Source organism: Rhinatrema bivittatum, chromosome 7 (genome assembly GCF_901001135.1).
Source record: "Rhinatrema bivittatum chromosome 7, aRhiBiv1.1, whole genome shotgun sequence".
In the NCBI taxonomy this organism is placed as follows: domain Eukaryota; kingdom Metazoa; phylum Chordata; class Amphibia; order Gymnophiona; family Rhinatrematidae; genus Rhinatrema; species Rhinatrema bivittatum.
Genome location: NC_042621.1, coordinates 64,754,927 through 64,899,105, shown reverse-complemented (window position 1 = coordinate 64,899,105; position 144,179 = coordinate 64,754,927). Strand labels below are relative to the sequence as shown.

At 45.2% G+C, this 144,179-nt stretch overlaps 1 protein-coding gene across 1 annotated transcript; it reads left to right on the top strand.

The window, feature by feature from the left end:
* The first annotated feature begins 44,549 nt into the window (after positions 1 to 44,549).
* SHCBP1 (SHC binding and spindle associated 1) lies at positions 44,550 to 107,570 on the top strand. Its single transcript, XM_029608454.1, has 13 exons — positions 44,550 to 44,896; positions 45,880 to 46,050; positions 46,963 to 47,078; positions 49,960 to 50,168; positions 56,134 to 56,226; positions 65,403 to 65,636; positions 74,069 to 74,246; positions 79,096 to 79,216; positions 89,021 to 89,152; positions 97,172 to 97,290; positions 103,321 to 103,407; positions 103,650 to 103,785; positions 105,647 to 107,570. Exons 1-13 carry the CDS (start codon positions 44,758 to 44,760, stop codon positions 105,973 to 105,975), a joined length of 2,064 nt encoding a protein of 687 aa, XP_029464314.1. The 5' UTR covers positions 44,550 to 44,757; the 3' UTR covers positions 105,976 to 107,570.
* The last annotated feature ends 36,609 nt before the right edge of the window (positions 107,571 to 144,179 follow it).

Genomic DNA, 144,179 nt, shown 5'->3' with positions numbered 1-144,179 from the left:
TGAATCTTGGCCTAAGTTATTTAGCCGGCCAAGGTTTGAATATCTACCCCAGCAAATAAGTTTCAATTTTGCATTCAAAATTGCATAAAGATGTATTGTTTAACTTTGTACCATGCAGAGATTGTGTCAGCTTCTTTTCACTTACAGATTCTTTAAAACATATAATTAGGAGATCACGTGATGTGGTGAGCAGGGAAGAGGTCTTTCCTTGAGCTCCGGGCGTCTGCTCCCGCAATTGCTCACCATCTGACTGACATCTGCGACGAGCATACAAAAAACCTTCTTACCAGATACGAGCATATGTCCATCGTCCGTTATATGAATAAATCGCCCTTGGCCATGGCTGCTAGAGGCACAAAAAAAGACAAAGAAAAATCGAGAGGAGCCGAGGCCAAAATGGCGACCGGGACCGAATCGGCGGAGGAGAGCGCTCATGCAGGCATCACCCTGGCTGATATCAAAGAGACTGTCTGCTCTGCCCTCGATGAAAAATTTGGAGAAAAAATTGCAGGGATCGAGGAACGGCTCACTGAAGTGTGTTCAGCCCTCACTGAATTTACCCCCCGGATAGAGCACGTTGAAGGCCGCTTATCAAAGCTTGAAGATGACTGCCTCGCGGTGCCCACTACTCTTCAGGCGCATAACGCTAAAATTCAGGTACTTGAGCAAAAGCTGGACGATCTTGAGAACCGTGATCGCAGGGTAAACCTGCGTTTTCTCGGTTTCCCTGAAAGTGTCGCAGATAGCGAATTGTGCGCTCTACTCGAAAAATGGCTACCGGAGGAGCTTGAGTTGCCAGCGCTGCAGGGAGGCCTTGTGATTGAGCGGGCCCATCGGGTTGGCCCAAAGAAAGACGGCGTGTCCCGGCCCCGCATAGTAATTGCTAAACTACTAAACTATCGCCACAAGCAAGATATCTGGCAGGCATACCGAGCGAAGAAGGAGGTAGCGTATAATGGGATGAAAATCCGAGTTTTTCAAGATTACTCGCTGCGTGTTTCTGAACAGAGGAAAGCGTTCTCCCCCATATGCACAGAGCTCTACAACCGCCAGGTACGTTTTTCTTTATTGTACCCAGCGAAACTGAAAATATGGGGTGCAGATAAAGTCCAGCTCTTTGATACCCCGGAGGCCGCTAAGAAATTTATCCAGCAGCCATAGGGATCTTACGGACTATTTGGACATTTGGCTTTTTACAACGCGGTCCCAAAACCGGTTTCCTAGCCATCAGTCCCCTGACTATACGATTGCTGGCTGAACTTCCAGGGAGGCGCATGACATACAGACGTGTTTCGGCAATAGTTCCAACTGCTGCGACATGGCTCTATTGGAATATACATTTGAGTTTCTAGCAGACCTCTGCCAGGGAGACTGTTCCCTAACATTTTGGTTTGAGTGCCTTGTTATGAGGGTTTTTCTCTTGTTATACAAAGCCATATGACGCCGGTCATGAGGGGCTCTAATGGTGACATGGACCCCCATTCGACGAAGACACCTTTGAGTCCCTGCTTATTTTGCTTATCTTGATTATGGCCTATTTAGGTCCTGGATTATTGGACTACAGCAACCGTGCAAAGGAGGACTACCTTACAGTTTTGGTGGAAGTTCCACTCCTTTATATACCATGTTTTTACAGTTATGGTGCCTCTAATTATCCTCATGCGCTACTTCTTTTTTTTTGTTTTCTATCTCAGTTTTCATTTTCCTTATCCTCCATTGTTTTCCAGGGTATGCAATTAATACCATGTGCAGGGGAATATTGTATTGTATTGTATTGTTTTGGTTATGTTTTTATTGTGTATGCACCCGTCATAGGGGGAGTGAGATGCCCGTACACATTTAATTCGTGATCTCCCAACCACGGTGGTAGTGGTTTTAGTGCAGATTGAGAAGGGGAAAGGGGGAAAGGGGGGGGACGGGGGAAGGGGGTGGGAGGGAACCTGCTGGGGGGGGAGACAGTCGCAAACATCTTTCCGAGGAGCTGGTTTTCTTGCTGTGCTGGGGGGTGGGGAGGTCAGGCTGGGGGCCTTCCTGCGCTTAGATAAACCAACTTGTCAGGGACCTAGGTCCTGGGTGTCCTGGACCCACTTTGACAATGGATAAAATCTTATCATGGAATGTGAATGGACTGGGTTCGCCCATTAAACGAAAGAAAATCCTTAATCATCTACGCCGCCTACAGGTCGACATAGCCTGCCTTCAAGAAACGCACCTGTCAGCGTTGGAAAGTGCAAAATTACGAAGAGATTGGGTGGGCACCTGTATTTCCTCTGCAGCGCAAGGGAAGAAAGGAGGGGTGGCGGTGCTCATCCACAAAAATATTAACTTTAAGGTTACTACCCAAGTTATGGATTCAGAGGGCCGATACGTTTTGATTTCTGGCTCGTGGAACGATACCTTAGTTACCATCTGCAATGTCTACGCCCCCAATGAGTATCGCCACAGTTTTTTTGAAAATCTGGGAAACCTACTGCTTACTCATATGCAAGGTACTTTGTTACTTATGGGAGATTTCAACTGCGTCCATGATGCCAGTGTAGACCGCAGTCCACCTGTACTTAAAACACCTTCTAAAAAATTAAAAGGAATTGCGTATCTTTGTTCTCAACTGGGGCTAGTCGATATTTGGAGGGTGCTACATCCCACTGAGAAGGACTATACGCACGTTTCCAGGGCACATGCATCGCTATCCCGCATAGATTATATTCTGGTTTCTCACAGTAGTTTTGCCCGCATAGTCTCTGCTACCATAGAAGCACAGGTAATCTCTGATCATTCCCCAGTCATGATGCAGATGACCACAACACGCACCACAGATGGTTCCCAGATGTGGCGATTCCCCGCTCAGCTTAAAAAAAACACTCAATTCCAGACCTTCTTGCGAGCTAAATGGGATGAGTTTCTTAAGCATAACCATCAACATACAGATAACCCTCAACTCTTATGGGAAACATCCAAGGCTGTTCTGCGTGGCGAAATACTGTCATTCACGCATTCCTTGCGCAAGCGCCTCCATTCTGACATCCTGGCCTTGGAACAGCAATTACGCTTTCATAAACTCACCATGCTTTCAACTCCGGGCCACCCGAAGACGGAGTATTATAGCACGCTGAACCAACTAAACACTTTACTGCATACTAGAGCGCAACAGCAACTAGATAGAGGGGAACAAAACTTATTCCAATTCGGCAACAAGGCTGGTCGTCTGTTAGCTAATCTGGTTCGAGTTGAGCGTTCAAAAACCTTTATCTCTCGAATGAAAGATACCAGAGGTAACCTGGTTTCACAAAAAACCGACGTCTGTGAGGTATTCCGGGAATTTTACACCACATTATACGCTGCAGAGCCTGCTGAAGACAGATCAGCGGAAGCGGAGTTTTTTCAAGATCTTTCGCTTCCCCAGCTTTCTCAATCTCATCTGGAGTTTCTTAATCGTCCTATTCAACCTATAGAGGTCTCCAACGCTATCGCAGCAGTTCAAACAGGGAAATCCCCAGGGCCGGACGGCCTCTCATATGATTTCTATAAAATTCTGCGTATGCAACTCACCGATACGCTCACCTCCTTTTACAGAGATGGCCTACATAAAGACCTATTTCCCTCTGATTTTAATCTTGCTCATATCACTATATTACCCAAACCTGGCAAGGATCCCTTATTACCAGGATCCTACCGCCCGATTTCCCTGCTGAATTGCGATCTAAAAATACTGGCAAAGGTTCTAGCCGACCGTCTCAACCTGCTCTTGCCTCAACTCATCTCACATAATCAGGTGGGCTTTGTAAAAGGCCGCAAGGGAAATGCCAACATGATAAAACTGATTACGGCTATGAAAATCTGCCGCTCGAACCGGACCCCAGCGTTAGCCATCGGATTTGATTCCGAAAAGGCCTTTGATCGGGTTTCCTGGAAATACATGTTTTTTGCCTTACGTGCTTTGGGATTTCAAGGAGCCTTTCTGAAATATATTGCTCTTCTTTACCACAACCCGATCTCCAGAATTGTAGCAAATGGCCTGGTGTCCAAGAATGTACCTATTTGTAGAGGGGTTCGACAAGGTTGTCCCCTCTCTCCCCTACTGTACATATTAGCCATTGATCCTCTTCTCCGGAAGATCGACGCGAGCCCTAGGATCACGGGCTTTGGGGGGCCAGCGCATACATTCAAGGTTGCAGCTTTCGCTGATGACATCTTAATTTTCATTTTGAATCCAGAACTTTCTCTTCCTGAAGTGCTACGACTGCAAGAGCTTTTCGGCACCTTTGCTGGCCTAAAAATCAACCATGAAAAATCCGAAGCCGTTGACGTGATAGGCACGATCCGACATACCTGGCCCAGCGCCTTTCCTTTACGCTGGGTCGAAACTACACTCAAATATCTGGGGATTCGGATTCCAACTGACATTGTTGAGATTTACAGTGCCAATATAACACCTTTATTAGCCCAAACCTCTAAAACACTCGAACGGTGGCAAACTTTACCGCTGTCACTAAAAGGGAGGATACAGCTTTTTAAAATGATACTCCTGCCCAAATGGCTGTACATACTCCAGATGGTACCTCTATGGATCACCAAGAAAGATCTGCAAGGCATCAACAGAGCCATCCGCATCTTCCTTTGGAAAGCGAAAAAACCACGTATATCGATGGAAACACTGTACAAACCTGTAGAGGACGGAGGATTAGGGTGCCCAAACCTCCTCTGGTATAATATGGCGTGTAATTTACGCTTAGTTCGGGACATGCTTTTGTCTACCTCCACCTATGTCCCTTGTCAAATGCTAGCTGCTTGGTATCACATTGCAGGCCTAAATCCTTTCCTACAACTGGACACTGGCCAACTACCGAAGGACTTAAAACACAACCCTCTGTTGCAGACTGGTCGGAGAGTGTGGGGTCAACTTCTTAAATACTTTGCAATTCCTTCCCGTTTAACACCCCTTCTCTCAATAGCTCACAATCCAGACTTTACACCTGGGGCACAGGCCTCCCATTTCCAGGGCTGGCATCGGCAGGGGTTGCGGTATATACATCAACTTTTTTCTGATACCTCTTCACAACTCAGGACCTTTCCCACACTGCAGAGCCAATATGGACTTTCGTCTGAACATCATTTTGCTCATCTTCAAATTCAACATTACATCACAAGTCGACGAGATTGCTTTTCGATTTCTCCATCCTTTCTCAAGCTTCGAGAGCTCTTCCCGGATTACCCTACCCAGAAATTGAATATTACGTGGTATTATAAAGCTCCTGCGAAGCTGGGAACCTCGGACCCAATACAACAGCTCTTTGGCAAATGGGGACAATGGCCATCCTTCAATCTATCCTTTAAACAGTTCCATTCCCTTTTTGAGATCACCAGGCATATCAGTGATAATGTGCTCTTGCAGGAAACGCATTATAAATTCCTTTGGCAATTCTTCTTCTCTCCATCGTTGGCCCATAAGTTCCATATTGCTCCCACGGACACCTGCCCCAAATGCCGGACACATGTGGGCACCTATGTTCATTGTTTTTGGGAATGTCCGGTCATACTCACCTTCTGGACGGACCTCGCTAACCTGTGCTCTCGGATCCTGGGACACACGATACCGGTAGAACCGAACTTCTGGCTTTTTGGATCTCATGCTTCCCTGAATTGGCTCGCCTCCTCTCCCACAACATTATACCTACATAGGGCGGGACTTCTGGGTAAGAAACAGATCCTCTTGCACTGGCTATCAGATCAACCACCCACTGTGGACGCATGGTTCTCTAGATTGATTTCTTTGTGCAGTCTAGAATATGCCACAGCTAGGAATACCTCTTTCAAGAAATTTAAAATTATCCAGGACATATGGGAACCCGTATTCAAGTATTTACAACCCGCCATTCACTCTGGTTTGTAGACCTAGACGAGCCCTCCAAACATCTCACAAATTCTGTGCCAAAACAGAACAATTTTCTGTAGACTACCTGATTTTTTTTTGCATTGGCATTTGCTCCCACACAGGCGATGATTGAGGGACCACATCGAATGCTCCTTGGGGCGCATGGACTGTCTCCTCAGCAGGCATAGAGGGGGGGAGGGGGGGAGGGAGGTAGTGGGGGACGAAGGGATTAAGGGAGGGTAGGGGGTAGGGGAAGGAACCGATTTATTAGTAATAGTCATGGACTTAATTTGCTTTATAATAATTGTCTGCTACTCTGCCTGTTTCCATTTATGTACGCCACCTATTTAGTATACACACCTGGAAGGTTATCAGGTTTGGTACTCACACCTTTGGAACCAAGGACTGCTGTTCTGGCATTTGTAGTTGTCTGATTTTCATTCCGCATCCATTGTGCTGGTTGTATATGACTGTTACGTCTTCTTTTTACTTTTGTAAGCATCTCTATGTTTAAAACTTTAATAAACATATATTTCAAAAAAAACAAAAACAAAACAACATATAATTAGACCAGTGGTGCCTAAACGTTTGCCCACATTCAATGGTGGACAGTCATGGTCATCTGGGTTAATGAATAGTGTGTAAGCAGTGGGATGAATGGGAACCTCTAGAGCAGGGATGGCGAACTCCAGTCCTCAAGGGCTGCAAACAGGCCAGGTTTTCAGTATATCCACAATGAATATGCATGAGAAAGATCTGCATGCACTGTCTCCATAGGATGCAAATCTTTCTCATGCGTGTGCATTGTGGATATCCTGTAAACCTGGCCTGTTTGCGGCACTCGAGGGCTGGAGTTCGCCATCCCTGCCCTAGAGGGAGTTCCCTTAGGACTTTATAAGGGGGTGTTCAAGGGTTTTGATGCAGAGATTCAGCAGGAGCCACCAAGTGGCTGGGGGAAGCCAGGGAGTGCCTCTCCTCCAGAGAGAAGTGCCCAAGAGGCAGAACAGAGTTCCAAGGAGTTTGAAGGAAGATCCTGGGAATAAGGAGAGAACTGGTGATAGCCCTGGAGAAGACTACACTAATACCAGTTGTTGGAAAACCTTTTATGGAAACAATAGAACTGCTGGATGGGGCCTACTGGAAAGAATTCAGTGTAGAGATGCAGTTTTTGGAGGAAAACTGTTGTATTGTTGATGTTGATTTTGATGCTAATTCAATGCTATAAGAGCCTGTGAACCCCTGATTTAATCAATGACTTTTAATATTGTTCAAGTCTGCCTGTTGGAAACCCCAGGAAGAAAAGTGTTTGGTTTTGTTTTCTTGAAGATAACCTTTTCATGAGAGGCTCTTCTTTATTCCAAGGTTTGGGTTTGACACCGACATCTGTGAGTTCATGGAAGGAGTAGGGGAAAGAAGAGTGTTGTTGTGCAGCTTGATCAATGCAGCCTTTGCCTCTGAGCCAGATCCACTGCACCTTATTTTTGTGAACCTACAGAGGTCTGGTGCTTAGCTCCCAAACAGGCATCAGGCATCTCTCACATTTTATGTGTCCCATCAGGGGGTTACATCAGTTTTATTTGAAACCATATCAGACTGATACACTGCAGACATAACCTTCCTCGGCAGTGTCTCATGAAGGAGGCCTTGATATGGACATTTTTTAACCAAGGTGAAATTCTTAAAATGGGACTTACTACAGTGGTATCAGAATAGGCTTTTGACCAAAGGATGTAGGCTTAACCAAGGGTGCTAGGCCCTTGACCTGACTTGGGGAAGGGGCTTAGGCCAATGTGCCAGCATATTTGCCTAGGACTGGAGTTGTCTCTGTCACTATTCTCAGGCATTGTGGGGTTTCTTAAAAAAAACAAAACAATTTATAATCCGCATATTCCAAAAGTATGCCCAGTGCGGAGTACAAAATAAACATTCATAATTTAAAACAACAAACACAAAAAATTTAAATTTAAAAATATAAAATTATAAAAAAACGACTAACACTGCACCAGAGCAAATGGGTTTGCATTGACATGCACTAAAGGAGTCTGAGCAGTTAACACACCAGGACGTGTCCTGAGTGAATGTAGCAGGATATTTTTGGGCTTGTGCTACTATAGCTATTCTATTTTGCACTATGCTGGGATAGAAAGGGTAGTGTTAGCAGCTATCATTCCATGCTTTGTGTGTCATCTCTTTTATACCATAAATCAATATCTTTGTGACTCCAGTCCAGAGCACAGTGTCTACATTGTGAGTTCTGCAGCGGGGATAAGGCAGAAAACATCCCTGCCCTGCTAATAATGCACCACGAGTTGTCTTACCCAAGGACCTGAACTAGGTCTCTGAGCCTCACAGGTCTGAGATGCATGCACTATACCATACTGCCAGTTCCAAAAGAGGGTAGGAGTGATGGTAACCACAGTCCGAAAGGGCAGTAAAACGCCAACGAATGCAGCATGGGAACCCTGACTGCCAGCTGCAGAGTGGACTAAAGAGTGAGGCTCAGTGGCTGCATGAGGACCTGTGACAGGCTGATCAGGGGCGGAAAGAAAATAGAGCAATCTAGCTCACCCTCTTTTCAATGCCCTGCCTCACCCAAGGCTTCCAGAATTTCCATCAGAGAAAAAGTGCAACTGGGACCCATGATGCTGGGAGTTCCAGGAGCGTATGGGGGAATGGGTGCCATGTTAAAATTACCCCCAAGCATGGCACCCTGGGAGCTCCTGCTTCTTTACTGAAGTGCAGGAAGTGTCCAGCCTGTAGTCAAGGGAAGCTGTGAGCTGGCTTGGACTACCTACACAGTACTCCAGCTCAGCACTTCTCACATCCCCTGGTGGTCATCTTATTTCCTCTTTGGACTTTCTATTTATCCTGAGACAGGTCCTTCAGTCAGTTAGAGCTCTGTCCTATCTCCAGTCCTTGTACTCTGGCTCCATTTCTGCATTTGGAAGATGACTTCTTTTTTGGATTCCATATTCGACACTCCTGCTTGTGCTCCTTCCTGGGTTCCTGAGTTTATGGTTTGTACCTATTCCTCGTTCTGATCCTGGTCTCTTGCTCTTTATCGGTGTCAGGGGGTCCCCTCGATTTCCTATGCCTCGCTGGCCACCAGCACCGGAGGGTTCAACCTGAAGGGAAGGCGGTTGGCCCTAGGCGAAGCTACCTCTACTGTCAATGGCCTGGATTTGACTCTCCTGGCATTAGGCTGTTCGTTTCTGGGGCAATTCACCATCACAAAACCTCTTGAATGTTCTACTCAAAAGAATTTAACTGAGTCACATGACAGGGTGAAATTGCAAGGGTGCACAAGCTCTTGTCATATTTCTCTCCTCTTGTACAAGACAGCAAGCTCCAAAGGACAACGGTACTGATATTTATATAAGAAAGATTGGGGAAATTGTTTTCTGATCATTTGCCTTTCTCTCCTGATTAATGCTAGGACTCAAAATCCTCCAATCTTACTTTACTTTGAAAAAGAAGAGCTGTCAGTTGCAATTAATAGGTAAATCACTTAATCACACTTCCCTCTGTGTTTTGTTTTACATTACAGAGCAGGAAAGCAGGTGCAGAGAGCAATCTGGAAAGCATTTATTTATTTTGTTTATTTGTCATTCAGAAAGAAAGTAAAGGCACGGTTCTATCCAAGAACATAATAGGGTCCGCAGTCCTTTTAGGTTGCTTTTGTTTTCTTTGAATGTACCGTGTCAACTTTTATATTGTTTTTATGATTTTATGGTTGTGTTTATGATTTCGTGAACCATTCTGATCAGTTTTCGCTGCACGCGCAGTATAAAAAAGTTTGGAAATAAATGTATTTTATTTTATTTATATTCTGTTTTTTCGGCACTTCAAAGCAGATTAAATTCAGGTGCTGTAGGTATTTACCTATTCTCAGAGGGCTCACAATCTAACAGGGTCATTCGTTATTTTGCAATATTACCACAGTATCACGTGCGGTACTATTCAAATTAGGGGAAGGGGAGGAGTGTGGGCGGGGTTTGGGCTGAGTTATCTCCCAGCAGCGCTGCGGGAGATAATGTGCAAGACATTACCACCGGCAGCACCGTGGGAAATAAGTGCACCTTTTCCCGTGTGGCGGGTGAAACCGCACTGCTGCGCTGCAGCCAGCTGCCCACTATCGCCCTCCCCAGCCCCCTCTTTTTTTTTTTTGCGACTCATCATTCTGCTATAAATATAGTGAGAGGGTGAAGCATTCAGCAGAGACGGCGTTAGGGAAAACTGGGCAAAGCGGCATGTTTTAAAGTCCTGGAGTTTTAGTCTGAATAGTTTTACAGACGCTGGAGAAACATAATCAATGATTTGCCTATTGAATTGTGAAGCTATTGATCCCGAGATTTTCTAACTCCCACTGAAGTTGGAGTCCATTGAACTGAGAAACTAATATCTGCAACATCTGAAAGGCTAGAAGAAGCGACGCACTTAACAGTCCTTGACCTTTCGCATGAGATGTTGGATTGGAAGTAAATAATCTAAAACCCAGCTATTCACTATTGGATTTGTAAAACTTTTAACATCTGATTTGCTTTGTTCATGAACTGAGAATCGTGCCACTCACTGCTCCTGGAAAAAGCAACTCGCACATATCTTGCTGGCAAAAAAGAGATGACCTGTTTTGGAACCACGTCTTTAGGAGAAGCGTGAACTTATTCGTGGCTCTTAGCACGGGGCAGCCTGCTTTACAGAGAAAGTATTGGTCGCTCTTACTTTGAATGGGAGTTCAATCACAGGTCCACTAAACCATCTGATCCACCTCACTGAAATGAACCCTCACCGTAATCAGGATGACCCCCAATAAATGCCCTCGTATAAACCCTCTTTCTTCAAAAAGGTTTGCTCTGATAAGGCTTCACCTGCTGACATTTTTTTTTTTTTATATAAACTGAAATTCACAAGTACTTCTGTTCTTGCTGAAGAAAGTATTGTATGTATGAAGCTTTCCAGGTTGCCACAGAACATTTCGTAATTGAGTTGAAGGACATAACTACCTTGGGCTCCATTTAGTACTGTTCTTTCCTCATGTCAGCTCCAGAGATAGTGTCTCCAAATGAGCTTGTTTTGCACATGAGAGGAATGAAACCTCTCTTTTGAGTCAGGGTATGTTGGTATGATCTCAGTCTTGAAAAATGTACTGCTATGGCTCTTCTTAAAACTTACGTTGTGCCAAAGAACTTACATCTGGAGCTTATAGGCTGTAACATAAAAGGTAATACAAGTGTGATTGGAATTTTTTTTTTTTAAACCAAGCTAAGGGGCACCCAATTCAAGTAGAGCTATTTCTCTAACTTTCTGACACTAACTTTTTGGTCTCTGATTGCATTCTTGATACTTGCTAATCTTCTGTCTCTCCATATGTAGTACAAAATAGTCACCTGGTTCTGACACTTCTAGTGGCAATGCCATTCTTGTGTTTTTCTCATTTTACCACACTATCCGGTTTTCTAGCATTGAACTATTTATTGTTTGGAATGGGAATGTCCCGGTGATCACAACTTCGTCTTTCTCTACAGTTCTGTCATGGTCGTGATGCCAGTGTTTTGCTGGTACAGTGATATTGTAGTGATTAAACAATTTCAAGTGGATGAGCTGTGCTACTTTATTGAGAATTTCTGTGTACAGGCCGTCTGACTTCAGCACATTGCACCCAGCAACGAGAGGTGTATCTGGTTCTGGGCTACAAAACCTGCATTTGTGCGTTTGCGATTTTCTTTTTCTGCGTCTGCTCTAGTCCATCTTATCCATAGTCCAGTGTCCTGTGCTGCAGTTATCAGTCTCTCATCTTGCGGTGTTTTTGCTTTCTTCTCCTTAATCATTTCCGTGTTAGGGATGCTAAAGTCCCATCTAATTGTTTTTGATGTTGTTCACCAGCCAGGTTCCACTTGCTCCTTTGGGTAATTCCAACGCAGTCAGAGCCAGGGCTTAGATCTGGCACCGTGAGCCCTCATCCGCAACTACTGAGGATTTCCCCCCTCCTCCGATTTTTACCCTCTTTTTTTTTCCATTTTTAGCTCCATCATTGCAATGACAGCCCTTGATCGAGGGCCATAACATTGCTGAATCTGGTACATGCACATCCCCAGCCCGGCCGCTATCCAGTCCCCCATTTGTATGATGGTTGAGAGCTTCCTTCTCTCCCCGCCCTCCCCTCCCCCCCCCCCCCCCCCCCCCAGCCCTGTGAACGCTGCCTCTGCAGCTCCGGCTGGTCCAAGGAGCAGACATCGAGCCTGGGAACTGAAACTGCATCTCTGAAATGGCAGGGCTGCGATACTGGCGGCCAAGCCTATTATTTATGAAAACCTCCGATTTCCACTGAGGGCGAGGGGGCTGGAAGCTGAAGACTCCTCGTTCTTTCAGATGCATTTTACTCTGCTCCTGTTAACAGTTCTAGGGATTTAAACACCAGAGAATTTGATTTAATGCAAAAAAAAAAAGACTCTAAAGGCTTTAAGTTAAATCGCTCTCATGCATAATTCAAGCCATGCACAAACACAGAAAAATTACTGGCTTCTTTGTGAATAACAATACATGAGCGAGAGAATGAATGAACGAGAATACATTCTGATAGCCGATTAGATAAAGAGTTGTTTTTTTTTCTCGTTAACTATGAGCAAGAGTTGCTGTTTCTGTTATTCTAGGTTTAGTCATGGAATCCCCTTCTCTCCTCTCTCCTGGTTACACGTGAACAATGAAAATGATAACACCCCTGCCTGTAAATGGAAAAGCATTAAGTGCGTTCATGCAATTCGCTGCCTGAACAGCGTTTTACTTACAAATGGATGACCCCTAGTGTTGCAGCCAGAGGTGCTCTGTAATGCCGGGGGGAGGAGATGATCGCATGGGCGGAGGGGAGGCAGAGGTTTAAAACTAAGGTGGCAATGCCCCCACTGATGCCGGGCCTGGGGAGAAGTGAATGCAAATGGATGGCAGCCTGAAAGGGGCCATAGAGACAAAAGAGTGGAGGTCTGACTGGTAGGAGAGTACCTGCTCTTGTTCCCACACTTTTCCTGCCCCCCCCCCCCCCCCGCTCCCATACCTGGGATCAGGAATCCAGTAGGTGCAGTGGCAGCATCTCCATAAATCTATCCCTCTCCCACCTGTCAGCAGGGCCGGTGCTTCCATTAGGCAAACTAGGCAGTCGCCTGGAGTGCCAAGATTCCAGGGGGTGGCAAATTCCTGGCAGGATGAAGTTCAGAGTGGTGCTGTGCCAGAGCCAATACCACCAAACAAGGGAGCACCGTGCTGAAGCCAAATTAAATTATGTTGTACACTAATGAAACTGCACTCATATTAAATTGCGGTCTAGATCCTGATAGGAAAGACCCTAGACTTTGAATGAGAAATCTTTAATGTAATTAGCTTCACAAGTTATTATTTTGTGGGAATGAATAGTTCAATGAAAGGGCACAGAGATATAGAACCGATCCTCTCTTTCAAAACTCAGATCGGTTGTTCCGGTGAATCTGAAATGAGTTGCCTGATCCCCAATCCAGTCCCCAGTCCACGTGATCAAGGCCAGCAGCTTTACTTGGCGCCAACGTTGGCCGGCTCGGCAAAGAATCGAATGACTGCTCAGGCAGGGCTATTCAGCAAAGGGTGTACAAGAAGGGCAAGCCACGGGGGAGGGGGAGGACTTTACATCAACTTTATGCGTTAGTCTGTGAGTCTGCGAGCATGCGAACCCGAAAGGGAAGGGTGCGCCAAAAGAAACGGTTGCTGGGGGTGGGGGGAGATATATGCACCCTACCACACGGGCCGATACAGAAAACTTCGCGGGAGAGCCGGCGAGCGCCCGCTCTCCTGACGCACACCCAGGCCACTCTCCTGGGCACGCGATTCAGGAAGCCCAGGTATGCAAATTAGGGCCCGCGGTAAAAAGGAGGCGCTAGGGATACTAGCGCATCCCTAGCACCTCCTTTTTGACAGAAGCGGCGGCTGCCAGCGGGTTTGACAGCCGATGCTTAATTTTACCGGCGTCGGTTCTCGAACCCGCTGACAGCCACGGGTTCGGAAAACGGATGCCGGCAAAATTGAGCATCCGTCTTCCAACCCGCGGGCCACGGGCAGATTTTTTTTTTTAGATTTTTTATTTTTTTTTTTATCTTTGAGGCCTCCGACTTAATATCGCCATGATATTAAGTCAGAGGGTGTACAGAAAAGCTGTTTTTTCTGCTTTTCTGTACACTTTCCCGGTGCTGGCCGAAATTAACTCCTGCCTTTGGCTTGGCTGCACATTTTACTTTCTGTATCGCGCGGGACTAACTAATAGGCCATCAACATGCATTTGCGTTTTCGACTGTATAAGGGGTAAAAATACTGCGTCGAAAACGCGCGTCCAAATGGGGGTTAACGGTGCGCTCGGCCTGAGCGCACTTTATTGCATCGGCCCGACAGTCAGCAAGCAAAGTACAGAATAAACATTTCCACTGGACCAATCCAGTGGACATTGTATGTATATGCAAGTAAATTTGCATCACAATACCAGTTTTACAATAGCATTTTAATCTATATGCTTTGAGTGAGGAGCACACTTTCCTTCTCACATGCCTGTCACAAAGCAGAACGTTTTTCCAGAACTGTGCACATGCAATGGCTCTTTCCACCACTGCAGCCAGGTCCTCCACCACAGAAGTGTTCCCGCCGCAGACACCGTCAGATTTCTATGGTTCTGCAAAGTCTTCCGCATTGGAAATAACGATACTGACAAATGGCCTTATCCTATCATGGCTGGCTGGGTTTTTTTTGGGGGGGCGGGGGCTTATAAAAACAGATCCTTTATTTAACAAGACATTAAGAAAGCAGCACTTTTGGCATTTGCTGGATGCTTTTCATGCACCATGCCCGAGCCAACGGTGGAGCTGCGATTATGCTGACCTGAGCCCCCGGCAGCACAAACTATGCTACCCAAAAGCAAGGCTTCGATTCAGAGCCTAAATACAGTTTATAAAAGACTTTTTTCTGCCTCAAACTCTTCAGTGTCTGACATCACCTGTTCTGAGTAAAGCTGTGAAGTACCTTCTAAACAGTTTCATAAAGAACGCAAACCACCTACAGTAGATGCTCCAGAAATACTCAACGGGGGTCAGACACACTAAGCAATTTTCACTGTAAGCATGAAATGAGAGAAGCCCTTTAGCACATGGGATCCCAGCTTGGGTCACAAGCAGGTATAGTTTTCAGGATATCCACACTAAATATGCATTATATTTGTTTGCAACCTGTATCTTTGCTAAGGTGACCAATTGTTGTGTTTTGGACTGGGCAGTCCAGTTTCCCCCCTTTTTGTACAGTGATCGGTTACAATAGTGTGTCCTCTGGTAGATCCTCCTCTACTGCCATCCCATTATCAATTGCTGTGCCTCAGTGCTCTGTCCTGGGTCCTGCTCTACATTAATTGCCTGGGAGCTCTGATCTCCTCCCATGGTTTCCAGTGCCATCTTCATGCTGACAATGCCCAGATTTACTTCTCTACACCAGAAACCTCATTAGGAATCCAGTCGTAAATCTCAGCATGTTTGTCTGGCATTGCTACCAAGTTGTCCCACTACCACTGTATACTCATGGCCAAGACAGAACTCCTTTTCTTCCCCCCAAAACCCACTTTCTCTCGACCCCTTGCTTTATTTCTGTGGATATAACACTGCCATCCTCCCAATCCCCTTAGCCTGTAACCTTGGGATCATTTTCAACTCCTCTCTCTTCTTCTCTACAAACATCCAAAATAATGGTAAAATGTTTGATTTCTTTACAGCATTACCAAAATCTGTTCCTTCCTTTCTGAACACACTACCATAACCCTTATCCACTCTCTCTTCACCTCCTAGTTAGACTATTGAAACCTGCTCCTCACAGGTCTCCCAGTGATCCATCTCTCTCCCACTACAGTCTGTCCAAAATTCAGTTGCATGGCTTATCTTTCACTACTGTCACTACACCCACATAACCCCCGTCTTCTCAAGTCACTATCCCTGTCTATTTCCGCACACAGCTCTTCTTACCCATCTATAAGAGCATTCACTGTAGCTCCTCACTACCTCTCATCTTTCCCTACAAGCCTCCTTGTGAGCTCCACTAATAGGGCAAGGCACTCTTATCTTTTTCATGGCATCAATGGCAGTAAGGAACATTTTAGTTTGAACAACAATTTGGAAGTTAGTGTGATTTTTTTTTTATGCCTTTTATTGAGAGGAGAAACCCTAAGGGCCATGAAAAAGGGATGTCTCCCCCCCCCCTCCCCCATGTACAAGAACTCTCAGAGGTCATGGAGTTTGCTTTTTGGCCATGAAGCTCCTTGTATGCCCCTGTGCCCACTGTCCAGGACCATATTGGGACAGGGTCTATATATATGGTTAATCTCAAATATTCATTCACAGTGTCAGTGGATTGTGAGTCTATGGCAGTAGAGATGTACAAACAATTCACAGGTAAACCCGAACAAAATGAATTCCAGCCTGGTTTGAGATTAGCAACACTTCTGGATTTTGCCCAAAGAAAATGGGGAAATCCACCAATTTTTTTCTTAGCAGATCTAGGAAATGTCAATTTGAAGGAAATCCAAAAAAATAAAAGTGAATCTGGAAAAACCAATTCTCTGATTTTCAAACACTGATATGATGAAATTCACTTTGGGTTTTCCAAAATCCAAAGTGGTTTTTTTAAAATCTGATTTGGATTTATTTTTTCAGATTTTTCTCCCCCAAAAGCTGAAACAAACAAGTCGATAAAACCTTGACATTTTTCCTGGTTCGCCAAATTGTTTCGTACATGCAATTTAAGGAAGATCCCACATCTCTGTGCAGCAGGATGGTGTTCTCCTTCCAAAATAATTACATATCGAGGCAAAACTGAGCCTTTCATAGGAAATCAATGTGGAGGCAAGGCCAAGGGGCTTATTCACTGCCTCTCTATTGACATTTTACCCAAAAGATCCAATGGTTTAGAAACGGTAACAAAACAGCTTGAGATCCAAAGTTGCTATTTGGAATGCAACTTTTGGTGAACGTCTTCCAGTAGGCTGATATTTGATTTCCAAACTATTGTTGAAAAGCTGCACTCAGAGCCTAACAGAACCTTAGCCAATCAGGAACAGGCCTTCTTTATTAATATTTTTATGGCATGCCTTGTTACATTTTTTTAAACTACTGGAACTCTATGCATCTTCACATTTTGTTGTGTTACCTATAAATCACTTAGAGGCCAATATTAAAAAAAAAACAAAAACTAAAATGGATAACTTATCTGGCTACACTTAGCTGGATAAATATTGGCTGAAAATAAACCCAACTGGCTATTTTTTAATATCGCCGGTTAAGTTTAAAAGTTATCTGGCTATGGTTAGCCAGATGATTTTAGCCTTAAACCAGCTAGATTGAAAAGTACACAGCTGGTCGAGTGCCAAGCGACAGGATTTTAAAAAAAACAAGCTTGCAGGTCTAGTGCCCTATTACAGGCCCCCCTTATCCCTTCTCCCAAGCTCCAAATAATTGGCCCTGTGGGGCCGAGCCTGCAAAACCCCCCAAACCTACATTCATCTCCAGTAAATAAACAGATAAAATTGCTGCTTGGTGTCCCCACCCTTCCCAGGTCTGGCAATTTCTTAAAAAAAAAAAAAAAGGGGGGGGTCTCGTGACATGCAGGAGCTGAATGGACGTGCTTCTCTGCAGCTCCCAACCCTAAGATAACTTACTGGGCCCTTTTTCCCATTCCCAGTGAATTTCTGTGAGTACTGCATGGCTGATAAAGCAGGCAAGAAATAAATCACTGTCCATGATGTGGGGGGAGCAGAAACTCCGGGCTAAACGAACATGCCGCAAAACGGCTTCAGAGAGAACAGCTTGCAGTGAGGAGCTGGCTTCACATATGGCGGACGCGGCTCTTTCCGCCGACATCGCCGAGGCTGTTCAATCAGTGGTGAGCCAGCTGAGCGATAAAATCCACATGAGAATAGATGCAAAGATGGCGTCAGTAGTAAATCAGGTTACCCAATTGGTGCCTACCAAGAGTGAAACGATGGCTTGCCTTGACAATGTGACTGATAGGGTTGAGGAGCTGGAACTGTTGCTGACAGCCACGTGGTAGCGCCTGGAGAAACAAGACGACCTTGAAAACAGAAACAGGCGAAACAACCTAAGAATTGATGGTCTCCTGGAGAAAACTGAGGGAGCGGACACAATAAAATTTTTGTTGACTTGGCTTCCCACTTTATTGAACTTGGCCCTCTAAGAACGGTAGGGTTACGCTGGACTGGGCCCATAGAGCATTAGCACCACCACCTAAAGAAAAATGGGTGGCCGAGGGTGCTTATCCTGGGAGTGCATAATTTTGGGGATAAGTGCAGAATTGTGGAAGCATGCAGGCTGCAGAAAGAACTGCACTATATAGGGCATAGAATTTATATTTTTCAGGATTTTTCTACCGAAGTTCAATGAAAGCATCTAGAGTACTCCAAGGTGAAGCATTTTATTTATTTATTTATTTAACACTTTTCTATACCGACCTTCATGAAAGAAAGATTCATATCAAATCGGTTTACATGGAACTCAGGGACTAGCTAAATAACCATATAACAAGAAGGCAGAAGGCAAAGTTACATATAACAAGGAGATCGAACTTGGGGGGCTAGAGTAGCCGGGAAGTAGAGGACAGCATAACTAGAGGAAAAATATATATATACTGAAACCAGATAGAGCGTCTAGTCCATTGAGCAAAGTCTGGTTGAGCGGTATGTTGAAATTTTAGAAATTAAGGGAAGGCTTGGAGGAAAAGCCAAGTCTTGAGTTTTTTTCGAAAGGTTAGAAGGCAGGGTTCTAATCTGAGGTCAGACGCTAAGTTGTTCCAGATGGTAGGGCCCGCTGTGGAGAATGCACATTCTTTGGTGGATGACAGACGCGTGGATTTAGTTGGTGGGACTTGTAGGGTTCCTTTATATGCTTCTCTGATGGGTCTTGAGGATGAGTAAAGTTTGAAAGGGATCTGAAGGTCTAGTGGTAGCTGATTGTGGATGGTTTTGTGGATAGTAGTGAGTGCCTTGTGCAAGATTCTGTATTTTATTGGTAGCCAGTGCAGGTTTCGGAGAATGGGGGTGATGTGTGCTCCCCGGTTGGTGTTGGTTAAGATTCTTGCCACTGCGTTCTGGAGCATCTGTAGCGGTTTGGTGGTGGAGATGGGGAGCCCCAAGAGGAGAGCGTTGCAATAGTCAGTTTTGGAGAACAGCGTTGACTGGAGAACTGTTCTAAAGTCTTGGAAATGAAGAAGGGGTTTGAGTCTCTTCAGAACTTGAAACTTATAGAAACAGTCCTTAGTGGTGGTGTTGATGGATTTCTTTAGATTCAGATGGTTATTCAGGATTACTCCTAGGTCTCTTACTTGTGTGATCTGGGAGTTGGGGGATGTCTGATAGGTAGGGGTCAAGTGGTCGGGGGAGATGAGAAGGATTTCTGTCTTGGCCGCATTGAGAACCAGGTTAAGGCTGGTGAGGAGGCAGTTAATGGAATTGAGGCATTTTTCCCAGTAGGTAAGTGATTTTGAAAGGGATTCTGTTATGGGGATCAAGATCTGTACGTCATCTGCGTAGAGGGAGTGTATTAAGTTTAGGTTTGTGAGCAACTGACAGAGGGGCAGTAGGTAGATATTGAAGAGGGTAGGTGATAGGGAAGAGCCTTGGGGTATGCCTAGAGTTGATTTGTAGTTTGGGGATTCTTTGTTATTGATTCTGACTTTGAAGCTTCTGTTGCTGAGGAAGGAGTTGAACCATCTGAGGGCGTATCCTGATAATCCGATGTCTGAGAGGCGATCTAGAAGGATGGCGAGGTTCACGGTGTGGAACACAGCGGAGATGTCTAAGAGGACTAGAAGGAAGGAGAGCCCTTTGTCTAGTCCCATGAGAATGTGGTCTGATAGGGAGGTGAGGAGGGTTTCTGTGCTGGATGATTTACGGAAGCCGTATTGGGATGGGTATAGGATTTTGTGATCCTCCAGGTAGTCTGAGAGTTGTGTGTTGATCACTTTCTCTGTGAGTTTAGCGAGAAAAGGGAGGTTGGAAATGGGTCAGTAATTGGAGAGTTCTTTTGTGTCCAGGTTAGGTTTCTTTAAGAGGGGTTTGAGGGACGCCATTTTTAGCTCATCAGGGTAGATTCCTTGGGCAAGTGAGCAGTTTATGATGTTAGCCAGTGATCTAGAGATAGTGCCCAGGATGAGGAGTAGAATTTTAGTTGGGATTTGGTCTGCCGGATGGTTTCAACTTCTTGAGTGTGGACTCAATCTCCAGAGGGGTTCTGGGCTCAAAGGAGTCGAGGGTGGCTCCAAGATGAGATGTGGTGTTGGAGTTTAGGGTTGGGGGGATTGAGTTGGTGGGGAGAAGCGCTAGTGTGTTTGCAATTTTATCCTGAAAGAAGAGTGCTAGCTCATTTGCTTTGGATTGGGCCTGGTTGTCTGGGATGGTAGGGACGGAGGGTTTAGTGAATTGGGATATATAGAACAGGGCCCTAGCATCATATTGTATATCGTGAATTCTGCTGGCATAAAAGTCTCTTTTATGCATGAGCTGAGTTGCACAACAAAAAAAAAAAAAAATGTATGAGCTGCACAACAAAGGCCTGACCTATGCCATGGTTCACCCTGCCAGGCTGCGTGTTGTTAACGCTGGCAAGGCTAATATTTTTGGGTCGATAAAAGAGGTACAGGCTTTCCTGAAGAAGATTCGTGAAAAAGCTTCGGAAGCTGTGCCCTGATTTTGCTGGATAATAGATATCCCTTAATATGTCTATGGTGCTTTTGTTTGTTTTTGTGTGAAAAAGTGTTCATTTGTCTGGACATAATGGTCAGCTCAGGATTTTCTGGCTTGCTGTGGGAACCGGGAAGAGGGTTTTCATTTTTTTTCCCTTCTTATTCGTGGAGCAAGGGGGTTTGGCTCTGGAGGGGAGGGGAGGGAAAGCGGGATGATAAGTGGAGCTGAGCTAGAAGGCTGGGGTAGGGTCTGAGGAGGGAGGATAGGATTACTTGAATGGTAGTTTTTTCCAGGTAACTGCTGCTCAGATACACTCGGCGGAAGGAGGAATCAGAGAAAGCATGTCAGCCAATCCACTGAGAACTGAAAATGAATATTCCAGTGTACTGTGGGCGCATTTGCTCTGCTGTGAGATTCTAGATGGCTGGCATAGATGTTCGATGGAAGAGCGGCAATGGAAACAGATCTGGTGTGGACTGGCTCACTGAACTTCTACTTGTTTGGTAGTTGGGAGGGGAAGATGGGACGGTTCGTGTTGGAGGGCAAGGGAGGAGAGGGGGACTGGGGTTTGAAATGAGAGGATTGAATGGGTCTCAGGTGTTCCCTCACCTATTTCTGCCTCTGGTTTGGAGGGGGAGTTGGGGGTAGGGGTTGGAGAGTTTGGGGTTTGTGATTTTCTTGGGGCTGAGGGTCAGTCTCCGAGGTATTGTTGTCATTTTTCTAAGGAACTGAGGGGTTCATTAAGGGTGCTGAGCTGGGGATTCAGTTTTAGGAATGTTGGGGAGTTTTTCTTGTTTAAAAGCCAGGAATGCATGGGAGTCACACAGTACAAGTGTGACAAGTAGTTATGCGGATTAACGTCATGTTAAAAAAGGGGCTATGGCTAATTCACTGGTTAATGTTATCTCTCTTAATGTTCGGGAGATTGATTCCCTGATTAAAAGGCATAGAATTCTGGGTTTTCTTAAAAAGTGGGTGGCACAGGTAGCCCTACTACAAGAAATTCATCTCACTGATAAGGAGCATGTCAAGCTGGTGCAGGATTGGGTTGGGTGGGTGGAATATTCCGCATATAACTCAAAGAGTAAGGGAGTTTGCATCTTGATTCACAGCTCTCTTCCGGGAAAAATTGTAGAAACTGTTATAAAGAATAAAATCACAAAACAATTAGATAGACCTAGTTTAATGGGACACAGTCAACATGGATTTACCTAAGGAAAGTCTTGCCTCACAAATCTATATTTTTTTGAAGGGCTGAATAAACATGTGGATAAAGGTGAACTAGTAGATGTAATGTATTTGGATTTTCAGAAGGCATTTGACAAAGTCCCACATGAGAGGCTTCTAAGAAAACTAAAAAGTCATGGGATAGGAGGCGATGTCCTTTTGTGGATGGCAAGCTGGTTAAAAGACAGGAAACACAGAGTAGGATTAAATGGTCAGTTTTCACAGTGGAAAAAGGTGAACAATGGAATGCCTCAGAGATCCACCAGTCCACTCGGACCAGAGCTTTTTAATATATTTATAAATGATCTGGAAAGGGGTATGATGAGTGAGGTGATCAAATTTGCAGATGACACAAAATTATACAGAGTAGTTAAATCTCACGTAGATTGTGATGAATTGCAGGAGGACCATGTGAGACTGGAAGATTGGGCTTCCAAATAGCAGATGAAATTTAATGTGGACAAGTGCAAAGTGATGCATATAGGGAAAAATAACCCTTGCTGTAGTTACACAATGTTAGGTTCTGTCTTAGGAGTTACCACCCAGGAAAGAGATCTAGGTGTCATAGTTATACTACATTGAAATCGTCGGCTCAGTGTGCTGTGGCAATCAAAAAAGCAAACAGAATGTTAGGAATTAAGAAGGGAATAGAAAATAAAATGGAGGATGTCATAATCCCTATGAATTGCTCCATGGTGAGGCCACATCTTGAATACTGTGTATAGTTCTGGTCGCCGCATCTCAAAAGGGATATAGCTGCACTAGAGAAAGTGCAGAGAAGGGCGACCAAAATGATAAGGGGCATGGAACGGCTTCCTATGAGGAAAGGCTAAGGCAGTTAGGGCTGTTCAGTTTGGAGAAGAGATGACTGAGGGGGGATATGATAGAAGTCTACAAAATCATGAAAGGACTTGAACAAGTTAATGTAAATCGGTTATTTACACTCTCAGATAACAGAAGGACCAGGGGGCACTCCATGAAGTTAGCAAATAGCTTGCACAGTGAAGATGTGGACATCTATGTATAAAGGGTTAAAACTGGGATAAGGGTGCCGATGCCTGTTGGCCATATCCCCTTTGTGGTTTAACTCTGCACTTTCAGTGCATTCTTTTAGTGGAGAGGTTGGGAGGTGGGAGGCGGACTTGAGGTATCTGGGTGACATTTATGAAGAAAGACAACTGAGGTCTTTCGAGGACCTTCGGGATGAATTTGAGATGCCAGCACGGACGGTCATATCATGAAAAAGAAGTGCAGGAACTGGAGAGAAGAAGGGCAGAAGGGTAGAATTGGGTGGAGCCTAATCCAGTTGAGAAGGCTTTAATGCCAGGTCCCTTACATCGTAAGGCTCGTTCAGTGCTGTATAGACTCCTTATCAAAATAATTCTGGACCAAGCACCTCGGCTGCGGGCTAAGGCACAGTGGGAGGCGGACTTACAGCGGCAATTGAAGCCTGCGGAGTGGAGGAGGATTTGGCAGACTGTACATCAATCCTCCCTCTGTGCTCACAGGGCTGAACTCATGTTTAAACCGGTGCTGCGCACATATCGCTACTCCCTCTTCTTTCACAAAATTAATCCCACTTTTTCACTTCTTTGCTGGAGAGGCTGCGGGCAAGCAGGATCATATTTACATGTTTGGTGGGAGTGCCCAGAAGTACTGGGCTTTTTGGAAGCGAGTGGAGAGCTTGGTGGGACAGATGGTGCAGTTTATCCTTATTCCCGAGCTTGGTATGTTGGGCTGGTGGAATGATGTTAGGGTAGGCGAGTTGAAAAAAAATTGCAGATTCAACAAATGCTACTGGCTGCCAGATTTCTGATTGTGAGTAAGTGGAAGTCAAGGGCTACCATTGCAAATTGGTGGAGGCAGGTGCGTGCTATTGCGTTAATCGAAAAATTGACCTTGACGCTATAGGTCCATATGGAGCTCTATGATAAAATTTAAGGGAAATACTTGACTTTGTATAATGCAAGTGGGGGGCTCACTACTGTAGGGTTGTGGCATATGTTTGCTTTGTATGTAATTCCTGGCATGTTAAATAAAAAAGTTGCCTCCAGGGTCCCTTCCCTTCCTCCCTCCCCCTTCCACCTCCCCCCATCCCAGCCTCAGCTTACCTACCCTCAGCCCGGATCGCAGCAGCAGCTTATTTTAACCCGGGCCCGGTGCTTCTGCAGTCGCCACAGCAACGGGGAAGGTAAAAGGAAAGATCGCCCCCGCCGCTGAACACAAAACGTGGTATCTTTTGGGATTGTTTCGCACAGAAAAAAAAAAAGGCAGCTGCTGTTCTTTGCCTAATCACAGCAAACTTTTCCTACTAAAGGAGAATTTGTATTTTTCTAATTTAGCGTGGAGAGTTTTAATTGAAACTCATGGGAGAATTAAGGGTTCGCTGAGCCCAGTTCCGCTCTCCCCCCCCTCTTTTTTTACCTCCTGGTGGTTCCATTGCCGGAACATCGAGAGATCAGAATGATATAATCCCTAGCATTATCCATTTAATGTTGTGTTCCTGCGGAGCACTGAGGTCACAAAGAGTAATCCTGCCAGCGTGCGCATTCTGAATCCCTTCTGACCTTTACGATGGCACACAATCTTCCTTTGCTTAATTAATGTGCTCTATGAATATTCATGGCTGAACATTAATTCGCTAAAAGCAGTTAATGGTGCTGAGACTGATAAAATTAAACATTTCAGCTCTGTGGCATGCTAGGTGTTTATTTATTTTTTCCTTGTTCCTGCTGCTTTGGATTTCCAGCTCTCCGATGGGGCTACTATTCCATGAGCCTTCACCGACAACCCTTCAGGTTTTTAGCCCCATTTTATAAAGCTTCCTCCCATTTGGCCCAGTCATCACACTAATGGCCCTCGGCCAAGGGCCACGGACTGTGGGGTCCTTTCAGAACCCGGCAGGCGTGCAGCCCATTAGGTGTCACCACACACACTGAGCAAAGCGGCCCACGAGGCAGCAGCTGGGCTGGGAAATAGAATCCAGGTATCCCTCGTGAGAGCCACCAGGAGTGGCAAGAGTGCTTTAACAGAGGTAAAAAGCAGCAGCGAGAGTGTCAAAAACACACCTCAGCTTCAAAAGAGAGCACCGATAACAGTTGCATGAACCCTCGAAGGCAGAACGACAGGCAAAGTGGCAAGACAAGTGGCATCAACATCCTACAGCACAATGAAGGGGGAACATAGCAAGCAGAGTGTCAGAAAAAACCACAAAGTGCCGATAAAGGGACAAAGCAGCAGAAAGACTAGCACCAACACCTTGAGGAACCATGATAGTGGCAAGAACACCACAAGAAGAATGAGTCGTCTGGTGTATGGCAGCAAGGCAGAGTGGCAGAAAGTTTATAGGAGCAAGACAGGCTGGCAGAGCAGAGGTAGTCTGGTCCCTGTGGTTTTGATAGGGGCAAGACAGGCTAGCAGAGCTGAGGTAGTCAGGTCCCTGTGATTTTCATAGGGGCAAGACAGGCTGGCCCCGGGGAGAGTTCCCTTTCCTTTGTGCAGGAAAGGGCTCCCTAGAATGGGTTCGCCCCTAGAGTGGGGTGTTTCAGTTGGCATCTAGTGAGCTCTAGTTGGTCTTTTAAAATCTGATGGACGTAGCAGATATACAAACGAGAATGTTGAAGGCCGAGGCGGAGGAGGTTTCCATGTGAACAGCGGTTCAACATGGGTCAGCGGGTGCTAAGAGATAGGCTGGCTACACCCGGGGAGAGTTCCCTTTCCTTTGCGCAGGAAAGGGCTCCCTAGAATGGATTGTTGGCCCCTAGAGTGGAGCATGAGCCTTCAAAGCGTGGCGAGTCGACATGGAGGAGATTTCCATGTGAACAGCGGTTCAACAAGGGTCGACGGGCGTTTAGAGATAGGCTGGCTACACCCGGGGAGAGTTCCCTTTCCTTCGCGCAGGAAAGTGATCCTTAGAATGGGTTGGCCCCTAGAGTGGGGTGTTTCCGTTGGCATCTAGTGAATTCCCAGAAGCTATTAACTGCTTATACACTTCAGCTGATGACAAAGGAACTTGAAGAGCTCTCAGAAATAAGAAAACTGCTACTCAAGTCCAAATCTACAATATCAACCTATGTTGATTTTGTACCCTACACAGTGCCTCTGTAAACTATGGGAACACAGAGGATGAACTAGAGTGCAACTACCACCAGTTTTCTATAGAATAGAAACATTAATGTTGACACCTAAGAAAGATTTAGGGACAATGGCCCATATTATGAAGGTCATGAAAAGTATTGAGCATATGAAATATGCAAGCTCCAAACATCTTAAGTCAGCTTTTTATGTTCTTACATTGCAAATGTTGCAAAACAGGAAAAAAGAATATTCTGTAAAGAAGTGATGCACAAATACATGAAACTGAAATTAGAAATACTAGAACTAAACTCAGACAGGCACAGCGTTTTAAGTCAGGTTTATTGCAAATAGACACTGAGAGCGCTGAATGTTTAAAAACGTAAGTGAAGACTGAGCTGTTCAGCCGATTTTAAAGTGCACAATACACAATTTTGATTCACATAAAAAAATTCAAAAATATTCAAGGGTAGGAAGGAGATTGGTTTATTATTACAATCCATAGTATTCTGTGTACAAGTCCGAGGAGGCATGTTACAGAAAGTGTCTGAAACCTTCATCATCCTATTCCATTAATTTTATACATAAGTGGGGTATAGAGAGATGTTTTGATAGATTAAATATATTTTTTACCTCACGAAGAGCGGAGATTGATTGCAGACTGATATTATCTGGAGCATATGAGGCAGTTGGAGCTGCTGCAAGGCTTTAAATTGCTTTTATTCATCTTGCCATTCACAAGGAAAATTTGGAAACCTAAGCAAAGGCAGGATTATTTTTCAAAAACACTAGCATTTCCATCAACTCTGGTGCCAGCCTTGAGCAGTGAGGGCTCATGATATCCCCTGTCATTGAAAATACACGTTCACTGGGCACACTGGTTGGTGGACATGACAGATATCGCTGAGCCACTTTGGCTAGGTGTAGCCAGACAGTGGACTTGTGTGCCCAATGTGTCAGTGGATCTGTCTGAAACATGGAAACACAGAAACATAGAAATGATGGCAGAAGAGGACCAAATGGCCCATCCAGTCTGCCCAGCAAGCTTTTGTACTTATTTTCTCATACTTATCTGTTACTCTGACCACTGAGGTCAGGGCCCTTATTGGTAACTGTTTGGTTCCAATTACCTTCCACCCCTGCCACTGATGTAGAGAGCAGTGCTGGAGCTACATCAATGTGAAGTATCAAGCCTAAATGGCCAGGGGTAGCAACTGCCACAATAAGCAAGCTACTCCCACACCTATTTGTTTACCCAGCCTGTGCAATTTAGTCCTTGTTGATTGCCTCTATGGGCTCTGTGAGATACCGTGTCACTGAAATTTGTGCTGGTGTCTTCTTTGCTTGGGTGGGCTGAGAATCACTCATGCCAGCTGCTTTCTCTCTAGCCCGTAGCACAACAAATGAATCTTTATGGGCAACATGCCTTTGGCATTCTGAAGTGGAGGAGGAGGAGGTACTAGCTGTTGCTGACAAAGTGCTGCTCCTGCTTGGGCTAGCACTACTCTCTGAAGTGCCCGCTGTTTCCTCCTCTGCTTCATGCCTAATCTGTCTCTGCCTATGGCGCTCCGGTTCACGGACTTTTACTAACAGAAGTTCCTTCACAAATGTGAGACAATCAAACTGTAGGGCGAGTTTCCCTTTCACACGGGGATCACAGTCTGTGGCGAGCATGTATGTGTGGTCTTTTGTTAAAGGTCTTAATTTCTCTTGCACCTGCTTCAGCAAAAAGTCCAGACAATGCAGCACCTCTGCTGTCATTTCCTCTTCCTGTTTAAAGCCTTCCAAATTTTCCTCCAGAAAATTAACTATAGGGATGATGTCAGCCAAGATGGCACTTCTGGAACTCAGCTCCTCCATGCCATCCTTGAAGGGCTGCAGGATTTTTACCAGCTGACTCATGACTAACCAATCATGATGCCCTAGGGGACTATGCACACCTATCTCCATTTCCAGAGAAAGGTCATGAAAAGGTGTCTGCTGCTCCACTAACCTCTGCAGCATCATATAGGTGGAATTCCACCAGGTGGCAATGTCTTGAATGAGACGCTTGTGAGGCATCTCCAAATCAGTCTGCTTTTGTCGGAGAACCTGCCCCGCCTTCACACTTCTGTGGAAGTGTGCTGCTATGTTCCTGCACTTATGTATTAACATATGTAAGTTATTGGGCTCCAACCCCAGAGCTGACTTCACTACCAGGTGCAGAGTGTGTGCAAAACATCGGATGTTCTGAAAGCGCCCGTCGCATATTGCCTTTACCATGTTTGCAATATTGTCTGTGACAAAGACCCTTCCTGAAGATTCCTATCTCGCTGGTGTAGCTGCCAGCCCGCCAGCATCTGTCTGATGCATGCTAGAATATTGGTTGAGTTATGGGTCTCGTCCGTCAGGTGGGTGTGCAGTAAAGCCCACCTCCACCCTGATACTTGTTCACTAATAGAGCTGCTGCCTGCCCCAGCCTCAGCCAGGTCCCACCAGTGTGCTGTCAGGGAGAGGAAAAAGTGTGCAGCATTCATGGCAGTCCAGATATCACAGGTAAAATGCACACTCCCCTGTGCCTTAGCTAGAAGCGCTTCGATGAAACTGCGACACTGGTTGTACAGGCTGGGGATGACATTTCTGCTAAATGTGGTTCTGGAGGGGACTTTGTAATTTGGAACTAAGACCTTCAGCAAATGCTTGAAACCTACATTCTCCACTACCTGCAAGGGCTGGTCATCAAGGGCAATCATTTTCCCGATGCTCCTGGTTACAACTTTTGAGGCTGCCTGCCTCCTTCCCCGGGATAGCGTTACCAAACACCACCACATTTCCTCCATGGTGGGTTGTTGCTTCTGACACATGGCAGGGGGCTACTGGCCTGCCAACTGACTGCTAGAAGGGGATGAGGGCGTGGGGTGACTCTGATCCTTTTCAACCACTTTACGCTGCCTGGAAAAAGGGGTCCCCTGACTGGTACTGCCACCATCCCCAGATGGCAGTACTGTTGGGTGTTGCTTCTGCATATGATGCATCATGCCAAAATTAGTTAGATGTCCCATTTGCTTGCCTCTGCTAATAGCCCTGGCACAGTAATTACACTGAGCAAAACGTGGGTCCTCCATCACTTTAAAGTGGCTTCAGATCACAGATTTCTTTCGTGATCCCTTCTCTATAGCCTTCGGAGTGAATGCTGGCACTGGAGTTGAAGTGGTGGGTGCACCCTGAGAAGCAATGCCGGGGGCATCAGTCACACTCTGTGCCTGCGCTGACTGCTCTTCCTCCTCATCATCATCATGTTCCATCTCTCCCCTGCAGCACTGAAGTGGAGGCTAAGACAGAACTAACTAATCCTCCTAATTCTTCTTCAGCTATTACTTCTTGCATTTCTGATGATGAGAATCCCACACAAGATGATTCTTCATCGGAATCAGAAGCAAATAGTCTGCGTTACATTTTCAACGCTAAGTAGAGTCTGCTGTCGCACTGCTGCTTTTGGGTCTCGCCCTTTTGTCTTGCATGACTCAGCCTCCCCTTCCCCTACAGGGTCAGAAACAGGTGGTGGAGGTGCATCATCTTTAAATTTCAGTTTTTTCCAGATGGAACTGCCTGCCCCTCCAGAGATTTTAGATTGGAACAGCTCCCTTTTTAACTTTAATGGGGGACTGGCACTGCCTTTTGAAATACCTCTACCATTCCCAATCACTCGACCACGTCTACCTTTCCCTGACATCATGGATTTAATGTCACTGCCTATTAGGGATTTCAATTAAAAGAATTATTTCTTTCTTGATGAATGAACACCTCTGTCCCAATATATGTGAGTCTGAAAAACTGCCCACAGATGCACGGTGCAGTGCCTTGATGTACTCTGCAACTGAGACCGCTGTATGTGCATACACCAAACTTGTAACTACAATTCCTAGTGATGCTGCTTCTTGTTTGAAAATACCAACTCACACTATCTCCCACCCACACCACCCAAACCCTACCTGCAACCTACCCCAGGGAGGATAAGATCAGCAGCAAAATGCCACTGGTGGTAGCTTGTCTCAGTGGGAGATACAGAGAGACTGTTTGAGTTCAATAAAAAAAAGTGCGGTCAAAAAAAGCCTGGCAGTGCAGCAAAAACGAACAAATATCTTTTTCAATGAAAAATTCTATCAAAGTAGCTAGCAATTGAATACAGATTTTAGACTCAGACTAACTCTGAATAAAGCCACCTCCCCGGACAACCCCCGCAAAGAAAGAGCGTGGCACGCCACGTGCATAAGGTATAAATAGTACAGCGTCATCAGGAACAGTGTCACAGAACACTGAGTGAGTGCAGTGATTGGCTGCATTAGAAAAATGCTTAGCTCTGATAGGTTGCATTCTTGTCTCCTTGCCAACCTGTCTGACCCACTCTATGACAGGGCTGTGAGGTCACTTATGACTCACAGGTAAGGGCTGGTTTTTGCTATGGATACTCTCACATGGCTTTCTCCTATTTCAAACGGCCGCTAAGAAATCACTGCGAGCCAAAAGAATGAAACTAATATGATATGTTTTATTCGTGGGGGATCGCCATTAGTTTCGTGAACCCACGAAACAAACGAACAGGGACTTATGCGTTGCGGATTGCACATTCGTTCAAAACGAATGCATATCCCTAATACGGACATCTCCTGTGGCTACGGGCCACTTACCTATAAAGAAATTAAGGAGCCAGAGCAGAAGCATCATATGTGGCAGAAAATATTACAGAATGATATAATATGGGTGCAACAAAGGAAGGACATAAAGACAAACACAAACCACCTTCTAAAGCAGGGTTTTTTCACCATCTATGTGGCCTGCAAACTAGGCACTCCAGGTATAAAATACCTTCATTTGCCTTACATATAATCATCAGCCAATACTGGACATCTGTTTTTCAATTTTTTTTTTATTACTTATGCAAATAAAACATCATATTCATATAATTAGGAAGGCTTATAAAAGAGCAATGCTCGCAGAGCGTACTTGGCTTTTATTTGATAAGGTCAGCCCCTTAGAGTCACTTTGGTGTGGGTGTGTCAGCACTCACATTTAGCAGGAATGATTGCTCGCATCATCTGTAAACATCAGGAAGTGCTAGCATTGCAGTCTATAGTCAAGTCACCCCCTTTGTTTGCGTACAAAAGAGGCAGAAACATTAGGGACTTAGCTGTACACTCTTTTTCTCTTGCCACTATTGCCACTTCAATAGTCCCTATTAGTGGACATAACCCTGGCGATATATGTAACTTTCGTGTGCAGTCTGTCACAGGCACACATTGGACTGAACCCACCTCAGGAAAAACTATTCAGCTGCACAGTAATTCTGATTGTCTGTCCAGTCATGCTGTGTATTTTCTACAGTGTCCTTGTGATAAGATTTACATTGGCCGTACCAAACGCAGAAACGCTGCGTGAATACGTGCAAGACTCAGGCTCCTATTGTGCCCCAATGCCTGGAACATAAACATTGTTTTGAAGACTTTAAATGGGGCATTTTAGAACACATCACAGCCACTTTTAGAAAAAGCAGTAGAGTTACCCGGCTGAACCTAAGGGAACTATTTTGGATTTACCATCTAAATACCATTGCTCCCCGGGGTTTAAATGTTGAGGTTGAATGGTACTCAGTTCTATGAATATCTATTATAAACATCATTACTGGAACCCTTCTGGTTACTGCTTCTGCTTTTCTGATCTTGGCGCCAAAAGAGAGATGCTATGGCGATGAAGGGTAACGCTGTCAATACAACAGCGCAATGTAGTAGAATTGCCATAATAATGATTGTACCAAGAATGCTTATGAATTGGCTGGTGTACTTGTGCTATTCAGTTTGCTAAAGGCACGCTCATTTGTTTGTTGTTCCTGACATATACTGTACGGTGCAGGGTTTAATGGCATTTTTATTCTATTGTAGCAACAACCTGACATTTAAATGGATCAATAAATGAAAGAGAGAGTGGCTACTATATGGGAATTCCCCCTGATGCAGTGAAAGAAACACAGACCCATGTCGGAGAGTTTCAATTCACTTTGGAATACGATAAGTTTTATTTGCATAGGTAAAAAAAAATAAAAGTTGAAAAACAGTTGTCCAGTATTGGCTAATGCTTATATGTAAGGCAAATTGAAGGTATTTTATAGCCGGAGTGCCTAGTATGATGGCCACATAAATGGTGAAAAACCCTGCTTTGCAAGGTGGTTTATGTTTGAAAATATTACAGTCCATGATCTGACAAATGTATAAATTCTGGACGTGCAGTACTGTGAATGGGTCTGGCAACCTTACTGGTCTGATTCAGACTCTTATTAAAAAAAAAAAAAAAAATCAACAACAAAAAGGGATAAAAATCAGTAAATCTTGAGAAATTTGGAGGATGCAAAAAAAATATGTCTACATAGGGTACACCTCTGTGGAACAAATCTAAGTATTCTTTGAGCTGGCCCAATTATCTTGTTTGCAACCTGAGGAAAAAAAACACAAAGGCAAGATTTCTCCAGATTCTTGACTATTTAAGTGGTGGCTCGGAAAATGGGCAGAATTGATGGCACTCAGCACTGATTCATGAGGAAAGTGAAAGGATGCACGGAACAGCATCTCAAGGGAGGGGTAAAGGTGGTCCAGGAGTGGGGGGGAAATGGGGAAAAAAAATAGCTGAATTCACGAAAGCCCGGCACAAGCACAGAAAATCATGAGCAGTGGGGAAGGAAAGAGAAAGCCAGGGACGGATTAGGACCGGAGGTTTGGTAGCAGGTAAGGGAAAGTGTGCAGATTGCATGGGCCATTGCTGGCATATCATATTTTTTCTATGCTAATTATCTACTTGAAAGTGAAATACGTTGCTTTATCAACGTATTTATCAAGTGGATTTATAAACTAATCGTAACTGTATCTTGAACATAGAATGCCTGTTTTTAACTATCTACATGTATAACAATTCCCAGCTAGAGACCCTCCTATCTACCTCAACCTGTATCCCCTCCCTATTTTTCTTTTCTCCGAGCATGCTGTAATAACTAACATACAATCACCAAAACTGTCAACCGTTGTGATAGAAATCTTTTGTGATGATGATGTTTAACTAACTCTTTTCTAATTACTGTAAACCGTTCTGATGGCGAAACCGAATGACAGTATACAAAATGCAACAAATAAATAAATAAAATAAATCTACAAAACAGTAAGAGGTTCCTTTCTCTGTACTGTGATTGAAGAACCAAACTTTGGGTTCACTTCACAGGGCGCAATTGGTGCCCTCTCTGAGGGCTTCCAGAGCCGTTTGAGAGAGTTTCAGTAGCTTTGCTGGAGGTTTGCAAGTTTTGCCGCAGGGGCTCCCTCAACAGCCTCGGGCGTGGCGCATGAGGAAGACTCAGACAGCGTGAAGAATGAAAATGCCAAAAGATGAACGGAGGGCTGGTGATCTGCAAGGCATAGACGGGTACCAGTAGGGTTTGACACTGATCCAGCCCTGGTGTTGTCCTATTACATGTAAGGCACTGTGGTTCTCATTTTCCCTAAGAAAATCTGGACTACATCTTCCTGCATGCAATTTGGGGGGGGGGGGGGGGGGAGGAACCAGAACTGGATCAGCTGCTCCGGGTTAACCTGGATGAAGGCTGACGTTCTCAAATCCGTTTCTCCCTGTTAGTTTTAGCATCATATCGCCTTTTATTTTCTTTCTGCTGTGTAAGCTCTGAGAAATGTTAGGGTGCCCCCTTGTGGCAAAAAATGATTAGATGTTGCACAACCGCTTTTTAATAAAAACCTCTGGACAGGAATTATTTTACCTTGCAGCGGTTTTCAATCAAGAGATCAGACATACCCAGCAATGCTACTGCTGTTAAGATGTGTAAGGATGTGCACATGGCACAGATGCGTGCTATATCAACATCATTTTATGACAATTCAAAAGAAAAATAAATCCTGTCTCATGCTCAGTGAAACACCTCTGTGGATGTTACTGTAGGGATTGCTTTTGTTACCCTGTATGTTTTATTTTATTTATTTATTTATCGAGTTTTATATACCGTCGTTCAGTTTCGCCATCACAAAGTTTCGATGTTTAACAGAGTTTTCAAAAATTCAAGCGCTTGTTAACATACGGGCAGATACAGTAAAGCGCGGCCGCGGTTGCCCGTTTTTTAACCCGCTTTGGATGCACGTTTTGAGCATGTAAGGTGGACCCGCGATTCAGTATCGGCTTTTACGCGTCCTTATCGCTTGCTGAAAAAGACGCGTACCCCTTTCCGCCCACCGCATGTATATGATATGTTAATGATTGGATTAGTTATTCCCTCCGATACAGTAACGTGCGCCCAAATTATCGCCTTTTTAACCAGCTTATTTACCGCCTACCCTGACCCTGGCGTTAGTGTGGTGTTCAGTCAGCTTCGTACCGGACAGTGCCATGGACAACAGGCATATGTTGTGTTACGCGGCTACGGATGCCCGCGACTGTGGCCCCCTACCTGACCCGGACCGGCAGGCTGCCGCAGCAGCGTCGGGTAAGTCGCGGGAAGCTGAGGCCTGTAGGTCCCGCGCGGGTGTCTGCGATGGCCGCCAGGCCTGGGAGCCTCCTCGCGGCGTCAGACGGCTTCCCCCGCGGGCTGGGAATCCAAGATGGCCGCCGCCATCCTTAGGCGCAAGGCCGCGCCTCCTTTCTGAATTTAAAGGGACCTTGTCTCTTTAAGTGCCTGCACCTGTTTCCAATGAGGCAGAGCAGAGGAAATATATAAGGAGACTTCCTCTGCTCATTCCTTGACTTGGCAACACTCCAGCGTTGTTCAGGTCTGCTTGCTTCGGTGAGTCTTTTTGTGCTTTGGATCCTTGCTTCTTGGTTCCTGTCTCGTCTTAGTGATTCCTGATTCCTGACTTCGGATTGGCAAGCGGTGATTCCTGGTGTGTGACCTCGGACTGGTAAGCGACAACCCTCTGGCACTTGACTTTGGACTTCTTCTGAACAATCGTCTCCGAGGGCCCACCTAAGTCCCAGTGGCCCGGGTCCTTACGGGCTCCTCCCGGGGGGACCGCGAGCTTCCAGGGGTGAAGCTCCAGTTGGCCCTTGCACCAATCTCACGACTCCTTGACCTCGCAAAGGTCCACCTAAGTCCCAGCGGTCCCTATGGGCTCCTCCCGGGGGGCCGCAGGCTTCCAGTGGCGAAGACACAGTTGGTCTCCTCGACGTCACGACTCTGTCTGCCTCCACAGTCACCTCAGTCTCCAGTGCCGAGGGTCAGCCGGTCGCATTTTCTGTTCCGCCTCGCCACCCGATGGGAGAACCTGAGGATCCACCTCCTAAGGTACACCATCCTCCCGTCGGTCCAAGGGTTCACCAGCCTGAGCATAACAGATTGCCAAGTCCATGGACCTGGCGGAGGTATCTGCCCGCCAGGCCATTCCAGGAAGGGGTGAGGCACTACAGGATCTGAGGGACTGAGTTTTCTTCATTCTGAGTTGCTGCTGCATCTAGAGCCAGCACTGAGACCTGGAGGTGATGGGAAGGGGGTACACCCTGAGCAGAGGATTTTGGAAGGAGGGATCATTCCCCTCTCCCCACCCTCTGCAGGGAAGAGAGGAAGGATAACCCCCTTCCCACATCGCCTGAGGGGAACAAACCGCCTTAATCCAGCCCGGTGACACAGTGTCAGCTTTTGATCCAAAGGTTGGCAACTATGATGCACCAGTTTCCCTATGCTCAACTTTCCTCCATTTTGCCCATGGTTCCACATATTGACCATTTTTTTGCATGTTATGGAGGCAGTACATGCAAATTTTCTCTCATGCATATTCATTGTGGATATCTTGAAAACCAGACTGGCTGGGAGGGTCCCCAGGACAGGGTTGGGAACCACTTCTTTATAGTTAAACATACATTTTTAGAATGGTAAAAAAATCGTCAATGATAAAGTCAGGAGGGAGAGAGAGAGAGAGACACGTTACAAGGCTTGCATAGTAGTCAACTATTTAGACCACTGTAGGAGGGCCAGCTAGTAACTTGAGGTGAGGATTTGGTGGTGGTCTATGGTTTTGGGGCCAGTTTTACATGCAGAGTGAGATGAACGAACAGCACAGTATGTCTCGGTGAAGATTTGACATGATATGGAGTGAGGAAAGTCAGACTAAGATTAGATTACTTAAGAACATGCTATACTGGGTCAGACCAAGGGTCCATCAAGCCCAGCATCCTATTTCCAACAGTGGCCAATCCAGGCCAGAAGAACCTGGCAAGTACCCAAAAACTAAGTCTATTCCATGTTACCATTGCTAATGGCAGTGGCTATTCTTTAAGTGAACTTAATAGCAGGTAATGGACTTCTCCTCCAAGAACTTATCCAATCCTTTTTTAAACACAGCTATACTAACTACACTAACCACATCATCTGGCAACAAATTCCAGAGTTTAATTGTGCTTTGAGTGAAACAGAACTTTCTCCAATTAGTTTTAAGTGTGCTCTCGCCCTAGCTTGATAGTACCCTGACAGAGAGTTCAACAAGCTAGGGCAAGAGAACATTGAAGAAATCGCTTCTTTGTGTGTCTTTCCTCACTCCAAATCATGTCAAATCTTCACCGAGGTCAGCTGTGCTGTTCATACATCTCACTCTGTGTGTAAAACTGGCCCCAAAACCGTAGACCACCACCAAATCCTCATCTGGAGTTACTAGTTGGCCCTCCTATAGCACTATAAATAGTTGACTACTAGATGTGCCACCCTAAAGGCTCTTTCTCACTCTCCTGCTCCCTTTCTCTCTCTCCCTCCCTCTTCTCACTCCACTCCCCCTTCCCCCAGCCAAAAATACCCAAAACAGAATTTGCAATAAATATCAAAATTGCATTTTGGCTGTTTCAGGCATATCACATAGCTTAACACTAGGAAAAATGGTGTAGTTATTTCTGGCATTAAAAATGTGTGATAGTGTGTGTTACACCATCAAACTGTGCAATAATACCCCTCATTTTAATTCATCTCACCCAAACCCCTCCCCAGTCCCACCCCTTTGAATACATTTGTAAAATTTGTATTCACACTGAACACTGTGATAACCGTCACATGCATTATGGTGTTGTAACCGTCTCTTTTTAGTCAGTAAGGAGGCCCAGACAACTGATCCGTAAAGATAGACTTTTATTGCCAGCAAGATGCAGCTAAGACAAAGGCTCAGTACAACTGCATGCCCCTCCCCTTCAGGAGCAGACTCTTATGCACTTTACAGTTCTTATCTTTTACACATGCGTTCTAAGCATTGCTGAGCAAGCATATTCCGGCTGAAGGGGCTACTGACCCCCCCCTAGACACCCTGGAACTTTCGTGAAACTTCTCCCATGTTCTGCAGGAGAGGCTGCTGGGACTTGCAGTTCTGGAAAGGAATTCGCGAGTCTGCAGTAATACAGCTCATCACATAATACATCCATTGTTCTAATCTAGGTTACAGCAGTGAAAGCTTATCAGAGAATAAGAACAGCGAAGCCAAAAAAATGAAAATGTGCAATGTGCTGACAGAGAGTTTCTCAATGTCCTAATTACAGCTGTATTGCAGACTGTAAGTAAACCCGTCATGAAGCAGGGAATTCTGGTACATGAAGTCCTTTGTCAGGTTGAAGCCTTCAGACTCCTTCATTCCCCCCTTTGATACTTATCATTCTCTATGAAAAGTATCACACCATCACAACGCAACTGTGGAGCTGAAAGAAACAGAAACAAGAAAAATTAGCAATTTGAGTTCTCAGGGGGCCCTAATTTCCCAAACAGTCCGTTGGTTTCTTCACGGGTTTGAGACGGATGGGCCCTAATGGCTCCACCCCCCTTTGTAGCCCGAACTTGTCATGTATGGGAAGATGGCCCAGGATAAAACATGAGGATGGTTAAACAGGTTCTATAGGCTCAGAGGAATACATGTACAATGACAGGAGCTGCGTGGCTGTTTTGCGTTAGCAATGTCCTTCATCACCTGACGAAGGCGGTTTGAGCAAGAAAGGAATAATTCAGGGTCCTAAAAGACAAAACAGAATTAAACTGGCTGGGATAACAAACAAGCTCTTAAATCCACCGATCATGGAAAACCAACCACAGAATCCATTGGTCCAGTCCCAAGCACTATTCCATTGCTGGACAGGGACGTGTGCCATCTTGACCATGCGATCAGTGATGTCTTGGATAACCTTGTTTTGGTCATCTACCTGTAAACAACAATTGGAGAGGTTAAATGTTCCACAAACCCTCCTTCCTGGGCCAGAGGGTAATCTAAAACCAATCTATTCTGGTACACTGCAGTCATAATTTTGGTATTTTGTTTTGCCCAGAGTTTAAGAGCGAAAGCAGTCGTTGGTGATGAGCTCCAGGACTGCCTGAAGCCTGATGATTCGATGCAATTAATACTGCTTGGAAGGGTTCCCGAGTTGCCCCTTTTTGCTGCTTCATCTGCTCTCTGATTTCCTTGACAATAGGGTTTGATTTCCTGGTGTGTGCTTTGCAATGCATTACAGCCACCTTGCGAGGTAGCCAAACCGTCTAGTAATTCACGTACTTCTGATGCATTGTTCAATTGTTTTCCCTCTATAATGCTCCATGCACTTGAATTGTAAGGAAGGCATATTTAGAGTCTGTATAGATATTTACAGTTTGTCCTTCTGCCAACTGCAGAGCTCGAGTAAGGGCAATTAGTTCAGCTTTTTGTGCAGACGTTCCTGGGGGAAGAGGTTGAGCCTCAATGATTTCCTCTTCGGATACAACAGCATATCCAGCAGAACGTATCTCATGAATGATTTGGCTGCTCCCATCAGTGAATAAAGTCCAAGCTCCTTGCCAGGGTTGATCCCTCAGGTCTGGTCTACTGGAATGTATTGTAGTCATGACTTCTTCACAATCATGGGCAACTGGTTCAGGTGCCGGCATAAGAGTGGCCGGGTTCAAGTTTTTGCTGTCCTGTATTTGAATTTCAGGTGTTTCACACAGTAAGGCTTAATACTTGACGAGACGTGAATTAGTCATCCATTTTGGTCCATGAGTCTCTAGTAATCCTTGAATAGTATGAGGAGTTGTTACTTGTAAAGTCTGTCCAAATGTTAGCTTAACAGCTTCGGGTATCAGTAAGCATGCAGCAGCAATGCTTTGAAGGCAACCAGGCCATCCTTTTGCAACATTGTCCATTCCTTTTGACAGATATGCAACAGGTCGTTCCTATGATTCAAAAGTTTGAGTCAATACCCCAATGGCCATTCCTTTCTTTTCATTGACGTATAGATGAAATGGTTTCATTACATCAGGCAACCCTAGAGCAGGGGGTTCAATCAAGGCGTCTTTCAGTTGATGTAAGCTTGCTAGCTCGTGTCCTTCCCATTGGAAGGGATGAGATTCCGATTCTTTTCCTCGTAACTTGTCGTACAGGGGTTGGGCAATAACTGCATAGTTAGCAATCCACAGTCTACAGTATCCTGCAGCTCCAAGGAACGCTCGGAGCTCTTTCTTGCAAGTGGGTACAGGTTGACCTCGTATTGAACTAGTACGAGAGATTCCAAGACAACGAGTGCCTTCACGGATTTGGAAGCCCAAATATTCCACTTCCAATTCACAGATTTGCGCCTTCTTTTTACTTGCACGGTATCCTTTGGAGTACAACGTCTTTAGCAAGTGGAGGGTGGCTACTGCACATTCAAGATACGTTTCTCGAAACAACAGAAGGTCATCCACATACTGTATCACTGGCCCATACATGACTTGGTACATCTTCAAGTCTTTTGCCAGTTGCTCACCAAACAACGTAGGTGAGTGCTTGAACCCTTGAGGCAAGCGAGTCCATGTGTACTGCTGCTTTATTCCAGTGTGCGCATTTTCCCATGTGAAGGCAAAAATCTTCTGACATTCCTCCGCTACCGGAACGGAGAAGAAAGCATCTTTGAGATCAATGACACTGTACCACTTTGACGCAGGAGAGACTTGAGCCAAGATTGAATATGGATTTGGTACGAGGGCTACTAGATCTGCTACTTGATTATTCACCTTCCATAAATCCTGTACCGGTCGGTAATCAGTAGAACCAGGTTTCTTTATGGGCAACAAAGGGGTGTTCCAAGCAGATCGGATTCGCCGGAGAATGCCCAAATCATACAGTCTCTGCAAGTGTATCTCGATTCCTTGCCTGGCCATATATGGAATGGGGTATTGAGGTTGATTGATCACCTGTGCATTCTGTTTCATCTCTATCCATCAGTTGTCTTCGTTTTTCGTTGAGGGGGGTGTTGTTTTCATATCGATGTTCGATGGTTCGTTCGCCAAATGTAGTCTCCATTCTTCTTAGAGGGGACAGATGAGTATCACTGGATGGTCCCCGAAGGAGGCTTTAACTTCCCCTGTTGGTTGAAATCTCAATGTGGTCTGAGGCTTACACAGCAGGTTCCATCCGATAAGGGATACCATGGTCCCGCCTACTTGTATAGTTCATTCTTTCTGCAGAGGGGCAGTGAGTACCTGACCAGAGGCACCCACTATAGAAACAGTCTCTTTCGTCGGGGGGGGCCGATTGGTGCAGTCATGACAGATCGTTGGCCTCTGAGTCCAACAGGCCCCTGATTTTTGTTGTGTTACCTCGTGGATCTCCAGCAGAGGGTCAGTGGGGATTCTTCCCTCCCGGTCTCTTCAGGCTGTATGCTCCTTGTCGCCTCCCCCGCCATCTGCCAGTGGGGGTTGTCCGATCTCCTTCCTCCTCGGCCCCTTTGTGTCGGTGCAGGTCCATTTTTGTCGTTAGTATTCACTGCAGGGCTCCCGTATTTCTTTTGCCATTCTTCACAGTCTCTCTTCCAATGGCTTTCATTTTTGCAGTACGCACACTGATTCTTTCCCAAAGGGGGGTCTTGTTCCCCCTCCTCTTCGCGGTCTGCCATTGTCTTGGCTCCTTCCCGTCCAAGTGTCCTCGAGAGCGGCGGCTAACAGTCACTTTCTCCTTCATATGTCTACTTGCTTCTCTCTTTTCTCTTCCACTTCTCTATTTCCACATACCTAGTCTGCTATAGCTTTTAACTGGCTGAGGCTCATGCCCTCAAAGCCTTCGGCCTTCTGCAGCTTCTTTCGGATGTCGGGTCTCTATTATTAAGTTCCTGGTTGCAGGGACGGGCCCTTTTCTTCTCTTCCTGATCCCTGTTCCCATACATCTCAAAATACGATGAAAAGATCACAGTCCATCTGGAAATTGAATAGGTGACCTGCGCCTGGAGGCAAATCAGTTCTGACGAGGCTGAGAAGCTGCAAAACATTGCTTCCTTCATACTTGTAAGTTTGGCATTGGGTTAATTCAATAAAGTCAACCTGGATCTGCAGGCTTTAGGTGGCCCACAACTTCCAATAATCCTTATCTTGTGCCTGCCACTGAATCAAAATTTTTAATATTAAGTCTTTGTTTTCTCTGTGTTTTTTTTTTTTTTTTTTTACAAACGGCATCCTGTAATTCCCACAGTCAGAACTGCAGCTGTCTTATCTTGCCGCTTGCTATGCCCTGCATATTTAACAAAGCTTTAACAAAGGTCCCATTCTTAATCATTTCTCCTCTAATTTTCCCAGAGACAGCTTCAAAATAAACTGCGTCAGAAAAAGGGAGTTCATACTTTATCATGCGTTCCAATGTAACTTTTAAATAACAGATAATATATAGGAGACAAGTAAGAACAATAATTAACATGGTATTAGAGAATAGAAAGATAAGCATAGGGAGGACACTGGGATAGAAGATATGAGAAAACTAAAAACTTCTGATTAACAACGCCAGCATTGAAACGCACAGCCATATTGAATGCCTACGCACTACGTACTGACACGCAGTGGGACGCACCACCATTCCACAATTACATTTTTGTACTGTAACAATGAATTTGCTGCTATAAAATGTCTTAAAAATAGCCTGCATCATAAGGCACTAAATGATTTGTAAGGGACCCTTGGTTCTGGTATTTCTTTGCAAGTAGCAATCCTTTGTCAGATTACAGACAGTTTTAGCAAGGACCTTGGAGAATAAATTTAATCAGCAGAAACTCTGAACTAAAAAAAACTTCAACTTCTGTGAAACAGCCTATAAATGCTAAGGAATAACATACCACAATTCTATCTTTATTCACATACGCACACCATCAACTAACTTTCAATAATGCTTTGGCTCAACCCCTTTTTTTTTTTTTTTCTTTTCTTCTCTCTCTGGCTCGATCCCCTCCTCTCTCCTGTAATTATCTCTGCCGTTAACCCTTAACTGCCATCAAGTTCTAAACTTCAACACCAGTAAATGCATTCTCCAGTAATCAAATCAGTATTTTAACTTAACACTGTAAATTAATTTGTTGTATAGTAGTCTTGTGCAGCATCTGTAAACCAAAATCTCTTCTTATTAGGGTTTAAAACAATTAAAAACAATTAAAAAAATCCCTGGTACATGTGCTTGCAATTCACAGATAGCAGTTACATACATTACAATCCTTAATTAATAATGGGGACTTCCAGTTCCCCATTTTGTGCGCCTGAGCCACCATTACGAGGGCGGCTCCCTCCACTAACTTCTTTGCCCATGACGGAGGATTCTCAATGACTGCAATCCAAGCAGTTATGTACGGTATATCTTCAGGGCAACCCGGATTCTCTTCTCGTATAACTATATTCTGGACCCTTGTGGCCGTTTGGAAATCGAAAGTTCCTACCGGAGGCCAGTTTACACACAAACTGGGCCACCTATGGGTGCATCGTTGAATCATTCCGGGTTTTGTACATTTTCGTCTATCAAACACTTCACTATAGTGCTCCGTCATGGCTTTTAGCGGAGTTGAATAGCCCCCTCCCATTAGGATAGAATCACAGACAAAGGAGGGAAGGGAAGACGGATAGGTAAGGGGTCCGTACCCGTCAGACACAAAAGGGTCACAATCGCCCCGACTAGGACGCGGTCAGCCCGGCCTAGAACTGCGAGGCCATTCATTCTCTTTTACACAACAAGAAACCTTTTCCCGCTATTGTACACTTCACTTATAATTTTTTTCCTCTTATGCGCGTGGCCTTCGGAACAGAATTCCTACTGAAACACTGCGCGGGGTGTGATCAAAGCCCCCTCGGTCCTCTTGGGGATGGACCGGTTACTCTTTATCTATTCTTCACTTCTTCTACTGTTCCCATAATACTCGCCTGCAGGGGTCATCCGATCGTCATGAAAGCCTTCTTCCCGGATCACCAGCCCAAAGGTCTCAGAGGATCTCCGTGGAATGACCCCCTCAGATACCTGATCACTGAACTCAGCGGTGGCCACTCACCAGGCAAGTCTGGGGGATCACTCCGCCACAAAATCCCCTGGACCAACTGGGGGGCTAAAATAGCGTCCCCAGTACCTCCTGGCTGAGGCTCGCCAAATGTAACCGTCTCTTTTTAGTCAGTAAGGAGGCCCAGACAACTGATCCGTAAAGATAGACTTTTATTGCCAGCAAGATGCAGCTAAGACAAAGGCTCAGTACAACTGCATGCCCCTCCCCTTCAGGAGCAGACTCTTATGCACTTTACAGTTCTTATCTTTTACACATGCGTTCTAAGCATTGCTGAGCAAGCATATTCCGGCTGAAGGGGCTACTGACCCCCCCCTAGACACCCTGGAACTTTCGTGAAACTTCTCCCATGTTCTGCAGGAGAGGCTGCTGGGACTTGCAGTTCTGGAAAGGAATTCGCGAGTCTGCAGTAATACAGCTCATCACATAATACATCCATTGTTCTAATCTAGGTTACAGCAGTGAAAGCTTATCAGAGAATAAGAACAGCGAAGCCAAAAAAATGAAAATGTGCAATGTGCTGACAGAGAGTTTCTCAATGTCCTAATTACAGCTGTATTGCAGACTGTAAGTAAACCCGTCATGAAGCAGGGAATCCTGGTACATGAAGTCCTTTGTCAGGTTGAAGCCTTCAGACTCCTTCAGCCTCCATGGCTCAGTGGTCTAATGTGCTTCTTTCTTCTCTGTGATTTGTGATTGGGACAACTGATGGAGTCATGGGTTCAAAACCCACTTCTGACATTCTGATTTGTGAATTTTTCAGACTCCTTCAGTGTTATCGCATGCATTAATGCCATAATGCATTTTGATGAATGACCCTGTTTGTTAGCAATAAGATCTTTCAGACCCATAATTCCATAATTTAGTATATTTATCAGGAAAAATATCTCAGAGATCTTCAGAAAGAAAAAGGAAGGCCTTCGAAGATAGCATAACTTTTGCTACCTGCACTGTACTTGTTTCCAGAAGTGTTTTACCAATGGGCAGGTCCAGAACTGGTGACCAAGCATGCCCAGCTCTCCCAACACTTAACACGAGTATTTCTATCAACATTATTTATTGAACGGGCTCTTGCCTTTGTAGCAATTTAAAAAGAGACTTGTACGCACAAAGTGTAAGTGTGAATATGTAATGGACAATTCAATGGCATATGTTATAGCAATTTTTTAAAGCCCACTTCATAGGGTAAAACCCAGTTTTAAGTGTGCAAATGCATTTTATAATCAGACCCTTAGTATTTTGTTACATATAAACTCAACGTGCACAAATGTCTCGGTGTGAGCGCGCGCAGTTCTCAGCCATGCCCAAAGCCAGCTTCCACCCCACTTCCGGCCTCTAGGTGGCGCTCTTCGCCGCCGCTGCAGCGCTGGCCCGCGAAGGAGCCGCTCTCTGGCTCACGAGAGTCCTGGGAACCGCGGCCAATCACAACCCTCCCGAGTTCCTTACGTCACGGAAGGAACGTCAATCCCGGGAAATTTTGAAAAATCCCTCTGCGGGCGCGACCGGGTCTGGGAGGAAGGAGCGAAAGAGAAGAGGCCCGTGGTGGGGGGCAGTTTCGGCGCTGGGCCGGATGGCGGCTGAGACGCTTTGCGTTCAGGCGGATGCGGTGATATCCGAGGCGAAGGAGGAGCGGAACACGGAGAGCCCCCAGAGCGAGGGCTTGGCCGGCAGCGATCGCTCTGCCGGGGAAGTGGAGCTTGTAAAACAAGGTAGCTGAGTCGCCCGACAGTCTCTCTCCCTAGCTCCGGGGGCTGGTGCCGGGGGAAATCCCAGAGCAAAACCCCGGCCAGAGGGTTAGTTCAGGCCTGGAATGGTTTGGGGGGTTTATTATTATTTTTAAAAACCAACATATTTTCCTGTAACTTAACGGTTCGCTTTTTAAAGCGCATCAAGTGTTTGATTTACTGTGAAAATTATCTCGACACGAAACTCGGTCGCTTGAACGGAGATCGTAAGCTGCAGGATAGGCTGGAAGGAAGGACTATTTCAGATTCGGTTGACCTTTAATAAAGAGATCTTTAGAGGTAAACAGTTGTATCGGCCAAGCATGTGGTGATAATCAGAGCAAATATGTTTTCCTAGGGCCGTCTGTTTTTCTATTTGTGGGGCACTCTAGGGAAAGTTATCTAATAGGAAGTCATTAATTATACGTGTTAGGTAGGGCGTGAATGTGTGTGTATGTGTGTGTGTATATATATACATATATTTACACACTGTGTTACATACATCGTACTTTTGTTTTAAAGTAACTTGGGTTTTATTTATGAAATCGTGTGCTAATAAAGTTCTTTATTTTAATCAGTCTGCAGAGATGAAAAGACAGGATCATAAAATAAAATATTATGGTATACTATAGTACATATGCACGAGGTATGGACTGCAGAGCTTGGGACTGAATTTCACTTTGGAATGGAAACTTATTCAGTGAGGTTATTCAGGGCCAGTGTCTATATTTAAGAAACATTTTTCTCTTGGTTTTTTGCCTGCTCAGGTTGATCTCCTAGCACAAGATGGTATGGAAATCTTGACATTATCTAATCTGAATTCTGAAATAATGTTTGAACTTTTGCATGAAATAATCTGAATAACAGGTAAAAATGTGCTCAGTACAGTAGCACTTGAGAGCTCTGGGCTGGATGACAGGGTGGAGGTAGGAACTGAAGAATTAAGGAAATGACTTGATGTTTTTCAGAGCTGTTCCAAGATGAAGATGACAGCAGCAGTGATTACGGCAGTCATGATAAACCTGGAACTGTTTTGCCCAGCCTTGTGCCTAACGGGAATATTCTGTTCCCAGAAATCTTCCAGACAAGTCATCTTCTTTTCTATGAGCGCTTCAAAGCCTATCAAGATTATATTCTAGGTGAGGACCCCCTTTTTTTTTGTGACTTTTTTCATGACATGATCCTAAAGAGTTGCATGTTGAAATGAAGCAGTAGCTTTGCTGTGCTGAGTTCTTTCCGCTCCTCGCTTCAGATCTGAAGTTGGTACTCTGGACAGGGTCTTGTTGGTTGCTGTTGGCAATGGTGTCAATTTTAACCAAATGGCAGCAAGGGATTGGAGGACATATCATCCTTGAATCTGTATCTGTGATTGAAGTTGAAGGACAGTGAAAGGAATATTCAAATCATAAGGCCTCCTGAAGCCAGTATGCTAAGTGCTTCACAGCCAGTGAGTACAAATTGCAACCAATAGGGAATTATATTCCTGTACCCATCAAGATGTCCTGTGCTGGGGCTTGCCATGTGGCTCAGACTTTAGTGTTGCTTGGTGCAGTGTGGAACACAGAAATTCAGTCTCTTTCTGTCTGGGTCAATATAATCTGGGATTCTTAGAAGTGGTGCACTCGGGCTTAGGGAGGGAAGGAAGATGACTGCTAGTACAGTGCTGGTCCTTGCCTTCCAGTGAGTGGCGAGGAGGGTGCCCTCTGGGTTGGTGAGTGTTCCCTGTACTACCCAGGCATGCCATTTAGAGGGGAGAGGAGCCGAGAGAGATGGCTGAGGTGAGAAAAATTATGAATCTAACTAGGTACTGTCTGATATCAAGATTACTTTAAGTAGGCTTAGTGAGTGTATGCATGAAGAGCTTTGCTGCCACTTTAAGACAACTTGTCGGTTTGACAAAATTCTCTTTGAACTATTTTTAACTTTTACGCCAAACACTAAACCAGCAAAGGATCAAAAAAAGTAATTAAATGGTCAGTGGTTCTTGGAATCCAAACTGCTTCATTGTTTTGAATTCTTTTTAAATCTGCGGGGGTTTGCTTTTTCTGCAGCGGACTGCAAGCCCTCGGAGGTGCATCAGTTCACTGTGGAGTACATGGAGAGGTTCCTTGAGCCGTCTGGCTGGCAAGCGATCTGGAGGACGGATGTCTTTGAAGTGCTGGTGGAGGTAAACGGAATTCAGTTGTTGAACACAGAAGGCTATCATGGTCTTTGGTGGCTCATAAGTCTGCGTTCTGTAACCAGCTGTCCTAGGCCCGGTGGCATAAAGCATAAGCAGAAATGTTGTTAGTTGGTTGGCCCGGTAGCTCATGGAGAAGGTCCCTAGTTTAATATCTGAGTTGGGGTGCTGCAGAGGGGATCGTGGTCATCGCTTGAGAGAGACCACCTTGTGGCTGGTTTTAGGACTCATGATTTCAGGATTCAGAAGGAACCCTGGTATATGGGCGTCCGTTCTCCCCCCCCCCCCCCCCCAGCCAAGGCCTATTGCCGTGATGGCCATCCTGTGTTTGGGGAGGAAAGTATAAGGTAGGGGAAAAAAGATCCCCCATGTAGTTGTGAATGGAGACTCTTCCGACTGGATCCCAGCCCTGCTTCTAAATGAACAGAGCGCAAAGGAATGGGGGACTGTCAGGTCAAATCACAAAAAAACCCAAGAAATATCCATGAGTAAACTCCCAAGTGTGCAAACAAGATTTGTTCCCAGTTGGCTAAAATACTCGTATTAGATTAGCTTAAAGGCCCATATTCACAGAAAATTCCCCCTTTAAAAACGATTTCTAGATGAGCTTTGATGTAACAAAACGTGACATTCTGTATCCCTGCTTAGAGAGGGATAAGGCCATCTGGTGTCCCAGGAAAGCTTTGCTGGAAAGGCTACCTTGGATGCTCTTGTGGGGAAATGAGGGAGAGGGAAATTAGCTTAGAACAACCTTCCTACCCTGCATATGTGTTTCATGAGCAATTCCTTGTAGCTGCTCCACCAGAAAGGCTGTTGGAAGAAGATGCTGCAAGCTGTGGGAGTAACTTGTGCATTAACTCCCTGTAAAATGTGAGACATCCACGAGGATGAGCTGAAGGAATTATTGGGGGGGGGGGGGGTCCATATTCAGAGGCATTTCGCTGGATAATTGCAAATTATCTGGCTAAATACAGACTTTTGAATATTATGGGCACTTATCTGGTGAAACCTTAGCCAGATATCTTATTATCTGGCTGAAATTTAGCTGGATAATGAAGGGGTGTCCTAGGGGCATTTCTGGGAGGAGGAGTTAGTTATCTGGCTGTCCTAGAGTGAGCCAGGTATTCCTCCACATTTAGCTGGCTAAGTTGATCCAGCTAACTTTCAGGGTCATTTATCATTTTGCATTAGGACCTTAACGCTAGCTTGATTGAAGCTAGATAGAGCCGGCATCAAGCTAGGTAGAGAGGACACTGTACAAATCAACTCCTCTCTTACTTTTCATCACCCCAAATGATAGAAAATCTTCACTGAGGTCAACCTTGCTGTTTGTACCTTTGACTATGTAAAACAGCCCCCACAAACCTACCCCACCCAGAGTTAAAAGTGCCCCCTCTTTCATTGTTATAGCAAAGTTACATATTGGTCTGTGCAGAGTCTCTCACTCTCTCTTTTTGCCCGAATGAGATGTGAAAATTACTGCTGCTGTGATAAACTTATCGCAGTTTGTAGAAATCACTTGTGCGATATGGGAGCACGAAAATTAGCCTAACCACAACCTTTTTTTTTTTTTGACAAAAAATTTATTTTTTATAAAGCGGTATATAAACACTTTTAAATAAATAAATAAATAAATGCCTAGCTAATATCACATGTAAATGCCATGTAGGACAGACTATTAGTTATTGCTCCTCCCCCCCCATGAAAAAAATCGCCTGTCAACTTTGTAATGTGGCAAATGTAACGCCAGCCACAGAGCTGACGTTAAGTCTTACTGCGAACCAAGAGCACGTGAAAAAAAAAACCAAAAACTGGTCTCTAAGACTTTGTATCATTGCGATACTAAGTTCTACTTGCGGTGCTTAAAATTAGGGGAAAAAATGTAAGGGCTTGATTACAACAGCAAAAATAAAATTTCTGGGCACATAATATACTTGCTGCAGGTGTGCGTGTATATTGTGTGCGGGAGTTTATCTGTGGCGGGATAAAATGGATGCCTGTAGTGAGTGCCCGTTTTCCTGGCCCACGCACTGCCATGTCTCCTGGGGACCTAATGCTTTTGAGGGCTAGGGTCGCACAATTTTAGCCAAGCGTATCCTTTTTGGCGCTGCAACTCATTAAAATATAGCATCACACGTCAGGAGAGATGGATGTGCGTGTGGGCACCCAGTTTGGACACCTTTTGTATGCATGTGATATTGCATCTGCCTGAAAGGAGATTATATTTTGAGGACAGTGATTGATTTTTCTCTCTTACTGGAAAAGAGGTAGGAAGTGGGGTTGTATAGCAGCGGAGACGATTTGGTGAGGTCCATATTCAGCTGCTGTGCTAGTTAGCCGGTTATTCATAACCGGCTAACTAGCAGGGTATATTCAATAGTGTGGTCGCGCTGCTGAGTATACCTGGCTAACTTTAGGACACTTAAGGCACCGAAGGTGACCGGTTGTTCTGGGTTCAGGCCATGCATTACTGGCGTTCTGCTCAGGGGCTCTGACCTGTGGGGGCTCATCTCACTGAGGTCTACACTAGGGGGTTACCCAAGGGGCTTATCTGCATGCACACAGGACTACCTCGGGGGCTTACCCAATATAAACACACAATTACTTGAGGCCCAGGAGCTTATCCCCTACACAAAGAGCCACACGCAAACTTTGATTCGGTCCAACACGGTTCCAGGTACTTAGGAAAGTTAAGTTCATTACGTGACTGAGTTGCAGTCCTTGAGGGGCAATTTTGGGCACCCCTGGGTCTGTTGGGATGATATGGAGGGTTTTACCTGGAGGCAGGGACATGGATTAGATGGTTTCCGAGCTGCCTTCCAGCCCCGGTCTCGTATGATTCTGTGTGCACTCCTGTTCTGACTTCCAGGTGGAGAGCGTGGAGTGCAGCACGCTGAAGGCTGTGGTGAAGCTGAGGGAGCCCTTCTTGTGCGAGTCGCACACTCATATCTTCACAGAGGAGTGCATCAGAGAGCTGCTGGAGGTGAAGGAGCAGCGGGTGCCCCTGCAGGAGCTGTATGTGGTCTTCGATGAGTCGGGAGAGTTTGATCAGACGGTACTGGCAATCGAGCACATCAGGTACAGTGGGAAGCGAAACCCTTCATTTTGCAGCTGAAATGAAATGTTCACGGCTGGGACTTGGAAGCCACCCGCCCTTCACCTGCTCGCACGTTTTCCGGAGCAGTGGTCAGAGTTGTGATAGTTTTCCGTAAAGCAAGAGGCCATCCTTCCCCACTGTTTATTCTTTTTCCTTATTGCCCATGCCAGTCCAACACAACAAGTGGGTTTTATCTCTGCTGCCAGGAGATGGGGACAGGAAAATAAAAAAGGTTCAAGCTCACTTCACTCCCACTGTAGGGGGTCTGGTGCTACCTTCGGTATTTCTCCGTCTCCAGCAGAAAGTGCAGATGTGTGGTGACTGCGGCTATGCGTAGACTGCTCTTGGAAGGCTTTAGGACCAGGCTTCTGGTGGAGCAGAGACTGAGTTTTGGGGGCACCCTGGGTGATGGTCCTGGTGGGACTCATTCTCCCTTCCTTCTTGGGTCTGAGTTTCCCCGCACCAATGGGACAAGCACTGGGTGACTTTGTTCCCTTGGTGGGTCCAGCTGCAGGGAGGCAGCAGTTTATAAAGAAAAAAGGCTTGCAGCACAGCCTTTCCCTTGGCCTGCCTTCCACTCTCCTATGATGCTGTGCTGGATTTGGACTCTGTCATGGGGGGCCTAAGATGATCCTGCTCCCCTCTCCTTCCCTCTGCTGGCTTCCGATCTGGCTGCAAAGAGAGGGAGGCCCGGTACTGCCCGTAAGTCACAGTGGCTTGGCGTTTCAGTGGGTGCATTCTGTCTGACTTGTGAGTAGGCGGGCGGGGTGAGCTGCAATGGGCCAGCACCCCCCGCCAAGAGCAAAACCGAGCAGGCTCCCCAGACAGAGCCCTGGCCCCTGTAGTAGAAGGCAGCACTGTAGTGCACATTGAACAGGACCTGGTGGGCACTCTGGCCAGATCAGCAGACATTTTCTCTCTGCTTCATGCCAAAAATAAATACAATGAGCATGCCAGGCACTTTACCACCTTCCCTGTTTGACTGTTGGAGGGAAGAGGGACTATTGGGGGGGAAGAGCCTAAGTTATTTCAACAGCGGACTTCACATGCACGTCACAGCTCCTCTCTCCTGCCCTTTCTGACAGCTGAGCGATGGAGGCATCAGCCTGAAGAAATGGCTCTCTTCCCTTCTGCACCAATAAATTCCCAGAAGGTCTCGTAAGGCTAAAATAGGCGTGTGACGCTGTAGATTGCTGTAGCCTTAAAAAAAAATAAAAAATAATAATTCCAGGATGGTCCCTCTTGGGGCAGCACCTTTTGGATTTCCCCCTCTTCTCCCTTGCCCGTGTTCCCTGCACGGAAGACCTGTAGTTTCTCCTTGGCAGCATTTGGGGTGCTAGAGCCACTCCTCTGGCTGGCAGAGTTGTTGGAAATTGACCAGACAAAGAGGAGGAGGAGGGGAGAGTCAATCCAACAGACGGGGCAATAATTGTCTCCTCAGAAGGGAATAATGCCTCAGCGGGGAGGCTGTTCAGGAGAGAGAAGCTGGTGACCCCTAATTCTGGGGCATGATCAGCAGCTTTTCGGGTGAGCAGTGAGAGGTAGTAACTTTCAGGGGGCTCCCTTATTCCTGAGGGCTCTTAGGATCATTGAAGGTGATTAGGAGGTTGGATCGGACTGTGAAATAACTTGATACCAAACGAGAATAAAAGGGAATGATTGTTCCTGGGAGATTGGTTCTTCATAGATAGTGAGGAATCTTGGGGTTCAGGTGGATAAAGAGGTTACTTATGACCCCTGTGTTAAAAGGGTGTTTATGAAACTGCGATGGCTAAGAGAGCTTAGATCCTTCTTAAGTTTGTCTGCATTTTGTGTTGTTATCCAGGCATTGGTTTCTTCAATATTTGATTACTGTAATGGGATATTGGTGGGGTTGCCAGGCAAATTGATACAATGAATATCGGTATTACAAAATATAATGGCAAGGCTGATCTTTCAGTGGTCAACAAGGTTTAGTGCCAAACTCTCTTCGTTGGCTCCCAATAAAGGAAAGAGTTAAGTTTAAACTTGACATAGATATTTAGAGCTGTGCAGGGGACAGGAGCTACTTATTTACAGAAGTTGGTTAAGAGTGTAATCTCCAGTCTGCTCATGGCGTGTTAGTTCAAGTGCCATCTGTCTGGGAGCTCCGTAAACTGTCTCACCGTAGAAGAGTATGCTCAGTATGTGGATCAGAAGTCTGGAACTCTGCTCCGCTTGATATCAGACAAAGTAATTATCTAACAATTTGTAAAAAGATGAAGGCTTGGCTTGTTCCCTTGTGGGTGAGTCAATGATGCAAGCTCGGTAGTGGCAGCCAGAAAACTATGGCTGCGGAATTGGTCTGCTGACGCGACCTCTAAAGCAAATCTCACAAGAACACCCTTTCAGAACCGACAGACCAAGAGAGGAACAGGCCCGGGGGCAGGCTCCAGCTGTGCTCCCCAATGAGAATGGGCTGACCCATCCACAGCAAAAGGAAATATGGGATCAACTTTCCCTCTTCTACCAAAGATGGGTCGAGATCATGTCGGACAAATGGGTACTAAACATCATTCGAGAAGGTTACTCTCTGGAGTTTTGCAGCATTCCTCAGGACAAATTTATGATGTCACCCTGCCACTCCCATCCCAAGAGACTGGCAGTGGAAGCCACTCTGACAAGACTACTCGGTCTGAAGGCAATATCTCCGGGTACTATTCCATCTATTTTATCCTTCCCAAGAAGGAAGGATCATTTTGACCCATCTTGGATCTCAAGAACGTCAACCGTCATCTGCGGATACTACACTTCTGCATGGAGACTCTTCGCTCTGTAATAATGGCAGTACAACCAGAGTTCCTAACTTCCCTGGACCTCTCCGAAGCCTACCTTCACATTCCAGTCCATCAAGATCACCAGCGTTTCCTATGCTTTGCGATACTGGGTCACTATTACAAGTTCTGAGTGCTACCCTTCGGCCTAGCAACTGCCCCCAGAACATTCTCCAAAATTATGGTGGTCATGGCGGCAACACTGAGGAAGGAAGGGATCTTGGTGCACCCTTACCTGGACGACTGGCTGATCAGGGCAAAGTCTTCGAAAGAGAACCGACAGGTGACCAGCAGAGTCAAGAACCTACTTCAGGAGCTTGGTTGGTTTGTGAACATGGCCAAGAGCAGTCTGCAGCTTTCAGTCTCTAGAGTACCTGGGGGCCCGTTTCGACACCAAACAGAAGAAAGTCTTCCTCCCCCGAGGAGAAGGAAGCTGCTGGAACAATTACGATGATTAATGACCAATGCACGCCCCAAGGTATGGGACTATTTTCAAATCCTCTGCCTCATAGCAGCAACTCTGGAGGTCGTCCTGTGGGCAAGGGCCCACATGCAACCACTCCAGCATTCCTTACTGTCATGCTGGAACCCACTGTCCCAGGACTAATCAATTCGCCTCCAACCACCAGCAGAGATGAGTTCTCAGCTTCAGTGGTGGCTACAGGAAGACCACCTAAGCAGAGGAGTAAGCCTATCCCCACCGAACTGGATCTTGCTCACCACAGATGCAAGCCTGCGAGGGTGGGGAGCCCACTGTCAGGAGCTGAGGGCCAGGGACAATGGAGCAAGGAAGAGGCGGGATGGAACATAAACAGTCTGGAAGCTCGAACAGACTAGCGTGCCTGCGATTGAGCCACAGACTCCGAGGCAAAGTGATTCGAGTAATGTCAGACAATGCTACAACGGTTGCCTACATCAACCGCCAGGGAGGAACCAAGAGCTAGCAGGTGTCTCTGGAGGTAGATCCTCTCATGGAATGGGTGGAGATAAACCTACAAAGGATCTCGGCCTCCCACATCGCAGGAAAAGACAATGTCTCAGCAGACTTCCTCAGCAGAGAGAGCCTGGACACAGGGGAATGGACACAGTCGACCACAGCCTTCCAGCTGATAGTAAATCGCTGGGGCCTCTCAGCTATAGACCTACTGGCCACATATCTCAGTGCCCAAGTCCCCAGGTTCTTCAGCCGCAGACGAGAACCACGCTCCTAAGCGATCGACGCTCTTGTTCAGGCCTGGCCGGAGGAAGACTTACTTGTACGCCTTCCCCCCATGGCCACTACTGGGCAAGGTCACCTGCAAGATAGAGCACCACAGGGGACTAGTCCTACTGGTGGCTCCGGATTGGCCAAGACGCCCATGGTATGCAGACATGCAGAGACTCCTTGCGGGAAGCCCTCTGTGCCTACCTCCACACAAGGACCTTCTCCAGCAGGGCCAATTCTTCACGAAGATCCATCTCAATTCTCTTACGGTCTGGCCCTTGAGAGGATTCTCCTGAAGAAGCGCGGTTACTTGAAGCCCATGATTGACACCCTGCTCTGAGCACACAAGTTCTCAATATCCCTGGCATAATACGGATCTGGAGAATATTTGAAGCCTAGTGCGAGGACCACGAGATACTCCTGCAGACAGCCAAGATCTCCATGATTCTAGAGTTTCTACAGGACGGTATGAAGAAGGGGTTGTCACTCAACTCCCTCAAAGTCCAAAAGGCCGCCCTCTCCTGCTTCAGAACCAAAGTGAACGGTATCCATCTATCAGCTCATCCGGATTTGACCCATTTCCTAAAAGGGGTTAAGCAACTTTCGCAACCCTTATAGTGGCCGGTGCCCCTATGGAATCTCAATCTGGTATTAGACTTCCTAGCAGGGGCTTCCTTCAGACTAACGCGCGGTCTGTCACTTCACCTCTTAACATTGAAGACTGTATTCCTGGTGGTAATATGTTCAGCTCGTCGCATCTCTGAACTACAAGCACTATCCTGCCGGGAACCATTCCTTAGTCAGATGAATCCAGCTTCCCTCCCTTGGCTGCCGAATGGTTGTATTATGGTCATCCTCTTCCATGGTTATGTGTACCAGGGATTACTGGTACGTGTTCCTCCACTCCCTAGACTAGTGTTAATACTTTCTTGGCTGAGCTCAGTGTTGCCCGTTGGCTGAGTATTGAATTGGTTATCAGTTTAATCAAGTTTTGCTAGTCTGTCCAGTTGTTTTTGAAGAGAATACTCGTAGGCTAATGCCACTGCAGGGGTATATATACTGTGACACCAGTTTGCTCCATCCCTGGATTCATCTGACGTGACCTAAAGAAAAGGAAATTAGCAGGTAAGTAATTTCTCATTAATCTTCCTGAGTCATCCAGATCCGGTTAAGTGGCATTTTGGGTGCTTGGAAGTATATGCAGACTTTTGGCTACAGAGAGATGAGATATTCGGAGGTGTATTTAAAAACTATACATTCATTTCATTTTTAAGAAGGTAGGCATGTAGCAGGCATGCTATTAGTGCTTGTTACTTATATGGTTTTAAATGTCAGCATAAGGGCGCATAAGCCAGTATTCAGACAATGTACATGGGGTATCTTGTTTCTGAAAATCAGCTTGTTTTGTTTGGTGTTTAGAGTATATACATTACAGTGCCTTTGTTAGATGGCCTAATAAAAATGTGGAGGGACTTCTGTGCCATGAAGCAGGCAAGATTTCCGTGCTGGACTTTGGTGGGGATAGATTAATCAGGAGTGTTTCAGAGGCTTTGAAGGCTGTGAAGCTGCTCTAAGGAATCTCCGAGATCTTTCTAGCAGGCCTGCATCTCTCGCAAGGGCTGAATCCCTCCAGCATGATATGTGGGGCTCTGGGAGCTGACTCTTTTTTTTTTTTTTTTTTTTTTTTTTCTTCCTTCTTGAGTAAGACCAGATGGAGGGTGAGGAAGGTACTGTTCAGTTGCCTGTGGGCATTTAATCTTGTCTGCCCCAGGTGAAAGCTGGGCAGACTGGATGGGCCAACTTTGGCCTCTTTCTGTCGTCCTTTACTATATTTCTATAATCTGAATGGCTTCTGCTTTGAACTTTTTTTTTTTCTTTGCATATCCTGCAGTGTCCTAAGCATTAAATCATTGATATAAAGTCCATGCCTTTGTTCTCTTTGTTTCAAAGATTTTTCTACCGGCACATCTGGAGGAGCTGGGATGAAGAGGATGAAGATGAGTTTGATTATTTTGTCAGATGCGTCGAGCCCCGTTTGAGACTGTGAGTGGAACTGTTCATCTACCATGTAGAAAAAGGGAATGCCAAATGTATTATAGAGGGGAGTGCATTGGGAAAAGATCAGAAAACGTACGCAGAGGTAGTAGCTGATACATCAACATATCACCTTCTCTGTTTGCTTGACTTTGCTTCCTTTTTTTTTTTTTTCTCTTGATGTCTCACGTTAGTTTTGTTTTATACTTTACTGGAATAAAAAGTGTACCCTTCTGAAATATAGCTCCCTGCTTCTGAAATGTCCGTGAATTGCTCCTGCTGTGTGTTGCTTGTCTTGAGCTCCACATTGGGTTCTGTTCAGCAATGCCTCGACTTTCTTGACTGCTTAGGCGTTCTTTTACAAGGTTAACAACGAACTCCTTTATGGGTATGCCATGTTCGTCCGTCTGTCTGTCTGATCCAAAGTCTCTGCCCAAACCATGGCACTCGCACTGCTCGGCAAGTTCTGAAGTCCGAGTGGTGGGCGCTTTTAAGTTGTGTGCAGGAAGCCTGAGTTTACCACCTGGGAGCTGTGGGTTAGGATTAAACAGGCTGGTATTAAGATCCTGGGGAGAGCCTGAAAGCCACGCTGCTGACATTATGGCGGCAGGGTCGCTACAGCATGGGATGACAATGCATCATGCAAGAGCGGAAGCAACGCTGGAATGGGGCTGCAGCAAATAATGCTGCGAGAACTGACGCTGTAGCATTGGGAATCTTGTGGAGAGACCAGTGGTAGGGAGTAGGACAGGGTGATGCCGCAAGCAGGCCTGGTTTTCAGCAGATCCACCATGAATATGCCTGAGAGAGAGATGCATGCAAATCTCTCCTACATGTCCATTATGGATCTCACTGAAAAGCAGCCCTGTTTGTGTGGCTCTTGAGGACCCTGGGTTAGGGGAATGCCTTTCCAACGTGTTATGCTCGGTGGCGATCGGGGTGACCAAGTAGGAAGAGCTGTCAAAGACTTTAAACCTCCTCAGGCAGGAAGGACCAAGACACACTCTTTTTTCCAGTCGTACTGATTTTGCTTCTTTTAACAATATATAAAATCTCAGATAAACCTGTAAATGGTTGCAGTAGACGAGGCCCCTGGGTTTTTTGGGGCAGCTTCTGAGTAGATTCTGAAGCAAGGGCGAGAGAATTCTGCCAGTTCTTGAGATTGTTTAGCACTTTTTCAGGTAGTTTTTCATGAATTACTATGTGCCAAAAAAAAGCATGAGAGAGTCAAGTTTTATGTATTTATAAGTACGTCAGTTTTCCAGCCTTTGTGAATCTAGATAATTGCTGTTCTTTTTATTTTTTTTCTGTATGTGTTTTCTGTCTGCTAGGGGCTAGGGATGTACAATTGTTTGAAATGACAGAAAACAAAATTATTATTTTTTGTTTGATTTTCAAATGAAATCACACAACCCTAAAGTTTCGGTTTTGTTTTAGCGCATGTGGGGGAAAAACAACCAAAAACGTAAATGGAATGAAAATGATTTTGGCTGCAGATCCCGACCCTGCATTTATTTTATGCTTTTTCTGTGTGGCCTTCCACTATTGCCTCTCTCTCTCCTCTTAACGGGGACTGTTTCTTGGCTTACGCACCTCTGTTTCCCAGTCTTTTTTTTTTTTCTTATCTTCATCTCCTTTTCTCCTCTATATGCTTTGTTTCATGTCTTATTCCTGCCTCCCCGGTCTTGCTTTCCCTTCTTCTCATTATCTTCTCGTAACATCCTTTCCTTTTCCCCGTTGCTGCTGCTGTACCCTCTGTCCTGCTGCTGGCCTTGCATAGCTATTTGTAATGGAAGCCACACTGTTCCTACAGTGGAAGGGGAAGTCCTTGTGGGAGCTGGGAGGAAAGGGTCTGGTGGCCCTGGCCCAGAGGAGTGACAGGAAGGAGGCAGCATTGGCCTGAAGAAGCAGTGGTAGGCCACTGGTCAGTTTGCTTGTTCCTTGTATGTACCCGGATCAGTCCAGACAGGGGTTGAGCCTCCTTTCCAGCAGATGGAGACAGAGGAAAAACTCAAAAGGTATCCTATATTAGGACAGTGCTCCCCCTGTCCCTTCAGTATTTCTCTGTCTCCAGCAGATGCAGATAGCAGAACCCGTGGTTCCCTTTCTTTGTAGCAGTTTTTGGTTTGTGGAAGTTTTACTTCCTCCTTCTCTAGTTATAAAGGATCAAGCAAGTATTGGTTTAATTTCCAGTGTTTAAGAAGTAAAAAAAAAAAAAAAAAAAAATGTAGTCATCAGGAGCAGTTTTGTTCTGACTCCTCGCTCTTGCTTGGGCCTAGGGGTGTCCTGTCCCCTTGATATATTCAGCTTAGGACCTTTTTCCCGGTGGCCTCTTGCCTGGCTCTGGGGTGATACTGGTGGTCCAGTCCCTCCCCCATTGAGACCCCTGAGAAGTTTCATGCCTCGGGGCTGTTGTCAGAGAAGTAAAATTCCTCTGTCACTTTAAGCTGTCTGGAAAAAAAAAAATAGAGGAAAGGTTTTTACATTTTATTAATCAAGGACCGGCAGCTTATGGGGGAAGGAGTGGAGAGCAGTTTTCTCTCTCTCCCGCTCGCAGCAGCCAGGCACTGAAGGACTTTGCCATTCCCGCGGCAACTCCCCCCCACCCATGCCTCTATTGCCATTTTGTGTCGCATGTGGAGAGCCGGCCTCCTGCTGCACATATGGAGCCTGTTTCTTTGCCGGGCGGGGGAAGGGATTCTGAAGTTCTTCAATCCCCTTCGGATTTAAGCCCTGTGGACTCTCCGGATTTGATCCTGGACCCTCAGGGCGATATCCCCCCTCCTCCAGGGAAAGCCCCTTCTCATTTTACTACTGATTTTGTACTTTTATTACACAGAGCTTATGTTGCTAGCTTGCTGCAGCAGGAGGATCCCCTCAAAGACCCCCCCCACCTGTGAAGGTTCCTATAGGCCCTCCACCTGCAAAGCTGCCTAGGGTATCTACAGACCAGAGACCCAAGCTCCCAGATTCCCAGGAGACTAATTGAGTTTGGACCATACCATGGGCTCAAAACCCGCCGGATCCTCCTACCCCACCTCCTTAGCTCCCGGATCCTGATGCAGATTCTTCAACTCAGAATCCACCAGTTGAAGGGGACGACCCGCGGGTCTTACTCTTGTTCCAACGGGAGGAGCTGGACCCGCTCATCCCTTTTGTTCTAGCAGAGTTGGGCATAGATGCCCCTCTGGAGGAAGCCGCTAGTACCCCGGTTTCCAGTACCTTCCCTTTTCATCCTATGCTAATGCAGTTACTTCTTCGAGAATGTGAAGCTCCGGAATCCGGTTTACGAGTGGGCAGAGCAAAGGACAGGCTCTATCCCCTCCTGGACCACTGCCTAGAGATGCTCAAGGTTCCTAAGATGGATGCTTCGGTTTCCGCTGTTATAAAGGGAACCACCAATCCTGGTGGTTGGAGCAACTGCTTTGAAGGACCTTCAGGATCGGAAGTTGGAGGTACATCTCAAAAGGATCTTTGAAGTTCTAGCGTTCATTGTTCAGGAAACAGTCTGTTGCAGTCTCATGCAACGGTCAAGTCTCAGGTGGGTTCAACAACTACTCCGCACCCAGTACCTCCCGTCTGCAGAGGCGGAGCGGCTGGAGGCCGCGGTTGCATATGGGGCTGATGCCCTCTATGATCTCCTAGATCTCCTAGGTGCAGGCCAGAGCCATGGTTTCGGCAGTGTCTGGCAGACGCCTCCTCTGGCTGCGAAAATGGGCGGCAGATTCTTTTAAATCGCAGTTGGGCACTCTCCCATTCAAGGGTAAGTTGCTTTTTGGGGAGGACCTAGAACAGCTTATCAAATCTTTAGGCGACAACAAGATTCATAAGCTGCCTGAGGACCACCTTAAACAGTCCAAGTCCCTTTTTTCCTTCGAGCTCTCGTTTCAGAGGGCAGCGCAGGTACAGCAAGCCGCAGGGGGAGGGGGGCCTTCTCAAAGAAATGCCTCCACTAGATCTCAATCATGGTCTCATTCCTTTCGTGGACAACGGCCATTCCAGTATGGTAACCCTCAATGATCCACCCCAAAGTCCTCGCAATGAGATGCGGCTGGCCCATTCCTCCGTTCCCAATTTAGGTGGTCTGTCCCCATTTTACGAGGAATGGGTCAAAATTACTTCGGATCGGTGGGTCCTTGAAGTAATTGAACGAGGCAACGCTTTAGAGTTTGCTCGATATCTTCTGGACCGCTATTTAATTTCTTCCTGAGGATTTCGGAAGCGTCCAGCTGTACGCCAGACTCTCGACAGGCTTCAACAGCTCGGAGCCATAGTCCCTGTCACCTTGGAGGAACAGGGGTCAGGCCAATATTCCATCTACTTCGTGGTTCCCAAAAAGGACGGCTCTTTTCGACCAATCCTGGACCTCAAGAGAGTCAACAAAGCACTCAAGGGCCCCTCATTTTCAGACGAAGACCCTGAGGGCAGTCATTGCGACTGTTTGCACAGGCAAATTCCTTGCTTCTCTCGATTTGATGGAGGCCTACCTTCATATCCCAATTCTCCAGGACCATCAGACGCATCTCCATTTCAACATCCTGGGACGGCATTACCAGTTTTGAGCACTCCTGTTCGGTCTCGCCACTGCTCCACGCACATTTACCAGGGTCATGGTGGTAGTGGCGGCCTTCCTCCGCCGAGAAGCTATACTGGTCCATCCTTACCTGGGCGACTGGCTCATTCGGGCAAAATCGGAGAAACTCTGCGCGATTGCAGTCAACAGTCTTGTCGTTTCTCACCTCCCTTTGTTGGATAGTCAGTTTTCCCAAGAGCAACCTCAAGCCCTCTCAAGACCTGGAATTTTTAGGGGCTCGCTTCGACACATGTGTGGGCAAAGTTTTGCTTCCTGAGGCCCGGGTACTCAAGCTCATAAATCAAATACGACATCTGTTCTCTCTGTGCCCACGGCCTGGGACTATCTCCAGGTCCTGGGCTCTATGGCTTCAACTATAGATTTAGTTCCATGGGCCTTCGCACATGTGCGACCTTTACAGAAAGCTTTGCTGTCCTGCTGGAAGCCGGTCTCTGAGGAGTTCGATACCTCTACCGTTCTCCGACTTTACCATCGACAGCATGCTGTGATGGCTCTCACTCACTCACCTGTTGAAGGGGATGTGCCTGGAAACACGTCCAGTTCAATCTCAATGGCACATCAATAGTCTGGGGGCCTGAGCGGTTCGCCTGGCGCTCAAGATGTTCCTGCCCTTGCTCCGTCGCAAAGCGGTGCGAATTCTCTACGACAATGCCACCACAGTAGCTTATATCAATTGCCAGGGTGGCACCAGGAGTCGGCTGGTAGCCCTGGTAGCCAGCAAGCTGTGCTCCTGGGCAGAGAGCGCCATCTGGCTCGACTGGCAGCCTCCCACACTGCGGGGAAGGAGAATATTCAGGCCGACTTCCTAAGTCGTTGACACCTAGACCACAGAGAGTGGGAGTTGTCTGAAGAAGCGATGGATCCTGTCGTGCGCAAGTGGGGAGCTCCCCACTTAGACCTGATGGCCACTCTCAAAAATGTGAAGGCTCCCAGATTCTTCAGCCGCAGACGGGAGCACTGCTCGAAAGGGGTGCTGCCCTGGTGCTACCCTGGCCTCGCGACATCCTCCTCTCTGTGTTCCCACCCTGGCCTCTGGTAGGGAAAAGTGCTCAGAAGAATAGAGCTTCACAAGGGGCCAGTCATTCTCGTAGGGCCAGAATGGCCCCGGAGACCATGGTTCGCGAATCTGGTGAACCTCGCGACGGGCGGTCCTCTTTGCCTCTGTCACCCTCCAAACCTACTGCGGCAGGGTCCTATATTTTTCGATCAGGCGGTTCGCTTTTGTCTAGCAGCCTGGCTTTTGAGGGGTGCAGACTGAGGAAGGAGGAGGTTATTTCCATCTTGTGTGCACGTAAGACTTCAACCTCTCTCGCTTATGTTCGGGTATGGAGAGTATTTGAGACGATGTGTGCTGACTCAGGAGTACCGGCGCACAAGGCCTCAGTGTCCCAGGTCCTATCTTTCTTACAGGATGGCCTCTCCAAAGGGTTGTCTTTCAATTCCCTGCGGGTTCAAGTTTCGGCTCTTGGTTCCCTCTTAGGGCGGGTCGATGGTTGCGCGGTGGCGGCCCACCTGGATGTCGTGCGTTTCCTCAAGGGGGCTAAGCATTTGAACTCGCCTATCTGGGCTACTTGTCCGTCGTGAGCCTTAATCTGGTACTTCGACTTCTTTGCGGGGTGCCTTTCGAACCCCTCAGGCGGGCCATGCTCAAAGACCTGACTCTTAAGACAGACAGTATTTCTGGTCTATCTGCTCGGCCAGGAGAGTGTCAGAACTCCAAACATTGTTTTGTAGGAAACCATTTCTTCGCTTTTCTGATTCAGGTGTTTCCCTTAAGACAGTATCATCCTTTTTACCTCTTACCTTTTTACCAAAGGCCGTGTCCTCTTTTTCACTTAAATCAGTCAGTGGAGCTACCTGCCTTTTCTCCAGACGACATTGTGAGCACACGTGGCGGAGACCTAAGGCGCCTTGATGTGAAAAGAGTACTACTGCAATTCTTAAGACACAAATGAGTTTCGGGTCTCTGATCATCTCTTTGTCTTATGGAGAGGATCCACTAAGGAGAACAAGACTTCTAAGGCTACCATCGTTCGCTGGCTAAAGGAGACGATTGCGTCGGTGTGTATCTGTCGGGGCTGGCCGTTTCCGGAGGGCTTAAAGGCCCATTCGTTGCATTCACAGGCTATCTCTTGGGCAGAGAACCAGTTGGTCTCCCCACAAGAAATATGCAGAGCAGCTACTTGGAAATCTCTTCATACCTTTGCTCATCATCTCCTCGAGGTACAGGTGCCAGTTTTTGGTTCCTTCGGCAGACAGGTGCTTCGAGCGAGACTTTCTCGGTCCTACCCTACTTAGGGAAGCTTTGGTACATCCCACTGTCTGGACTGATCCGGGTACGTACAGGGAAAGGAAAACTGGTTCTTTCCTGCTAATTTTCGTTCCTGTAGTACCACGGATCAGTCCAGATGCCCACCCTTCTTGCATTCTGACTTTTCTTGGAAACGACCGCGCAAGGTTTTTCGTTTACAGATTTTGGGTGTATCTGCTAAGCTTATCAGAGCTACGCATATCTGAGCTATAAGGCACCGGAAGTATCTGACCGTTATATGTAAGAGCACTTTTTTGCATTGTTTCAAATTTCCAGTTCCAGTTTGGAGGTTACAGGTTTTACTTGTTTGATCTTTCTTTGGTTAAGATTATAGTTTACAATTTTTTCCTGCTTTGATAACGATTATACTGAAGGGACACGGGGAGCACTGTCCTGATATAGGATACCTTTTGAGTTTTTCTCTGTCTCCATCTGCTGGAAAGGAGGCTCAACCCACTGTCTGGACTGATCCGTGGTACTACAGGAACGAAAATTAGCAGGTAAGAACCAATTTTCCTATTTTGTGGCATGGGGTGGATTGGGAGTGTTAAATATAGAACCCATGAGCCAGAAACTGTCCTCCAAGCTCCTGCGTCTGGCCTGTGCTCTGTTCCCGGGTCCCTGCCCCAGTCTCACCCTGCCTGAGAACCCGTGATGGGCCTGCAGCAGTGGGGGTGGGTGTGGTCCTTAAATTCTCAGATTCTCTGCTTCTTTCCTCCACTGGGAGTCCGAGAGAGCCTCTGCGCTCTGGCTGGCTGTCTCACACTACTGCTGCTGCTTCCCACTAGAAGCCCAGCACAATAAGTGGGTTGTGTTTCTTCTCTCTTCCTTACAGTTGTTGCAGTTCTTTCAGTTTTCTCCTTCACTGTTGCTGTTTAGAGGTGTGATGTGGTAGGGTTATGTCTTGGTTTGTTTTCTGTATTTGTGAGAGATTCTGAGCACCTTTCCCCATTGTACTGTTTTTTTTCTTGCTGATACTTGCTCTAATCTTTTTATCTTTTTATCTTTTCTTTTTTTTTTTTTTTATGCATTCCCATTTCCCTGAAATCGGAAGGGGACATACCCCACCCTCAACCTTGGCTGGCCCTTTAAGTACATTTTATCCAGTTTACTCAATGATTCCAATAAGTTTGACACCTCTGCGGTAGATTGCATAGCCAAAACAACCGTCACCATCTTATCCAGACTCCGGGATCTCCCTGTGTAAAGCGACTGCCAGCTCAGAATCATGCTGCTTGTATGCTGATCGCCTTAGAATGTCACTAGGTGGTGCTCCAAACCCATTTATAGCTGCTAAGGTTTAAAGATGCTTAAGGATGTTAAAGTACAAAGCTGGATGTTAACAAGGACCGGGACAATTTTGAAAGCTGGCTAAAGAACTGGGAAAGTCATTCGGTTCATTTTAAATGCACAGCGCTCCATTACAAGTCAAGAAAGGCAGGGAGGTCAAACCTGGAATGTCGGGACAGATTGGAAAAAACATTTACTTGATGAGGTCAATGGGGGACCCTTGTAATATGACCTGTAATTGACTTAGGTATTCTGGCAGCAGCATCCTTGGCCCATTCTATGCTGACCTGCTGAAGGGAGCACAGCTCTGAAACCACTCACCAGTGTGTTACGTTAAGATTTGCCATACTGGGTCAGACCAAGCCCAATATCCTGTTTCCAACAATGGCCAGTCCAGGTCACGAGTACCTGGCAGGATCCCCAAGTAAAAGTTTTAGCACCTGTAACTTTATTTTATTTTGTATTTTTAATGTCGTCTGTTCTGCAGTTTCCATTGCATTTGTTGCCCATTATTTCAACGTGTCCAAGTGGACTAACATGGTAAATGCTCAACTATTATTCATTTACTTAAGCAAACTAAGGTCAAATTACTTTTTTTGGAGGGGGGGGGGGAGTTGTGAGTATAGAATTGCTATTCGAGTTTTGCTGAAATTTGTCAAACTGTGTTGAAATTAAGCATTTCCTTGAGGGAATATTTCTGAACTTGGCTGCATGGAATATTTTGGCAACTAACCAGTGCTAACCTGGCACTGCATACGTCAAAATCGCCACTAGATTTTTTTTTTTTTTTTTTGCATGACCAAGTTTTTTGCATTTTAGACCCTCGAATATTTTTGAAGATTTTTGTTTTCCCCCGTTTTGCTACTTTATTATCACAATTTCTGAAGCAGGCTTTAAAAAAAAAAAAAAAAGTTTTAGCATTCAGAAACCGCAGGCTCTTTGCTCAGCCTGGCAGGCAGACTAACACCCTGCGTCTTGTCTTGGTTGAAGGCACTACGACATTCTGGAGGACCGGGTCCCGTCTGCGCTTGTAGCAGAGTATCGGAGCCTGCTGACCCAGTGCGAGGAGCTCTTCAAGAGGTTCACGGACCTGCGGAACAGCCTCTGCAACAGCGATTCAGAGTCTGAGATGGACAACGTCTCTATGGTGGAGGGGCTGAAGATGTACGAGCAGATGGAAAAACTCAAGCGGAAGCTGAAACTCATCGAGAATCCTCTGCTCAGGTATTTGCGGGTGCCTGCAAGCTTGGTTGGCTTAAGCTGATGCAACACAAATTTACAAGAGCTTCTGGGACTTGTAAGTTTTCTCCCAAGCTCAGATATGGCTGAGACCTTGAACAAAGTCACAGTTATGTGTAGTGTAGAGTTTTAGTAGCTGCACTGATCCTGGAGAAAACTGGGTTCCTTTTTGGTTGTGGTACAATTTATTTAACCAATCGAATTATCCAAAGATGACTTGCATGAGCTTTCAAGCCCAAATCAGTATTATGGATATTGGCCCAATGAAGGGTAGTTCAACTTGCAAATAATCCAGTTGGTTAGCTGCTGTTGAATAATAATAATAATAATGTTCCTTCTCTCCCTGTGTCATGTAGCCAAAGTGTAAAAATAAGCTACCAGCCTGTTCACCCGAACAAGTAGAAAGGACAGAATTATAAATGGACAGAAAACTCTTGGTTGGATGACACTACATATATCAAATGTTTTAATTTTGCGTCTGCATATAAACCTTTTATTTATATACTTAATTTATATTCCACTGATTCACAAATTTCAGCGGATTACAAGTAACTTACTCCAAAATATTTCAGCAATAATACATGATGAAACAGCAGTTCATTACAAAAGAAATAGAGACAAACAATAAAACAGTCATGAGAAGAAAGAGACATGTTTTGTAACCAGGGAACCTAAATGTTCTCAGCTAGAGTTAGAGAAAATATATGGTAGCTACGGGTCAGTCTCTGCTCTGATCTCACCTGGGCGACTATTGCAAAGTATAAGCCTAGCTATGCGGAAAACTTGTTTATGGGATACCAATAGATGAACTTGCTTGAGAGAGAGTATTTCGAGATTTTGAGTAGCTGAGGAGAGACGCATAGTAGGACAGTACGTGCCTATGAAAGAGACTATTCAAGGGGGAACCAGGCCATGAAAAGCCTTGAAAAACAGAGTAAGGGTCTTAAACTTTATCCTCTAAGAGACAGGAAGCCAATGGAGGTCAGCTAGATCAGGAAAAACGCTTGCCAACCATTTGATTGCCCTTGGATTTCTTTGAGGTTAACCAAAGAATATTTAAATATATTTGGATTTTTTTAAAAGAGACCTTAGCTTTCATGAGCAGGCCTTGTAGCTGAAGCTCTTAATTCTCTGAGGACAAGCAGGATGGCAGTCCTCACATGTGGGTAACATCCGATGGAGCCTGGTCCAGAACTTTTATGTTAAAGTTTCTAGAACTTTGATTTTTCCTCAACTGGGCCTGCCACTGTCTCGTGTGTCCACACGGGGGCCCCCTTCAACCTCTGCTGCGGAGCCCACCATTTGCAGTTCTTTACTCTCCTGCTCCTCGTGCCTTTTTTTGGGGGGGGTTAAAATTTGCTGGATCGTTTGTCACAGGGCATTGCAGTTGTTGTCTCCTTGTTGCTCTCTGGGTAGGTTTTTAGTTTTTTTTTTTTGGTTTTTTTTTTGTTTAGTTTTTTTTTCCCTAAGCTTCCATTCCATCTTCTGTTTGGTCATCGCTTTGATTTACTAATGAAATTATATCAATCAAATAAACTAAATTAAACCAGTCTGCCCAGCAGGCATCGATCAACTATCTGCCAGTCTTGCACCATTGCCGGTTCTGCTTCCTAGAGAGTCTGTATCGATGGTGGTGTTCTGACAGTAATCTCTAGTCTATCGGGGAGGAAGCTTTCCTGAGATGCCGGAGTTCCTTGGGTTTCAGGCCCAAGCGTTGTGTCCCTTTCTGACTGAGGCCTTGTCTTCTGGAGGGGCACAGTCAGGGTCTGACTCAGAGCTTTTTTTGGGGGGTACGGCTATAGGATTCGGTGATGCCTTCTGACCCTCCTTCACCAGAGAGAAGGAAGTCCCCTCCTGCAGACCTCCCATTTACTGATTTCATAGACGTATAGTGGAGGCCTTTCCCTTTACTTGCTGACAGAGGATGAAACCAGAAATAAGATGGTGGAAATTCTCCAGTTTGTGGAGGCCCCCTAAGGAAGTCATGGTAGCTTATGAAATCCTTCATGAGGTGCAGATGAGAATACACCCTCTCTGGCTCCTGCGAATAAAAGGACAGACATGATTTATCTCATCCAGAAGGCTTCCCAATTCAAAAAGCAGCTACTGCACCAATCAGTGGTGTAGCCAAATCTGCTCTCAAGAGATCTAGGGACCCATTTCTTGGTGTCTTTGTGGAAGGATTCTAGAAAACCTGGATACTCTTGTAATATACCATGTAATTGTATATTTGTTTAATTGTTCAATCTGTTTGATGTAATTTTCTGTTCCTTGTTCTGTGTAAACCGAAGTGGTATGCACAAGTGCATGAACTCCGGTATATAAAAGCCTTTAAATAAATAAATAAATAAGGAAGGTGTTTCGGGCAGCTATGCTAAATGCCTACATAGCCTCCTGCCAGCCCTTCATGGACCTTGCGGGACCTATTGGGGCAGATGCAGTCCATTGCCAAGCATCTTCAGAAGCAGCATGACACATTCTAGTCACTGTTTAAAAATGGAATGGAGTATGGAAAACCATGGACCATTTGACATTTAAGACAGCATCCAGAGTCTCCACCATAAGGACTTGTGCCCACACACCTGCCCTGGCTGTGGGCCTCAGACCTCTGACCTGACATCCAGGGAAGACTTCCAGGTGTGCTGTGTACTGGAGAGAATCTCTTCGGCGATAGGGCTAAGGAAGTGGTAGCACCTCGATGAATGTTGCAATGCTTCAGCCGCTGTCCATAACCACTCCAGACCTACCCTCTTCCAGGAGCCACCCAAGAAGCAGGGCAGAAGAGGAACTATCCTTTGTCCTCTCAGACCTGCTACTAAGTAGGCCTCTCCTGCCCATCCGAAACAGCAGCCCAGTGAATGCCTGGGATGGAGTGTTTTTAGATTTTATTAATCTAAGGATCCATGATACAATAATACTTCAGCAACAAATGTAACATTTATATCACAGTAATTCAGAATGTCACAGTTCCATGGACAATTTCCAAATGGGATGGATTTTTGACTGGATTGCAGAGAGCAAGGCCTGCATTCCTGTTGGTGTGCGAAAAGATCTTCCCTTCGGAGGAAGGCTGAGGTTTTACATAAACAGTTGACCCAGTATAATTTTGGGCATGTGGGTCCTCAGCATCATAAAAGGGTACAAATTACATCTATTGGGTCTTCTACCAAATCGCCCCCTGGAGCCTAGTTGGGGTCACTTGCCACATCAGAAATTGTTTCAAAAGGAGCTCTCCTCCCTCTTAGAGATCAGAGTGGTCATGCCCATTCCACAATGGGATAGACGAGGATTCGATTGCAAAGAAAACAGGAGGATTACATCACATCCTAAACCTAAGGCCCTTGAATAAGTTTCTGAAAAGAGAAAAATTCAACATGGCTTCCTGGGCACCTTGATTCCCTTTCTTCAAAAAGTAGACTGCAGTGCTCTCTCAATCTTAAGGATGCTTACATCCAGTGATTTCCCCCCCCCCCCCCCCCCCCCATCATAGGGAATATCTGATTCATTGCGGGACACTGTCACCTCCAGTATCGCTTGCTGCCTTTGGGCCTAGCTTCAGTCCTGTGTGTCTTTATCAAATGTCTTTCCATGGTGGCAGCGTACCTGTGCAAACTGGGGATACACGTATCTGTCTATCAGGATGATTGGCTAGTAAAGAACTTATCGTAGGCAGATGTCACGGAATCTGATGTGCAGGACATCCAGGTGTGGATTTACTAGGATTCATCAAGTACCCCAAGACCCACTTGAGTTAGTAATCACAATTAGTTTATTGGAGCTCTGCAAGACACAACTTAGCCCACTGTTGTGGAAGGAAGGATTTTGCCTGTCACCTTGATATCCACAGTGGAAAGGATCCAAATGCATCGTCTCACATACATGTCCAACATTTTTCTCCTCTTGTAAAGTCTTTACTTTAATGTCAATCTCGTTGATGTTAACCATAGGGTTCAATTGTGTTGTTAAATTGGTATTTAAAGTCACTATTGCTTTCCAAATTTTCAAGAAAAAATAGTCTTACCATTGAATCCCTTTCTAATGGTATTTCTTCAAGTAAATCAGTGTCCTCATGGAGAAGTTCACCTTCAAAATGCCGTCTAGGTCCTCTGGTAGGAATTTCTCCTGAAATGCTGGTGATGCCATTGCCAGGCTCTGAGGCAGTTTTCGTAGACGCTGCGGTCTGAGAAGGGGTGTTGGAAATCTGTGTCATCGACATACACCAAATCCCATCACAGTGTGAGGATTCTTGCTGCAGCAGGATTAACAGAGGCCGTCCTTTAAGACAGGGGTAGCGATGTTAGAGAATCAGGGATGGAGTCAAGTTCCTCTTCCTCTCTCCAAACTTCCAGTGATTCTCATCCTGGCTGCAAAACCTTTCACTTCACGTGTGCATCCATCAGGCTGATAACTGGATTTTCCAAAGGGGCAACTGATTCATCCTTCTCCCTGGCCCTCCATTTTCGACCAGAACGTGGCAAGGATAATTCCAATCTGATCGGAGTAAACCCTTCCAAAGATCTCCGGTTTGAAATAGTCCTCACCACGGATGCATCCAACCTGGGTTGGGGAGCTCATGTAGAGAGGCTGTGCACACTAGGTCTCTGGTCTGCTTAGGAAAAGCTTCATCAGATAAACTTCCTGGAGCTGAGGACAATTTGGTGTCTAAAGGTTTTCAGAGATCGGTTAGCAAAAAAAGTAGTCATGGTCCAAATGTATAATAAAGGTGCGATCTTCTTCATCAAGAAAGCAGGGAGTTATGGGATCGTTCCTCCTGTTTAGGAGACTGTCTACTTATGAGACTGGGCCCAGCTCCCAAGTAAAGGTCTCAGGGCCAATTGGAGAATGTCCTCAAACAGGCAGTTTGATTTTGGTACCACACAAAATGGTCTGTGGACCTGGTGGCAGGAATCTAGATTTTCCATGAGTGGGGCACACCTGCAATGCATCTGTTTGTGTCCCCCTTCAGAAGGGCCTGTTCTTCTGATCCAGGAAAAGGGCACAGGGCAAATTAGCCTTCGATGCCTTTGCTCTAAATTGGAGCAAGGGCCTACTGTACACACATCCTCTTGATACCATTAGTTGCAAAGACTCTGAAGGGGGAACATGATTCTCATGGCTCCATTTTAGCCAAGCGGATCAGTGAACACCAGGAGTTCTTTATTCTGCACAAAACATCATAAAAAACCTGACTCAGGCTGAGTTTCGCTCTTTGAGCTGCTTCAGGGACTAACAAAACAAATATAATCACATATAAAAACATGTAAATGTGAATAAAAACATACACCAAACATAATAAAATTATATGAAATTATATGAAATCAAAAGCACAAACATAATTAACAGACAACACTTAATGACAAAAGTATTGTAATATGGTCTAATCAATTGACTTCACTCCTTGTTAAAGAGCATCTTTAAGAAAAGTTTTTTAAAAAATTGTGTATGATTCTATATCTATATCCATATGTAAATTCATTTGTAAGTTAGTAACTATGAAGTACCTATTGTATGTAATGGCAGTGGTTTGTCTCCATACAGCATTCAGCCTCTTTTGTGTGTTTAAACAATTGCCTTCAAGACAAACAGTAAGGAATATTGTAACAAATTATTAAAAAGTTAACTATTTGAGTGCTGCCCTTTTAAGAGGCTGTTTTTGGACACTGTTTGATTAACCTTAGGGAGACATCTATGTGATACATTGTTTCAAGATTTGTTACTTTGTCTCATTATGTGGCCATAATTTGTTACAATATTCCTTACTGTTTGTCTTGAAGGCAATTGTTTAAACATACAAAAGAGGCTGAACTGCTGTATGGAGACAAACCACCAGCATTACATACAATAGGTACTTCATAGTTACTAACTTATAAATGAATTTACATATGGATATAGATATAGAATCATACACAATTTTTTAAAAATATTTTCTTAAAGATGCTCTTTAACAAGGAGTGAAGTCAATTGATTAGACCATATAATACTTTTGTCATTAAGTGTTGTCTGTTAATAATTGTTTGTGCTTTTGATTTTATATAATTTTATTATGTTTGTATATGTTTTTATATGTGATTATATTTGTTTTGTTCTGTTAGCCCCTGAAGCAGCTCAAAGAGCGAAACTCTGCCTGGCGGGCTTTTTATGTTTTGTGCAGAATAAAGAACTCCTGGTGTTCACTGATCCTCTTGTCTTGGTCGCTACTGCAATATTGGATCAGTTTCCGGCTTGTTTTTTTTTTTTTTTTTTTTTTTGGATCTTCCCTTTTAGCCAAGACATTTTGGTTCCCACTCTTCAGGGAACCAATAAGGCAGGGGAATTTCCCATATCTCATCATGCAGGATCAAGGCGGGATGTCATCCCAACATCAGGTCCCTGGCTATCACTGCCTGGACGTTGAGAGGCTGACTTTGCAACATTTTGATCTGTTAGAGGAAGTCTTCTATTAGCTTCGAGAGGATTCCACTAGGAAGACGTCTGGACTTATGGAGAAGTTTTGCCTTATGGTATTTGCAAAAGGCCTTAGATCCTCTCCTGCTCTGCACAAATAACTGATTATCTTCTCCATTTATCACCTCAGTGCAATTGGCATGTTTTGCCAGCATGTAGATGGTAGATTTATCACTGTACAGCCTTTGGTTGTCAGATTAATGTGGGGCCTGCTTCATTTGAAGCCTTTCATTAGGCCTCCAGCTATGTCTTAGGACCTCAACATGTCCCAGCTGATGAAAACTCCCTTTGAGCCACCGCGCTCCTGTGACCTGAAGTTCCTGACATGGAAGGTTGTATTTTTGGTGGCAATCACTTCTGCACAGGTTCAGTGAGCTGAAGCTATAGTAACTTATCTTCCTTATACCAAATTTCATCATGATAGGGTGGTTCTGCATACCCATCCTAAGTTCCTGCCTAAGGAGATGTTGAAACTCCTTCGTGAAAGAGCTACACGGTCCCCCGACATGGACTGTATTTTGTACAGAGAACTGTGTCGGGAGGGACCCAGAATCACAGCTTTGCAAGGTATTTAACTGCTGAAAACCAGTATGATTCCAGGTCAACTTCATTGCTTTAACTGGATGCCCTTAAGTATTTTTAAATTCCTCAATGCATCCACTTTGCATATGTTGAATCCTGGAACCACACTGTTTCTCAGCAGTTACATACCTTGAAAAGCTGTGATTTTGGGTCCCTCCCGTCACAGTTATCTGTACGAAACACAGTCCATGTCAGGGGACTGTGTAACTCTTTCACAAAGTTTGAAAATATCTGATACATCTGAAAATTAGGAATAAAAAATTCTAAATCTGAACATTTGGATGCTTGATTTTTTTCTGCCCTACTGTCTCTTGTTTAAGGACACTTTGTGGTGAGGGCATTCATCTTCCTTTGAAACTCCGTCGTAACCATCCTTCCAACACTTTTTCCCAAGCAACATGTCTAAGATGAACAAGCAATATGCACAATTTTTACTGCAAGAGTCTTGACCTTCTACCTAAATCAGAATGAAGCCCATAGAAAGTCCACCCAGCTTTTTATTTCTTTTAATGCCAACATACTGAGGATTGCAGTTGCCAAACATATTGTGGACTAGAAACTTGCATCTCCTTTTGCTGTGCTCAGGTGGGAAAGAATCTGATGGGCCATGTCAAAGCTCACTCTGAGGCGTGGCAGCATTGGCATCTTGCCTAACGTTGACTTCAGTGGAGGTGATCTGCAAGGCTGTGATACTGAGTTCTCTCCACGCATTCACATCTCACTGCTGTTTGGGCAGGAACTCCTGACATGACAGTAGGTTTGGCTAATCTGTCCTGCAGAATTTGTTTGAGGTGGCCTATTGTGTGTGTGTTCCAAGCTGCCCCTCATAGATAAGTTATAAAATGGGAAAAAAGGTTGGTTGTGGCCATTGGCACTTGTTTTTCCCCCTTTTGTTTTTTTGTTTGGGGCAGTCCGTATCTAGGAATTTCCCCACATGTTGAAGACTGCCATGCTGCTTGTCCTTGCAGGAAGCAAAATTGCTCACTTCAAACAGGTGTTCTCGCAGGAGATCGGTCCTCACGAAACCTCCCCACCTCCCCTTGGAGTTGGCGTTTCCTTATAATGCTAAGGAAGCAGACTGAAGGGCCCCCATGCCTGTTATAGTGCTATGCTGGGCGTGTCCAGTGAGGCACAGTCGAAGTTCTAGAAGCTTTGACATAAAAGCTCCACCAGGTGATGTCACACGCACACATGAGGACTGACGTCCTGCTGGCCTTGGAGACCACCTGTTACAGGTAAGTTACTCTGCTGTATGATCTAGTAAAGTTTATTTTCTTCTACTAAACTAATCCTGTACCCTAACTAACATTACATCCAACTTATTTGTCTATGTAGAAATCTAGATATAGGGGTGTGTGTGTGTGTTTTAATGTAAACACTTTTTTTTAAAGGTATGTATTTGGCTACCAGAAGCATGCCAGCCTTCAGCCTACTAGCTCTAAAGGACTTCGTCCAAAAGGTGGAAAGGTTATTCACGTGGTGGCCACTTCTATGACTGTGAGCCTGCTGCAGTCTTTAATGAGGGACAGGCTGTACCCAGAGTCCTGTAACCAAGAACTGGAAATACAGGTAAAGAGATGACATTGCATGCTCTGGACTTGCCCTGTATACCCAGAGTGCCCGCTTTACATTTAGGTGTTTCTTTTCAAATAATAGTCTATTAAATTTTTCTTGGCCCTGCTAAAAATTTATAATATGTCCTTTCTTTTTTGTGACTCTAGAATAGTGGCGGAGGGGGAGAGTTCATGACTCGGGTTTTACTTGGCCAATTCAAATCGTGTAAGACTTGCCAGTGGATCTAAAAATGTGGGCAGTGAAGTCCAGGACAGTTAAGTTATAGTCTGTGGAGATATTACATAGAAACGATGACAGAAAAGGACCAGATGGTCCATCCAGTGTGCCCAGCAAGCCTGTGTCATGAGGTTACCTCATACTTACGTTTCCCAGACCATAAAAGCAGGGCCTGCGTTGGTTGCTGTTTGAATCCAGTTCCCTGTTACCCCCCCCTCCCCCGTGCTTATCAGTTTTCCATCCTAGCCCTTGTTGATTGCTGTTTGAATCCAATTCCCTTGCATGCTTTGCTGTTGAAGCAGAGAGCAGTGTTTGAGTTGTCACAGTAACAGTCTTGTTCAAGGGTAGTAACCGACGCATCAGCAAGTTACCCCTCTACTTGTTTCCCCAGTCCAAACAATTGGATTCATTCAGTCATTACTGAACGAATCCAATTCCCCTTCTCCCCCCTGCTGTTGAAGTAGAGAGCAATGATATTGCTTATTGATTAAGGGTAATAACCACCGCACCATCAGGTTGCTGCATGCACTCTTTTCTTTGTTTCTATCCTTTAGGGATCCACAGTATTTATCCCATGCCCTTCTGAAGCCTTTCACTGTTTTGGTTTTCATCACCTCCTCCGGAAGGGCATTCAAGGCATCCACTGCCCTCTCCGTGAAGAAATATTTTCTGATGGTTCTGAGTCGTCCTCCTTAGAGTTTCATTTTTGTGACTCCTAGTTCACCTGATTTCTTTCCAACAGAAAAGGTTTGATGTTTGCACATCATTAAAATCTTTTAGGTATCTGAAGGTCTGAATCATAACACCCCTGCGCCTCCTCTCTCCCAGGGTGTACATATTCATATCCTTCAGTCTCTCCTCATAGGTTTTCTGATCCTGACCCCACATCATTTTGGACCGCCTCCATCCTGTGGTGGTTGGTGAAACAGATAAGTTTGGGAAAATAAATGTGGGAGCTTGCTGGGCAGACTGGATGGGCCAATTGGTCTTTTTCTGCCGTCATTTCTCTGTTTCTATGTTTTGAGATAAGGGCTCCAGAACTGAACACAATACTCCAGGTGAGGCCTCACCAAGGGCGTCACCACCTCCATTTTCTTACTGGTTATTCCTCTCTCTGTGCAGCCCAGCATTCTTCTGGCTTTAGCTATCATCTTGCCACATTGCATTGCCATTTTTCAGATCGCCAGAAACTACCACCCCAAAATCCCGCTCTTGGTCCGTGCACATCAGCTTCCCCCCCCCCCCCTCCCCATCTCACACCGCTCTTTTGGATTACAGCGTCCCAGATGCATGACTGCACTTCTTGGCATTAAATCCCAGCTGCCAAATCTTCGACCACTCTTCAAACCTTCATATATCACTCTCTACTCCTTCCAGCATGTTTACTCTGTTGCAGATCTTGGTATCATCCACAAATAGACAAACTTTACCTTCTATCATTTCCACAATGTCACTCGCAAAGATATTGAACCGAACCAGTCCCAATACTGATCCCCGTGGCACTCCACTTAACATAGCTCTCTCTTCAGAGTAGGTTCCATTTACTGTTACACGCTGTCTCCTATCAGTCAACCAGTTTGTAATCCTCTCCACCACCTTGGCGCTCACTCCAAAGCGTCTCATTTTGTTCAAAAGCTTCCTATGTGGGACAGTATCAAAATCTTTGCTGAAATCCAAATAGATAACATTGAGTGCTCTTCTATCGATCCAATTGTCTTGTCACCCAATCAAAAAAAATCAATCAGATTTGTCTGACAGGACCTTCCTCTGGTGAATCCATGTTGCCTTGGGTCCAGCAGCTTACCGGATTGTAGATAGTTCAGTATCCTTTCTTTCAGCAGCGTCTCCATTAATTTTCCCACTACTGAGGTGAGGCTAACCGGCATGTAGTTTCCAGCCTCCTGTCTTATGAAGCGGGACCACCACCGCTCTTTTCCAATCTTGTGGCACCATTCCAGGGATCTATTGAACAGGTCATTTAGCGGACCCGCCAGCACATCTGACCTCTCTGTGTCCTGAGATGAACCTCATCAGGCCCCATGGACTTGTCCACATTCAGTTTTCCTAGCTCTTCCCATACATTCTCTTCTGTAAAGGTAGTTGTCAAGCCCATTCCCTTCTATGGTCTTGTCAACCAGAAACGGTCCTTCTGCAGGGTCTTCTTTAGCGAACACAGAAATGAAGAATTTGTTTAATATTTCTGCCATTTCCTTGTCTGTCTCAGCACATTGCTCCTAGTCACCCTTCAATTTCACTATACCACTTTGGGCTTTCCTTCCTTCTCTGATATATCTGAAAAATGTTTTGTCACCTCTATCTCATGAGCAATTTTTTCGTCCACTTGACCTTTTGCTTTTCTGAATTGGTTTCTTTTTCGTTGGTTTACCTTTCTAACATATAGATTTGGGGCCTTTGTAATAGCTTCTTTTAATTTAGCCCACTGATCCACCTCGCCCATTTTCTCCCAGTCTTCTAGATCTTCCTCCAGGTACATCCCCATTTTGTCAGTCCGTATATTTGAAATTCAAAACGCGGGTCTTCGTATGACTACTTAGTATCTTATTCACAATATCAAACCATATCGTCTGATGATCACTTGTAATCAGGTGGGCACCTGTCCGGACATTATAGACATTTTCTCCATTTGTGAGCACTAGCTCCAGGATTGTGCTGTCCCTCGTGGGGTCCATTACTATTTGTTTGAGCCGAGCCCCTTGCAGGGCATCCACCATCTCTCTACTTCTCGTAGATTCCACAGAAGGGATACTCCAGTCTACATCCAGCAGATTAAAATCTCCAATGAGCAACCATTCTTCCTTCTCTCCCATCTTTTCAAAGTCTTTGATCAGATTTCTGTCTGAATTGGAGGTCTATAGACCAAACCGATGTACATGGAAGCTTCATCTTTTTTTGGGCTTGCCCTTAATGCTTCTTCCCTACCCCACATACACTGCATTTCAATTGCTTGGCTATTGCTTCTGACATAAAGTGCTACTCCTCTCCTTTTCCTGTCCTCTGTCCTTCCTTAAGTTATTGCAACATTAAAGAAAATGAACTGTAGTAGACCATGAATGGTCAATGAGCTTTAATCTTTATAGCATTCAGTGTTCAGCTGTATGTCGGGTCAAAAGAGTTGGGGTTGTACGGTGGCTCATTGTGACTTTTGACATTCATACCCCTTGAGTGGATCCCAAACAGAGAGGCTAGGAAGTGCTGGGCTATCTAACCTGCATATGCAGTGAGGAAGCCCGGTTCTACCAGTGCGACTCTTTCGCTTTTATGCATCACTGAGGCAAGCAGGGTGACTTGCTTTAGAGAAACAGAGTATCGAAGGGAAGCTTTTTGTATTAAGTAAGCTTGGTTGCCAACTTGAAAACGTCTTGCTGAAAAAATGTCAGGTGAGCTCCAGTCCTGAGTGGGTCCCACGGTATCTTGCCTGAAATGCAGGCTTGGTTTTTCTCTGCTGTTGAATGCATCCCATTTCCTGTAGGGAGCAGCAGAGCAGAGACCTGGACTTGTTCCTCCTTGGTTGCCGGAGGTTCAGCCACTGACGTGAAGTTTATCCAAGAACAGGAGGAAAGCCGCGTCTTAAAGTTTGTAGTTCTGGATCCTTCTGGATTTGGAATTTCTTGTCCGGCCGGACAGGCACTTTCATTAAAGACCTTTTAAATTGTGTTGGAATAGGAGAATGGGCATAGTTGTCTTTTAAGTTGAGATAAGCATGGAGCATCTGACCCACTAAAGCAGTACATTGGAAAGTGAGAAGAGATGAGGTGGTGACCTTCAGAAACTAGATTTTTGTTAGTGTAGATCAGAGGATTTTTTTTTTTTTTTTTAAAGGGCATGTAGCCCAGGTTTTGCAGTAAGTAGCAATTCCATAAGACCCACCTTCTTAAATAGAAAAGATTTTATTATTTCATTTTTCCATTCTTATTTGAGAGGTTTCAAAGTTGTTGAGATATGTGTTATTTTACTTAGTTTTCTGGAGTCCGGTTTCATGTTTATTTCCGAGTGATTGACCTTTCATTGATTGACCTTTCATTGCTTGGCCGGTCTGTAATGATGGTGTAACGCTGTTCACAAATGGCACATGCTTTGGTGGTCTGGGTCACAGCTGAGAGCTCAGAGATGATTGGACGCTGCCTGAAAGCACCGCACTCCATAAAAACAGCTGATTGGGTGAGATCTAAAGCCCCCACTGATGGGTCATTAGGGTGGCTTTCATCAGCCTGATGGCTTCAGCTGAAATTGCAGATGCTAATGAAACCTGCCACCTCCATTTTTTGGGACTGGCGCTCACCGCAGCATTGGACGTGATTAGGGAGGAAGGAGCCATTTCACAGTCTCTCATCTTTGCAATGCTTTGTGTTGCAATTGAATGGAATCTGCATCTTTCTAGCAAGAAAACTCCATCCAGCTCAGCTGTTTTCCTTGCTATCTCTGTACCGCCACAGAACCGAATTCTGGTCTGCTTGAGTGACCCAAGAGCAGAGATTGGAAGCAGATTTGGCTGCATTGAAAATATGATGTATAAAATAAAAAAGTAATGAGCTGGGGCAATGCATGCTCATAATGGGGTTTCGTATGGCTTTTTTAATTTAAATTATGTATTTTTTTTTTTTTTCAGTTTCACAATGATGCACTGATAGCTGTGAATTCTTGCTACGAAGGCGATATTGTCATTTTCTGCCCCGGTCACTACACGGTGACCGGCTGGTTCAGCATTACTGACTCCATTGAGCTGGAAGGTAGGAGATTCAGAGGCAAATGGGGAAAATTGACCCCCTACAATCTTTTACAGAAGATCTGGATAAACTGTACAGCTTGTGCTGGTGAGGGAACTGGGGTAGGAGAGGGTTTGGGGGGAATAGGTTTCACGGGAAACATTTGGATGCAGTGAGATTACAAACATTTCTTGTTCTCAGTTTCTGCATAGTTTTCTGACTTTTCCACATGGAATTTTTTTAGTTTATTTTTTCATATTGGGGTGTGGGCTAAGCGACAGACATCAAACACCCAACATCCATGCCAACCTCTCACCCTAAACTAACCAACTGCTCTTCATCCCCACCTCCCCCTCTCTCTGCACCTCACTCCACAGCCCGCCTCTGCACCAAAATCCCCCCCGCAGGCCATTCTCACCGTTGTACCAGATTGTTACTAGAAATTTTTATTATCACCTCTCTGTTAAAATAATTTGTTTTTAGTTGATCTTAAGATTATATAGTTCATCAATAAGCTTATATCGTTCAATGTAATATTTCTGTTATACTCTGTTCCAATTCTATTCGTTCAATGGTAATATATCTGTTCTTCTGTTCCAATGTCATTTCGATGTAACAAATTGTTCAACTGTAAACCGGGGTGAAGGCTAATTGCTAAACACCGGTATATAAAAGCAACGAAATAAAATAAAAAAATATTGCTGTTCCCTGCTGGAAGGGAGACACAGACCGCTGGGTTGTCTCCCTTCCAGCAGATGGAGTCAGAGAAAAAAGCTGAAAGGCACCCCCTCTTTCTCTGGTGTGCCACCTGCGATCCTTCAGTATTTCTCTGACTCCAGCAGATGAGGGTGTCAGAACCTGCGGTCCTGATCCTTTAAAAAGAAAACAAAGCAAACTAGAAATTATAAGACCAAAGGGTGTTTGTTTCTACCAGTGGCTAAATCAAGCTCTTTAAAAAAAAAAAAAAAAGTTCGTTTTTTCCTCTGGAGTTGAGCAGACTCAGTCCTCCTGAGGCTGCGGTCTTCGTTGAGGCACGGCTGGGGTTAGATACCCTGTTAGCTGTTTTCCCGGAGCCGCTTCTTATACCGGTGAGTAGCGAGATTTACCGGTGGGCCAGTCCCTCCCCCTGGCACCCTGAGACTGCATAATTTCGCGGGCGGGGGGCCCTGCCTGAGCTGCGATTGAGGTCCCAGGGGCATTTTTTCCCCTGGCTGGCTCCGTCAGTGTTTAAAAAAATAAATAAATAAATTTTTTCTACCGTGAGCACAGGTTTCCTGGGGCTCCAGAGGGGCAATTTTCGCCAAGTTTTTCGGCCTTGTGCTCATTCCCTCTCCGCTGGTATGCTGCGGGGTTTGGCGTGTTCAGCATGCGGGGAGCCGGTGGCGCGGCTCTCCCGCGATGGCCTTTGTACACAGTGCCTCCCGGGAGGGGAAGGACTGTCAGGGAGCAGCAGCGGATAGTTTTCAGCATGCTCCCGTGGCACAGGGAGGAATTCACGCCTCTGCCGGCCTCGGCCTGCCCCTTCCCCGTCTAGCGCGGGAACGGCGGACATTTCACCTCTGCCACGCTCCATTGTAGGGCTGGATGCAGGGGGAGGGGAGATACCCCCCCCCCCCTCCACTCTCCCTGCCGAATTTGAGCCCAGTGCATGCCTCCCCTCCAAGCTCTGGTCTTAAAGGGGCAGCTTCCCTTTTCTTCCAAATTTGTGCTTTTAATGCACAAGGCATTTTTGGAGGCCAAGGCTGAATTGCAGGCTGAGGAGCCTCCGTTGCGAAGGTGGCTAGGCTTTCTGGGGGTTCAGATTCCTCTAGGGGGAGGACGGGCCATGCGGATTTGGATCTCTGGGATCCCGGCCTCCGATTCACCGGATCCCCCTTTGCTGGACCCTCTCCTTGTGGATATTGACGGTGATGTTGAGCCCACCCCTGTTGAGGGGGATGACCCGAGGGTCCTCAGATTATTTCAGAGGGAGGAGCTTGATCATTTAATCCGTCATGTTCTGATGGAGCTCCATATTGAGGCGCCACAGCCGAGCACAGAGGCTACCAAGGGGGACCCCGTTCTCTCGGGGCTTCGGGCCCCTCCTAAAGCTTTTCCTTTTCACCCTATGCTCCTACAACTCGTGACCCGAGAATGGGAGGCTCCTGAGGCCAGCCTTTGGGTGGGGCGAGCCATGGAGAAGCTCTACCTGCTACCAGACGAGTCCTTTGCCGTCCTTAGGGTCCCAAAAATGAACACGGCCGTTTCAGCCATCACTAAGCGGACGACCATTCTGGTTGCAGGGGCTGCCACACTTAAGGATCTTCAGGATAGGAAACTGGAGGTCCTTCTTAGAGGATTTTCGAGGTCTCGGCACTTTGCGTTAGGGCGACGGTCTGCAGTAGCCTCATGCAAAGGGGTGACTTTGTTGGGTGCAATGCTTACTCACCACGTAGGAGTTGCCTCCAGCAGAAGCGGAGCAGGCAGATCGCGTGGAGGCGGCTGTGGCTTACACTGCGGATGCCTTGTATGATCTTCGGGTGTTCTCGCGCACTATGGCTTCGGCGGTCTCTGCTAGAAGGCTTCTGTGGCTCCGCAACTGGTTGGCCGATATTTCCTCCAAGGCCCAGCCAGGCAATCTTCCCTTTAGAGGGAAATTCTTGTTCAGGGATGATCTGAAAGCCCTTATCAAATCCCTAGGGGACAATAAGGTGCACAAGTTGCCGGAGGACAAGCCTCGAACCTCCAGGGCTTTTGGGTAGACGTGCCCTCAGTTCCGGGGACAGCGCAAGTTTCGGCGGGGCTCCGGCCTTCACTCCACATCAGCCGTCGGCGAGGACTCAGGCTTGGTCTCATTCCTTTCGCGGCCACGGGCCTCTCCACAACGGGGGTCCTCAGGGATCTTCCGGGGGCAAGTCCTGGCCCACTGGTGTTCCATCACCAAGTTGATGAACATTCTAGTAGAATGAGGAGCGGCATTCAAGGATGCTCAGGATAAGAGAATTGAGGCTATCCTTAGTAGAGATGTGAATTGGTACCGGACTCGTTTCCGGTATTGGGTTCATAGAACTGCAGGAAATCTTAGTTTCCCACAGTTCTGAACACTTTTTTTTTTTTTTTTTTTCAGCTGTCCCGAGCCAAAAACCCCCCCCCACCCCGACCCTTCAAATCGAATTATTTAGCATCCCGCACCCTCCCAACCCCCCCAAAAAAACTTTTCTAAAGTATCTGGTGGTCCAGCGGGAGTCCCGGAAGCAATCTCCTGCTCTCGGACTGTCTGCTGCCAGTAAACAAAATGGTGCCGATGGCCATTTGCCCTTACCATGTGACAGGGGCTATCAGTGCCATTGACCGGCCCCTGTCACATGGTAAGAGCAATGAAGGCCGGTTGCCAGAGGATAAGAAGCAGGTGCTGTGCTCGTTTGTCACGAGAGGCCAGATTATGGATTTCAGATGTTTTTGACCCTACAGAGGAGCAGCTTCTCAGAGGGCTAGACCTTTGTGTAGGTCTCAGTCCTTTCTGCTCAGGCAGCCCAGACGGGGAGCGGGCTTGGATAGCATTGCGTCCGACCCCCCCATCAATGATGACCCACCTCCTGGAACAGGAAATCGGGGGTCATCTATCTCTGTTTTATCAGAGGTGAGTCAGGATCACGTCAGACCAGTGGGTTCTGGAGGTGATAAAATATGGCTATGCTCTGGAATTTCTCAATGTTCCTCAGGATGTCTTCATGGAGTCTCCTGCAGTTCCCTGCAAAAGAGGCAAGCAGTAGAGACTGAGGCTCCTGAGCTTGTGGGCAGTGATTCCAGTGCCCAAATCACAAGAAAATATGGGCCATTATTCCATTCATTTTGTTTTGCCCAAGAGTGAGGGATCTTTTCAGCCCATCCTGGACTTGAAGGGAGTCAGTCGTCATTTGCAAGTGACATGTTTCCACATGGAAACCATACACTTGGTGATAATGGCAATACTAATGGCAAAACTAATTAGAGAAAATTTTTCACTCAATGCACAATTAAGCTCTGGAATTTGTTGCTAGAGGATGTGGTTAGTGCAGTTAGTGTAGCTGGGTTCAAAAAAGGTTTGGATAAGTTCATGGAGGAGAAGTCTTAACTGCTATTAATCAAATTGTCTTAGAGAATAGTCACTATTACTGGCATCAGTAGCATGAGATCTACTCAGGGGAGAAGAAAAACTGATACTTCACGCATATCCAGCATAGCTCTCTGCTTCAACGGCAGGGGAGAAGAAAAACTGATACAAGCATATCCAGCATAGCTCCCTGCTTCAACAGCAGGGGAGAAGAAAAACAACCAATAAGGGCTGAATAACACAGTCTGGGTAAAACAAATAAGCATGGGTGTAGCTTGCTTATTGCGGCGGTTACTTCCCCTACTACCCATAACTAATCAAGCTTGATATTTCACTTGGTTGCAGCTCCATCACTGCTCTCTACATTAATGGTGGGGGTAGAAGGGAAATAGAACCAAAGAGCTAAGAGAAACAGATAAGTATGAGAAAAAAATGTGAAGCTTGCTGGGCAGACTGGATGGGCCGTTTGGTCTTCTTCTGCCGTCATTTCTATGTTTCTATGATACTTGCCAGATACTTGTAGCCTGGATTGGCCACTGTTGGAAACAGGATGCTGGGCTTGATGGACCCTTGGTCTGATCCAGTATGGTAATTTCTTATGTCCTTATGTACAGTTGGGAGCTTTACATCTATGGATTTGTCAGAGGCATATCTTCATATTTCCTTTCATCTGGAGCATCAATGTTTCTACAGTTCGCCATTTTGGGGCAACATTATCAATTTCAAGCGTTCCCCTTTTGTTTTGGCCAGCGCAGCCAGAACCTTCTCCAAGCTCATGGTGATGGTAGTGACAGCATTGAGGAAGGATGGCATTTTGGTCCACCTGTACCTAGACTGGCTAATTTGGGCCAAGAACTTGGAAGAGTCTTCAGGTATTGAAAGTTGGGTAGTAATTTAGTCAAGAGCAATTTACAGCTGTCCTAGATGCTAGAGTATCTGTGTTTGTTTCGACATGAAGCAAGGCAAGGTATTCTTGTCGGAGACCGGCATTCAAAAATTGAAGGTGCAGTTGCAGCTTTTGATAGAGGCAGTTTACCCAACAGTATGGTCCTAGAGTTGGTTCCTTGGGCAAGGGCACATGTTCGTTCTCTTCAGCGCGCACTGGTTGCCCAGTGGAGTCCATAGTCTCATGACCGCTTCATTTACTGGTGGATATTGGCATACAACTGAAATCGTGGTTGCAGGCGCATCATCTAAGGAAGGGAGTTTCCTTGCAAGCTCCGGACGGCTGGTACTCACAACAGATGCAAACCTCCAGGGGCTCACTGTCAGGAGTTGATGGCGCAGGGGTGCTGGAATGCAGAGGAATCGCTCTGGAGCATCAATCATCTGGAAGTGTGTACCATTCAATTGGCATACTTGTGGTTTGCTGACCGCTTGCAGGGTCAAGCGGTCCGAGTAATATCAGACAATGCGACGACAGTGGCTTACATCATTTGCCAGGGAGGCACCGAGAGTCAAGTATTGCAGGAAATAGACCAGCTTATAGTATGGGCAGAGGTACATCTCCAAGAGATCTCTGCTTCCCAAATTTCAGGAAAAGACAATGTGAGAGCTGATTTTCTCAGCAGACAGTCTGGATCCAGGAGAATGGGAATTGTTGGACAAAGTATTCCAGAACATAGTGGGCTGCTGGGGCTTACCATATCTAGACTTGCTAGCGAAGTCTTGCAGTGTGAAAGTTCCTTGTTTCTTCAGTTGCAGATGAGATCCAGTGTGTCTAGGCATCAATGCTTTAGTGCAGGAGTGGTTGAAGGACAAGCTTCTTTATGCCATCCTCTTCCCCCAACCCCTTGGCCCTTGTTGGGCAAGTTGGTTCGGAGGATTGAGAGGCACATAGATTATGGTGCTTCTGGTGGCTCCAGACTGGCCCAGAAGGCCATGGTGTGCATATCTGCAGAGATATGCACTCCACTTCAGAGATCTGTTGTGATGGGGCCTATTCTTCACGAGGATCTGTCTCTAGTTTGTCTTAAAGTATGGCCCTTGAAAGGGCTCGGTTGCTGAAGTGTGAATATTCCACTGCAGTGATTTCCACCTTGCTTTGAGCTCAGAAGTTCCCAACCTCCTTTGCCTATGTTTGGATTTGGCGAGTGTTTGAGACTTGGTGTGAGGAACGAGGGGTTGATCCTCGTTCAGTTAAGAGCCCACTCATTTTGGACAACTTGCAAGATAGGGTGATTTAAGGCTTGGCCTTTTCCTTGAAGGTATGGGTGGCGGCTGTTGCCTGTTTCCAGGGCCAGGTGAATGGTGAACCCTTGTTGGCCCATCTGGATGTAGCCTGGTTCTTGAAGGGGGTGAAGCATTTTTGTCCTCCCCCGTGGTTGCTGGTGCCTTTGTGGAGCCTTAATCTGGTTCTGGATTTTGTCAGGTTCCACTTTTCGATCACTGCATAGCCTCTCCTTAAGGTCACTTACCTTGAAGACTGTTTTTTTTGTTGTGGCAATTTATTCTGTGCGTAGCGTTTCCAAACTGCAGGCACTCTCTTGCCGGGTGCCATTTCTCTGAGTGAGTCCGGGGGCAGTCCAGCCACGAGCTGTTCTGTCCTTTTTGCCAAAACTGGTTTATTTATTTATTTTAAATCTTTTCTATACCGTCGTTTGGAGGATACCGTCACAACGGTTTACATCAAGGCACATAAAATTGACACTGTGATTTGCACATTTACAAGAGTGCCATAAGGTTTGGTAACATAGTTAGTGATCAATAATGTTAAATGTAATTACTCATGTCCATGTCTCTATCTCGGTTTTTATTACAGAATTAACTTTAAAATTGTGACTTGTCTTTTAAAGACTACACACGTAGTGAATACAGCAGTGTGTGTGGATGTTTTTATTTGAATCAGTCGATTTCCTAGCTGATGCTGGACAGGGAAAGATGTGGATGAATATAGTCTGTTGCGGACCTTGGATGTCTTGAGGCATTTATCATTGTCAGGCCTCTTAGGAGCTCTGACCCGGCTCCATGGTGGGGGGGGGGTAAACAGGGTGAGACGGCGTTGTGGGCTACAATAACCCCCTTAACCCAGCGGGCTATCACAGCTGTGTATGTGGATGCTGAGCAGCCATTACCGAAACAGGTTAGGGCTCAGGCAGTGTCATGAGTGGAGTTTTGATTGTTGTCCTGTCAATTTGCCGAGCGGCAACATGGTCCTCCTTACAAGCTTTTCCCAGATATTACCGTCTGGATGTACAGGCTTGGGAGGACGCAACCTTTGCACGTGCGGTGTTGGTAGGTCTGTGGACAGTCTCCCACTCTATTCGGGAGTAGCTTGGGTGCATCCCAATGCTCGTGGATTAACCTATCTGAATGCTGAGAAATTACACCAAACCTGATAATTTCCCTTTCTCTAGTGAAGACAGGTTAATCCACCTTTCTGCCCTTGGCTGCTGGTTTGTGGTTCTATTCTCCTCCTGAGTGGCTGCATTCTGGGGGTAACTGGTAAGTGCCAGTTTCAGTCCCTAGATTAGTGATGTTACACTATTTGGCTGAGCTCGGTGTTTTCTGTTGCTGAGTGCTTGAGTGGTTGTCTATTAATGGTTATAGTTTGTTCACAGTTGGCTTTTGCAGAGAGTACTGGCGGGCTAATATCACTGCAGGGGTATTATATACTGAGGCGTCAGCTTTGCTCCATCTGCTGGTAGAGGTGCATAACCCACTGGTTGTGGATTAACCTATCTTGACTAGAGAAAAGGAAATTATTAGGTAAGTGGTAATTTCTCATTTCTAAACTCAAAATTGAGATTTCAGAAATTCGTCTAGCAGCAGGCTATCCGTAAATCGATACCAGCTCGCTTGTTGCCCTCTGTCTTGCAGATTTCTTTGGTTTTCCACTGGTTGGTATCCTGCCTATCTGAGTTCAAGGAGCCACTTGTTTGGTTCAGTTACAAATGGTTTCCTGTAGGAGGCACTGTATGCCATCCCAGTAACAGCAGCTGTGCCTTGGAGCTGTGGCATAATGTGGGAATTAAATAATGCCTGGAATGAGCAGATTATACAGTACTGCCCTTGACATTCTGGAAATGCAGACATTTTGTGTCGAAGCTTAAATTGCCATTGAATGTAAATGGGGTTTAGGGGGAAAATGGTGGTGGTGGGGAAGCCGTTAGGCACTGCATCCAACCAGTCTCTTCTCATAGGTTACTTCCAGAGCATATTGCAAGTAACTTGGGTAAACTGTTTGCATCAGTCCTAGTTGGGCCGGAGCCAGTATTTGATTTGTTTCTATGCAGTACCCACTGTTGCAGACTCGGGAGTAAGGACAGAGTGATTTAAAGAGAGCACAAGAAGTTCAGCAAAAGGTGCGGTGTGACTAGAGCCAAGTCTGCTTCGGGTTGGAAAGGGCTGCAAGCTTACAACCTGGGACTCATGAATTTCTTCTGGGAATTCATGCGTAACCAAATAAGTAAATTGACATTTTCAGAGAGTGTGTGTGTGTGGTCTGCCTAGGCTTGGGGGTCTGTGTCCTGCAGGGTTCTGGAAGAAACCGTGGGTTGTGCTCCCTGGCCATGGATCATTGCTGTGGGGGTAGGGAGGATATTAAAGTTAAGTCAATGAAAGCTTAAGGTACCAGATCCTAGCCCTAGCTTCACTGCGCTGGTAACCCAGAAGAAGAGGAGGAGAAAACTGCAAAATATTACAAAAAAAAAAAATCCCTTGAGAGACTGAACCCTATTCTCTAGCAGAAAAGCACTAGAATAGTAAATTAGTAGGCCTACTCCACTTTATGGTTTGAAGTGTTGAAATGCACTTCTGGTTTGAGTGATTCCTCCCAGCCTGTGCTCCCTCTTGCGCGACAGACACAGACATAGACACCTGTAAACAGTTTCTGAACAACTTGAAGCTAGCAGGAAAGGCTGGGGCGTAATTAATATAACAGACTGGATTTCATCTGGGGGCTTCTGCAGCTGTTCTCCGATTGCTTAAGCTGCATCTCCTCCTTCTCTCGTCAAAGTCTCTTGATGGAAATAGGACGGTCGGTTCAATTTCCTGCTGTTCGCTGCCATATTTCTCCCTGTTTGGTGTGTGAAACTTTCTTTTTCCCCTCACTTCTCCTATGTATGTACAGGTATGCAATGCATTTCAAGGGTAAATTGCCTGGGAGTTTCCTGTGCTCTAAAGAGATTTGTAGTCAGGATAGATGTGCCCAGCTGCAGACTGGAGGTGCACAGGTTACTGCAGGGTTGGGCAGCTTTTTCCTTCCCCCTCTGTATTCGATGAATTGCACGAGCCAGGGGGGGAGAGCAGGCCAGGTCGGGTGGAGGTCCTTATGCAAATGAGCTGCCCCCAACCCTGTACCCACCCCAGGCTGCTTTGCCGAAGTGACACGGATGCAGTGGTACTACCTGCCCTGCTCCAAAATATTCTCTTTCTGGATTCTTTTGCTTAACTTGTTTAGTCTTACCCTTTGATTCTCTTTTTGCCCTCTTGTCCAAAGAGATTTTGATTTTTAAATTGGTTCTGTACGTTCTTGATAATTGCCTCTTCCCCATGCCACTGCCGACTATGCATCACCCCAGTAATGTGGAAGAGCCACAAAGGTGTTTGAGTTGTAGGGCTGGAGCAGAATCTCACTCTGTTTAGGGAATAGGGATTCAGTCTGGTCCTGTATTTTCAGCCCCCCCCCCCCCCAAAAAAAGTTGCCTTGTATGGTACCATAAAACTGTGCAATGTTGGGCATTCTTGTGTACGCGGCAGAAAGCTTTAATCTCCCTCTTCTGGTTTTTGTTCCCCCCCCCCCCCCTTTTCCAAAGGATATGGCCTTCCTGATGACATTGTGATAGAAAAACAGGGAAAAGGGGACAATTTTGTGGACTGTGCAGGTACCGGCATCAAAATCTCCAACATGAAGTTTGTGCAGCATGACGCCGTGGAGGGCATTATCAGTAGGTATCTAAAACCCCCTTCCCGTGTGCCGTCAAATGCTTTGCAACCTTCTCGCATCCGTTTTTAAATGGCAAGAAGCATTTTGATCTGGGTAGAACGTGCACCCTGTCCAGCATGGTCGTTTTTATTCCACAAGCTTCCTCCAGGACTGAAAATTGTGGCCTCTAATGTTCAGAAGTCCATAGGTCTGAGGAGTAAAGCTGAAAATCCTCCATGCTGGCCCAGGTAGCTTTTTGTATTGTAGCATGAATCAAAACAAGAGTCCATGGGTCAGATCCGGAATAGTGAGGATCCTCAGCTTTAAATTCCACACTCCAGTGCCAAATCAACACACAGACTTCATAAACTGTACAAAAAAAGGACAAAAAATAAATTCATGGAGTTGTACTGGATAGTCGGGTTTCCAAGCAGCAAAGCACACCCAACACCAGTGAAACATTGTTGTTAATTTAAACCAGTTACTCCATCATAACCAGCATGTCCAGTGCAGGGAATTTTGGTTTTCCTGGAGGCTGTGATGGAGCAGTTTGTTCTGGGGGGGGGGGGGAAATCTCAGACTTTACTGCATGATTCCTGTTGGCTCTTGCGCCAGGTTCAGCTGTGCTTTGCAACTTGTTCCTGATTTCCGTTCATTTTCTTGTACGGTGTGCTGCAGGAATCTTCCTTTTAATTTTTTTTTTTTTTTTTTTTTTAAACGGAGGCAGCCAGGTTGCCTGTAGCACTGTCTTGGGTGAGGGGTGCTAATTAATATTACACAGCAAGCTGGCTGGGATATTAGCAGCTCCCGACATCTCCATATGTCTGCAATCGAAGTGCCACGAATTGTTCATGGAAATAACGTTCACAGGATGTCTGCCTTCTCATCTAATTTTTTTGTCTTGCACATAGAAGATGGTGCTGTCAGCTATACAGGAGTTGTATTTTATTTAATTTGTGGCACTGAAAGGGTCCTGTGAGGCTTCTGCTCTGAGTCCCATAGAGCTTGCAGAATGTTATTGCTGCTTCAGGTAGAATGAACCATGGTGAGTGGAGGGTGTAGCCTAGTGGTTAGTGCAATGGGCTACGAACCAGGAGACCTTGGGAAAATCACTTTTACCTTCCATTGCCTCAGGTACAAACTTAGATTGTAAGCCCTCTGGGATAGGGAAATACCTACAGTACCTGAATGTAATCCGCTTTTGAAGTGACTAAAGTGCGAAAAGCGGAATATAAAAATAAATAAATACAAAGATTAGTGAAGAGATCACAGCAAAAATACACATAAGGTACTTTTGCACTTTATGGTATTTGGATTAAGAAGTTCTTGCCTTATTTTAATAGTGTCAATAAGATGCAAGCATATTATATACTAGCAAAAAATGCCCAGCATTGCTTGGGTAGTCTGGTTTATAACAGCCTGTGTCTGTGGGTACATATCTCTGTCTGTGTATGTGCAAATGTGATCTTGTGTGTGCCTGTGTGTGTGTTCACCAATGTCTGCCTCTCCCTGTGTGTGGGAGTGTGAGAGAAGGCTTTGTAGACAGAGTGGAATAGCAAACAACTTGGCATTGCTCAGGTTGTCTTGTCAGTAACTGCCTGTGTGCATGCACTTGTGTGTGTGTATATGCCTGTATGTATATGATAGGGCTTGCAAACAGAGCATAATGTGAACAGTGCACCTTCCACTGTTCTGGGCACCACCTGATTTCCAAAGACAGACGAGAGAGAGATATATATCTGTATGTGTATATATGATTATAGTTCTCTGAGGACAAGCAGGATTGTAGTCCTTACTCGTGTGTGACATCAGCAGATGGAGCTCCGATGTGGAAAACTTATGTCACAGTATCTAGAACTTTGACTAGGCACACAGAGTATGCCCAGCATGCCCTATACTGTGCATCCATGTGGGGTCCCTCTTCAGTCTTTTTTTTTTTTTTTTTTTCTGCAGAGCTGTAAGCCTCGCAGTGTGATTGAGTTCACTTTGGCTTTTTTGCCTTGTGGAAAACTTTTTTCTTTGGTTTTTCTCATGAGAACATAAGAACATGCCATGCTGGGTCAGACCAAGGGTCCATCAAGCCCATTATCCTGTTTCCAATAGAGGCCAAACCAGGCCACAAGAACCTGCCAAGTACCCAAACTTTCCTTCATTGCCAGATCCCTCTCGGTGCCTTCCCGTGGTGTCCCCTGTCAGGGTTTTTATTGTTTCGGGCAAGTTTCTTTTTGCGGTCAATTTTTTTTTTCCCCCTCCCGTGGTGGCAGTGCCTTGGTGCCCACCGACCATTTACACCCATCTCCATCGCTTTTGACTTGCGTCCCTTTTGCTTCGCTCTGTCATGGCCATGTCCGGTTTCCCGCCGATGCCCCCAGTGCCTAAGGACCATGTCTATCACTGATCCTAATGAGGTGTGCATCCTCTGCCTAGGGACATCACATGAATCCAGAGTTGCCGCTTATGTACCCCATTAATGTTGCCGGTGGATAGGGGTGCCAGAGAGAGACTGTTGTCTATTTCCTCTGGGCCGAGGATACTGAGTTTGTCATCTTTGACTACAGCACCGTGGAAAGACCGGGCTGAGCATAGAGGGAAACCTAAGAAGCATCAGCATGGTGCCAGGCATGAGGATGCACTGGCTTTTGTAACAATGCCTCTGAAGTGGCCACATGGGAAGGAGTGCCCATTCTCTATCAATACCCGGGGTCCGTGACGCTCTCCACCTGTCCTGGTGCCAGTCGCTGATTTCTCCACCCCCCCCCCCCCCTTTGCAGGTCCGAGGAAGATCTGGCCACCCTCCTTTCTCCCAGTCAGTGTTAGCATCAGCAACAATCGAGGAGGAGCTGGAGCACAGTCCAGCCAGCAGTGGAGCGGGTGATGCAGAGCTTCAGTTCCGTGGCACAGACTGTACCAGAGCCGGTGCTGCCTATCCTTGTTCTGCTTCTGGAGAAGCTCAATGTGCTCATCTGTGCATTATCGACCCAGCTGACTTTGTTTTCCAGGGCACCGAGGCCTCCCCTACCGATACGGTAGTGTTTGCCAGTTCCTCTGAGGAGGAAGCTCCATCAAGTCTGGCAGAGATGACGGATCCTGAACATGCCATGCTGTCCAGTTGTCCTGCACTTTTGGATGTAGATCTAGCATATAAGGCCCTATACCCTGAAGCATACAGTGAGGATGAGGGTCCCTATGACCCCTGGGGGATGATCCAACAGAGTCCTCTTCTGAGGACTCTGATGGTCTCCCGTCAGACCCTTCTCCTCCAGATGAGTGAAGGAAGTCTCTGCCTGAGGACTTAATCTTTGCAGGGTTTGTGAGGGTGAAGGACATCCCTTTTCAGCTTTTGACAGAGGGGGATGCCAGGCACAAAATGCTTGAGATCCTTCAGTTCTTGGAGCCTCCTAAGGAAATCACGGCAGTCCTGTTCCAAGAGATCCTTAAGGAGTTGCTGCTGAGGATATGGGAATACTCCCTCACAGTGCTTCCCATTAACAATCTACCTTGTCTAGAAGACTTCTGTATTTGATAGACATCAGCTGCCTCACCAGTTGGTCAAGCCTGCTCTCAAGAGGGCCAAGTGCTCAGACTCATTCGTTGGCGCCCCTGGAGAAGAACCACAGATCAATGGACACTCTTAGGAGGAAGGTGTTCCAAGGCATCTTGCTTATTGCCCGAATTGCTGCCTACCAGATCTACTAGTACTCGCAGGTCATCTGGAAGCAGGTGCAGGAAGTGGCTGAGCAGCTGCCTCAACAGCAGCAAGACACCCTCATGTCGCCGGTGCACAAGGGTCTGGAATGTGGAAAACATGAGGTCCATGCAACCTGCAATGTTTTCAAGATGGCATCAAGAGTCTCTGCAGCGGGAATCGCTGCCCGCAGAATGGCATAGCTTAGACCTCTGATCTCTGACCGTAGGTACAGGAAAGACTTGCTGACGTGCCCAGCACTGGAGAAAATCTCTTTGGAGATAGGGTGAGGGGTGCTGTGGCCCAGCTTCGGGACCACCATGAAAGCCTCCTCCAACTCTCCGCTAGCATTTCGGACCCATCCTCATCCAAGAGGCCATCAAGGCCGGGGCCCAAGAAGTCTGTCTTTTGCCAAGGGAAGTATTATCCTTTGCCTCCTCAATCCTGCCAGCACCATCGTTGCTCCCCTGGCCATTCTAGGCAGCAGAGAGCTCCTAGGCCCCAGCTGGCTCCTCAGTCAACTCCAGGGATGGGGTTTTGACTGATCCGCAGGGAACATAAGCCAGTTGCCCATACCCGGGACGATAGACCCTCCAGTCAGGGGCAGGCTGTAGTTCTTCACAAACCAGTTGGTCAGTGAGTTCTGTCCATCCATTAGGGGTACCAATTAAATCTATTGGGTGTCCTGCCAAATTTCCCTCTGTGCCCACATTGGGGGCCAGTAGCACATGAGGAGGTATTATAAGTGGAACTGTCCTCCCTCTTAATGGCCAGAGCGGTCGAGCCCATACCACCAGGGCAAAGAGGGTGGGGATTCTACTCTAGGTACTTCCTGATTCCAAAGAGAACAGGAACTCTGTCCCATCCTAGATCTAAGGGCCTTGAATACATTTCTAAAAAGAGAAAAGTTCAAGATGGTTTCCCTGGACAGTTTGAGCCCCCTCTTGCTAAAAGGGGACTGGCGTTGCTCCCTTGACATAAAGGATGCATAAACTCACATCAAGATCTTCCCCAGTCACAGGAAGTATCTCCGATTTATGCTGGGAACCCAGCACCTTCAGTACTGAGTGTTGCCGTTCGGGCTGGTGTCCACCCCACTGGTCTTCACAAAATGTCTGGTCGAGGTGGCAGCGCACCTCTGTAGACTGGAAGTGCATGTCTTCCCCTATGTGGACGATTGGCTGGTCAAGAGCACATCTTAGGCAGAAGCCATCAGGTCCATGCACTTGACCAGTCATGTGTTGGAGTCACTAGGGCTTGTTCTCAACTACCCAAAGTCCCATCTCAGCTCGTCACCTCAATTGGACTTCATAGGAGCCCTGCTAGACACAGCTCAGGCCAAGGCCTTTCTGCTCTGCCAGAGGGACATCGCTGTGGCAACCATGGTGGCAGAGATTCAACAGAGCCAGCAGGTGTCAGTCTGGCAATCTTGAAGCTGTTGCACCATATGGCCGCATCCATCCGTGTTACTCCCCTGGCACATTTACACATGCGAGGAGCCCAGTGGACCTTGAAGTCACTGGCACCAGGCCATTCGGAGCCTCCAGGATTGCATCAGAGTTACTCAGTCTCTCAGGAACTCATTGTCTTGATGGAGAGTACCTTCCAATTAGGAACATATGGGATCTTGTTTTAGAGTCCCTCTACTCAAATTGTTCAAACCACAGTTGCATCTACCCAGGGGTGGGGAGCTCCTGTAGATGGGCTCAGCATCCAGGATCTTTAGTACGCTCGGGAACATGCTCGTCAAACTTATGGAGCTTTGGGCTATCCGGTATGCGCTATGGGCTTTTCAAAGATCGGTTGTTCCACAAAGTTGTCCTGATCAAGACAGATAACCAGGTAGCCAAGTGGTATGTCACGCAGGGAGGCATGGGATCGTACCTCCTATGTTCCAAAGCGGTCCAGATCTTGTTGTGGGCCCTGTCCTACGGGATGGTGCTCAGGGCCATGTACCTGGCTGGGACGGAGAACGTGGAAGCAAACAGGTTGAGTCGAGCCTTCAGAACCCATGAGTGGTCCTTGGACCAGGGGGGTAGCGAATTGGATGTTCCACTTCTGGGGGAGCCCAGGGGTAGATCTGTTTGTGTCTCCCTACAATAGGAAGGTGCCTTGGTTGTGCTCCCTGTACGGCAAACCAGCATCAGATGCCCTTGCCCGTCATTGGAGTAAGGTTCTTCTCTATGCGTATCCTCAACTTCCCTTAGTGGTGAAGACTCTCTTGAAGCTTCACAAGGACCAGGGGACTTTGATCCTCATTGGCCGAGACAGGTCTGTTTTTCATTCCTGTGGGAGATGTCCATCTGGAAATTGATCTCATCAGACAAGATCAGGGCAAGTTGCAACTTCTCAACCTGTCGCTCACAGCCTGGATATTGAGAGATTGATTCTGCAGTTGCATGATCTTTCCTAAGATGTGTCTCAGGTCCTGGTGGCTTCTAGAAAGCCTTCTACTAGCAAGTCCTATGGACTGAAGTGGAGGAGGTTTTCCATGTGGTGTGAGCAGAAGGCCCTACATCTGTTCTCCTGCCCCACACAAAAACTGCTTGATTACCTTCTATGCCTATTGGAGGCTGGCTTGAAAACCAACTCCATTAGAGTTCACCTGAATGCAATTGGCGCATACCACCAAGGTGTAGATGGTACGTCCATCTCTGTACAGCATATAGTTGTACGTTTCATGTGGGGTCTGCTTCAGTTGAAGTCTCCCCTAGGGCCTCCTACTGTGTGAGGCCCCAACATAGCTAACACTATGTTGGGGCCTCAACATAGTGTTAGCTCAGCTGATGAAAGCTCCTTTTGAGCTGCTGTGCAGCAGTGACCCAAAGTACCTGACCTAGAAGGTAATATTTTTGGTGGCAGTCACTTCAGCATGCAGGGTTATCAAGCTCCAGGCCTTAGGGTGCATAGCAAGACCACCCTATCATGATAAAATTTAGTATAGATGTCACTAAGTTCATGCTTAAGATGATGATGATGGATTTCCATCTTAACCAGTCATTTGTTCTGCCAGTATTCTTTCCCAGGCCCCATTCGCACCAAGGTGAACGAGCACTGTACAGTTTGGATTGCAAGCAAACCTTAGCCTTCTATCTGGAACAGACAGAAACCCATAGGCAGCCCACCCAACTTTATTTATTTATTTATTTATTTATTTATTTATTTATTTATGGCAAGAATAGGTTGGGTGTTGCCGTTGCCAAGCAGACTCTATCCAATTGGCTAGCAGATTGCATCTCCTTCTGATATGCCCAGGTGGGACTGCATCTTGGGGGTCATGTCAAGGCTCAATCTGACAGCCATGGCAGCGTCACTGGGCTCACTTCACATTCACGTCGTATTACTGTCTGGATAGGGATAGCTGACGTGACAGTAAATTTGGCCAATCTGTCCTTCGGAATCTATTTGGAGTCTAGAACCCAACCTGGGGTCTGTTACCAACTGCACTGGTGGTGGTGTGCTGTTGGCACCTGGACAGGTGTCTGTTGGTCCCCTTTTTGTGTTGGGGAGCAGCCTGTAGCTAGGGATACACCCCTGTGTGAAGACTATACCATCCTGCTTGTCTTCGGAGAAAGAGTTGCTTACCTGTAACAGTTATTCTCTGAAGACAGCAGGATATTAGTCCTCACAAAACCCACTTGCCATCCCACAGAGCTGGGGTTTCTCCTGTTATTTTAATTGCAATTCTATTTTTATGAGACTGAAGAAGGACCCTGCGTGGAAACGTGATTATAGGGCATGCCCAGTGTGCCTAGCCTAGTCAAATTTCTAGAAACATTTACATACGTTTTCCGCGTCGGAGCTCCATCTGATGTCACCCATGCGTGAGGGCTACCATCCATGTGTGAGGACTAACATCCTGCTGTCCTTGGAGAACACAGGTAAGCAACTCTGCTATATCTTTCTGACAGCCTAGAGTGGTGGATGTCTCCATTCCTCTGTTCTTTGCACCTGCTCGTGATTCGAAATGCCTGTTTTGGCATGTGAACTGCTTGGGTTCCATTTGCCAAGAGAGCAGATGTCTGGATAATATACAAAAATGTTTTGTTTTGTTTTTTGGTTTTGTTTTTTTTGTGGCATTGCAAAATTGGCTTTATTTCACACACAAATATTTTAGTGGCTTTAACATTTTGTGTACTACTTCCTCTTTTCTTTTGGTTTTTCTTTTGGGGGAGCTGCAACAGAGCTAGGGGAGTTATCTCCTCTTCCTGCAAGCTCTTTTCTGGGGTAGGGGAGGAAAGACATCCATTTTGCTCTCTGCCTTGCCTCTTTTTTTTTTTTTTATGTACTGGTGTCACCAGATTGGATCCACTTCCCCATAGCCCATTGTGACGTGAAGTTGCTTTTTCCTTGCAGGCATACAGCAAGGAACGACTACACTGGACAACTGTGTATTGCAGTGTGAGACGACTGGAGTTACAGTTCGAACATCAGCAGCATTGTCCATGAATTATTGTGATCTATATGGTGCCAAGGTCTGACATTAAATACCTTTCCTGTTGCTTTCTTAGTTTCTTATACTGAGAAATAAAGTGGATTCCTGTTCCCTCCTCCCTCGAATTGAGGCGAGTTATTTTATTGCTTATTACTTACCTTTGGAAGGTATGACCCTTCTGTTTTTTTGGTCATGTCCATTTTTTTTTTTGGTTGGTTTGTAAGGTCCTATCTAGTGATAAAAGGATGGAATATTTAAAGTCCTGGTTCAGCTCCAACAACCCAAAAGTTGGAGATGTTGAAATGCTCTTGCACAGATGCCTGCAGCCAGGGATAGTGAATTCTGAGCTAGCCCAAAGATTTTAGAGTTTAAACCTGTTTTCAGTCAGTTATTTTTATCTTCTTGCATGCATAGCTGCATCACAACCACCAAAACCATTCCAACATGGCCACTGTTCCCATATATTGTTGGAAGTGCTGCATTAAATAAGGAGAACCCTTAAATTGAGGGTCTTTTTAACAGGCCTAACAAATCCTGACGTAAAAAGGACAGTTTGAACAATAGCTTGCTCTAGTAGCACGTTTTAATTTGAAGGTTTGTATTTAGCCTTTCATTCCATGTATGTACCCGGATCAGTCCAGACAGTAGTTATGTCCCCCTTCCAGCAAATGGAGTCAGAGAAAACTTTGAAGGGTGCTCCCATATAAGCTAGTGCACCCTCTGTCATCCTTCAGTATTCTTCTGACTCCAGCAGATGAGTGGCTGAACTCTAGTTCCCCACTAAGACTTCTGAAAAGCTAAATTTAGTGCTCTTTTCTTTCTTAGCTTTCTTCCTATCTTAAGATGGATCAAGGTTAACAGAGGATAGTTTAAAAAAAAAAAAAAAGACAGGGAAAACTCAGACCCTTGTCTAGGGTCCAGCAAACTAACTTGCAAGAAGAGCTGTTTTTCAGTCTCCATTGCTGTATTTGCTTTGTGGTGGTAAAAATTTGTACCTTTCTTACTTGCAGGTTAGATTTGTAATCCCCCGGGTGCAAGTTGGTGGTCCAGCCTCTCCCCCTTTTCCTCCGAGCCTTCCTGCTGCCCTGAGAAATCGTTTTGCCTCGGGGCAGCCTCCACAGAGACGCAACATTCCTTTGTATGGTGTAAATAGCAATTCAGGCAGGTCGGGGAGAAGGAGTAGTGCTGCAGACGGGGTTTTCCCCTGCTCCTCGCAGCCATTCACTAGCGATTTGTCTGCAACTCAGTTCACAGGCCCATGCCGCGGTCCTCGAGATGCTGCGCGTGCGGAGAGCCTGGCTCTCCCGCGAGGGGATCTGTGCAAATTGCCTCCCTGGTGGGGAGGGTTCCTCGTGGCTGGCAGGACGAGCAGGTTCACGGGCAATGGCTTTCCTCGATGCACGGAGGCCGGCCCCGATCCCGCCGAGCGCTGGAACGGCAGCCATCTTTAATTCTGAGCTGACTGCTCCAGAGCAGCCAGGATATGATTCGGACGCCGGTTCTTCAGTGCTGCCACCAATCCTGATCCCTGTCAACCCACCCGCAGGAGACCCCCCCCCCCCCTCGGTGCCTTCTTCTGGACCACCTCCATTTTCGGCGGATTTTGTGCTTTTAATGCACAATGCCTACCTAGCCAGAATGGGACAGCAGCAAGATCCAACAGGGCCGCCTCCTAAGGTGTGAGCAGGATGGCTGATCCTCTGGGATTCCCTCAGGGAGTGGGGGCCTCAGGACCTGGGGTTCACCAAGATGCCTCCAGGTTCAGTGTGGTCCATCATCCTCCGGGGGGCTTGGCTCCTCTTCCTGAAGGCACTCTCCAGGACCAAGACCTGGATGAATCCTCTCAGATGGAAGGGGATGATCCCCGGGTACTGCATCTCTTCCAGAGGGATGAGTTGGATCCGCTCATCTCATATGTCGTGCAGGAATTGGATATTGAGGATCCACAATCCCTCCAGGGCCTTCTCCACCAGTTCCATCAACCAAGAACAGCCGCCGCTCATCTGCCCTCTTCGCGTTCCCAGTCCTGGTCTCATTCCTTTCATGGCCGAAGACCGGCCCGGGATAATCTTCCCCAGGGGGCAGCTCCCAAATCTTCACAATGAGGCTGTGCCACTCCAGGATAGGGGGCTGTCTCCATCTTCCAAGAGGAGTGGGTCGATTACCTCGGATTAGTGGGTCCTGGATATTCTAAAGCACGGTTACGCTTTAGATTTTGCTTGTCCTCTAAGAGACAGGTTCCTATTCTCTCCCTGCGGACCACCACAGAAACATCTCATAGTACGCCAGACACTCGACAGGCTCCTGACCTTCGGAGCAATTCGCCCGGTTCCTCCGGAAGTGGGAGCCGGCCATTACTCAGTCTACTTTGTAGTCCCGAAGCAGGACGGCTCCTTCCGTCTAATCCTGGATCTCAAGATGATCAACAAAGCCCTCTGGATCCTACACTTCAAGATGGAGACCTTACACTCAGTGATAGCGTCGGTACACAGCGGAGAATTTCTGGCCTCCTTGGATCTGACTGAGGCTTATCTCCATATTCCCATCCTCAAGGCGCATTAGCGCTTCCTTCGCTTCAAGATTCTGGGACAGCATTTTCAATTCCAAGCCCTGCCCTTTGGACTGGCGACAGCTCCCCTTACCTTCACCAAAGTAATGGTAGTAGTGGCAGCAGTCCTCAGGAGGGAGGGAATCCTGGTTCACCACTATTTGGATGATTGGCTCATCCGGGCAAAGTCCCTGGACCAGGGTCAATGAGCTATAGTGTTGCATCTCCTTCAGTCCCTCGGATGGGTGGTCAATTTCTCCAAGTGCAGCCTTACTCCATCTCAGTCCCTGGACTTCCTAGGAGCACACTTCGATACAGCTGTGGGCAAGGGATTGCTGCGTCCGGATCGGGCCCGGGCTCTCATCTCCTAGATACAGCGATTCATTTTGCTCTCTCTTCCCACAGCCTGGGATTATCTTCAGGTTCTGGGCACTATGGCGTCCACTATCGATCTGGTACCTTGGGCTTTTGTGCATATGCGTCCTCTGCAGAGAGCCTTGCTCTCCTGCTGGAAACTGGTTTCTCGGGACTTTCAGGTCATCCTCCCACTGCCAGAGAGGATCAAGGACAGTCTGGCCTGGTGGCTGAACCTGGATCATTTGTTAAAGGGAGTAACCTTGGCAGTCCCTCAGTGGATGATTGTCACCACAGACGCCAGTCTCTCCGGTTGAGGAGCGGTCTGTCAGACGAAATCTGCACAGGGGACGTGGACGGAGTTGTAAGCATCCTGGCCGATCAAGCGCTTGGAGACCAGAGTGGTGCGCCTGGCGTTGAAGCATTTTCTCCCCCTAGTCCAGTGTCGGGCGGTTCTGATTCTGTCAGACAATGCAACAACAGTAGCGTACATCAATTGTCAAGGGGAAACAAAGTCGTCGTGTTTCTCGGGAGAATGACAAGTTGCTGGCCTGGGCGGAGGTCCACCTTTCCCGCCTAGTTGCCTCTCACATCACAGCAGTGGACAACGTTCAAGCTGACTTCTTGAATAGTCAACACATAGATCCCGGAGAGTAGGAACTCGCTGAGGAAGCAGTGGCACTTCTATTCAGTCGGTGAGGGTCTCCCCACCTGGACCTGATAGTCACTCTATGGAACGCCAAAGCTCCGTGATTCTTCAGCCGCAGAAGAGAGCACGGCGCAGAGGGAGTGAATGCCTTAGTCCTTCCCTGGCCGCAGCACATTCTCCTCTATGTGTTTCTGCCATGGCCCCTGATGGGAAAGGTAATCCGAAGAGTTGAGTCACCACGGTCCAGTAATTCTGGTGGCGCCAGAATGGCCATGTCGGCCGTGGTCGTGGACTTGGTCAACCTCAAAGTGGACGGCCCTCTTCGCCTGGGACATCTACCACACTTACTGTGCCAGGGCCAGTATTTTTCGACCAGGCAGATCACGTCTGTCTTGCAGCCTAGCTTTTGAGAGGTACTGGCTGAGAAGATGAGGATACCCGGAGGCTGTGATCTCGACCCTCCTCAAGGCTAGGAAGACTTCTACGTCCATTGCCTTTGTCTGAGTTTTGAAGGTCTTTGAGACCTGGTGTGGTTCCATACCTGTCTCTCTGCAGAGCGCCTCAGTGGCTCAGATACTGTCAATCCTGCAACAGGGCCTGGATAAGGGATTGGACTACAATTCCTTGAGGGTGCAGGTGGCTGCCCTCGGTTCCCTGATCCATCACCGGGAGGGAACCCCCCTTTCCTCTCACCCGGACATCGTCCGATTTCTCAAGGTAGTGAAAAACATGTTAAGCCTCCAGTACACGCTCTGTATCCCTCATGGAGCCTCAACTTAGTTCTTCGAATTCTAGGCGGCCCACCTTTCGAACCGCTACGAGCCACTACCCTCAAGGATCTTACGCTCAAGACAGTCTTCCTGGTGACTATTTGCTCTGCCCGCAGGATTTCGGAGCTTCAGGAGCTATCGTGCAGGGAGCCCTATCATGGATTCAGGAGTTTCCTTGCGCACAGTGCCCTCTTTCCTGCCCAAGGTTGTTTCCGCATTCCATATGAATCAGACGGTGGAACTCCAGTCTTTCTCAACTGAAGATTCCCATGAGCTATGCAAGCTTGATGTTAAGCGCATCTTCATTCGCTATCTGGAGGCCACAAATTACTTTCGCTTGTCGGATCATCTTTTTGTACTTTGGAGTCGCCCAAAGAAGGGGGCCAAGGCTTCGAAACTCACCATTGCTCGCTGGATGAAAGAGGCCATCGCCTCAGCATATATTGGTGCCGGTCGACAGACTCCGGTGGGCATCAAGGCCCATTCCCTCCGAGCTCACGTGGCTTCCTCAGCGGAGAGTCAATCCGTTTCGCCTCAGATATGCCGAGCAGCCACCTGGAAGTCTTTACATATCTTTGCTCGGCACTATCGTTTGAATCTACAGCCACCGGTTTTAGGCTCCTTTGGCAATCGGGTCATTCGAGCAGGGCTATCCAGGGCCCACCCTTTGGTACATCCCACTGTCTGGACTGATCCGGGTTCGTACAGAGAAGAAAATTATTCCTTACCTGTTAATTTTTGTTCCTGTAGTACCACGGATCAGTCCAGACGCCCACCCTAAGGATTTATGGGATTGGGATTGTCTCTCTGCTCATTGTTTTCCGAATACCACGTGTCTAGTGGCTGTTTCATGGTACATTTTGCAAGTTTAGTTGCCTCTTAAAGTTTAGTATACACTGTACAGTTCAAGTTGAAAGGGTTTTATACCTTGATCCATCCATCTTGTCTCTTCAGGCTTTGATAATACTGAAGGATGACAGAGGGTGCACTAGCTTATATGGGAGCACCCTTCAAAGTTTTCTCTGACTCCATCTGCTGGAAGGGGGGCATAACCCACTGTCTGGACTGATCTGTGGTACTACAGGAATGAAAATTAGCAGGTAAGGAATAATTTTCTTTTGCTGCAGTGGTAAATACGGCTATATTTCACCTTTTCTCAAGATCTAGAACTAGTACTTGGCTCTTGAAGATACCACTTAACCCTATTTCTCCTGGGTACTGATGTGACAGCTTCCCTTTTGCTTCTGTGGCAGCAAGCCCATTCTTTGCTACTAGTAACTGATAGGTCCATATTTCGCCACTGTGTGCCTTGGCTGGATAAACTTATCCACCTAACTTAGCCCACATATTCAACGGCATGGTTGCGCTGCTGAATATATCTGGCTAACTTTAAGACAGGTCTTCAGTCTGACCAGAGGTTAGCTGGATAACTTATCTGGTTAACTCAACTCTTCCCAGTTACACCCCTGGAATGCCCCTTACTTATCCTGCTAAATTCTTGCCGGCTAACTTATCCAGCTGAAATGTAGCTGTATAAGTGCCTAAATCTTCATTTAGTCAGATAACTTCTGAGTTAGTTGGCGAAGTGCTTTTTAACATGAATCTCCCAATTTTAGGTAGAAATGCTTAGGATCAAGTTATGTTTAGCATGTCATGTGCCCTCATGAAGCTGAAAGGCAAGAATGATGTAAGACTGATAGAAATGTCTACGTGTTCTAATGCCTCTGTTTATATACCATTGCTTTACAGGGCGCTGGAGTAGAAATCTATCCAGGGAGCACATGCAGCTTGGTTGGCAATGGAATTCACCATTGCAAGGAGGGTATTCTCATCAAGGTGAGAGCATCCTTAAATGCTGTCTACAAACTCCCAGTCCTAGGAGATTTGATAAGCTACAAAACCTATTTTATTCTAAAAATACATTGTAGAAAAAAATAAAAATTCATCACCCTTCTCATTAGTGCTTCAATATCTGCTTGAGCTTAACTTCAAAGAAATTGCAAAGTATTTTCTAACATGGGATATGACAGTCATTTTGGGTTTTTCTTTTCACTTTGCTGCTGCTTAATCTGTTCTAGGATTTTATCGATGAAGTTTATGATATTCCAAAAATAACCATGGAGAATAACGTCATACATAACAATGAGGGCTATGCTGTCATCTTGGTTAAGCCTGCGGCTATCTCTATGAAAAGTAATGTAGCTGATGTTGAAGGTAGGATAATCTGGTGATCAGATCTCAAAACTTTAAACCTAAAGGGCAAATTTGGTGTATTTGTGTTGAGAGATGCTGTGGATAGGAATGGGGGGGGGTAGTAGCAAGAGGCGAGGGGGAGGTAGAGAATGTGGCTGATGGGAAGGTAATAAGGCAGGGGCAGATATGGATGGGGGGGCTATTAGAAGGCAGGGAGGCAGATGTGGGGAAAGAGGGGATGGCCAATTAGTTTCCTTGAATTACAAACAGATCTGAGTTGCAGTATATCCACAATGAAAATACATGATAGATTTGCATGCACTGCCTCAGTTGTATGCAGATGTATCTCTTGTTTCCCTGTACGTACCCGGATCAGTCCAGACAGTGGGTTGAGCCTCCTGTTCAGCAGATGGAGACAGAGAAAAACTGGAAGGGTATTCTATATCAGGACAGTGCTCACCCTGCGTCCCTTCAGTATTTCTGTCTCCAGCAGATGAGGGCAGTTGAACCTGCAGTTCTCTTTCTTTAGCTTTTTTTTCTCTCTGTGAGGTTTTCCCTTCATACCCCTACTTTCTCAGGATCAAGCAAGTATTACCTACTTAATTCTTAACAAAAAAAATTTAAAAAAAAGGATATCAAAACCTGTTACCAAGTGAGACAATTCTGTCTCCTAGCTCTTATAGGGTCCTAGGGGGGATTTTCCCCTTGAGTGTTCAGCCTAGGATTCCTTAGTCCCGGTGACCTTTTTGCCTGGCTTGGGGTGATACTGGTGGTCCAGTCACTCCCCCTTTTTTGGCTTGCCTGACACCAGAGATGTTTCATGCCTCTGGTCTCATAGAGAGGAATTGATGCCTCTGCTCTTTTAAAAAAAAATTAAATTAAAATGTACCCGGATCAGTCCAGACTCCTGGGTTTTGCCCCCCCTTCAGCAGATGGAGACAGAGAAGTTTTACCTGACTCCATCCTATACCCCTGAGGTGCCACTTAGTCTGTCAGTATTTTTCTGTCTCCAGCAGATGGTGGAGGTGCAAACCTTTAGTCTGGGTTTAGTGTTAGGTTTTTAGTGTGCTGGTATTCATTCCTTAGGGAATCTTTTAAAAAAAAAAAAAAAGACAAGGATTTTGAGAACGTTCAGGGATGCAGAGAGAGAGCCTCGATGGAGGCACGGAGTCTCCCGCCACCTCTCTCCCTGCAACCGGGGCCTCTGGATGAGGGCATCTGGAGTTCTTCAGAAGTACGGTTTCCCTCTAAGAAGTGAATCTGAGGTTTCTCTGTGCTTCCTGTCTTTCGGCTATTTCTTGTTTTTTCTGTTGTTCATGTCCCTAATACTGTTCTGAGAATGGGATGTGGGAAGGGTTATCTCCCATTGGAAAATTTTAATATTTCAGTTTGTTTCACAGTTTCTCTTTGGAAGTTTTGTCTACTTCATTGCTTTGACATAAGGTTACTGATAAGTGCCTTACCTGCACCAATCAAACCAGTGATGTCACTGAAGAGTTTTGGTTTTCTTCTCCACATGTCTGGTGTGGTCTAACAGGATTCAAGGAAATAAAAGATAAGACTAAATTTCTCCATTTAGGTATGTTCAGCTTTTTTTTTTTTTTTTTAAGATCACTATTGGATTTTGACCCCAGTTGCTTTCAGAATCCATTTGGCCCTTGATTTGCCTGTGGTTGAATTGAAATCAGTGTAAAAATGGAGTGACAAAATTCTTGTTCACAGCCCTTCAGTGGGATGTCATACCTAGTGTGTTGTGAAGAAATAATAAACCAGTTTTAATATACAAAATTAGGAATCACAAAAAAAACCCCAAAACCCTTTCTAAGCTGATTAGAATTCCAGGTAATTTTCTGTAAAACATCTAAACTGCCTTCTGCCACAGGAGGAAGATCTGGTGTGGAGGAGGCCCCAGGAAATCCGGAGCCCGATGTCACAGAGCCTGTCGCATATGATGGGCAGGAAGCAGATGTCATCGTGGAGTGTGCTGCAGAAGTGGGGAGTGAGATCTTCGAACAAATAGAAGGGAATAATGTGATCGCCAGCGAGCTGCTTGCTACCTTGAAAAGTAAAAGCCAGCTGCACCAGAAAAGGCTGAGTGACCTGGGAATCACAAAGGCTGATGACTTGATGTCTCAGGACATCTTCGTCTCTATAGTGGGGAACCAGTTCAAACGCAACGGGAAGGGAAGCTTTGGCACCTTCCTCTTTTGATGTTGCAGGCTTGTTCTCCAAAACCCCTAGCACAGTTTGCACATCCTGTTTTGAAACTCTGCTGCTTCGTCGTCAAAGATTCATCCTTCCACCGTGTCTTGGAATTTTGTTCCTGAAGCAATGGTGGTATTCCTTGATGGATCACTTGTACAGCATGCGTGGCACGCATTAAGCTGCTACTCTTAGGAAATGTGATGGGAAGGCCCAAAAATCTGACTGAAACTTGCCTCCCAGATTACGAGTTTGCTGTGTCCATCTCTCCCGCCTCAGTCTGTGCCATGATTTATATTTTTGCTGGCAATTTAGGCCACGGATTGTGCGATAGGTGTCTCCTCTGTCACCGAGCAGCTTTCCTACTTATTACCTCTTTGCTTGAGTTGAGGATAGGGATCGTACAGTATAATTGTTGCTGATTTAGCTTGTCTGTAAAGTACAATGCTTCCAACTGAAAACTTTCCCAGTTAGCTTTCTGTACTTTCACAGACTCAAGCGATTTTAGAAGTCAGGACTCCCAAGCTGCCTTTCGACAGCTGGTTGCGTAATGGTGCTGGTCATATTGTCCAAAGTGATGTACATAGTATTTTTAACTCACTGCTTGTCAATATTTAAATGTTTTGCTCTGAAACTTCCCGATTAGATTTAGCAACTGGTTGACTGATTAAAATTCACCTTCTTCTCACCCCCCTGCCCTCCCCCCCCCCAAAAAAAAAATAAAAACTGTAAAGGATTGAAGTCGTTACAGCTTGCTCTTGTGGCTTTAGTACTAAAATTATAAATAAACTATTATATTTGAAAATAAATATGTAATTGTAATTTTAAATTTTTATATAGTGCCATATCTATACACAAGTCTTCCAAATGCTCACCAATTAAATGTTAGCTATTTTGTAAAGAGTGCATTGAAACATGGGCACACGTTGAATTAGCAATGGATGATGACCTAGTAAAGATGCAGTTTGTACTATTAATCATTTATAATCTGTCCAAAGTAATAGAGAGTAATGGGAAACACACTTTGAGGCCGAGGAAAATCAATGAACAGCGGTAACTATATTCCTTCCTTATGCTCCCTTGTTACTACGGAAGTATGTTCCCAAGGGTGACTACGAGAGAGCTTAACTTGGTGTTGTGTAAACTCAAGCTAGTAATCTATTTGGAGTTGGCTTATTTTTAACTATCCTTGTAAGACTTATTTTGAGTCCAGGTTCAAATGGAAATTAAATTTTATTTTGCAAAATATAATTTTTATCTTTTTTTGAGGGGGGGGGTTCTTGATGTGTCCAACTTTTTTGCTGACGTATAGAGCTAAAATGAGCACACATGGCACAGCAATGTTAGCTAATTGGTAAAAATGGGAACAGCCACAAAGTGCACCAGCACGGAGTTTGAAAATGTGAATGTTTGCTTTAGTTTGTTTGTATAATGTCATGTTAATTTTGGGATTGGCTTAATACAACCAATGGAATATATCAGTGTAATAATTGATGTTGCTATTTCACTTTCATGTAAATCCTGGTAATTTACATTAAAGTACAGGAATGGGGTGTTATCTGTATTTTCTGCAATTGTTGACACTAAATAAAAAGGGCTTTTATTGAATTTTTTATTTTTTTTTTGTTGCGTTAGGTTTTGCTCCCTACGGTTTGCCGAGTCTGTAGGATTGTGATTGCAGCCACCGCTGGGCCGTTCCCTCCTTTTGCGCACATTCTTGCTCAAGACACTTCAGTTAATATTTAATTTCCATTGATCATTTAATGAGAATTGAATGCCACACAAACTGCAGTTCTACTGCAATTGGCTTAATTCATTAACTATAGAGGTTTGGATTTTTTTTCTAGTCAACAGATATACTGGTTTGCCTTGACGTAAACCAATAAATCTGCCCAGGCTATTATGCCTTGAACAGTTAAAGCTTTCGCTGGGGGAAACTCCTAGTAGCTGCCTTTCTGTACAGAGAACCTGGGTTTTTAGCATGGTGCTTCATTATTTACCGTTGATTTAAATGAGATTTTGGAGAATTCTATGCAAGTACTATGGGCTCAGATAAATTGAGGAGTAGATTGTATCTCATCTTACCTTAACTACAGTTGCTAGTAAGGGTGTGCATGCAAAAAAAAGTAATTTATTTTATGTGTTAATTTGTTTCATTTTTATTTTGCTTTTTGTTTTTAGTGTGCTGTTTGCAAATATCATTTTCATGTTCATTTTTCTCTGTCATTTCACTTAGAGTAGGAAAATGCCATTTCAAATAACAGTAGATCACAGACTCGGCCAGCCATGCATCGGAACCCACCATATAAATCCCTACCTCAATTCCATTACCTGTGTTAAATGAAAACTCAATACTCAAACAAGATTTTGCAAACTTAACATTTATTATAGAATTGTATGGCCACAGCAAAAACAGCTTTACATAAAACAAAAGAATACGTAGTAACTGAACGCAGTAAACCCAACAAACTAGCATGCCAAAATCTCAATGTACGTGCTCATGCGGTCATCCTAGTGTAGAGATTCTTAGTCCCCTACTGCTATTTGGACAGGAATCCTTTAGGTATGGGGAGACGCAGATTGGTACATTTTTTTGGTGTGCAGCTCTCCCATCTGAAGTTAGCAATGGTAGTGTCCCTAGTATTTTCTAGAGAGATCACCATTTTGCCCTCTTGGATCCTCTTTTGCTTTGAATGAAGGCAGCGCATCCTAAACTGTGCTCATTTTCCTAAGTCTTAATTTTAAGCTCTTTCCACTTTCTCGTTCCACCTATTTAAGATTGGATTTCCAAATCCTTTTGAACTCAACTAAATTGTGTTGCTTTCTCTTCTAACGGAAGAGGTTCTGCTCCTGCAAATGGAACCTGATATCGAGGAGCGGATGGACTTCCAGACGTCCGGGGGGTGGGGGCGAGGAGAGGACATTACTGGTGCTGAAATATCTACTGAGGATGAGAAGGAGAAACAAATTATCACCCTTGATAGTACAGAGGAGGTAGGAGATAGACTAAATACTTTCAGGCTGATACAATATGAGCGCTCATGATTGAGCGCCTGCTCCCTTAACACGTGCTGATCCACTTCTCCTGAGTGCCCGATTTAATATTTAAATTGGGTGCCACAGTAAAAAAAAAAAAAAAAAAGAGGCTCTAGGGGAAATTGTGTGCCCTTAGTGCCTCCTCGGCAGCAGGTGCCCGGAAGAAGTGGCTGTCAGCCGGTTAGGAAAATGGGTGCTCATTAATTATGTCCCTTTACCTAACCTGATCACAGCACACTTTTTTTTTTTTTTTTAAATTCACCTATTTCGGTTCCTCTGACTTAATATCACAACGATATAAAATCAAAGGTACAGAAAAGCAGTTTTTCTGCTATTCTCGTTATTACATTGGGTGCACATCTCTTTTTTTTTTTTTTTAATTGGGGGAGAATAGCTAATAGCCTCATCAACATGCATTTGCATGTGATGAATGCTATTACCTTCGCGGGGGGGTTGGATGCGTGTTTTGGAAGTGCTAATCCCCTTGTAGCATAAGGGGTTGTGGATGCGTCTAACCACGGGTTAAACGGTGCGCTTGGCTGAGCACTCTGTATTGCAGCGGCCTGTTTACAAGTACATTTTGAAACCTCATCTGTGTTTGGAAGGAAGTGCCCTAGCTTACCCTGAATCCTGTGGCAGGTAAGAAATCAAGTAACTAGAAGAACTAACTAAATGAAATACCCGCCTAGTATCTTAGATAGGTGGGCTATACGTTTATAAATAAATGGGAGAGAAACTTCTGAGCTTAAACACTTTAAGAAGTTACAAACTTAGTAAACATATTCTGCACGATCTTGAAAATGAAGTACTCAGCAGTAAGGACTTTAAAATTCATCATTGCATCCTATTAGTAGAGAGAAATGTTAGAAACCACCAAACACTTGTGTGTCTTATTGAGTAATAACATAGCAATGATGGCAGAAACATACCAAATGGTTCATCCTGTCTGCCCAGCAAGTTTTGGTTTTTTTTCTAAGCTCCCAAGGGGCTTCAGGCACTGTGGCAGGGGCTGCCGCAGGAGTGGTTTTGACACAGTCTCCTAATGCCTGTTTCCTAATGGTCAACTTTATTCACAGAGTTTTTAAGTTGTTTTACTCAGGCTTTTTGCCTGGGATAGACCATGGTCCTCGGGGGCCCCTGTTCCTCCTTCAGTGCAGCTGTCTCAAGGGAATGCACCACCTCCTTCAGGGCAAGAGAGAGCCAGAAAGAAGGTGAGGGAAGATCTAGAGGAGGTTAGGTCCTCTGGATCTGATGCCTTCTTGTTAGCCTTCGAGGAGGCTAAAGCGAGTGCCAAACAAGTGGACAGGAGAGGAAGGGGATTCCCCAATCGTTTACCTTTTTCTTAAGAATTTCCTAGCGTGTAGCTAGATGGACTCAGGACCAATGGGTTATTTGCTCCCTTGCTAGGAGATGGAGTCAGGTTTAAAAGCTGATGTTGCCCTAGATATACCCCTGCAATGACCTCAGCCATTCAGTATCTCTCTGTCTCCTAGCAGATGTGGATGTTCTATCCCTACTCCAGCATTGCTGTTTAGCAGGATTGTAGTACTCTATAGAAAAAATTTTTACCTCTAAATTGGAGAAAGATCGAGTCCCATTCTCCTGCAGTGATACCTAATGGTCCCCTCCCCCTGTTGAGAATTCCTGAAGTGATTTACGAGATGCCTCAGAGGTATTCCTTGGTCCAGTAGCTAGTTCCTGGTATGGACTTTGCTGCTTTCTCCCCCTGCAGCCAGAGACAGTCGCTATATTCAGCCGGTTAGCGCTGAGTTCAGGTAAGTAGAGAACTCCTCCTATTCAGAGATGTGGCAGGGCTTCAGTAAGTCTTTCCTCTAGTCTCCCTGCTTGGTGTGCCATACCAACATTGTTCCCGATCCCATTAGGGCAAGGAAAGGGGATTTCCAAATGTGTTGAATGCGCCGGCGCCCCCCCCCCAACCCCCGATGGGCTAGGTCCCGCTTCAGGCTCGGCAAGCACTCCATATGGTGGGCTGTGGTGGTGCCATCTTGCACGCGGTTTGTTGCGGTGCCATTTTCCCCATTGTCCATTGGTACGCATGATGCAGGCCAGCCCTTTGTACGCATAAGTGTGCGCACACCTGTGCATGCAGCTGTGTGCATAACTACACGCATTCATTAGCACACAACCAGCCGCTTAGGTCGTCGAGGTGGGTTTGTGCGCGCGTCGAGGTGGGTTTGTGCGCGCGTCGAGGTGGGTTTGTGCGCGCTCGAGAGGCATTAACCAGCTGAACACAAATTAGAGTACTATGGCCCCGGCAGCAAAGAAGCACAAGCTGTGCTCCTTTTGTGCCTGTTATATTAGGGCTGCGCACTCTGACCTGGAATCCTTCCTGTGTCAGAACTGTGAGGAAGCCCCGGGAGGGCTGGACTCTCAGAACCTTTCCAAGTCCGACCCCTCCCAGTCAGAGGACGGGGAAGCCATGACCTTATCTGGTAATTCCCCGGACCTGAGCAATTCCGGGGCTGCATCCTCCACCAGAGAGGGCAGTTCAGCGGTCCCTACCCCAGTTCCTCCTGGGCTAAATTTGGACCTGGTGGCCTTTTCTTGGTTGGAATTCTTTCAGGGCCTACAAACCTTTTGTTCAGGTGCAGTCAGCTACTGCCCCTGCCCAGTCTGAGCCCCAGCTGGGAAGGCCTCACCCTCTCAGCCCTATCCAGCATGCCTCGCCTCACCAAGGGGTATCCCTGACAAGGACCCAGACACCACGGACGACAAAAGGGATGCAGATTCATTGAAGGACAGGGACATCCCTCCAGGCCTGGAGCCATTCTAGACCATGTTTTGATTTTTCCACAGAGATAAATTACCAGCCCTGGCCTCCCAGAACTTGAAGACTCTGGGAGTTCCTAGCACGGACCCTATGTCTGAACCAAAGGCAGAGAAGCTTTTACCCCTTCGGGTTAAATCTCATTCCACTAGGGCCCAGGCAATATCCTGGGAGGAAGCTAAGCTACTGTCTCCCATTGACATCTACAAGCAGTGACATGGCCTTCCTTGCACACCTCCAGGTTCTGTTGCCTGGACGTCCAAGCCCGAGAAGACACAGCCTTTGCGAGGGCAGTTCTAACAGGACCACAGGCAGCCTCCCGCCCCATTCGGGAGTAGATTTTGTACATCCCATTGGTCCTGAGTCCATCTGGCTACACGCTAGGAAATGGAGAAATAACTTACCTGATAATTTCGTTTTCCTTATTGTAGACAGATGGACTCAGCATCCCGCCCACAGCTGCCCATGAATAGTGCCAAGGAATCTCGATCCCACCGAGATTACAGGTAAGCCATCTCCCTATCCCCTAGATCTGAACATCTGTAATATTACTGGGATTCAGTGCTTATGTTTGGTTGAGTGCAGTTACGGTCACCAATTTTAATCAAGTTATTAAATTGTATTCAAGTTTTTTTTCAATAGTCTGTCCACAATGGCTTTTGAAGAGAATACTGAATGGCTGAGGTCACTGCAGGGGTATATCTAGGGTGATGTCAGCTTTGAAACCTGAATCCGCCCCTATTTGCTAGCAGGGGAGCTCGTAACCCATTGGTGCTGAGTCCATCTGTCTACACTACGGAAAACAAAATTATCAGGTAAGTAATTTCTCCATTGTATGTGTGTGTAAATGTTGGCTCCACCCTATACTGACCCAAGACCGCCCCTTTTTAAGATGTATATATGTGCAAAAGCAGAACTATTTGATGTTTATAAAATAGGATGTCTGTGAGTAGATGCTACTTATGCTTGAATATACTCAATTTTGCATGCTTAACTCTTTGAAAATTCACTCCCAAACTGTGAGCACTTGGAGAAATAAAAACTGAAGGGAAGAAAAACTGTAGTTAGGGTATACATAGAAACATAGAAATAATGGCAGAAAAACACAAAACGGCCCATCCAGTCTGTCCAGCAAGCTCCCATGCTTATTTTCCCATACTTATCTGTTTCACCAACCACCAAGTCCTTTGTTGGTAACTGTTTGATTCGAATGTCCTGCCACCCCCTGCCGTTGATGCAGAGAGTGATGTTGGAGTTGCATCAAAGGTGAATCGTAAGGCTTAATGGTTAAGGGTAGTAACCGCCGCATCAAGCAAGTTACCCCGATGCTTGTTTACCCAGACTGCACAGATCAACAGGGAAAGGGATGCTTTCATTATGTTGGGACTGGGAAGGGACATACAAGTTAAACTGAATATATTTTCATTTGGGAAGAAACAGTCCAGTGTACAAAACAGTAGTCACATGTTTTCAGACTCAACATTCTCCATGCTGGCTCTAGTTATTAGATGTTGGGAGCTTTGAAGTCACTATTCTGGTTTAATGGCTATAAATACCTTGAGCGCCTCCTACTGGTGAACAGTGGAACAGTAATCCTATATATAAATATATTTTAATTTCCTTGGGTTTTTAAATATAAAATAACCTCATGAAGGAGGTGGTCATTACAGTGGAATTAGCGTGAGAAGGAAGCAACCTCAGCTTATTTTGAGTCATAAAGATAGTCTGAACAACTGGGAAAAGGGTGATGAAAGGATCACATTTACATTTGCTTACTTGTAATGTTCTATTAAGGCTATTATCCTAGTATATCTCCAGTTAATTATAATAGTAATGGGTGATTAGGCCAGCAGGAAGGCCTGTGGTTCTCCTTTCCATATTTTAAAATGGAAAAATAAGAGACTACAAGAATCTGGAAATCTCATCTCCCTTTGCAAATGGAAAATGACTCATTAAATATATAGCATTTTGATACATTATTGGTCTTATGGCTTGCCATGTAAAAGACCTCTTTATTGGAATATAAAAACATTTGTTGAATTTCAGAGATAAAACACTATACATCCAATTATGGGCCTCAATAAATCTTTTTGATACAAAGTAGAATCCTACCCACAATTTTATGGGAGACATAAAACAGTGCAGGTCAACTGTACCTCATAAAATATAGATAGTTGACCTTTGATTCATGTTCAGGCTTGGAAGATGGTACCAGCTTATGCATTTTGACAAGCATTTTTGGAACAGTCTCACAGCCTTTTTTTTTTTTTTTTTAAATTCTCAAGCATATTGTAATATGCCATAGACACATTAAATGGCTTTCTCCAATGCAGTTACTGTACACAATTATTGTAGCTGCTACTATGTTTGAGGGTAGGCTTGCAATGTGTTAAGGTGTATTTTTGATACATTTCTTTAATACATTGATTTAGGATTTGAATAATGTTCTATTGTGTACTACAAAAACTGATTTATTCCATAGCTGCTGATGCTTCTTAACCTGTTTTGTAATACACTAAATTGTCATGTACATGTCCCATCACATGCATTGATTCTTAGCCTTTCATGGCCAAGCAGCTGTCAAAATCTGGAAGGGATGACTCAGAAATTGGTAGAGAGGAAGCTATTTCTGGTTGTGTATTTGTTGTCCTCAATCAATTGCTTAGTCCTTGTTTTTGGGAAGGTTTCATTGGAAGTTGATTCTGATTTAATCGACAAACATCTTGTCTGATTTTTGCACAACAGCAGCTTTATTCTGAGGGTTTATGCATTCTTGCAAAGCAAAGTGATATCTAGAGTCGGCAATTCATTCAAGAATTAATGCTAGCATATAAATCGTATGCATGTCATGCTACAGTTATGTTCCCTGTATGTACCTGGTTCAGTCCAGACTCCTGGGTTTTGCCTCCCCTCCAGCAGATGGAGACAGAAGTTTTGACGGACTCTGCCATATATACCTAGGTGCCACCTACAGTCCGTCAGTATTTCTCTGTCTCCAGCAGATGGTGGAGGTGCAAAACCTACAGTCTTTCTAGTTACTTAGTTAAAAAAAAAAAAATTAGTTAGCATTTAAAAGAATATATAGATATAGATATAGATAGATAGATATTATTATATATATAAAATACTAAAAACAAGGAGAAAAAAGGCATACAGGATACGCTCTTCAGCCTCCCAGGGGTTTGTTAGGTCCTGAGGGGACCATCCGTCCTGGTTTGTAGAGGCAGCTGCAGCGCAGTGTTGAGGGCCCTCTTGCCACCTACTTGCATCACTTGGGGTGATACTGGGGAGCCTGGCTCACTCCCCCCAGATAGACCAGGACCCAGAGGCCAGCGAGCAAGTTTTAAAATAAATAAATAAATAAATTTTTGTTTCCCTGTACGTACCCAGATCAGTCCAGACAGTGGGTTGAGCCTCCTGTTCAGCAGATGGAGATAGAAAAAAACTGAAAGGGTATCCTATATCAGGACAGCCTACCCTGCATCCCTTCAGTATTTCTCTGTCTCCAGCAGATGCAGGCAGCTGAACCTGCGGTTCCCTTCCCTTTTCAATTTGTTTCTCCCTGTGAGATTCTTTTCTTTGCAGGATCAAGCAAGTATTTATTTATTTATAGCTTTTTTTTATACCAGTATTAGTAGTTACATCATAACTGCAGGTTGAAATTACATTAAACAGGTGCAGGGTATGGGACTAGAAGGAACAAGACCGATAGTGAGGAGATAGCAAACAAGTGCAAAAATAGGTAAACAATGTAACAAAATCTGGTAAACAATGTAATCTAACTTTATACATAGACTCCGGTCAAGTATTGTTGCAGCACGGAATAAGAGTGTGAGGGTCTATTCAGGGTAGGCCTGTTTAAAGAGCCAAGTCTTTTTAATTTAGATCTGAATTTGATGGTGCAAGGCTCAAGACGGAGGTTCGTGGGTAGTGAGTTCCAGAGGGTAGGACCAGCAATGGAGAGGGCTCGATCCCTCGTGGATGTTAGATGTGACTTCTTGAGGGAGGGCACCTTTATTGGTTGCTCTGGTGGGGCGGTTAGAGTGAGGTGGAATGACTCATCTAGCCAATTGGAATTGTCTAAAGATAGATTTGTGAATGATAGGGTTTTATAGTGAATGCGTGAGGATATCGGGAGCCAGTGAAGGTCTTTAAGGATGGGAGTAATATGATCAGATTTGCGGGCATTTGAGATGGTCCTTGCTACCGCATTCTGTAGCATTTGAAGCGGTTTTATGGTGGAAAAGGGGAGCCCTAGGAGAAGGGAGTTATAATAGTCCATTTTTGAAGAGAGGGTGGCCTGGATGACGGTACGGAAATCATTAGCATGGAGTTTTAGTTTTTTCATGACTTTGAGCTTAAAGAAACCTTCCTTGAGGATAGTGTTGATGTATTTTTTTAGGTTCAGTTCCTGGTCAATCTGAACACAGAGGTCACGTACATAGAGCTGGTCAGAAATGGAACTGTATGCCGGGTCGTTTGCAAGGGAAGGTTTAGGTGTTTGGTGTTGGGATATGAGAAGCAGCTCAGTTTTGGAGGTGTTTAAAGCAAGGTGATTTGTGAGTAGGGTATTAATGGCAGTTAGGCATTTCTCCCAGAGTTTTAGGGATTCGGATAGCGAGTCATGAATCAGTATGATGATTTGGACATCATCGGCATAAAGGTAGAATTTGAGGCCAAGGCCAGATAGAAGCCGGCAAAAGGGAGTAAGGTAAATATTGAATAGGGTAGAGGAGAGGGAGGAACCTTGAGGAACCCATGGGAGAGGGCATAATGCGTGGATTCAGCGTTGCCTATTTTGACTGAAAACTGTCTATTAGGTAGGATTTAAACCATAGAAGGGCTGAACCTGAGATGCCTATGTCAGATAGGCGGGAGAGAAGGTGATTGTGGCTTATTGTATCAAACGCAGAGGAAATGTCGAGGAGGGCAAGGATGTAGCAGTGACCTTGGTCCATGCCCCTGATGAGGTGATCAGAGAGGGGGAGAGTAGGAGGGTTCCAGTATTGAAATACTTACGAGGTTGTCCATTAGTTGGGAATTGACTACCTTTTCCATGATTTTAGAGATAAATGGGAAGTTTGAGAGAGGGTGGAAATTGGAAGGGTCCTTAGGATCTAATGATGGTTTTTTGAGCAGGGGTCTGACCACTGCATGTTTGTGTATCTGGGACTATGCCAGAGGAGAGGGAGCAGTTTATGATGTCAACTAAAGGTTTGGCTATGGTGTTACTTCTATATTAAAAAAAAAAAAATTTACACAAAGCCTGTCTTTGTCTGAATTCAAGACTCTGTTTTCAGGGAGACAGCTCTGTCTCCTCGCTCTTATGGGATCCTAGGGGGGCTTGCGGTCACTAAACACACCACCATCCCAGTGGTGGGAGCTACGGCACTGAAAGATATTCAAGACTGTAAACTCAAGCTTTATCTCAAATGCATCTTTGAAGTCTTGGCCTTAGGGGTCTGGGTGATAATCTGCAGCAGTTTCATGCAGCGGGCAAGCCTTAGGTGGGTTCAACAATTGCTCAGCACCCAGGACCTCCCGTCAACAGAGGCGGAGCAGGCAGAACGATTGGAGGCAGCAGTTGCATATGGGGCTGATGCTCTATACGATTTGTTCAGAGTGCAGACCAGGGCTATGGTTTCAGCGGTGTCGGCTAGGCGTCTCTGGTTGTGCAATTGGTCTGTGGATTTCTCCTCCAAGTCGCAGTTGGGCACTCTTCCCTTCAAGGGCAAGTTGCTTTTTGGTGAGGACCTTGAACAGCTTATCAAATCCTTAGGAGAGAACAAGGTTCATAGGCTGCAGGAGGACCGCTCGAAACAATCTGTCCTTTTTTCCTTCATGTTCTCATTTTAGAGGCCAGCGCCGGTTTAATAGCAGAGCGTGGGGATCCTTTCCAAGGGGTATCTCCTCCGGATCCCAGTCCTGGTCTCATTCCTTTCATGGCCGACGTCCTTCCTGGGAGGGAAACCCGTCCTTCCTGGGAGGGAAACCCGCAACACTCGGCCACGAAGTCCTCTTTCTAATGAAATATGGCCAACCCATTCCTCCATTCCCGATTTACGTGGACAGCTGTACCTGTTTCTTGAGGAATGTGTCAAAATCACATCAGACCAATGGGTCCTCGAGGTGATAGAGAGAGGTTATGCTTTAGAATTTGCTGAAGATCTTCCAGACCTCCATATAATCTCTCCCTGCAGAAATCGGAAGCGCCCAGTGGTCTGCCAGACTCTTGTCAGGTTACAAGAGCTCAGAGCCATAGTCCCTGTCCTGGTGGAAGAACAAGGATCCGGCCAGAAATCCATCTATTTCGTCGTGCCCAAAAAGGACAGTGCCTTCTGTCCAATTCTGGATCTCAAGAGAGTCAACCGGGCCTCAAGGTTCCCCATTTTTGAATGGAGACCCTGAGGGTGGTGATAGCGGCGGTTCGCTCAGGGGAATATCTGGCCTCACTTGACTTAATGGAGGCTTACCTGCACATACCAATACGCCACGACCATCAGAAGTATCTCTGGTTCAACATTCTGGGGCAACACTTCCAGTTCCGGGCGCTCCTGTTCAGCCTCGCCACCGTGCCACGGACTTTTACCAAGGTCATGGTAGTGGTGGCGGCTGCTCTCTGCCAGGACGGAGTCCTAGTCCATCCTTACCTGGACGATTGGTTCATTCGAGCCAAGTCGGAGATTCTTTGCAGGTTGGCGGTTGACAAGGTCTTGACTTGCCTAATCTCCCTTGGGTGGATAGTCCACTTTTCCAAGAGCAATCTCCATCCCCCCCCCAGGTCCTGGAATTCCTGGGAGCATGCTTAGACACCTGGGTCGGCAAGGTGTTTCTGCCAGATGCTCGGGCGCTCAAAATTATGGATCAAGTGCGCAATTTTCTCTCTTTTCTGCTACCCACGGCCTGGGCTTACCTTCAGGTCCTGGGATCCATGGCTTCCACTATCGATCTGGTTCCTTGGGCTTTTGCGCATATGTGTCCATTACAGAAAGCTTTGCTGTCTCGCTGGAAGCCAGTGTCTGAACGGTTTTGGTCACCCCTCCCGCTCTCCGACTCAACCATCGCCGACATGCAATGGTAGCTCTTGCTCGCTCACCTCTTGAAGGGGATGCCTCTACAGACTCCGCAGTGGATCATTGTTATGATGGGCGCCAGCCTCTCAGGCTGGGGAGCAGTGTGTCAAACTCAGTCTACGCAGGGATACTGGTCCCCAGTTCAATCCCGCTGGCATATCAATCGCCTGGAGGCCCGAACGGTCCATCGGGCACTCAAGGTCTTTCTTTCTCTGATCAGTCGCAAGGTGGTGTGGGTGCTCTTGGACAGTGCCACCATGGTAGCCTATATCAATCGGCAGGGGGGCACCATAAGTCGCCTGGTGGCTCTGAAAGCCAGCAAGCTGTTCGCCTGGGCAGAGCGTCACCTGGATCACTTGGCAGCTTCCCACATTGCGGGGAAGGAGAATGTTCAAGCCGATTTCCTCAGTCGTCAGCATCTAGATCCTGGAGAGTGGGAGTTGTCAGATGGAGCGATGGATCTGATTGTACGCAGGTGGGGTACCCCACTTAGACCTGATGGCTACTCTGAACAATGCAAATGCTCCCAGATTCTTCAGTCGCAGAAGGGAGCACTGCTCGGCAGGAGTGGATGCTCTGGTTCTTCCCTGGCCTCGCGTCGTTCTACTGTACGTGTTCCCTCCTTGGACCCTGGTGGGAAAAGTTCTCAGAAGAATAGAACTTCATAAGGGATATGTCATTCGAGTGGCCCCGCAGACCGTGGTACGCAGATCTGGTGAACCTCGCTACGGACAGTCCTCTTCGCCTCGGCCATCTGCCACACTTTCTCTTGCAGGGTCCAGTATTTTTCGATCAGACGGTTCGCTTTTGTCTAGCGGCCTGGCTTTTTAATAGCGGTGACTAAGAAAGAAGGGATATAAAGAAGTTATATCCACCCTGTTGTGGGCCCGTAAGACTTCTAGCTCTCTCACTTACATCCAGGTTTGGAAAGTTTGAGACCGGGTGTGCTGAGTCCGGAGTGGTGACACACAAGGCTCTGGTCTCCCAAGTCCTCTCCAGGATGGCCTTTCCAAGGGTCTGTCTTTCAGCTCCTTACAGGTACAGGTTTCTGCTCTCGGGTCCCTCTTAGGCAGTATCGATGGTTAGAAGTGGCGACTCATCCGGATGTTGTTAGATTCCTCAAGGGAGCCAAGCATTTGAAACCGCAGGTCCGGCCTATTTGCCCCTCGTGGAGCCTTAACGTGGTGCTTCGAGTTTTTTGCGAAGCACCCTTTGAACCCCTCTGGTGGGATATGCTTAAGGATCTAACTCTCAAGACAGTTTTTCTAGTTTCTGTTTGCTCCGCCAGGAGTGTGTCAGAGCTCCAAGCGTTGTCTTGTAGGGAGCCTTTTCTCAGTTTCTCTGATTCGGGGTCTCCCTTAAGACGGTGCCGTCGTTCTTGACGAAGGTTGTGTCTTCCTTTCATGTCAGTCGGTGGAACTTCCTGCTTTTTCTTCTGAAGACATTCTTCTAAAGACATTGCAAATATGCCTGGTGGTGATCTGCGAGCCTTGAGGTTAAGCGAGTGCTCCTGCGCTACTTAACATAACATAACAAATTGCCATGCTGGGTCAGACCAAGGGTCCATCAAGCCCAGCATCCTGTTTCTAACAGAGGCCAAACCAGGCCACAAGAATCTGGCAATTACCCAAATACTAAGAAGATCACATTTATTTATTTATTTATTTATTTAAGTTTTTTTATATACCAACATTCAAGACGATAGTCCCATCATGCTGGTTCACAAGAAACAGGGGTGCAATTAAAATAAACTTTACAATTTGAACAATAGTGCAGAAAAGCAGTTACATGTAACAGGGAATCAATAACTTGGAGTAAGAAGGAAAATGAAGATCAGATAATTATAAATATATATAGTAACATTATAAGGGGTGGCTATTAATGCTATTACTAGCGAAGTATGTTGATTGAAGGGAGTTAAGTAATGTTGGAGTTAGCAAAGGCCTGCGTGAACAGCCACGTCTTGAGTCTTTTCTTGAATGTTGAGATGCTGGGTTCCATTCTAAGATCCGGGGGAATGGAGTTCCATAAAGTTGGACCAGCTGTGGAGAAGGCCCGATCTCTAAGCGTGATGTGTCTGGTAGTTTTGGCTGGAGGTACTTGAAGTGATCCTTTGTAAGCATCTCTTGTCGGTCTTGTTGAGTAGTGTAATCGGAGGGGGATATGGAGATCGATTGGGGCTAATTGATGGATGTTTTTGAAAATGGTGAGAATGGCCTTGTAGATTATTCTGAAGTGGATAGGCAGCCAGTGGAGGCCCATCAGGATAGGTGTTATGTGTTCTCTTCTCCTGGTGTTAGTGAGTATACGGGCGGAGGCATTTTGGACCATTTGCAATGGTTTGGTGTGTGATGAAGGGAGACCAAGCATGATGGTGTTACAATAGTCCAGCTTTGCGAAAATGATTGATTGTAGAATCGTTCTAAAGTCATGAGTGTGGAAGAGAGGTCGTATTCTTTTCAGCACCTGGAGCTTATAAAAGCAGTCTCTGGTGGTTTTGTTGATGTTCGCTTTCAGGTTTAGGTGATTGTCAATTAGAACTCCTAGGTCTCTCACTTGTGTAGTGTTTGGTAAGGTTGGATGAGTGTGTGTGAGGGAGCTGTTTTCTGGTGTGATGATTAGAAGTTCCGTTTTTGATGAATTTAGTAACAGGTTGAGACTTGTGAGAAGCTGTTTGATATTTTGGAGGCAGGTTTCCCAGTGAGACAGTGTTTTTGCGAGTGACTCCTTGATGGGGATCAGGACCTGAATATCGTCGGCGTAGAGGAAGTGTTTGAGATTGAGGTTAGTGAGGAGTTCACATAAGGGTAACAGATAAATGTTAAACAAGGTAGGAGACAGGGATGAGCCCTGAGGGACTCCTACTGACGCGGTGTGAAGAGAGGATTCTTTATTATGAATCTTAACCTTATATCCTCTGTTGCTGAGGAAGGTTCTAAACCAAGATAGGGCAGTGCCAGAGATACCTATGGCTGTTAGTTGGTTGATGAGAAGAGAGTGATTGACCATGTCAAATGCAGACGAAAGGTCGAGTAGGATCAGAAGGAAGGATTGTCCTTTGTCTAAGCCTAGGATGATGTGGTCGGTCATAGAGATGAGGAGGGCTTCCGTGCTTAAGGTTTTACGGAATCCGTATTGTGATGGGAATAGTAGGTTATTGTCTTCAAGGTAGTTTGAGAGTCGTGAGTTTACCAATTTTTCCATTATCTTGGCTATGAAGATACTTACATGCTATTGATGCTATGCTAGGCTAGGCTTCATGCTAGCTATGAAGATAATTACATGCTATTGATGTAATTAAAAGCAGTGGCTATTCCCTAACAGGCCGATACAGTAAGGTGCGGTAGAAAGAGGTGCGTTAGCATACTCTGGATTACATACCGCTGGATACTGTATTAAAATTGCATGCAAATGCAAGCCGCGTCCAACACGCGTCCATGAAGCGCAATCCATTTTACTGTATATGCGCTATACAGCCTATACAGGGTTTCTATTCAAATTTATTGATCTGTTTTATTTATCAAAACAGGCAGAAATTTCACCTCAAGGTTTTCTCCTATTCTGTGTCTCTGCCAAAAATACTGAGATCTCATTAAAAAGATCATTTAAAAGAGATATTAAGCCACTCCTCTTCCTCCCCTCTGGACTTCTACAACTATGAACATAACAGTAGAGACTAGAGAGGTATGTTTGGTTTTGCTTATGAGAAAATCATGTAATAAACATAACCCTACCTCGTAACCAAATGGACCAAAAAAAATAGGCTGTTAATACAAAATGTGTGGTGGAAGATGGTAGTTTTCATAAAACGTCCAAACTAAGTACCATCCAGGTTACTGTGGACTAATAATTTACTGAACTAAATTATTGGTCCAAGGAAGAACACTTTCTAATTATAATATACATTACCATTTGGAAATTTCACAACCGTCTCTAAACATCCACCTGGAAGATGTAGTAGGCTAGGTTGACAAACTGAAGAGTAGCAAATCACCAGGACTGGATGGTATGCACCCCAGGGTTCCGAAGGAACTAAAAAATGAAATTTCAGATCTATTAGTTAAAATGTGTAACCTATCGTTAAAATCATCCATTGTACCTGAAGACTGGAGGGTGGCCAATGTAACCCCAATGTTTAAAAAGGGGCAATCCAGGAAACTATAGACCAGTAAGCCAGACATCAGTGCTGAGAAAAATAATGGAAACTATTCTAAAGATCAAAATCACAGAGCATATAGAAAAACATGGTTTAATGGACCACAATCAGCATGGATTTACCCAAGGCGCAAGTCTTGCCTCACAAATCTTCATTTTTTTTGAAGGGGTTAATAAACATGTGGATAAAGGGGAGACAGTAGATGTAGTGTATTTGGATTTTCAGAAGGCGTTTGATAAAGTCCCTCATGAGAGGCTTCTAAGGAAACTAAAAAGTCATGGGATAGGAGGCGGTGTCCATTCATGGATTGCAAACTGGTTAAAAGACAGGAAACAGAGAGTAGGATTAAACGGTCAATTTTCTCAGTGGAAAATGGTAAACAATGGAGTGCCTCAGGGATCTGAACTTGGACCGGTGCTTTTCAATATATTTATAAATTGTCTGGAAAGGAATATGAGTGAGGTAATCAAATTTGCAGATACAAAATTATTCAGAGTTCAATCACAAGTGGATTATGATTAATTGCAGGAGGACCTTGTGAGACTTGAAGATTGGGCATCCAAATGGCAGATGAAATTTAATGTGGACATGTAAGGTGATGCATATAGAGAAAAACAATCCATGCTGTAGTTACACAATGTTAGCTTCCATATTAGGAGCTAGTACCCAGGAAAATGATCTAGGCGTCATAGTAGATAATATATCGAAATTGTTGGCTCAGTGTGCTATGGCAGTCAAAAAAGCAAACAATGTTAGGAATTATTAGGAAGGGAATGGTGAATAAAATGGAAAATGTCATATGCCTCTGTATTGCTCTGTGGTGAGACTGCACCTTGAGTACTGTATACAGTTCTGGTTGCCGCATCTCAAAAAAGATATAGTTGAGATGGAGAGGTTACAGAGAAGGGCAATGAAAATGATAAAGGGGATGGAAACAGCTCCCCTCTGGAGAAAGGCTAAAGAGGTTAGGGCTGTTCAGCTTGGAGAAGAGATGGCTGAGGGGGGGATATGATCGAGGTCTTTAAAATTATGAAAGGTCTAGAACAGGTGCATGTGAATCGGTTATTTACTCTTTCGGATAATAGAAGGACTAGGGGGCATTCCATGAAGTTAGCAAGTAGCATATTTAAAACTAATCTGAGAAAATTATTTTTCACTCAGCACACAGTTAAGCTCTGGAATTTGTTGCCAGAGGATATGGTTAGTGTAGCTGGGTTTAAAATGTTTGGATAAGTTCTTGGAGGAGAAGTCCATTACCTGCTATTAATCAAGTTGACTTAGAAAATAGCCACTGCTATTACTAGCATCAGTAGCATGAGATATACTTAGTTTTTGGGTACGTGCCAGGTTCTTATGGCCTGGATTGGCCACTGTTGGAGACAGGATGCTGGGCTTGATGGACTCTTGGTCTCACCTAGTATGGCAATTTCTTATGTTCACCCAACCATGTAAAAGAATTTTTTGTTATGACAGTCCATTGGAAAAATAATGTTTCAATTGTTTTTTTTTTTTATAAATAAAAATGTTTTTATATCCTAATAAAATGATCATGCAAATTCAAAATGTAATGTTTCCCTATTGACTGAAAGTTCAATCCGAATGTCAAAAAGCTTTTAAAAATAGATACCTCTCACACTGCTATGACTAAGCCCAATGTGGTTCCATTTTGAATGAAAATCCTTCCTCAGAAAATGGTGATGAAGTGATAGCTTCAAATCTTTTATATCAGATTGGACCTCCCTGCTTGGCATCATGATCATTTTATTAGGATATAAAAACATTTTTATTTAAAAAAAAAAAATTCAAAAACATTTTTACAATGGACTGTCATAACAAAAAATTATTTTAGGTGGTTAGGTGGATGTTACTTAGTTTGGATGTTTTATGAAACTATTGCCTTCCACCACACACATTTTGCATTGACAGTCTGGTTTTTTTTTATCAATATGGTTATGTGGTAGGGTGTATGTTTGCTACATTGTATTGTCTCTCTGCTGTCTAGTTTTTGTTTTTTGTTTGTTTTTTTTTAGGTATGAGAAAATCATGGCATGTGTAAGCATTTTTCTGAAATTATATATGTGAAAAACCCATTTGCTAGGTATTACTGTAAAAATAAAATAAAATCATATTATATATTGTTTGTATAGGGTTTAGTGTGTAAGAAGCAAATACTATTAAACTACACTTTTCATTAGCTCTGGCCCTGGCCTCTACTTATGTTTAGAGACTGTTGTGAAATAATGTCCTAAATCTAGCCGCTTTTCATAAATGGTAATGAGTATTGTAATTAGAAGGCATTCTTCCTTGGACCCATAATTTACTTCATCACAGCAGCCACATCAGTGGCGCCATAAATCAGAAGCTGCTGTCAAGCCACTTTTCTAGCTGCACCAAAGCAGCTGATCGGGAGGCGCTGCTGGGCTTTGCGGAGGTTTCTAATTAACAGCAGACTCGTGCGGAGGATACGTGTGTCGACTTGTTGGGTGTATGTTAACGGCGAGATGCATTGCCCGTGCTCCTGTTATGAGACTGTTTTATAAAATGAGATGTTAGCCGCCCCCCCTCCCACATGCAGCATATTGCTATGCAGCCTCAGCAGCTTTCTAATACAAGTTAAAGCCATCAAACAAGAATATGATTAACCTTTAAAAAAAAAAAAAAAAAAAAAAAAAGATAGTTAAATGACAGCGCTTTGAGGAATATTCTTTTTTTTTTTTTTTTTTTTTTTTACAAGTTCCTGTTGGGTAAAATAGCTGTAGCTACGGCATGAATGGTTTACTCCACTTGGAAATGATCCCCCCGCCCTGAGCATTGTTGCTCTGATTTTTGTAACAGGAGAACTATTTTAATTCATCATCTCTAATCACTACCTCTTCTTACCAAATCAAAACTAAAAAAAAAAAAGACCTTGCATGGGAGAAATCCTGGGTTCTGTAATTTTTTCTCTGGCAATCCAGTCTTGCACGTTACCAGTGATTTGGTATCACCTTGACAAGTCCCTGCTTTCACCATTTGCTCTGCACTTTACTTTACATTATTGCTATATTTCTATGGCGCCGTCGACAGAATCACTATGTCAGCTGATAGCGGTACAATAAACATGGTCCGTGGAAAGACGAGACCCTCTGTGTCGCAGCCGTAAAGCCAAATTAGTACAGAAATGAAAAGAACAGATAAAGATGGTCCTGAGAAGAGGCCTCAATAAAAATACTTTTTATTTTTTGTGCGGCTGTTTCCTCTTGCTCCTTTTAGACTTCCAGCTTTAATGGAAGTGACTCCTGCCCCTGTGAGCCTTAACCGCCATGAGCTGCGATTGCTTTCTCCTCTCACCCCCCCCCCCCCCCCCCCCCCCCCCCACTTTCATCATCACCCTTCCTGTCCAGGCCTAAATCCTCAGCTAGGGGGCTCCCTCAAGAACCATGTTACATGGCTGGCTTGAGCCTAGCCAATAGGGGTCACTGTTGTTCAATAACTGGGTGCTGTCTCTTTGCTGGGGACTGAACACTGTTGCATAACCATTCATTCACTCATAAGGGATTCTTTTACCCTGGCAATGGATGTTTTAGAAGTAGACAAACCGTTGCAATATTCTTCTTATTACATACTTATCTACAGGGTTCAATCTGGAAAAACATTTACATTTTTAACATCCATATTCAAGGTATAAACCTCTTCTGGGCAGAGCTGGTGGTATGGGACTTTGGAATGTCACTCAGCAGGACTTGTGCTGAAAACCTCCTACTGAAATTTGAACTTACCCTCTCATTCTGTTAGTTTGAGCTTACAGGTGTTTGTCACAGGTTAGGCTGGTTCTAGCTGCAAGGGGTCCCATCACAGGTCAGGAGGTTCTGGCCAGAGTCTGCCTTCACCATGTTTTATTGGGCTTGCAGTTGAGCTGCATATTTTTTTTTTAAATCACAGTATTTCTTGTGCACTGTTGCCAGGGAGCAGCCCAGAAGAAAGGCTGCACACGCTGCCTCTGCAGCTTTGCCTGCCCAAGGAGTTGTAGGAGGTTGATTTGGAATTGGACTTGGGGGTCTCCTGCCACCTGACAGCCCTCTCGGACGTTTAAAAATTTTTACGTTGAAATCCTGTTTAATAACATTGCATACAAAGGGGGCGGAGTAAAAGGCACACACATTTAAATGAATCATAGCAAAATAATGTGTGGCAAACAATTAAATTGGACAATACCACTTTAACCAGAACACTAATATTTTAATGTGTGCACTCAACAATAGTGCACAGAACTTAAATTGTAGAGTACAAGGCAAGTATGGAGCCCCGACACGGCCGTGTTTTGCGTCAGGCTTCGTCAGGGGAAGAATGAATCTGCAGCTCAAGTTGCGGCGAAGCAATGATTATCTTAATAATAAAGCTTAAGATGCTGCAAGGTGTATATGTGGATTATATGCGGGCAGTCAAGACAATATTAATGCGCTTAGAACAGACATTTTGAGAGCCTACAAAAATGCATTACATGACATACGCTCAGAGAAGAAATCTGGCTTAAACAAGGTCTAGCGACTCTGTTTAAAAAAAAAAAAAAAAGTCAAGTAAAGAGAAGGTAAACAGGAAGCAGAAACATTTCTTAAAACAAGAGAAATGAGACCAGTGTGAAGATAATGAAGAGCAGGGGATGAATAAGCTGGAGATGGCAGATGTAAGAATACTTTGGCCTTTCAGAAAGTGGCATCTATTGGAGGGAAGTGAAAAAAGATGTCAAGACAGACGTGACCCGGATCAGTAAAATTAGGTGAGCAGCTGAATACTGATCTTTTGTGTGTATATATATATATATATAGGCTTCATAGCAGAAACAAGTGGGACCAACTGGAAGCCAAACTGAGAGAGAACCAAAGGTGAAATTTTAAAAGAACTAGTGCAAAGGTGGCCACCTCCAGTCCTCGAGAGCCACAAACACAGGCCTGGTTTTCAGGCTCTCCGCAGCGAATGTGCACGTGATAGATTTGTATGCACTGTCTCCATTGTTTTGGTATTTTTTTTCTCATTTGTTTAACAAAATTTTCACCACTGCTGCCACAGACAAAATAACAAACCTCTACTGGGCCCCCCCTACACCCCTGTACCCTCTTACCAATTTGTTTTTTTTTTTTTTTTCATAGGGCAGGAGCAATCTTCTGCCTCGCCAGCGGTTTGCTTAGACATGGAGCCAGCAGACTGAGGCCTCTGCCTCTTGGACTTATTCTGTACAAAATGGCACCGGCCCGGCACAGACCCAGGCTGGCACCATTTTGTACAGAATAAACTAACAACGGCTCCAGCCTTGGTCTGCCGGTGCCCTTCTAAGCAGACCTATAGAGAAGGAAAAAAAACATAGTTGAGAGGGCTCCGGGTGGCTCGGGGGGAGAGAGATCAGAGGAGAGGCCTGGCAGGGCTTTTTTTTTTTTTTTTTTCCTTTTCCGATGTGATTTTTGTGATTTTATTGTGATTTTATTTTTACCTTTTATTTTTTTTCTAAATTTAATTTGTTTTTTTCTCTTCATTTTAAGTGAATGAAAAGAAATGAAACAATATATGAAAAAGGAAATGAACACCAAAACCTAAGGAAAACAATATGTACTTGTTGATAAATGGCGCTCTTCCCTGTTACAGGAGAGGATAAGCACCCCCTGAGGGCGATCTATTGCATCCCGCCTACATGTCTGGGAGCCTGACCGAGGCTTGCTGTTATTGCCTCTGGGGGAACAATTGGATATAAACACTTAGCCCAGCTCCACAAGGTTCCTAGGACCTGGCGGAGGCATTTGGAGAAGCCGCCGTGCCCTTTTCCATAAGCTATAGATTGGAAAGGAGCAAGAGGCCGTGACATGGATGGAAGTGGGGAGTTTGACGAGGCCGGTTATGACCCGACCACCTGCCTGTCAGTGGATCAAGGCCATGTTTAAGATCCTTGTATGAGGCCAAAATGGCTACCGCGTTCAGCCGGTACCTTCTGACCCACCTCATCTTCCGGAAGGCCCAGCAGTGGGGCGCGGATGTGAAATACGCACTCAGGCCGCGACCTGTTTCGCTTGCGGTGCTGCGCCGGACTGGGTGTCTGTGCTGCCACCTTCACCTCTTCGAGAGGTGTAGTTACATTTTCAGCATCAAATCTTCAGCACAGAGAACTGCGATAAAGTAACTTGTTAATTTTGCACATGGCAATATATAATAATGAGGCCGTTTGCATGTTTTGCATCTCATTCCCTCATTCTAATTTTTAGTGGTACTCTCTCTTGCAGTTAATGCACAGAATTGGTCAATAACATACATTAGTGGCAAATAATACGCACAGTCTGTTGGTTATTGCAGCTTAGTAAAAAGATCCCTAAAGTTATATTGCTATTATAAAATTTCAAATTTACTGTTGTGACAGACTATAATCCTTAAAAAAAAAAAAAAAAACTTAATAAAATCGGTCATAAGGGCCACATAAGGACTGACCATGAGAAGCTGTCACATGCTAGACTTATCTAATTAGGAGCATATACCTCAATGGTGGTTTCCATGGGGATTTGCTGCTTTCTTTTCTTTTATTTAGCCAAGCTAACGGGGGAAATAAAGCCCCCTGTCCTTATGTGAAATTAAGCGCTGTGCACTCTATGCATCTTGTCAAAAGTGATAATTAACTAGCGTATGACAACCGCAGGCTTGCCAGTAGCAGCACGCTGCGGCGTGTCAGTAAAGATATTTTCCAGTAGAAGAGATTCCTGCCGTCCGTTTTTTTTTTTTTCTTTTCTTCCTTATAGACCTTTCTGACGTATATTCCACTTAACAGCTAATTAGCAGGCCTTGGTAAATATTCCAGGCACCCAAGCCAAAAGTTTAACTTAGCCCATGTTAGTCACTCAAATGCACAGGATGGTAAAATAATAATTAAAAAAAAAAGGAATACCTTTTTTTTTATTGAACCAACTTGCTACGTTTCTTCACTAGTTTTTTTTTTTTTTTGGTTTTTTTTTTTTTTAGGAGTTAACAACGCTCCCTTGCTCAGAACTGAAGGTTGTAGGCGATACCTTCTTATTGGACGAACTAATGCCTTTGCAGCTAGCTTTCAAGAGCTGTGCCTCAGGTTAATGTGGAATGAGCTTGCCTGAGCATACAGGCACGTTACAGGCTGCATTACAGTGGGAGGTGGGGAGATGGTGGTTTTTGTAAAGGGATGGGGGAGAGGGAGGGAAGGGGATGGCAAATCTGAAGGCAGAACTTTCAGGGGATACTCTCTGGTAATGTGCGAGGAAGGAAAAATGAAGTCCCCTTTTGTACTTGTTTCAAAGTCTTTGATCATCTTAATTTTGAAGTTCCTGATCATAAGGCTAATGATGCAGTGGTTTGACCTGGAAACCTGTTCTCCCCTCCCACCACCACAGAGGTATTGCTTAGCTCCTCTGTGATGTTATCTTATGATTTATATTCTTGTCCCTCATTTTTCACCCATGTCACTGATTGGTGTGCCTCAGGGCTCGGTCCTGGGCCTGGGCCATCTGATCTCCTCTCAGGGCTTCCAGTGCCATCTCTGCGCGGATGAGTCCCAGATCTGAGAGCTCTATTCAGAGCCCTCACCAAGAGTCCAATCTCTGATCTCAGCCTCCTTGTCTGACACTGCTGCCTGGAAGTTCTGGTGCCAACTAAAACTCTACATGGCCAACACAGAAGCCCTTACTTCCATCCCCCTGCCTCCCCATCCCCTCTTTTTCGATCACTGTGACTAATCCTCCCTGTCCACAACCTTGGAGTCCATTTTGATTCCTTTTTTTTTTTCCCCGCATATGACAAACATCACCAAAAAGTGCTGCTCCTTTCTCTACAGCCTCTCCTTTCCTGTCTAAACGTGGTATCAAAATCCTCGTCCCCTTTCTCATCACCTCCCACTTAGACTACTGCAGCCTGCTCCTAATGGGTCTTACACAGAATGACCTCTGTCTTCGTTCAAAACTCAGCAGCGCAGCTTATCTTCCTTCCATGCCATTGCGATCATGTAACCCCCACCCCCCCTTCTTCAATTGCTACGTTGGCTCCCCATCCACTTCCACATATGCAAACGCTTGTACTGCAGCACCCCACTACCTCTCCTCCCTCATTTCCCCATATCCCCTTCTTCCCAAACTTTGCTCGGCAGACAAAACTGCTCTTGTGCCCTTCTCCTCCATCACTAGGCGTTGACGCCATGTCTTCTAGTTTGCCATGCCAAGTGCCTGGAATAGCCTTCCTGATTATGGGTGCCATGCTCCCTCTTTTGCCAGATTAAGATACAGTTCACAACAAAACATACCTCGCTGAGGCCTTTTAAAACATGAACCTAATTATTTCTATGCATAGCTTCCTTAACACACTCGCAGGCCACTTCCTCATATATAGACTTTCATTTCTTGCAGCTGGCCACACTCTTAAGTTAGACACCCTCCAATATGTTTCTTTTTTAGATTCAAGAAGCAGAGACCTTCTATTTTGTGTCTGTAAAGTGCTGTGCACAGCTGGTAGGTCAATATAAATAATCATACAAATAGGCTCCCACTTCACATTATCACATTGTTTAATATATGCTACATTAGTGGAGGAGCAGGAATAGAATTCCTACAAGTAGACTGTCTTTCCTATGTGGGTAATTGTAGGGTCTTGGGATACGTGTTGGGGCAGCTTGCAGTGTGGTGTCTGGCAGGGTTTTGTGTCTTTTTCTTTTTTTTTTTTTTTTTAGTTTTGAAAGTCATCTTCTTACTAAATTTTTGCTTCAGATTAGGTGGTGGTTTGGAAAACTGGAATTGGGGGGGGGGGGGGGGGTAGCAAGATGGCCACCACAATGGGATGATTGTGAGGAAGTTCCACAGATGCTGCTGAATATTTTTTTTTTTCCTGGTACATTGGCCTTTGACTATGGTGACACGTAAGGGTCGGAGGAAAGTCCAAGCTTTACCCTTCGACAACTTGCCATATTGAGCCCGATGGATGAGCGTGTTTGTGTTCAAGCAAGTCAGCATCCTGAGAATCACGTTGAGCAGGACTCCCCCGGCCTTGGAGCTGAAGGTATCGCTGAGCTCAGCTGCAAGAACCCCCTTCTCCGGTGCCTTCAAATTTGCACTCTGCTGTGTTGCCTGTGGTAAGAACATCTGGGCCGTGGAGCCCCAAGGAGGAGGAGCAGCTGGGAACATTGTTGGCACTTTAATTTTAATTTCAAAAATATTTGTGACTCGCTTACCTAACATTCTTAGCGCATTCCAGCCAATCAGGCATAAAATGAAAATGAACATTGAGCTGTGATGGGGAGTGGGGACTTTAAAATGCCTCCCTATCCTTCAGGGCTTCCATAAATTTGCCCACTGGTTGTTTTTTTTTTTTTTTGTTAACCTGACAGGCCTGTAGTTTTTCCAGATGGGTTACGGTGGGGTCAATTTCCAAACCTGCCTGCGCAGATATAAAATCTGTGGGCTTTGCACCAGTTTTTCAACGGGAAAGTACCAGAATACTCTCCCTTTGGAAACTGCTCCAGGAAAACAATAAAAAGGTTCCTGCGGAGATTTGCACCTGCTTTTCTTTTCCTCCATCGGCAGCTTTTACCCTACAAAATAACGCAGGCTGATTTTAAAGATGTAATCGGGTGTCATGTCTCTCCCCCATCCTAATCACACCTACCTTTTACCTGGCTAAAAATACATGTGTTGTCGATCCCCGTATGTGACTTTAGTCGGGTAAGACCCTGGCAAATTTTCTGCCAATTTACCCAGCTAAATGGCTTCTGAAAACTGCCCTTTATGGGATGCTATGTTCATATTACCCGCAGAGTTGCAACCCTTTGGTCTTTGTGTTTATTTTCCCAAGTCAAAGTACTTGCATATTTTTCCTTTGAATATTGCTCAATGAAAAAGTAACCTACAGAGTTCTGCTGCTTCTTTTCTGTGGATACTTTTTTCTCCCCAACCAAAGCTAAGTGCATCATTTTCCAAATCCAAACCCAAGTGCATAGTTTTCTCTCTCCACCTAACCCCGGCCTGGAAACACATCCACTACAAGGTGGGTATAAATGTGCATGCTGTGGAATAAGGCCTGTGCTTTTCTCCACATACAGGGTAGGCAATTTACACAGGTAATATAGGCTGCTTTACCCAGGGGAATGACTGAAAAATTACCCCAAATGTCATTGCAAGCTGCTTGATGACCATTCATAATAGGCACCACCGGCCAAACACAGCCTTCTCTGTCTTCTTTTTAATCATGACGATTAGGTTGGGTTTGGAGGAGAAGGCCATAACCTGCTATTAATCAAGATGACTTGGAAAATAGCCACTGCTATTATTAACATCAGTAGCGTGGGATAGACTTAGTTTTTGGGTTCTCGCCAAGTACTTGTAGCCTGGATTGGCCTCTGTTGGAAACAGGATGCTGGGCTTGATGGACCCTTGGTCTGACCCAGTCTCGCAATTTCTTATGGGTACAAAAAGGTGAATAAAGCTTACAGACTGCAGTGTACTATAAGTCCATGGAGAGAAAAGACCCTTTTACATTTCACTAGTTTCCATGGGGCATTTCACAATCTTCCCAAGGGGCAATTTTTAAGAATGCGACAAATTTGTTCCACTAAAGAATTGTTCATGGCTCAATCATGGATTCTAAGCACCAAGCTAATGCAACGTGGTTACCAGTCTAGTAGTGTCAAATGTGCATATAAAAGAGCCTTGCATGCAGACAGGACACGTCTTCTTTTAGATCAAGATAAATCTGAGGCAAAATTAGTATTAGTACTTTAATTTTCATCTTTAGCACACTTCATCATTTCAATTATCTTTAAGGATTGGGAAATATTGGGTCTGCATCCTATGTTCAATATGTGCCCCACTATAGCTTACTCTTGTGAGAAAAACATAAAGTATTGACTGGTACAATCGTGTACTTTGCCTTTTTTCAGTGGACATTGAACAAAACAAGAGTATTGTCATTTTCCCTGTGGTACTTGTAATTTGTGGGCACAGTTGGTTTGGGGACCAAGTTGGCATGTCCTGGGCATGCACAAGACCATTTATCTGTGTGATTGCACAGACTGCCAGTCTTATTTTGTGGTATTCTTCATCAGATATCCATGTCAGAAGCTATATATCGGGAAAACCAAGAGGGTTCTTATAACCAGGCTCACAAAAGCTGTGCGAAAAAGAAACTACAAGTGCCAATTGTGGCACATTGCATAGAATTTAAATACCAATTTAAGGACCTGGTTTGGGGCATTGTGGAACACATTCGACCATGCCCACAAGGAGTGATCGTGAGGCATACTTGCTCTATTGCAAGCAATTTTGGATTTTTTACTTAAACTGTTTCTCATAAAGGTCTTAAGATAAATAATGGTACTCTATTATTTAATAAGTTTTGTTTCAAAAAGTCTTTCTGAATGCATTATAAATAGTTGTCCCGGTGTTTTACTACTTCTGGTTGTTTGGCATCAAGTGGGACTTGAGAGATGCCATCATGTTGAGCAGGCCCAGCACTTAACTCTGTTCTGTGTGTTAGGCTGCAGGAGTATTTTTTTTTTTCATTTAGCATTTTTGTTTTATTTGTAGTTAAGTTGCCGATTGCGCAGTCCCAACCACTTTGAAATTTGAAAGATATCATCTTGTATTCCTCCTGATGTAGTCATAAACAAAATACGGACCGTGTCAGAGCTATTGATGGTGGATGATGGATAAGCTGATTTTTTTTTTTAATGCATCATAATTATAAAAAATATATGCGTGCACAAAATAGAGCATAGTATTCACAGTATTAAGCTTACTGCTTGACCGATGATTAAACAGAAAGCAAAGAAGGCTGTGTTGGGCCAGTAGTACCTATTATGTATGGTCATTAAGCAGCACTGAGTGACACATGGGGGATTTTTTTCAATTTATCATCCGTTGTGTATCCTCTACGAATTGACAGTGGTGGAACTTTGAAAAATTACCCTCAATACTACTGTGGTTTTTTACCTTTAAATAATTTTGCTGGGAACTTGTAGCTAAAAATCAGCATGTACAAATTTCTTGATTCCTAATAATTCTATTATAGAACATCAAGAGCCATAGCTAGCATTGCACACCTTGGTTATCTTTCAAATGCATCCATAAAACTCTCTTGAAGCAAAGTATGATAACTGAGCAAAGTCTTTGAAATAATATTTTTGCTTCTCTTGGGATGAACAATGTGGACTCTGTTCTTCTTTTAGCTGTATACTTTTTCATGTCATTTAAATAGAAAAACTGCCTTATGTAGTACTTATTTGCACAGCATGCCATCATAAGTGAAGAATTTTTTCATTGTGAGAAACATTTTCTGTCTTCTTTATAAGCTCTTTTATATTTGTGCAATACATATTTTGATCTAGTGTCATTACACATGGATATGTAGGAGAGAGAGACCGTCGAGATGAATGAAAATTCTGATGGGACAAAGCTGTGATCAGCAGTTATCTCCAAGATGTCATAGTAACATAGTAGATGACAGCAGAAAAAACCCAAGTGGCCTCTCCAGGCTGTCCAATTATTCCTGTCTATACCGCAAGTACATACCTCAACTGCCTGCCATAGATGCATGACTTTTGTAGGGTATCACTACTTATCCACATTTTTTCTCTCATTGGCTCTGTACTACCTTCGATATATGAGCATTGAGTCTACAAGATTTCATACTTAATTCAATCCCTAGCCCCCCCGTATCTTACCACTAAGCTTGTAAATAATCTAAATAGCTACCAAAACTAGTTAGGATGTTGCCTGAACATATGGCCTCCTGTGCCCTTATTGGACAGTGCCTAGATATAAAAAATCTGCCAGCACCGTCTTGCTGACCACCAACCTGGCTATGGTATGGCCTGCGGAAAACCTAGCTTGTGCTTCCTTTCACCTCTCCCCTTCTGCGCGTGAGGGGAGTGTTGGGTGGGGTTGTTTGCAATGCTTCAATCTCCCAACCCCATTCCTATCGCCGCTCCAGTATATGAAAACAGGTAAGGAAGATTAGGCCCATTTAGTCTGCCTGGTTTTATTCCTGGTTCAGGGCTGCAGGGAAGCATTTGCCATTCGATCTGCAGCAGCTGCAGTCTCGTTTTCCCTTTCTCTCCTGGCCTGCAGGATGTCGTCCTGCCAGCAAAGGGAGGGTGGGGGTGGGGGGGGGGGGGGTTGTTGGAGAGCAATGCTTATCTGCAGGGGCCCTGTATGCTTGTCAGACCCACCAGGGCCGGTGCTAGCTTTTTAGCTGATACGTTCAGTGTCTGTCCCGGTCCATCAAATAAAGCCAGGTCCACCTGGCTTAATGAGCCCTTCCGAACCACACAATCCTCCCGCCCTACCAGAACAAACCTTAAAGGCAACCCTGCACATCCCATCTCTTAAGAATGCCCGTCTCACATCGACAAGAGAACGCGCCCTATCTATTGCTGGCCCAGCGTGTTGGATTGCGCTACCCATTAACCTCCGTCTTGAGCCATGCCCCTTCAAATTCAGAAAAAAAAAAGCTAAAAACATGGCTTTTCCACCTTGCATACCCAGACTAGACTCCTCTATAACATCCCCTCTTCCCTTAAGCTCCATCCCTATATGTTCCTTCCCACCCACTCAGTGAAATCGCCCATGCACAATATGTCACTATGTATTATATGTTAATATGTAAATAGGTTTCATAAGTTTACAGAACGTTAATCTGTAACCACTCAGTTATCTTCTATTTCTTCCCTCTACCTTGCCTCTGCCCCTACCCTGTTCTATGTAATTTCCACCTTTTGTTGATGTAAACCGATATGATGTGCCGACTGATATCGGTATAGAAAAGCTGTTAAATAAAATAAAGCCCAGCTCCATCCTGCAGTCTATATTTTTTTAAAGCTGACAAGCCTCACCCCCCCCTCAGAACCCATGAATAGGAAGTGTATTAGGTACCCTAGGCAAACCTTACAGCCTTGCACACAGGCCACCCCCCACCCCCCCCACATCCTTTACAGACACACACAATTAAATTATGCATTTTTAACAAATTTTACATGAAAAAGAACATTCAAGAGTACAGTCTGAGGCAAAAATATCACTTACAACATGCATATTATATTGACATGCACTGCCGAGGTGCCAACCAGAAAACTCTGCAAACGAGACATTTGGAGCTCCTATGGAATTCGACTTTATGTAATGTGTGCTGGGTGTGAGACTGGCCCTCAGAAAGCCATGAACAGAATTACCATTACAACATAGTAAACCTTCCATACCAAAACAACTCTAACAACCTTATCTATAAAAATGTAACACTGCACACATTACACCAGGCCCTAGAACACCAATAAAACTCTTATTAGGAAACCAGGCTGCTATAGATCCCTACACAGAAACTACTGCCAGGAAAATACCTCACCTCGGTCACATACGCAGAACACAGAGAGACCCTGACCAAGTACAGAATAAAGAGTTCAGAAAGTATAAACAGAAACATGCTGAGGAGAAATGAACTAGAGCCCACAACAAGCCAGACTCTATATGCAGAGCAACAATAGAAAAACAAACATTACCATTCTTCATAAAAACATTAAATAAAATCAAGAATTATAAAACATCATAATAGTAAACATTCATAAAGAATATTTCAAACCAGTTTAAAAAAATTTTAAAAAATCTGATGAATAAAAAGTCCAATTAAAAAATGTTCTATCCCCCCCCCCCCAAAAAAAAAAAAATTCAAAAGAGCAGAATCATCAAATTACACCCAATTAAAACTATTAAGGATTTAAAAATCTGCTTTCCATACCTGGAATCTGATTTCCAGCCACCCTGAGATTATCGTGGATTGGAAGAGGTAGGGCCGCACAAATTGTATCTTCTCTCTCTCACACTTGCACAATAACACATTCTCTCACACACTCCGTCTCTCTAACATACATAGTCTCTCTCTCCCTCACAGATACATTGTGTGTGTGTGTGTGTGTGCGCGCGCCTTTGAGAGCCTATATGTGACACACAGGCTGTCACAGGCACAGAACAGACACAAAGACACAGGCTCTCACACACAATTCATAGGTACACAGGTACTTACACACAGGCTCTCACTCATTCACACATACATACAAGCTCACATGCATCATGGTCTCCTGGTGTCAGGCCATGGTGGGATGAGCTCTACCACAGTTCCGCAGGCCTCCTGTCCTTTTGTCTTTGGGCCGTGCCAGGATGAGCTCCACCATGGCCTGCCAATCTTCCTACTTTGGGGGGGGGGTGGAGGGAACGGAAGCTGTGTGTGGGCGTGCGCCTACAGCTTCCACTCTCCTCCCTCTTCCCCCTCCCCCCCCCCCGCAAGTAGGAAGATCGGTGGGCCGTATGGCAACAGGAGAGGCTGCGGACCACTGGCAGAGCCTAATCAGCTGGCGGCCGAAGGAGAGAGCACGGGTGCATGCATGAGTATGCTCATACCCGGAAGAGCCTGTATTTGCGCTCATCCAGTGAAGGAAGCATAGCTCTGAAAAGCTAAGTCACAAATGTACTTTAATCAAGCCATAAACTAACTGCAATTTCATCACAGTATCAATGTGATTTTCATAAAAGTAATAAATAGAATAGTCCAAGAAAAAGGTGTCGCCTACAGTTTGTTTGCTGACCTTTATTTCTACATGGTCTAAAATGCCAATAACACTACTTTAGTATGGCCACTGAGACAAGCGAGTGGTTGGTAAGTGTTGTCGTGCTGGGGCTTTAAACAATAGGTTAAAAGCTATTAGTTCCATATTAATTGTTTCTGAAGTTTTTGTAACCATAATAATCCCAGTATTCCATATTACTCTAACTGGGATTAATTTGTGAAATCTTCCCATAAGCAATTTTTATTCTTATGGTGTCTTATGTTCACTTTAAAAATTTAGGTCAGACACTTGTCTACATGCCAATAGCAAATTCACTGTGAAGGAAATATGTAATAATCCCCCCCCCCCCTCTCCCCAGAGTTCATACATCTGCACTGGGTTACACTGATTTTATTTTAGACCCATGTCCTGTTCTATCGCCCATTATCATCTTTAAATGTGATTGGACCCAGCAGGATATGATGCAACCTGACAAATGAACTGTGTCTTATCTGTCAAAACATTAGATGCAAGGTATCATTTGACTTGCAAATGAATATCCAAGCAACTGCTTATAATAATCAAGAAGTACCTTCTGTTACCACCCAGGGGATACTTATTAGGTGTGTAGAGTCACAGTCTGGATCAGTCAGTGTGTTTTCATTCTAAGTCCCCATTTCAGGCACTTATTACTTGTCTACAAAAAGAGTCTTAAATGTGACATAAGAGACAATAGTTTTATTATGCTAAAAAAACACCAGTGCATATATGAGAGTACTCCTACCTTTTTATCCTAATTTTCTATAGGCAAACTGGTCTTATGTCTGTGTCTATGCACATCGTAACAGCATGAAACGTTCAACCAGTTTCATTCGCATTTATGGCACATTGTAGTAGAGCCTCCCCATTAGACACAGCTCATATTTACCATGTGCCCATGATGCCCCCAACACTTAGAATTCCTTTTCGTTCTGATATGAAAATAGGCCAGTTCAGTTAATCTTAGGGAGGCTAGATCACGTGGTTACGACACTGAGCATTTTTAAAACTGCCTTGCCATTTGGTCACCAGTTGGCTGTGTGTTTTTTTGCCTATATTCCCATAGCGAAAAAATGTCTCCAATGTTGAGTGTATGCAGAAAGTCATATAAAGAACGTTAACATAATGATATGCAAATTACTATACCAAAGAAGGAAACTAGGTGGCATGAAACGTTCATATACTTTCTTTTACTGTATTGCATGTTGTGTGTGACCGCCTGCCCCCCTCTTTCACAGGGGGGCAGGCGGTCACTGCAGAGCACTCCTCCCCTCAGTGCAGTGTGAGGAGACCAGATTCTGCTGGGGGGTGGGGGGGGGGGGGCAGGCTAATCTGTAGCACCATGGGAGATTGCTCTCAGATAACAAACTAAAAAAACAGTCCACAATTCCAGTATAGTTTCAAAACAAGAAATAGTTTACGTAATCCAAAAGCCAGCCCTCCAGGATTATGAAAAGCAGAAATACAAAAATCAGCTTCTTAAACAAGTTGAAGGTGGCAAAGGCTGAGACCCCCCTCCTCTTCCTTTCTCTACAAGGTTTTAACTCCTCTAGAAGCCTCACTAGGTGAACAAGAAAGTCCTTCTTTCCCTCAGAAATGGTTGCACACTACCTGGTTGGTGACCCGGTCTCCTGAAGAACTCATCTATCCCTTTGAATGGAAATCTTACTCTGTTCGGGTGCAGAATCCACAACGGCCTTCAGATGGAAAAGAGAGGCAAACATACCTTTCTCTTCTTGGAGCTGTTGAGAACATCTCACTGCTCCCTGGAAAATCTCTTCCAGTTCCAACAACAACTCTTACTTGACTCCTAGTGACTCACTGAGTCACCTATATAGCCTGTTAGAACTGGCCCACCTTTTAGGGGATGGAGCATCAACATATAGACTACAATCTCTCCCTTTCTGGAGAGTTCCTCTGTATACTCTGAGAGGGCCTAGACAACCCTATGTGTGAAATCAAACAATAGCTTGAACTTTGTAGTATTGCATTATACTGATTTTTTTTTTTTTTTTTTTTTTACTGTTTCAGATAATACAAGGACTAGGAAGAACTCCATGAAGTTAGCAAGTAGCACATTTAAAAAATAATTGGAGTAAACTGCTTTTCTCTCAAGGCACAATTAAGCTCTGGAATTTATTGCTGATGTGGTTAGTGCAGTTAGTGTAGTTGGGTTTAAAGAAGGTCTGGACAAGTTCTTGGAGAAATCCATAAACTGCTATTAATCACGTTGACTTAAGGAATGGCCACTACTTATATTACTGGCATTAGTAGCATGGCATCTATTTTAATGTTTGGGTACTTGCCGGGTACTTTTATCCTGGATTGGCCAATGTTGGAGACAGGATGCTGGATTTGATGGACCCTTGGTCTGACCCAGTATGGCAACTTCTTATGTTCTTATTTTTCTGCTTCTGTATCCTAATCTAGAACAGAATAAAAGTCCAGGCAGGGAAGCTTGCATACTGGAGATGAATTAATGAATCATGGGCTGTTTCAAGACTGCCAAGAAAAGATGGAGTTCTCCTGTTGAAGGAGCACAATGTCTTCCTGAACAGACCGGAAAACCTACTGAGGACTTTAAACTGGGATCATCAGGGGATATGGGTAAACAAAGCCCTAAGGAAAGTAAAAGTACTTGGATAAGTGAATTTTTAAACACTTATAGAGAAGTGGGGGGAAAAAAGGACAACATCTAGAAAGTCTTGCACACTAATGCTCCTAGAATGGAAAATAGCATCTAGAGACAGTCATGGAAGAGTTTGACTTAAATGGTAGTGGCTGTCACAGAGATGTGGTATATGGAAAACGATGACTGGGATTAATTCAGTTCTAAGAATCTAAAGGCAATCTTGTTCCTTTTGTTCTGCCAACTTGAGATATCATCACCCAAGTTCGCTCACCTAACTGAAATGAGAGGTTGGGCCTTCTCAGTGGCAGGCCTGATGATATGAATTCTCTCCTTGAACATCTTCACCTACTCACAGATGTGTGAAGCAGCTCAAAAAAGAGTTGAATATCTCTCTTCCATTAAGACAGACATTTTATCATCTTTTCCAGCTGTTGTATTGCTGCTTTTGTTTTTGACATATGGTGGTGCAGGTTTCTGTTTAATTTGTTTTGTCAGTTTTGTAAATTAGTTCCATTTTTATGGTTTTTATTTTTGTAACCCACCTCGATCAATGGGAGAGTGTGAGACATAAATCTTGTAAATAGGTATGCTGGGCTACTATCTCTATTCCGGGAGAACAAGATAAAGGGAAGAGGAGTGGCACTATACATTTAAATTTTTTTTTTTTTAAGCTACAAAACTGCAGGGCTTATGATGTAAGGAGGAGGCACTGTGAGTTAATCTGGAAAGAGGGAATGGAACATCAATTTATTTTGGTGCAAGATATTGATCACCATTGCAGGCAGAAGAAATAGATATAATGGATAGATACAAAATTGCTATGAAAAATGAGGCACTATTGCTATGTGATTTCAATCTGCCAGATGTTGATTAAGACTTCCCAGCTCTGGTGCCATCTTAGAAGCAACTAGATTCTCTGTTTGGAGAACTGTTTGTAAACTGGTAATGGAAACCAAACAGGAGGGAGTGATACTAGACCTGCTGCTTATCAACGAGGAGTGTGTTTCTGATGTTGCAGTGGATGATCAACTGGAATCCAGTGATCACTAGAAGGTATGGTTCAGTATTAGAATGCAGGCTCATTCAAAGATGAGGGTCCAAGATTTCAGGAAAACTAAGAGATCAATATTCAAAAGCAGCCACGACGCTGAATATCCCTGTTATCTTGATAGGTATGTTCAGCTGAATATTGACCTATAACTTTTTTTTTTTAAATGGGGGAGTATACTATCTGAGTCTTTACCTGGCTAGGAAAATCTAGGGGAAGTAGATGAGCAATAGGCAAAACTAAAAGGAGATAGTATAGGGGTAACCTTTTTATTAGGAGAGCAAATATAAGTAAAGAGAAAATAGGCCAATATAGTGTTCTAAAGAAGTAGCTGGAAAAGCTGGACAGCATTTGGAAAAACTTAGAGAAGCTAGGAAAGTATTTATTTTTCTACACCGATATTAGATTCAAAATATCACACCAGTTTACATAGAACAGGATGTCTCAAAGGCCAGGCCTTTGGGTGACATGATACAGTATAACAGATTAACCGAGTAAATATAACACAACTTGTTTTACATCATCGCTATACTAACAGTACATATGTTCTGAATTTAACTTACTATGTACAATGGCGGGGAGGGGGGGAGAGAACTGGCAGTGCCAAGGGAGGGTAACCAAAAGTAGGGGGGGGAGGAGGGATAGGTAGGAGAGAGAGAAGATGCAAATGGAAAACTAGTAGCTAATATGGTAAAATGGAGGGAGACCACTTTTTTTTTAAGTTATGTTAGTAATGGGAGGCAGCGCAAAAGCAATATTGTGGCACTCAGAGGTGAAGGAGAAGAATATGGAGAGGCTAATAGGGAAAACCTGGAATTGCTTGAGGAATATTTCTGTTTGGTATTCACTGGAGAAGGGCCAGCACTAGGACCACAGAAAATGGAAACAAATAGGATTGGAAGTGAGGCAAACCTCAAACAATTTTCAGAAGACTGAGGAGCTATCTAAAGTAAAAGTAAATAAAGCAATGGGGCTGGATGGGATACATCCAAGGGTTTTAAGAGGGAGGTTTGGATAGCTCTGCTGGCTGACCTTTTCAATGCTTCTTTTTACGTCGGGAGCAGTTCCGGAGGACTGGAGACAGGCAGATGTGGTTCCTCTTCACAAAAGCAGCGGTAAGGAGGAGGGCTGGGAACAATGGTTGCCCACTCTGTTCTCTGTGGAATCACTGCTAAAACAGAGAATGGTGCGGTTTCTAGAAGCCAGCAAAGTACAAGATCTGAGGCAGGTGCTTGTACCAGAGGTCAAATAAATCTGATTAATTTCTTTGCTTGGATGTTGCACTGGGGAGAACACTAACTAGATGTTTAGTGTTCTTGGATTTCAGTAAGGCTTTTGACATGGTTCCGCATGGGCAATTTATAAATAAACTGAGCACCCTTGGAATGGGCCCTACAGTGATTGACTGGGTTAGAAATTGAGTGGGAGGTGACAAAGGGTAGTAGTAAATGGAATTCACTCTGAGGGGATGGGCATTGCTAATGGTGAGCCTCAGATATCAATGTGTGTAGACCTGTTCTTTTTAATATTTTTGTAAGCGATATTGTGGAAGGACTGTCAGGAAAAGCTTCGGGTTTTTGTTGGGTTTTTTTTGGGATGATAGCAAAGTTTGCAAAAAGTAGATGTCCAGAAAAGTATGGAAACCATGAAAAGGAATCTAGCAAAGTTGAGGAATAGTCAAGTTTGGCAGCTAAGATTTAATGCTCAAAGAATTTATGCATTCAGGCAGCGAAAAGTATAGGGGTAAAATTCTTCCAAGTACAAGATATGATTATCTTAAGGGGGGATAAGGTGACTGTAAAAGTGATATTTAACTGCATAGGGAAAGGAATGGTCACTAGAAAAAAGGTGAGATTACCCATGTAGAAGTCTCTGGTAAAAGCTCATT

What these genes read in the sequence shown, in the direction of transcription:
- SHCBP1 (XM_029608454.1), top strand. Translation starts at nt 44,758, where the DNA reads ATGGCGGCTGAGACGCTTTGCGTTCAGGCGGATGCGGTGATATCCGAG. An exon ending in ATCGAGAATCCTCTGCTCAG is followed by an intron (nt 65,637 to 74,068) that starts GTATTTGCGGGT and finishes TTTTTTTTAAAG; the next exon opens with GTATGTATTTGGCTACCAGA. An exon ending in AGGAGGGTATTCTCATCAAG is followed by an intron (nt 103,408 to 103,649) that starts GTGAGAGCATCC and finishes AATCTGTTCTAG; the next exon opens with GATTTTATCGATGAAGTTTA.